At 41.2% G+C, this 144,179-nt stretch overlaps 4 protein-coding genes, 1 non-coding gene and 1 pseudogene across 5 annotated transcripts in view; 2 read left to right on the plus strand and 4 right to left on the minus strand.

Moving 5' to 3' along the window:
• The first annotated feature begins 17,406 nt into the window (after positions 1-17,406).
• On the plus strand, positions 17,407-18,351 carry LOC126029965 (olfactory receptor 2AE1-like). Its single transcript, XM_049788187.1, has one exon. The coding sequence runs from the start codon at positions 17,407-17,409 to the stop codon at positions 18,349-18,351; it is 945 nt and encodes a 314-aa protein (XP_049644144.1).
• A 3,177-nt stretch (positions 18,352-21,528) lies between these two features.
• LOC126030427 (cytochrome P450 3A12-like) lies at positions 21,529-53,071 on the minus strand. The gene is made up of 13 exons (XM_049788644.1): positions 53,001-53,071; positions 49,163-49,256; positions 48,423-48,475; positions 40,345-40,444; positions 37,003-37,116; positions 34,798-34,886; positions 34,208-34,356; positions 33,456-33,583; positions 30,616-30,682; positions 28,739-28,899; positions 28,403-28,629; positions 24,451-24,613; positions 21,529-21,624 (listed from the first exon to the last, which is right to left on the minus strand). Exons 1-13 carry the CDS (start codon positions 53,069-53,071, stop codon positions 21,529-21,531), a joined length of 1,512 nt encoding a protein of 503 aa, XP_049644601.1.
• A 9,446-nt stretch (positions 53,072-62,517) lies between these two features.
• LOC126030485 (cytochrome P450 3A12-like) lies at positions 62,518-76,756 on the minus strand. The gene is made up of 5 exons (XM_049788700.1): positions 76,691-76,756; positions 65,205-65,365; positions 64,883-65,109; positions 64,184-64,346; positions 62,518-62,702 (listed from the first exon to the last, which is right to left on the minus strand). Exons 1-5 carry the CDS (start codon positions 76,731-76,733, stop codon positions 62,628-62,630), a joined length of 669 nt encoding a protein of 222 aa, XP_049644657.1. The 5' UTR covers positions 76,734-76,756; the 3' UTR covers positions 62,518-62,627.
• A 29,272-nt stretch (positions 76,757-106,028) lies between these two features.
• Positions 106,029-107,374, plus strand: LOC126030480 (tubulin beta chain-like; annotated as a pseudogene).
• Positions 107,375-115,787: 8,413 nt separating this feature from the next.
• Positions 115,788-115,894, minus strand: LOC126031600 (U6 spliceosomal RNA). The gene has a single exon (XR_007503433.1). It is a non-coding gene; the product is annotated as a U6 spliceosomal RNA (small nuclear RNA).
• A 28,256-nt stretch (positions 115,895-144,150) lies between these two features.
• Positions 144,151-144,179, minus strand: part of LOC126030463 (olfactory receptor 2AE1-like) — a 1,103-nt gene continuing 1,074 nt past the window's right edge. Inside the window, exon 1 of the mRNA XM_049788679.1 lies at positions 144,151-144,179. This exon is cut by the window's right edge and continues 1,074 nt beyond it. The gene's annotated coding sequence lies outside the window, so the exon portion shown is untranslated.

Below are 144,179 nucleotides of genomic sequence, written 5' to 3' on the forward strand. Positions count from 1 at the left end.
TATTTCTCTAACTAAACTCATCACTCTTTTTGGTGAGCTTCCTGAGGTGAGCTGGAACTTCCAGCTCTTTTCTCTTTTGTGTCTGAAAATTATTATTGCAAGAATGTCTTTCATTTTTCTTAAAACCCATAGATGAGTGAGACCATTCTGCATTTTTCCCTCTCTCTCTGACTTATTTCACTCAGCATAATAGATTCCGTGTACATCCATGTATAGGAAAATTTCATGACTTCATCTCTCCTGACAGCTGCATAATATTCCATTGTGTATATGTACCACAGTTTCTTTAGCCATTCGTTTGTTGAAGGGCATCTTGGTTGTTTCCAGAGTCTTGCTATGGTAAATAGTGCTGCAATGAATATAGGTGTAAGGAAGGGTTTTTTTTGTATTGTATTTTTGTGTTCCTAGGGTATATTCCTAGGAGTGGTATAGCTGGATCGTATGGGAGCTCGATTTCCAGTTTTTGGAGGAATCTCCATATCGCTTTCCATAAAGGTTGAACTAGACGGCATTCCCACCAGCAGTGGATAAGAGTTCCTTTTTCTCCACATCCCCGCCAACACTGTTTATTCTCATTCTTTGTGATGTGTGCCATTCTCTGGGGTGTGAGGTGGTATCTCATTGTTGTTTTGATTTGCATCTCCCTGATGATTAGTGATGTGGAGCATTTTCTCATGTGTCTTTTGGCCATTTGTATTTCTTCTTTGTCAAAGTGTCTGTTCATTTCTTCTCCCCATTTTTTGATGCACAACATTATTCTTAATGGTGAAAAACTCCACAAAATTTAAAACTCCCGTCAAAAAATGAGGAGAGGGGGCCGGAGAGATAGCACAGTGGTAAGGCATTTGCCTTGCATGGAGAAGGATGGTGGTTCAAATCCCAGCATCCCATATGGTCCCCTGAGCCTCTTGGGGGTTGATTTTTGAGTTTGGAGCCAGGAGTAATCCCTGAGCACTGCCAGGTGTGACCCAAAAACTAAAAAAAAAAAAATGAGAAGAGGAGGGGCTGGAGTAGGGGCATAGCAGTAGGACATTTACTTGCACATGGCTGACCCAGGATGGACCAAGGTTTGATACCCGGCATCCCATATGGTCCCCAAGCCAGGAGAGATTTCTAAAAGCATAGCCAGGAGTAACCCCTGAGTGTCACTGGGTGTGGCCCCAAAACAAAAAACAAACAAAACAAACAAAAAATGAGGAGAGGAAATAAACAGATGTTTCTTTAATGAAGACCAATGAAAAAAGAAAAAAATGAAAAAAAATGAAAAGACCAATGGAAAAAAAAAGACCAAATGAAAAAAAGACCATGAAAAAATGATCATCATCACTTATTATTAGAAAAATTCAAATCAAGACAAGAATGAGATTTTTTTTGTTTTTTGTTTTTTGTTTTTGGATCACACCGACAGCGCTCAGGAATTACTCCTGGCTCTATGCTCAGAAATCGCCCCTGGCAGGCACGGGGACCATATCGGATGCTGGGATTTGAACCACTGTCTTTCTGCATGCAAGGCAAACAATTTATCTTCATGCTGTCTCTCCAGCTCCCAAGAATGAGATATCTTAAACAAGTGAGGATGCCATATATCAAAAATACTGGGAACAGAACTGTTGGTGGGGATGTGGTGAAAAAGGAATTCTCATTCATTACTGGTGGGAACGCTGCCTGGTCTACCTCAGTGGATAACAGTATGTGTAAAATAAAAATACATGAGTTGTGATTTCATTCTACACTTCATGTTTCTAACCCTATATGTGAACCAGTCTGATAAAACAGGATAGCAGTGGGGAAAGAATACATCAAGCAGTTAGGATAAGAGTCAGTCTGCTTTTCACTTCATGGTCTTTTCTGCCATCAGCTCTCTCTGCACCAACCAAAAGCCAGAACTACCTTCTTTATTCAAACCAACTCCCAATACCAGGAGAGGGAAGGTTGAGTCAGAAACAAGTTAACTATCCAGTGGGCTTTTACATATCAAAGAAAGAGGTAACTGGGGCCGGGCGGTGGCGCTGGAGGTAAGGTGCCTGCCTTGCCTGCGCTAGCCTAGGACGGACCGCGGTTCGATCCCCCGGCGTCCCATATGGTCCCCCAAGAAGCCAGGAGCAACTTCTGAGCGCATAGCCAGGAGTAACCCCTGAGCGTCACAGGGTGTGGCCCAAAAACAAAAAAAAAACAAAAAACAAAAAACAAAAAACAAAAAAAAAAAAGAAAGAGGTAACTGGGAAAAGGAAGTTGGAGGAACATCTTTGTTTAGGATTTTAGGTTCACCTTACAAGTATGGATCATTCTCAGTAAACTCAAAATTGAGCTGCATATGACCCAGCTGTCCCTGTCCCACTTTTGGGTATCTATTCCCAGGGCAGAAAAACAAAACATAAATCCCTAAGGATGTATACACACCACTATTCATTGTAGCACCCACTATAATAACTAATATTTGAAATCAACCTAGATGTTCAATAATAGACAAGTGGATCATGAAGATGTGGCATATATATAGTGGAATATTACATAGCTGTAAGTAATGATGCAACATGTAATTTGCAGCAACATGGATGGTACTGGAAGATATTATGTTAAGTGAAGTAAGCTAGAAGAGGATAAATATATAATGATATCAGTTATACGTGGTATTTAGAGAAACTGTATGAAGAAATGCAATGGTCTAAATGGAAATGGTTCGAACACCCATGGCCACAGAGTATAGAAAGGAGGAGGAAAGAAACTGAGTGAAGGAGGAGAAACACAGATATGAAAGGATGGGGGCCAGGTGCCAAATGGTTTCAGGTGCATTGATGGTGTTAAAAAAGGATAGAACTAAATATCTAAGCTAAAGTCAACAAAAATGGAATCAAGAGACCCAAATAATCTAAAATTAAAATTAGCCTGTTTACTGGAAGGTTGGGGTGTAAGGGATGTTGGAATATATCTGGGTAACATTGGTGGAGGGGAGGTGGATACTGGTGGTGGGATGTCTGAAACCCAATCATAAAGGACTTTGTAAATCACAATGCTTCCAATAATATTAAAGTTAAAAAGAGAAAAAAATCAAAACTTAAAATGGGCCTGTTATACAGGCATGCAGGGGTGGCAGGGAGTGGTGCTATGGGATGCAATATGGGAATGTTGGTGGAGGGAGGTTGACATTGGTGGTGGGATTGGCCCTGATTCACTGTATGTCTAAAACCCAACAATGAAGGACTTTGTAAATCACAAAGGTTTCAATAAAAAAAATTTAAAGATAAAATAATGAACAAGAACAGAAAGGTATCAGATTCCAAAACCAATATTCAAAAACCTACTGCAATTCTAAACCCAAGAATAAAATCTGAAAGGGAAAGATTAACAAAACAATTCTATTTCCAGTGAAGAGGATTAAACACCTAGAAAAAATTTAATCAAGAAAGTAAAATATGGGGCTAGAGAGAGTACATGTTTGGCATGTGGCAAACCTGGGTTCGATCCTGGCATCCTATATGGTCCCCTGAGTGCCACAAGAAATCATTCTTGAGCACAGGGCCAGGAATAACTCCCAAGCATTGTTAGGTGTGGCCCTAAAGCCAAAACCCAAACCAAACCAAACAAACAAAAGTAAAATATATATGCTTTATAAAGTTAATAGACTATTGAAAGAAACTGAAGAAGGTGAAGAATGAAAGGACATTCTTTCAATTCATATATTCATAGATTAAAAGAATTTATATTGTTAAAATAGCCATTTTTGGGGGCCAGAGGAATAACAGGATTTGCCTTGCTCATGGCCAATCTGGGTTTGATCCCCAGCATCTCATATGGTCTCCCATGCTTACTAGTAGTGCTTTCTGAGCATAGATTCACGAGTAATTACAGAGCATGGCTGATTGTGGCCCCTAAACAAACAAAAACAAATTAAAAATAGCCATTTTTACATAAATCAATAATAATAATCAGTACAATCTCTTTCAAAACATTGATGGCAATTTTACTTGAACAGAACAAACATATAAATATATTTTCTGTTTTTATTTGTTTTTGTGCCACACTGGCAGTGCTCAGGCCTTATACTCCTGGCTCTGCAGTTGAGAACCAGTCCTGGCAGGTTTGGGAACTGGAAGGATTGCTGGGGATTGAACCAGGATGGCTGCATGCAAGGCAAGTGCCCTACTTGCTCTACTCTCTCCAGGTCCCAAACAATACTAGGACTTATTTGAAGACCTAAAAGAACACAAAAGGCCAAAGAACACAAATCTTGAAAAAAGGAAACAAAATTAAGTCTCATGTCCTGAATTCAAACTATTCTAACCACGCCCCCCCATTGTAATCTCAACAACATGGCACTGCAAGAAATCAGACACACAGATGAATGAAAAAGTTCTGAGAGGCCAGAAGTAAATCCATACGCATATGGTGGCTTATGAAGGTGAGCATACACTGGAGAAAGAATGCCATCTTCAAGAAATGCTGCTGGGACAAAGGCACAACTACAACCAAGACATGGGACTCTGATCTTAAACTTCTTGAAGAAGACATCAAGGCCAACAGCCATATAAGAAGACTTGTTAGAGTAGTTTATATTAAAACAGAAAAAATATAGCAGTGTTAATCCTGCTGAAAAGGCCCTGCAGCTTAGGCTCCTGAGCCTGGTTGCAAAGAATGAAACAAGCAAACAAATGAATACACACTATCTAAGCATTAAGTTTCAGTATCCTTTCCAAACCACCAAGCTTTGATATCACTGAGCAGCCAGGAAAGTTCTGGCAGGCTGGATATTTATCCAGTACCACATTGCTCCCCCACAAGATCTGATTTTTGGGGGGGGGGTGGTCACACCCGGCAGCACTCAGGGGTTACTCCTGGCTCCAAGCTCAGAAATCACTCCTGGCGGGCTCGGGGGACCATATGGGATGCCGGGATTCGAACCAATGACCTTCTGCATGCAAGGCAAACTCCTTACCTCCATGCTATCTCTCCAGCCTCAGGGTCTGATATTGTTTAAATTTACAGACATTAACATACAGTAAGAAGACATTAACATACAGACCAGAAGCTGAGAAATTGCACACCACTAATTAGCAGGAACCTTAAGTGTATAGAGTTGTGACAAGTTTCATGCTGTCCTTAGTCTAAAATAACCTAAACACTCTTATGCTATTATGCTTGCCTCTTATTTTTTCAGCCTCTTTATGTTTGTTCTATTTTATTCTTTCCTAGGGGCATTATGGCAAACCTTTGCATTCTACTTTTGTTTGTTTGTTTTGTTTTGGCTTTTGGGTTACACCTGGCGGTGCTCAGGGTTACTTCTGGCTCTGTGCTCAGAAATCGCTTCTGGCAGGCACAGGGGACCATATGTGATGTCGGGATTTGAACCACCATCCATCCTGGATCAGCTGCTTGCAAGGCAAATGCCCTACCGCTGTGCTATTTCTCCTGCTCCCCCCCTTTGCATTCTAATATCTAAATAATCTTACCTAGGATCATTTCCCATCCTGGCAGTGGGGTTTATTAAGGGGATCAATTCTCATACAATATATTGTTTGGGAGGATTCAGAGAAAAGGTAATACTCAGGCTGTGAGAGATTTGTTAACTATGTGATCATTTAAAGAAAAGTCTAGAGGGGGCCGGCGAGGTGGCGCTAGAGATAAGGTGTCTGCCTTGCAAGTGCTAGCCAAGGAAGGACCTCGGTTCGATCCCCCAGCATCCCATATTGTCCCCCCAAGCCAGTGGCAATTTCTGAGTGCTTAGCCAGGAGTAACCCCTGGGCATCAAACGGGTGTGGCCCGAAAAAAAAAAAAAGAAAGAAAAGTCTAGAGATTCCTGAAAATATTAAGAGTAAAAAGAAAGAGAGTCCAGTGGATAAGTCATCTGCCTTGCATGTGGCCAATCTGGGTTCTATCTCAGACACTGCAGAGTGTCCCTAAGACCCCTCTAGACCCCCCTAGGAGTGACCACTGAGAGTAAGCCATGAGTAAGCTCTGAGTATCTTGAGAATGGCTCCAAAAACAAACAGAAAAGTTTAGAAGAAAAATAGTGACTAGTCATTTCAGATGATACACACACATGTTACTTAAGATTCCCAGGATAAAAAATCTAACCAGGGACATTAAAAAATGTTTCTTTCCCTGGATTAATGGACTTTGGAGAAAAAATTCCCAAACTATTCTCCTGGCCACACACCAATAATACCTTAGCCCCCAGTTCCCTGGCAAAAGCTGCAAACAAAGCCTGTTGGGAATGCTGATCTCAGTGCCCAGAGCAAGTCTAATTGGCATCTTGAGGTCTGGTCTCCAACAGGGATTCAGGATGTGTCTCTGGGCTGAAAGCTTTCTGGTCAGATATTCAATGTCCACAATTAGCCATAGTTGCCAGCATAGGTCCTCATGGGTTGGCAGCTGCTTCCTGACTCCCAAGTGATGCTCGTCTCTCCTCTATTGGCTTAGCCAGGCCAAGTCTCTCCTCACTGTAAAAGCTCTGTGGCTCTTGCTAAGGAAACATCCATGGAGTGAGCAAGAAATGTATTCTAAGTCCACCAGTGCTAGAGCCAAATTTTTTTCTCTTAGAGGAGGGCATGGAAAGCTAAGCAGAAACAAGCCTTCTGTAATTCAACATAAGGGAAAACAAGCTTTCTTTTCAGACTTACTCATTAAGCTGTCATCTAGTGTAGCTCTTAGGTAACATTCTTGGATAGTCTCAATGCCCAAGCCCTCAATTGCTCTGTTGGGATGGAGAGCATATGCAGATAAACATTCATGGATGCACTCGCATGAACTTAAGCTTTAATTAATGGAGGGTAAAGAGGCTTAGTTAATTCATTTTTGCTTGCTGGGTGCTTGCAGGGAGGTCAAAATTGAAGTCCAGATTGCGGAAACAACACCATGGGGGTGTTCCTGGTGTGCTTTGGTCACATGAAAATTAGTGCAAACAAGGGCTGTGCGGACATTGTCCCCTTATGACTGCTCCTCAGTAATTTCTGGGTCTAGATAAGGAAGTCAGCGGAGCTCTCTCAGAAAATGTTTCCTTGCATAATCAATAGCCAATATGTGAGAGTCCTAGAGGACCTGTCTTCCTTCCTGTTTCACTTCTCTACTTGTTTTGCTCACAAGGTGAAATCAACTACTTACCAGGTAAGTGAAGGTTAGGGAGTGAGTTTTCCAGGCAGCATTTTTGGGGAACCCATTCTATACATAGACACCGTCAGTTTCTTTTTTTCCTTTTGTTTTGTTTTTAGGCCACACCCACTGGTGCTCAGAGCTTAATCTGGTGTAATCTGGCTTAATTTCTGCTCTTAGAAATCACTCCTGGCAGGCTCTGGGCCCCATAGGGGATGTTGGGGATCGAATCCAGGTCAGTCAAGTGCAAGGCAAACACCCTACCCACTGTGCTATCACTCTGGCTCCCTGTCAGTTTGAACCATGTCTGTCCTGGATCTGCTACATGCAAGATAAACGACTTACTGTTGTGCTATCTCCCTGGCCCCTCAGTTTATTTTCTTAACCTTTAAGATAGAACGTTGTTTGGTTCAGTAGTGACATTTTCTGAGACATCAAAGAAACAAGTTATTTGAGGATCCCAGATAAGAATGTGAAAATATTTAAAAGAGTTACTTAAAAGAGAAAAAGAGACATAAAAGTGAAGATGGGAAAATCTTTGCTCTGGAGATTTCCTGAGAAGATGGAGACAGATGAAGAGAAGTGGGGAAGTAACATGTATTTTTATTTTTTACATTAAATTAGAGTGATGGGGTGAACATTAGTTCTTACTTATTCAGAAACAGAGTTTGAGAGCCAAAAGGATGAAATGTAGTAAATGTTTCTTACTGGCCGCATTGTACTTTAAAAATGCAATCACTGGGGCCAGAGAGATAGCATGGAAGTAGGGCATTTGTCTTGCATGCAGAAGGACAGTGGTTTGAATCCCGGCATCCCCATATGGTCCCCCGAGCCTGCCAGGAATGATTCCTAAGTGTAGTGCCAGGAGTAACCCCTGAGCGCTACCGGATGTGACCCCCCCCCAAAAAAAAGTAATCACTGTGATTTATTTGTTTTAAAATGGATGTATTTTTTAAAAAATGGATGTATTTAAGTTGGCATGTTTGAGATCTCAGAAGATATTTATGAGGCAAAAAGAAAAATGAGTAGCATATATACATACTATTATACCTTTACTCTTACTTTTTGGGGGGCCATATCCAGTGATGCTCAGGGGTTACTCCTGGCTTTGCGCTCAGAATTGCTCCTGGCTTGGGGGATCATATGGGACTCTGGGGGATTGAATTGCTGTCCATCCTAGGCTAGCATGGGCAAGGCAGACAGTTTACTGCTTGTGTCACCGCTCTGGCCCTATACTTTACATTTTGAGGTAGACTTTATACAAAGTAGTTCTCATTCTGATCAATATTCATGTGTAAATTGGAATAATGACCATTGGAAGATTTTCCTAGCTAAGTCTTTTAACCTTGGCTTTAGTAGTATGATTTATATTTGAAGACTAATTTCTACCCAGTATTTATATCTCTTGTTTTCAGATACATAAGTGAATGTATACCTTGCTATGGTTCTATGTGGTGCCCACACACACCTCTTTGACAACATTTAATCAACTAATAAAGACAGAATCAAGCTCTCTTTCCAACTAGGATGATAGAATAATCTTATATATAAAACTGTGAATGTGAATATTTTCCCAATAAGGGAATCTAAAACACAATAATTTACAATAATCCCTAGGATCTAAAATCTGTTTCTTTCTTTGGTTGAAATTTATTCTGCCAATGTCTTTTGTAATGTGTTAAATTCTCAATATGAGATTGGCTTTAAATAAGAGAATTATGTTAAAAAAACATGGTTAAGGGGGACACATCAAACTATTTGGCATAGCTATACTTTAATTATTATCCAAAGAAATAAATGTTCCAAATGCCCCAATATTTCCAAAGTCAACTATTACATTTTCATTTCTGCTGATCAGGTATTATTGGTTGGTATTATTTCATGACCCATTTTATAAAATAATTTTTATTGTGATCAAAGTGAATTACAAGTCTTTCATAGTAATACTTAAGGTACATAGTGACAATAAATTAGGGCCTTTCCCACCACCAGTGTTGTCCTCCCTCCACCCCGTTCCTAGCATGCATCCCATACCTCCTGCTTTGCCCCAGTTTTTTATTTCCACTCAATGTTCATATGACTGGTTGCTCCTGGTACTATCCGCTTTGCCCCATGAACTGCTAATGTAATAGATTTCCTTTGTGTATAGCTTGTTGGAGATTGGGTATCGATTCTGGTGTCATTGACTTTGAGTTTGGTGCTTAAGTCTGATCATTTTTTATTTCCACTCAATGTTCATATGATTAGTTTCTTCTGGTACCATCCATTCCCCCCCCCCAAATTAGGAGGGAAAAATGATGATTCAAGTTATGTTGGAAAAAGGAAAGAAAAAACTTGGGAGGAGTCCATTTAGAGCTATAAATATCAATTTAAAAGAAGAAAGCAGAAAAAGAAAAAACAAAAACAAAAAATAAAGAAAAACAAGCAATGACAAAAAACACAACAGCAGCAACAAAAACCCATCATCAAAACAACAACTACAAAAAAAAAACAACAACTACAAGAAAGAAAAAAAGAAAAAAGAGGAAAAAAAGAAAAAAAAGAAGGGCAAGACTTTTATTTATGTATTTATTTATGTATTTATTTATTTATTTATTTGTATAGGCATAATACATATTGGGGAAGTTAGAAAAAGAATCCCCTTGGCATAAAACATACAGAGTTTCTCTACCCTTGAAGGATACTGTCATGGGAGCAAGTACAGGCTCCATACATGCTCATTATAGAACCTCAAGGTCTCTTTATGGTGTCAGGAAACTTTCTGCTCAGTGTGGATGACAAAATCAGTCCCCTGTAGTTAGAGATTTTGGTATTTCAACAGATCCTAGGACAAAGTCTAGGACAGAGTCTTTCATTATGGTTCTAGAAGATCTGTTCTGTCACATTTGTTGTAATCAGTCTTCTGTAATTAGTGATCTTGGTTTTTGCACAGATCCTAGGTTGAAGACTAGGATAGAGCCTTTCCTTATGGCTCCAGAAGTTCTGGTCAGTCATGGTTGTCAAAGTTAGATCTCTGGTATTAGAGATCTTGGTTTTTGTACAAATCCTAGACTGAAGCCTAGGCTAGGATCTTTCTTTTTAGTCCCAGGAAAAGTTCTGTGCAGTCATGGTTGTCGAAATCTGTCTTCTATAAATAGTGATCTTGTTTTTTTCATAGATCAAAGGACAGCATGTCTTCTGATTTCATCTTACCATTAGGTGATAAGATGGGGCAACCTGCTCTTGGATCAAGTTTTCACTGTTTCCTCATTGTCAGGTTGTTGTCTCAACCTGTCTCAAATTGGTGCCACAGCGGTATTAGGGATTCCTCAAGGGGAGTGTGGTTCCTGATACTGTTGCAGGGGGCTGTGCTGGATCTTTGTTTGGGATCTGTGATCGGGGTTGGACAGTTGCTGTCTGATCATATGGAGTCAGGTCCTCATGATATATATTCAGGGAGGGAGGTGCCCCTGTATTATAAAATATATGGGTTTTTTTTTTTTTTTGGCCACACTCAGTGATGCTCAGGGGTTGGGGAACCATATGGGATGCTGGGGGATTGAACCGCAGTCCATCTTAGGCTAGCGTGGGCAAGGCAGATGCCTTACTTCTTGCACCACCACTCCGGCCCCTTAAAATGTATAGGTTCTTTTTTTTTTTGTGGTTTTTGGGTCACATCCGGCAGTGCTCAGGGGTTACTCCTGGCTCCATGCTCAGAAATTGCTCCTGGCAGGCACGGGGGACCATATAGGACGCCGGGATTCAAACAGATGACCTTCTGCATGAAAGGCAAATGCCTTACCTCCATGCTATCTCTCTGGCCCCAAAATGTATAGGTTCTTATCCTTAGTAGATAAAAGTTTGTTTCTATACATAAGATTTCCTCTTTTTTTTTTTTGGTATGCCTATGCAAAAGGAAAGAGTGCCATATTATATTGTTGGTACATTTTTGGGTAAGAATGACAGGCTATATAGTCTCTGTGCCATGTTTTTGACCTGAGCTTTTCTCCCAAGCAGGACTTTTTCTTTTAGAATTTTATACCAAGCGGAACCAAAACAAGTGAAATTAACAAAAATGAAAATAAATTAATAATTAAAAAGGATGGAGGAGACTATATATACCTTTGAAAATAAACACACTAAGACTATTAAGGTATTAAACATATAAGGAAAATATAGATATCCCTATTAAGTCTTTTGAGATATTCTTGTGTGTGTGTGAGATCCAGGGCACATTTTCATCCCACACCATAGTCTTGTTGAGTTTGAGAAGTGGTTTGCAGCAGTAAGGGATCAGGTAGTGTCCTTGGACTGGGGGTCTTTCTGGAGCTGAATCCAATAGCATGCAACAGTCTACATTTGGGGGGGTGAGAAGAAGGGCCATATAAAATGAGTCAGCAGGAGTAGTGTTTGCAGCTTCTTGCTGGGGCATGAGATTTGGGACTGAGAGGGTGTCTTTTTTTTTTTTTTTTTTTCTTTGGTTTTTGGGCCACACCTGGCGGTGCTCAGGAGTTACTCCTGGCTGTCTGCTCAGAATTAACTCCTGGCAGGCACCGGGGACCATATGGGACACCAGGATTCGAACCAACCACCTTTGGTCCTGGATTGGCTGCTTGCAAGGCAAACGCCACTGTGCTATCTCTCCGGAGAGGGTGTCTTTTTGATTTGGGAGCTAGGTGGTTGCTTATTGGGGCAGGAGGTCAGACTTGGTACCTACTGAGTTAAGAGCTGAGGGTAAAGAGGGTTAAATAGGGGGCCAGAGCGATAGCACAGGGTGTTTGCATTGCATGCGGCTGATCCAGGATGGACCTAGGTTTGATCCTTGGCGTCCCATATGGTCCCCAAGCCAGAAGTGATTTCTGAGCTCTTAGCCTGGAATAACCCCTGAGCGTCACTGGGTATGGTCCAAAAATAAACAAACAAAAGAGGGTTAAATAGGGAGAGATAACGAGTCAGAATTGAGGGGGATAAGAGGACAGAAAAATTCTGAAGGGGGGGAAGGGGTGATAATATATAAGATGGGCTATATACACTATAGGCATGAATTGCCTATATACAATATATACAATGTAGGTTTGGCAGACAAAAAGGAGTCCATTGTATACAAACTCATACCCACATATAAAAAAGACATTAGGGATCTATTCATAAGTTGTTAGTGGAGGCCTGACCCTTATAGGATGGGTTCATGACCCATTTTTAATTTCCTTTATCCACAGTCACAACTCTTGATCACTTAGTGGCGTGCGTCAAGTCTTTTTTTTTTTTTTTTCTGTCACACTTAGTAGCACTCAGGGGTTCCTCCTGGTTCTGCTCTCAGAAATTCCTCCTGGCAGGCACAGGGGACCATATGGGATACCAGGATCAAACCACCATCAATCCTTGGTTGGCTGTGTGCAAGGCAAACACTCTACGGCTGTGCTATCTCTCCTGCCCCCTGGTCCAAGTCTTTATTCCTGAAGTGTGTGGGCCTTTAACTGCCCTGTGTGGATTGGTTGGTTGTGGTTTTCCTTTGACTTTTGTCCCAGGTCACTGGAATATAGACAATACCCTAGAAAGATGCCAATATTCCTGACATGTTCTTTCTTTCTTTTTTTTTTTTTTTTGGTTTTTGGGCCACACCCTGTGACGCTCAGGGGTTACTCCTGGCTATGTGCTCAGAAGTTGCTCCTGGCTTCTTGGGGGACCATATGGGATGCCAGGGGATCGAACCGAGGTCCGTCCTAGGCTAGCGCAGGCAAGGCAGGCACCTTACCTCCAGCGCCACCGCCCGGCCCCCGACATGTTCTTTCTTAATGTCAACTTAATTTCACCTTGATAGGATCAAACATACCAGTAAGTTACTTCATTGCTTCTTGATTCAGTGAGGTAATCAAAGTGAAAAGGTAAGAATCTTATCTCTCAATATATGGAATGCTGGTTGGTGTAAGAAATTTTTTATTTGAAATTGACATCTCTAAGTCAGCAGACCCTAAAAATATAGGGACAGGAAGCAAATTATTTTTATGTAAATCATAGTGTAAGAGACTATAATAGAAGACTTAATCCCATTTCAACCTCTTTAATGCTATTCTTGTGATTTAGTGATGGGGGGGAGCACCATCAGTTAGATTACGAGAGCATTTATCATAGCCTCAAGAATACTGTTATAAATGCAAGGGTTTGTCAACTAGCTATCTCTAATTAAATCAGAAAAATTAAATTAGAGTAATAAATTAAATTAGAAAAAAATTAATTAAATCTATAATTAAATTAATTTATTTTGAATGGAATGGTCCAAAAGGTTCATAAAATTTTTTTGTTTTGCCATACCCAGCTGTGCCCATAAATTACTCCTGGCAGGCTTGGGGGATCATATAGGATGCCAGGGATTGAACCTGGGTAAGTCACTACACAGTATATGTCCTACTCACTGTGCTATTGCTTCGAGTCCCAGGCCATAAAGTTTTTTTAAAGGCCAATAGAGAATATAATAAGATTAGAGGATTCCAGGATTACAGACTGAAGTCCCACTCTTCCTTCATAAGGAGTAAAAAGAGATATTAATCAGAAGCAGTGATTTGTGAAATATCATTAAATTGAATAAAGCAATTTATTAATAAATTAATCAGGGGCCGGGCGGTGGCGCTAAAGGTAAGGTGCCTGCCTTGCCTGCGCTAACCTTGGACGGACCGCGGTTCGATCCCCCGGTGTCCCATATGGTCCCCCAAGCCAGGAGCAACTTCTGAGCACATAGCCAGGAGTAACCCCTGAGCATTACTGGGTGTGGCCCAAAAACCAAAAAAAAAAAAAAAAAACCAAAAAAAAAAATTAATCATTAATCAATGGCTGACTCTTATGGTATCAAAAGTGTATGCTATCAAAAGTGTCAAATGCATATCCAGAAGAAATGTCTTTCCCACTAAGAGCCAAAAACTGTCTCTTTCATGATAGCAGTGCTCCAAATGTAATCAACATTTCACAAATGAACTGGATAATGCCCGTGGGAATGATGTCATATGGGCGAATCAGTGTTGGTCATGGCAGTTTGGGCTCTCAGCAATGCCAAGTAAGATTGCTTTGATACATGGAAGTTTTTGTTGCTGAGTCTATACCAAACTTCCCTCAGGCTGTCATGGTTATAGTGCTTTGAGCCGATGACAAAGAGAGGCTGAATCATTGACTACAGAGATGATGAAACTGGTTAACTACATCTTATATGAGTCATTTTATGTATGTATTCCAAAAGTGTGGATTTAGTTTTAATATATATGGAAGTTAATACGTCTGTATGCCCCAATGCAATTATATGTATATAGATGTATATATATTACTTGACTTATTGCTGAATTATAAGAAATGTATTGAGGATTAGCAGTTGTGATTCTCTAGTTAATTGAGTTTGACCTTGCTGAATTTATAAACTTGACTTAAAGGGCCGAAGGTGTGGCCTGTGTATGGGTGTCTCAGGTTTCATCCCCTGCAGAACATGATCCTCTGAGCACTGCCAGAGTTAATCTAATGCACCTAGCAATGAGTAGTCCCCCAAACACAGGTCAGTGGTGACATTCAAGATTAAAAAATTAAGAACCCAGAAATATCATAAATTTATGTATCTGAAGTTTGAACTCTTTTGTAAATTATATTTTATTTAAAAATAATATCTTTATGCACCATGATTGCAAACATGTTTGTAGTTGTGTTTCAGTGATATAAAAAAAACACTCCCTTTCACCAGTGCAACCTTTCCATCACCAATGACCCTCATCTCTCTCCCCCCACTCCCTTGTATTTGAGATAGGCATTCTATTTCTCTCACTACCACTGTCATGATAGTTTAAGTGTAGTTATTTCTCTAACTGCACTCACCACCCTTTGTGTTAAGCCAGTCCTTTCAGCCTTCATCTCTTTTGTCTCTGGGCATTATTAAAATACTGTCTTTTCTTTTTTGGGCCACACCCTGGGTTGCTCAGGGGTTACTCCTGGCTCTGTGGTCAGAAATCGCTCCTGACTCGGGGGACCAAATGAGATGCCAGGGATTGAACCCACATTCATCCTGGGTCAGCTGAATGCAAGTGTGCAAGAAAAATACCCTACCATTGTGCTACCACTCTGGCCCCTGCCTTTTATTTTTCTTAAATTCCACAGATGAGTGAGACTATTCTGTGTCTAACTCTCTCCCTCTGACTTATTTCACTTAGTTTCCATGTCTATCTATGTATAGGAAAATTTCATGACTTCATTTTTCCTGATGGCTGCATAGTATTTCACTGTGTATAGGTACCACAGTTTCTTTAGCCACTCATCTGTTGTAGGGTATCTGGGTTGTTTCCAGATTCTAGCTATTGTAAATAACACCACAATTAATATAGACATTCAGAAGACATTTTTATATTGTGTTTTTGTGTTCCTAGGGTATATCCCTTTGGAGCATATGGGAGCCCAATTTCCAGTTTTTGGTTTTTTTTGAGGAATCTCCATATTGTTTTTCATAAAGGCTGGACTAGATGGCATTCCCATCAGCAGTGATTGAGAGTTCCTTTCTCCCCACATCCCTGCAAGTACTGATTGTTCTTTTATTTATTTTTTTTTTTGTGTACCAGTCTCTGTGGCATGAGATGGTATATCATTGTTGTTTTGATTTGCATATCCTTGATTATTAGTGATGTGGAGCATTTTTTTTTTTTTTTTTGGTTTTTGGGTCACACCCGGCAGTGCTCAGGGGTTACTCCTGGCTCTATGCTCAGTAATCGCTCCTGGCAGGCACGGGGAACCATATGGGACGCCGGGATTTGAACCACGGACCTTCTGCATGAAAGGCAAACGCCTTACCTCCATGCTATCTCTCCGGCCCGATGTGGAGCATTTTTAATATGCCTTTGGTCATTTGTATTTCTTCTTTGAGAAAGTGTCAAGTATTTGTTTATTTCTTCTCCTCATTTTTTTGATTAGGTTAGATTTTTTTATTGTTAACTTCTGTCAGTACTTGTATATCTTAAATATTAGCTCCTTACCTGATGGGTAAAGGGTGAATAGTTTCTCATTCAGTAGGTGGCCTTTGTATCCTAGTTATTATTTTTCTTTGAGGCGGAAAGCTTCTCAGTTTAATATAGTCCCATTTGTTTATCTCTGCTCCCACTTCTTTGAACAATGTTGTTTCCTACTTGAAGATGCTTTTAGTCGCAATGTCATAAAGTGTTTTATCTATGTGTTCTTTCATATACCTTATGGTTATGGGTCTGATATCAAGGACTTTAATACTTTTGGATTTAACCTTTGTGCATGATGTTATATGGAAGTTTGAGTTTGCACTTTTTTTTTTTTGCATGTGTTTGATCAGTTGTCTCAACACCACTTGTTGAAAAGGCTTTCCTTGCTCCATTTTGCTTTTCTTGCCCCCTTTATCAAAGATTAATTGATTGTATGTCTGGGGAACATTCTCTGAATACTCAAGTTTATTCCATTGATCTGAGGATCTGTCTTCTTCACTCCAGTACCATGCTGTTTTAATGACTATTGCTTTGAAGTACAATTTAAAATTGGGGAAAGTGATGCCTCTTATATTCTTTTTCCTAAGGGTTTCTATAGCTATTCTTGGGTGTTTATTGTTTCAAATGAATTTCAGGAGTGTTTGATCCATTTATTTGATGTCATGGTATCCTTAGAGGAATTGCTTTCAATCTGTATAATGTTTTGGGGCATATTTCCAATTTAATGATGTTAATATTCCCAATCCATGAATAGGGTATATGTCTCCATTTCCTTATGTCCTCTTTTATTTATTGAAGCAGCGTTTTGAAGTTTTCTTTTTTGTAGGTCCTTCACCTCTTTAGTTAAGTTGACTTCAAGGTATTTGAGTTTCTGTGAATGAGATTACTTTTTTAAAGTCCATTTCTCCTCTGTCATTATTTGTGTATAATAAAGCCCTTGATTTTTGTGTGTTAATTTTGTAGCCTGCCACTTTGCTATATGAATCTATTGTTTGTAAAAGCTCTTTGGTATCCTTGAAGGTTTTCTAAACATAGTAGCATGTCATCTGCAAAGAGAGAGAGCTTGACTTTTTACTTTACTATCTGGATGCCCTTGATATATTATTCTTTCCTATTTGCTTTGGCAAATACTTCCAGTACTATGTTAAATAGGAGTGGTGAGAGAGGGTAGCCTTGTCTTGTGACAGTGAATGCTATTTTAAGACTGCTATTTTAAGAATGCTATTTTAATGACTGTTAAACAAAAACGAAATGGTAGATATATATTTTCAAACATTCTTTCTTAGATCTAAAGGTATCATTGTTAAGTATACTGGATTTCTCACATTCATTTGCTCCCACTTCCTTTTCCCACAGGGAATGAGGAAGGGCCATGAGGCAGAACAATCAGTCTTCCTTTGCTGACTTCATCCTGGAAGGACTCTTTGATGACTCCCTCACTCATGTCTTTCTTTTCTCCTTGACCATGGTGGTCTACGTTTTTGCAGTGAGTGGCAATTCCCTTACCATTCTTCTCATCTTTGCTGACTCCCGGCTCCACACCCCCATGTACTTCCTGCTCAGTCAACTGTCCCTCATGGATCTGATGTACCTTACCACGACCATCCCCAAGATGGCTACCAACTATCTCACAGGCAGGAAGTCCATCTCTTTTGTAGGCTGTGCAATCCAGCACTTCCTCTATTTGTGTGTGGGAAGTGCCGAGTGCATTCTTCTGACTCTCATGTCCTATGACCGTTATGTTGCCATTTGCCATCCACTGCGTTATGCTGTTCTCATGAACAGGAGGGTGGTTCTGATGATGGCCACCATGTCATGGTTGGGAGCATCCACAAACGCTCTTATTCATACCTTGATCTTGATGCACTTTCCTTTCTGTGGGTCTCGCAAAATCCACCATTTCTATTGTGAGTTTCCAGCTGTTGTGAAGTTGGTATGTGGAGACATTACTGTTTATGAAATGACAATTTACATTAGCACCATTCTGCTTCTTCTTATTCCCATTCTCCTGGTCTCTACATCCTATGGTTTCATCCTCCACAGTGTCATTCAGATGCGATCTGCTGGAAGTAAGAGAAATGCCTTTGCCACTTGTAGTTCTCACCTTATGGTGGTTTCTCTTTGGTTTGGTGCCTGTATCTTCTCATATATGAGACCCAGGTCCCAGCGTACTCAACTTCAAGACAAGGTTGGTTCACTGTTCTATAGCATCGTTACTCCCACAATGAATCCTCTGATTTATACTCTTCGGAATAAGGATGTAGCTAAGGCACTGAAGAAAGTGCTGGGGAGGGATGTGATCAGTCTAAGACCATAACTATTGTACTTTTGAGAGCTCGATGAATTGGGACAATTTCATAAATTTTTCTGGACAAATCTCAGATTTCTTGAGTCCAGATCTCTGCAAAAGTGTACAATCTTTTCTCTTCTCAATTTTAAGTATAATAGGTCTTATTGGCATATTTATTTGTTTTATGGGTTCTATCCAGAAATGCCTAGGGGTAACCTGGCTCTGTATTTAGTAATTATGTAAGTTTGTCTGTGCTCATGAGTCTCTATGGATGCTAGGAAATGGAAACCAGGTTGTCTGTTTGGAAGGCAAGCATCCTACCTACTGTACTATCTCTTGAGCCCCAATTGGCTGTGCAATAAAAATTTCCAGTTATGTTTATGAGGTAGCATTGTTTATAACATTTTCCATATTGTTATTTTTAATTGTACTGCATCCCACCACCACCACCATCAGCACCCCAGGGTGTTACTAACCCTCCACTAGTGTCCCAATGTCCTTTCTCTGTCCTCCCCTTTGAAAACCTCAGCTATTCTGTTGACAGTTTATCCAGTTTTGTTTCCATTGGGGATTCTTTATTACTTTGTTATTCCCTTATCATCATAATGTTGGATTTTGCCCAGTTGGGAACTTGGCATCCTCTCTCCTATGTCCTTTCTTCTTTCTTTCTTTCTTTCTTTCTTTCTTTCTTTCTTTCTTTCTTTCTTTCTTTCTTTCTTTCTTTCTTTCTTTCTTTCTTTCTTTCTTTCTTTCTTTCTTTCTTTCTTTCTTTCTTTCTTTCTCTCTTTCTTTCTCTCTTTCTTTCTCTCTTTCTTTTCTCTCTCTCTTTCTTTTCTCTCTCTCTCTTTCTTTCTTTCTTTCTTTCTTTCTTTCTTTCTTTCTTTCTTTCTTTCTTTCTTTCTTTCTTTCTTTCTTTCTTTCTTTCTTTCTTTCTTTCTTTCTTTCTTTCTTTCTTTCTTTCTTTCTTTCTCTCTTTCTTTCTCTCTCTCTTTCTCTCTCTCTTTCTCTCTCTCTTTCTCTCTCTCTTTCTCTCTTTCTTTCTCTCTTTCTCTCGTTCTTTCTTTCTCTCGTTCTTTCTTTCTCTCTCTTTCTTTCTCTCTCTCTTTCTCTCTCTCTCTTTCTCTCTCTCTTTCTTTCTCTCTCTCTCTTTCTTTTCTTTCTTTCTTTCTTTCTTTCTTTCTTTCTTTCTTTCTTTCTTTCTTTCTTTCTTTCTTTCTTTCTTTCTTTCTTTCTTTCTTTCTTTCTTTCTTTCTTTCTTTCTTTCTTTCTTTCTTTCTTTTTTTCTTTCCTTCCTTTCCTTCCTTTCCTTTCTTTCTTTCTTTCTATCAGAGTTATTTTTTTGTGGGGGATGGTCACACTCAGTGGTGCTCAGAGGTTACTGCTACTCTGTGCTCAGAAATTGCGCCTGGCTTGGGGGACCATATGGGATGCCAGGGATCGAACCCACATCTGTCCTGGGTCAGTTGTGTTCAAGGCAAACTCCCTACCACTGTGCTACCACTCTGCCCCCTCCTCTTTCACCCATTTTATGAACATATTTATAACTTTGTTATCTAATTTATATTCTTATCTTTCTTTAAAATAAAATTTTACACACTGAAATTAAATTCTTTTCCACTTGGTTGTCTAATAAATAAATAAAATTTAAGATGTTTTGAACTAAGCTCATTTAAAACATACTTGTCCATTTTTGTGTTTCCTTTTCTAGTAACTGGTATTAAAATCAGATCAGATACTTGATAAAGATACTTGATAATATCAGAAACTTTTTGTTTATATACCATTGGCTTTGATTTCAAAATATGCTTAAATAGAACCATACCCCATCACTTCCACTACCATATCTCTCCTAAATTACACCATTAATCTCTTTTTGGTTTGTTTTGGTTTTGGGGCCACACTTGACTATGCTCACACTTGACAATGTCTCTACACTCAGGAATCACTTTTGGCAGTACTTGGAGGACCATATAGGGTGCTGGGAATTGAACTTAGTTTGGTTACATGCAAAGCAAACACCATTCCTATTGTGCCATCACTCTGGCTACTCTATTTATTTCTTAATGGTATGTATTCCATTTATATTTACCACAGAGTAACTGAAATAATATTTTCTAAACTTTATCACTATATTTATCTACCCAGAACTCTTCAAAGCATCCTATATCACCTGGGTACAGCATTAAAGGGACAGGAGGGAAACAGATTGGGTGAGTTTAAAAGACAATAGCTGCTAAGAATGGTCCCACAATTGCAGAAAATATAACCCATTTGGATGTCCTGCTGCTCAAAGCCCTTTGCTGTGCCATCTTGCATATCTTATGTCCAATACAGAGTGCTTACCCACTTGTCCTTTTTTTTAATTTTTTTTTTGTTTTTGGGCCACACCCAATGACGCTCAGGGGTTACTTTTGGCTATACGCTCAGAAGTCGCTCCTGGCTTGGGGGACCATATGGGATGCTGGGGGATCGAACCGCGGTCCTTCCAAGGCTAGCGCAGGTAAGGCAGGCACCTTACCTCCAGCGCCACCGCCCGGCCCCCCCACTTGTCCTTTTAAGAGTATATACAAAGAAAAGATTTTTCCCCCTTTCCTGGACATCCTATTTAAGGATCCCATCCCTCATCTTCCCCCTCCTCTCCCTCTCTCCCTCCTTGCTTCCTATTTCTTCCATTCCTTTCCCTTCCATTTCTGCATCTCACACACCATCTATCTATATGTGTATGAGAAAGGGAAGAATCAACAGTGATATATTAAATTCCAATCTTGATGCCAAAGTGATAGTGCAGCAGGTACATTTCTTATCTTAAACATGGAACACCTGAGTTCAATCCCCAGAACTCAAGTATATCGCCCCAAGTCTTATCAGTAGTGATCCCAATACAATGTCAGGAGTAAGCTATGAACATCGCTGGGTGAGGTCCCAAGCAAAAAATATAAAAAATTCCATTTACAACCTTATTCTGGTCTTTTTATACACACACCATAATAACTCTCATGTTATTTAGAGTTGGTTGATAAAACTGTTGAGTCATTTTCATTGACTGACTCCTGTATAGCTAGATAAAACTCTCAACATATAAATGCTAGAAACACATCAAGGACAGTCAGCAAAGTCAACCTTTATCTCTGAGATTTATTCACAAAAGAAATTGATTTCTCTGAAGTTTTGGGATGCAAATTCTTTGAAGAACAAAGTGTAGAATCAGGCTCCACTCAGAAATCCTTCTCGGGGCTCAATCTTTAGAACAATGGGTTTCTCTGGTCGAACCAGAACTTGCGTTTTAACTTTCAGAGGAATCTGCAGTGGTGAAATAAACACAGTAGAACTGATAAAAATAGAACTGATGACATGTTTGCATGCCCAACAGCAAATGCTAAGTAGATGCTAAGTAGAGAATACAAGTGGGAACCAACAATGCTTTCATGGGAAGTATGTATGTATGTATGTATATACATATATACATATATATACACACAAATGTATATGTTTTTGGGTTGTGGGCCACACATGGCAGTGCTCAAGCTTTCTCCTAACTCTTTATTCAGGAATCACTCCAGGTGGGCTTGAGGGAGCGTTTGGGGTGCCAGAAATTGAATCCAGATCAGCCATGAATAAGAACGTGTCCTTCCTACAGTAATATGCCCCTGTCCCCAATGTTTGGGAAAACATTAAAAAGTAATTTTGGCATCATATAATTTTGAAATTTTAGAGAGGGGCACACCTGGTCATACTTAGGGCTTACTTCACCCACAGGATTCACTTCAAGTGACTTGGAGGACTATATGGAATGCTGGAGACTGAATCCAATAGGCTAAAAGGAGTAATACTGAGGATAGAGACAGCAGTAACCTTTGAGCATCACTAAGAGTGCATCCAAAAATTCAGAGATGTTCAAACTTGGCTCAAATTATTTATTAATTTATTATTCTGGGGGGTTATATCCTGTAGTGCCGATTGCTTACTCCTGGTTCAGCTCTCAGGGATTATTCTTGGAAGAATTGGGGATCACTTGAGGTGCTGGGGATCCAGTCTAAGTCAGCTGCGTGCTGACAAGGCAAGTGCCCAACCAATTTACACAAGAATCAATGGGACAGTCAGAACAATAGTTTTGCCTTGCATGTGTCTGACCTAGGTTTGATCCCTGGCAACACATATGATCCCCTGAGACCTAATGTAAAGCCAGAAATAAGCTTTGCAAATGACAGGGAAACCACCCCCTCCCCAAAGCCCCAAAACAATAACAAAAGAATCAATGAAATACATTTTATATTTGTATTGTTGAATTATTTTTATTTTATTTTAGTTTTTTGGATTTTGGGTCACACCCAGTGATGCTCAGGGGTTACTCCTGTCTATGTGCTCAGAAATTGCTCCTGGCCTGGGGGACCATATGGAATGCAGGGGAATTGAACCGCAGTCCTAGTCTAGAGCATGCAAAGCAGATGCCTTACCACTTGCACCACCCCTGTGGCCCCTCTTTTTATTTTTATATAAACATTTTTTTGTTTTGGGGTCACACCTGGCAGTGCTCAGGGGTTCCTCCTGGCTCTATGCTCAGAAATCGCTCCTGGCAGGCTCGGGGGACCATATGGGATGCTGGGATTCGAATCATTGACCTTCTGAATGCAAGGCAAATGCCTTACCTCCATGCTATCTCTCCGGCCCCTATTTTTAATTTTTTATTGTGAACAAAGTGAATTACGAGTCTTTCACAGTAATATTTAAGGTACATAGTGACAATGAATCAGGGGCATTCCCACCACCAATGTTGTCTTCCCTCCACTCCTGTTCCCAGCATGCATCCTATATCTCTCTCCTTTGTTCCCCAGACTGCTAGTGTAACTGTCCCCTCTGTGTATAGCTTGTTGTAGATTGGGTATCGATTCTTTTGTCTTTGACTTTGGGTTTGGTGTTTAAGTCACTCAATGATCATATGACGGTTTGGTCCTGGTACCTACCATCCATTTCCCTCCCCCTTCAATTTATGAGGCAGAACAAGATGATTCAAGTTATGTGGTTCTGTTTGGAAAAAAAAAAGAAAAAAACAAAGAGAAAAAAACAGGGAGGAGTATGTCTAGAGGTTATAAATATCAATTCAAAAGAAGAAAGGGGAAAAAAGAAGAAAAACATAACAGAAAAATAAAACAAAAACACCAGTTGAGTTATTTTTGAATGATGAGATAATCTTATTTTAAACTCAATCTTTAAAAAATTTTTGTTTTAGGGTCATAGTCAGTGGTGCTTGGGATTTGCTTCTGGTTCTGTGTTAATGGATAACTCCAGGCAGGAACTCAGGCAACCACATGGAGTGCTGGGAATTGAGCCCAGGTCTGCTGAGTGCAAGGCAACATCCTACCTGCTGTGAATTCCCCTGCCCTTAAGGCAAGAAATTAAAAATTATTTATACATCTATTTATTTATTTTAGTTATATCCTGCAGTGCTTAGGGCTTACTCATGGTTCAGATCTCAAGGATCATTCTTGGAAGGGTGGGGGACCATGTGAGATGTTGGGGACCCAGTCTAGATCAGCTGCATGCAAGGCAAGTGCCCTACCCAATTTACTATTGCTCTGCCCTCAAAAAATTTTTAAAGCACTCTGAAAATTCAACTTAGATTTTTTTTGTGTGTGTGTGGGGGACATACTTGGCAATGTTCAGGGCTTATTCCAGGCTCTATATTTAGGAATCACACCTGGTGGTGCTCTGGAGGTCAGATTGGATGCTGGGGATCAAATATAGATGGTTGCTTCTGTAAGTTCTATTAGTTCTATTGGGAAAGAACATCGTTCCTAAATCCTAATGTGGTCAAGGTGCTTCAGAGTTGTTCTTCCTTCCAGTAGACAGGAATGAAGGCAAACTTAAACTTAACTCAAGTCCAGGGGACTGTATATAATCATGTGACACTAACTGCACTGAATCCAATGGATCTCTTCAAATTCAGCCTGCCATAACCAAGCACTTTATATCTTCATAGATGTAATAGAGGGCTACAAAGGGATATTTTGCTGGTAGAAAAAGTCAGTGAAGGATGAATAACCACCTGTGTATATACATGAGAGATTACTCAAAAATATCCCCCCCCCACACCAGAACATTGCTAATGCAGAAAGTTAACTATCTGACCTGAGTTTCTTTGCAAGGTTTGAAGGTGAAGTTCTGCAATACTTTGACAAGAGCAAATTTCAAGTTCATGAGCGCAAACCTCATGCCAAGACAGTTTCGGGGACCAATTCCAAAGGGCATGTAGACATAAGGATTGATGCTGCCCTTGTTCTCACTACTGAACCTGGATGCAGACCATGAATGAAAAAAAAAAAAGTTAGTGAAATAGAACAGAACAGAGTTAGAGGTTTTAGGTTCTCACTGAGATTTCTCATCAGTAAGACAAAGGATACTTTTGAGGGCTATTTGCTGAAATATGCCTGAGGCTATTTGACTCTGAGAATGGTGGAACACAGATTTGTGCCAAGACCAATCCTCCATAGGGTTTCTGTTCTTATTGAGGAGAAGAGGTCAATGCTCTTTAAAAGAAAATGTATTGTTGAACACCATAATTATATGCTGGATGGTGACTTTTTCACATACTGAGAGCAAGTAGGAATGACAGGATCCCAGTTGAAGGAACAGTAGATCTCTTTCTCTGTTCAGCTTATGTAGATCATATGCTCATTGAGGACAATGGCAGGAATTATTACTTAACTTGTTGTTTATTTTCTTTGAGGAGCCACACTCCGTGGTACTTAGGGTTACTCCTGGCTCTGTACACAGAAATCTCTCCTGGCAGACTCAAGGGACCATATGTAATGCCAAGATAAAACCCAGGCCAGCCAAGTAGAAGGCAGACACCCTACCCACTGTACTCAGGCCCCTTTTAATTTATTTTTATTTTTAATTAATTGCTTTATTTAAGAACATTGATTACAAATTATTCTTTGCTGGGCTTCAGTCATACAATGTACATCATTCTGAACCCTTCCTGCCACATTTGTCTCCCTTTCCCCTCCCACCCTCTACCCAGCACCCTTTTGTGTCTTTAGGGCATAGAATTTGCTTCTCTCTATTTCTCTTTCTTTTTTTTTGACAGTGTGGTTTTTATTATTGTTAACGGAGGGGTGCCTTGCTTGTCACTTTCTACCCTTTTAGTATAGATTTTTGTCCAGGGTGATTAGTTCTAATAATCATTGTTCTAGTAGACCCTGCTTTGCTTTAACTGCACTCACTGCTCTTTGTGATGAGCTTCACTTGGTCCCCTTAGCTTGTCATTTTTTCTTCCCTTTTTCTGTCCCTCCCCGATTTTTGCTATGTCTCCCAAGAGAAGCTAATATCAGATGACTTACAATGGCAGATAATGCTACTCTAGTATGTTCTGATCATTTGATTCTTTTTCCATCTCTTCAGGGTATTAAGTACTTGAATATTAGATGCCTGTTTGATTATAATTTGCATGTAATATGTAAATTTGTTAAAGGTGATGTTGATTTGGCATTGTGATTCTATATGTAGAGTCATTGTGTTGTGGAATGTTAATAGATTGTAGCCTTAAGGAAATCTGAATATAAGGAAAGGAGTAGAATAACCAATGTGTGTGGATGTTATCTGACATTTGTTGGGGAGGGTAACAGATACAAGAGAAAAAAATATATTATTCTATAAGTCAATATGGAATACGTTTGTATCAGATAGATATAAAATGCATCCAGATCACCAATCTCCAAAATAGACTTTTTGGGGGTTGATGTATCATATCTGGCTGTGTACAGTAAATTCTCCTCTGTCTATGCTCCAGTGATCATAAGAATTATAGGACTTATTCCTGGCTCTGTGATCCAGGGAACACACCTGGAAAGGTTGGGGGATAATAATATGTGATGTTGGGGATCAAAGTCAGGTTGGCTGCTTGCAAGCAAAGCACTTTACTCTTTGTATCTTTCTCCAACACTTTATAAAAGACATTTTTAAAAGAAGAAACAAATTTAGGTATCTAATTGCCTGTCCTGAGACTGACCCAATCAACACATACTCTCTGATGATGGAATGAGTGGAATAAGAAGCCCAATGCATGGTCTTATTTTATGTTTATATTGAAAGGAAAAGGAAGAGCTGAGCTTGGAGCCACCACAGAGGGCCTCTAATCCAGAAAACAGAGGGTTGGTCAAGTATGACATCTTTTTTCAATATGTACTGTCTAAGCCACTGGGAGAGCATTTCTACAAGGTCAAGCAAACAAGATTCTGCCACGAGGAAGATCGTGGTCTAGTGATGGAAAATGTTTAGACACCAAAAAATGCCCTAAATAGGTCACTCAACAATTTTCTCACCAAGAATAACAGTGGAACATCAGGTGGACTAGCTCTTGGAGTCTGGTTTAATTAGAGAACTTCTTTGAGTCCTCTTGAGGAGAGTGAATGCACAGGCAGAGAAATATGAAGAAATGAGACCACACAATGAAAGTATGGGAGAATGAGTGTTCTAAATTTATGTCCAAGTGATTTTTATAAGGGGTAAGTGCTAGTCACAGGTATGTCCAGATTGACAAATAACAGATACTTCTGGTACACAGAAACATTAACAGTTGCCCTGTTAGACATACATAACAATTTAAGTGACTAGGGGGATACATGGCTCTGGTGAAAGGAGCTATATTAAGTATGAGTCCTGAATTAGAAGGGAGAATGCTAATTTTAACATCTCAAAGGCAGATCCTGCCCAGTTAGTTTCAGAAGTAAAGCTTTTTGGGGGTAACAAGGAGCTAAGCTTTCCTGACAGGATTCCTATTTTCCACAGGGAGAACTGGTTTTGTGTAATAGGAGTAGGTGGAAGAGCCAAGCCAAATAAATGCAAATTTTCTACCTAGTAAGGAGTTTCTACAGCTTAGAGCTACATCCTGGCCAAGCCTTTTGATGCAAATAGAACTGACAGAGAGAAGATTGTCTAGGTTTTTGTTTGGTGCTGAAAATTTTCCAGGCAAAGAGAATTTAATTTAATTTAATTTATATTTTGACCTGTGAATATGCACAGCAGAAGGGAGAAATAATTTTAGACCAAATAATATGAAAGAAATATAATGTCAGTACCATAACATGAATCTCAAAAATATCTGTACAGAATTTTACCAACTCTCCAAAATGGGGTGGGGTTTCCACAGCAGGTCTTTTAATGAAAATTCTTTGGGGGTACACAAATAGCCATCTGTGCTAAGAATATGACATTCTGGTCTTGCCTTCTGTCCATCCCCCTTATAGAAATATAGAATTTCTATAAATGATGTAACAGGAAAAGCCATCAAATTCTTGAATTTGAATTGTACCCAGTGTCAAACAGTGGCTCAAAGATCCCAGACAAGCTTAAGAGAGTCTAAGACATATAATGAGTCCCTGATGTACTGTCAAAGAACTAGCCAGTGCTGAGAAATTGAGAAGTAAAGGGATCTGGCTTACTGTTACTCCAGACAGCACCAGGGTGATGCTTAGCACAGTGTGGAGAGGACTCTTCAGATCCCCAAGATCAGTAACTCTACACACAGACAGAAACATTCTCACAAATGGAACTTGGGAATGGAGAGGTTTAACCAATGGTGAAAATGAAAAAGAACAGCACAGAAAGCCTTAAAGGGAGGAGAATCTACATTCTTGATAAATGAGAGTGGTTAAGTCTGGCAGTTTATATAATAACAAATGTGTCTGAGTATGCATATAAATACATGAGCAAGAGTCACAAAGATATTGCTTGCAGTTTCTGTTCATTAAAGTGAGAATTTCAAAAGCACAATACTAGCAATAACATTACACCATTTAAATGGCCATCTCTAAAGGTCTATCTTTGCTTAGAAAATGGTCTTTTAGAACATACAGCATATAGTTAATGAGGTCTGTCTAAGAACAAGAATGTATTGAACATCCTTTATTTTCTAAGCGACTGTATGAAAAATTTGATAGTCAACCTTTGTTGTTTTGGCAAAAGAAATCATGAAAACATATAGAGAATATCAAATGAGTGAGCATTCAAGTGTTTACTGTACTCTGAGGCATAAGGCTATGTGGGTTAGAGCAAAGGGCATGAGGTTGCCAGGATCTACCTTTCAGGATAGAATTCTTCAGGCTCTACCCATAGTTCTGAATCTTTATGAAGAAATAAGATTGGTATAGACACCATTGTGCCTTTGGGAATGATCAACCCATTGATCTCCACATCTTTCTTACAGAGCCTCTGTAGTCTGACAACAGCTGGATATAATCTGAGAGATTCTTTCACGACCATGTCAAGGTATTCCATCTGCATTAGGGTGTCATAGGTGGGTGGTGCCTGGGAAGACAGAAACAGATTAAGCTGATTGGATATTTGGGATTAATTTTCAATTCCATATTAATTCCATCTGTGTAATGCCATTGGAATATTAGACAGCTCCACTCACCTTATTGGGAAATGTTGAATCAATCTCCTGCTGAAGTTTTAGCTGGATATCAGGGTGAGTGGCCAGGGAATGCATAATAAATGAAAGAGAATTGGTAGTGCTATCATAGCCAGCAAGAACAAAGAGAATTGATTGGGCCACAAGCTCCACGTCAGTCATAGCTAAAATGGAAGCAAATATAGACAGAAAACAACACAGCTAAGATGATGAGAATTCCAATGTAATTCTTAGTCAAATTGAGAGGGATTTGACTATCTGATGTCAGTCTTTAAATTTAAAAATGGCAAAAATAGTCTAGAATTGGTCTTCAAGAGATGAATCTCCTTAACTTCTCTGTGGATAGGTAGGCCTAAGGTATATAAAATAACTTTAATGGGTTAAAGAGATACTACATATGGTAAGGCATATACCTTGCACATGCACCATCAAGCTTTGATGCTTGATAACAGATATGGTCTCCTAGGACCTTTTAAGAGTGATTCTTTTTTTTTTTTTTTTTGGTTTTTGGGCCACATCCGGCAGTGCTCAGGGGTTAGTCCTGGCTGTCTGCTCAGAAATAGCTCCTGGCAGGCACGGGGAACCATATGGGACACCGGGATTTGAACCAACCACCTTTGGTCCTGTATCGGCTGTTTGCAAGGCAAATGCCACTGTGCTATCTCTCCGGGCCCTTAAGAGTGATTCTTAACCACAGCCAAATTTGACCCAAACCCCCAAAAAGAAATGACAAAAGGATAAAACTATAAGAATTCTATCATTGTACATCTTATTCAGTTTTATTGTGACCTCAAACTGTACTCAAAACATAAAGCCAATTGAAAAATATGGAAAAATATAACACTATAGTCGATTTAAATGTAAAAAAAATAGCAGATTGAGTCCAATAGCACATCAATGAGAGAATATACCATGACCAAATAGGATTCCTTTCAGGGATGCAAGGATGGTTTAACATAAACAAGTCAGTCAATGTAATATACATATGAATACAAGAAAAAAAATCAAATAGTCATATCAGTAAAGCAGAGAAAGCATTGACAAATTAAGGCACCTATTCATGATAAAAATTCTCAACAAAAATAGAAGTTGAAGACATTTTTCTAAATATGGTCAGAGCTATTTACCACTCACTTTCAGCAAATATTATATTCTTTGTTGTAAAACTGAAAGCCTTCTCTCTATACTTGGGCACAAAACAAGGTTGTCCACTCTCACCACTTCTACTCAACTTAGTATTAGAAGTAGTTGCCATAGTAATTAGGTAAGAAAAAGATATTATGGGCATCTAGATAGAAAAAGAAGTCAAAATCTTCCTTTTTTCAGGTGTAACTATACTATATATTAAAAAAACCAAAAAGGCTCTGGGTAAGAGCCATACTACAGATGCACTGTCATCTTCAACAATTGTTCAGAAAACTGGTTGATCTAATACATTCAAAACAATGAACTCAGATCTTTCTCTAACTCCATGCACAAAAATCAAATCAAAGTGGATTCAACACCTCTATATCATGTCATCAACATGAGAGAAAGCATGTCTGGGTGTGATGAGGTCCTGTTTGCAAATTTCCAGGTTGGGTTCTTATTTACTGTCTCAGGCCTGAGAAATGTCTGTGCAGAATATCTCCCTATAGCATCCCATGATGGTCTAAGATGCTGACAAACTTTGGGCAGGACTTGTTTGTTTCTGCTTCCTGTTTTTCAATCCTGGAACAGAGTTGTGCCTACAAACTGCCAGGAAATCCTTCTGGCTTTTGTTTCTGTGTGAATATGCATCCTTGAATTGGCAGCAATTTTTATCTGCTAGAAAACCTATTTGCAGAACAATATCCACCTTCTCCTCTCCCTGTGCAAGGAATATTAGATTCTGTAGTTACCTTTGTGGGTTTCCACTGTCTTTGAATTCTGGGAGTTGAGCATCAGTTGAAGAAGGTCCACTCGATGCTAAAATCAAAGAAAACACTTAAATAATAGTAAGTCACTTGAAAAGTGAAAAATAAACAGTAATTTAACCTACCTACTAGCAAATGGCTCCTGTAAGTGCAGAAGTTCGACTAATATTTATCATTATCTTTCAACAGAACATTCTCAGCAATAGTTCTAGAAAATGCCAACCAACTCTGAGTGCCCTCTTTGTTTCTCCTTTTTTTCCCTCCTCTGTAATTCTTCCAGTTTCTCCTCCCAGTAGTGCTCAGATTTTCCTTCTACTTCTGCACCCAGGAACCATTTCTGGTGAGATCAGGGGACAATATACCATGCTAAGGATAGAAACTGGATTGACCACATGCTCAGCAAGTACCTCACTGGCTGTACTCTTGCTCAGCTCGTCCATTTGATTCTTTGTTCCTCTCTCTCCTTATTCTAATTTCTCTTGCTTTCTACACAATCCCCTGGCCAAAGAGTTGCCCATTCCCTACCCTGTCATCTCTCCTACTCAGAATGAAGCATGAACTTTCTCCCCTTCATCCCTCTGAGTAGTTCAGCATCAACTTTTGGGGGAACATCTCCATGTTCCATTTCCTCTCAGAATTCTACTTATCCTTGGTGTCATTCATGGGGTGAGCATTCTTCCCTCTTTCTGCAGATGTGCTCCTGTTGACCATGGGCCTTAGGAAGGACAACCTGGGGCCGGGAAGGTGGCGCTAGAGGTAAGGTGTCTGCCTTACAAGCGCTAGCCAAGGAACGGACCTCGGTTCGATCCCCTGGCATCCCATATGGTCCCCCCAAGCCAGGGGCGATTTCTGAGCACATAGCCAGGAGTAACCCCTGAGCGTCAAACGGGTGTGACCCAAAAACCAAAAAAAAAAAAAAAAAAAAAGGAAGGACAATCTGAAGAGTGGACCTATAGCCTCCAGGCCCAGAGAAAACTATCCACACAGAAAGTGAGACTGGATTTACCGAGAATACACTCCCCAGGAAGCATGAACCATCCATGAACTGAGGGGAAAATAAAAGTCTTGTAGGCCAGAGAGGTTGCCCAATGGGCTGAGCACATGCTTTGCATTTAGGAGGCCTGGGAACTATTCCCAGTCACACATATCCTCAGCATCCCCAGGAGCAAAACCCATGAGCTGAACGGAAATAGCCCCTAAACTCTGCTGGCTGTGATCCCATAGAAAAGACTTAGAAGAAAAAAAAAAAGAAAAAGAAAAGACTTAGAAGAAGGAGGAAGAGGAGGAGGTAGAGAAGGAGAGAAAAGAGGAGGAAGGGGAGGAGATGTAGGAGGAGTAAGGGGAGGAGGAGGTAAAGGAGGAGTAAGACAAGAAGAAAGAATAAGAGGAAGAGGAAGAAGAAGAAAACGACTTGAGACACATTTATTTGGTCATCTCATCTAAGTGCTGGAGTAGTTATAATACCAGAAAATTATTATAAGCAGTAATTTTATTTTTGTTTTTTTTTTTTTGGGCCACACCCAGTGATGCTCAAGGGTTACTCCTCGCTGTGTGCTCAGAAATCACTCCTGGCTTGGGGGACCACATGGAATGCCGGTGGATAGAACCAGAGTCCTTCCTAGGTCAGCAGGGCACAAGGCAAATGCCCTACTTCTGTGCCATCACTCTGGCCCCTATAAGCAGTAATTTTTATTATTAACAATTCCATACATAATTACTCATTAGATTTTATTCATTTGATTTGATTTTAAGCACCATGATTTACAATACTGGTTTTACTTACAAAATATTCCAGCAACTAAAACCTCCATCTACTACCCTTACCATAGTCTCAGTGATACCCCAGAACCCGTTCTGCCAAGGCCATGGTAAACTCAGTATTTTTAATTAATTTTATTAAATCACCATGAGATATAAAGTGAAACTTGTTGATGATTAAATATCAGTCATACAGGGCCCAGAGAGATAGCATGAAGGTAAGGTGTTTGCCTTTCATGCAGATCATTGAATGCAGGTCATTGGTTCGAATCCTGGTGTCCCATATGGTCCCCAGTGCCTGCCAGGAGCAATTTCTGAGCTTGGAGCCAGGAGTAACCTCTGAACACTGCCGGGTGTGACCCAAAAACCACACACACACATACACACACACATATCAGTCATACAATGTTCCAACACTTGTCCCTTCACCAGTGTTCATTCCCCACCATCAATTTCCACAATTTTCCTCTCATCCCCACCCCACCCCTAACCTGCCTCTATGGCAGACACATTTCTTCTTTCTTTGTATCTCTGTATATTCCCATTTTTTGTTTTATGCACTGTGGTTTGCAAAACTGTTACTAGGGGTCATTCTGCACATCACTTTAATTCCTTTCAATTTCCAGTTCTTGCCCAGAGTGATTATTCCCAGTTATCATTGCTTTAATGGTTCCTTCTCTGTCCTAACTGCTTACCACCATCATTTCTATTATCTTTGACTATTATTCTCAGGTTACTGATTTTTTATATATACAATAGATGAATGTAAATATTCTATTCTGCCCCTCTATTTCTGACTTATTTTAACTCAGTATAATACTCTCCACATATATTTATTTATAGGTAATACCCATAACTATTGTTAAACGAAAATCATTTCTAACTCAATTTTAATATTCTTCTCCATGTCTCTTCTCTGCTTCCAAATAATAGGACTCACTTAGCCTAAATGCTTCCAGACTCATAAATACTTGTGAACATGACAGAGAAATGCATCAGTCACATTCTCTATTTCAACAACTTGTCAAGAAAGTGAACAGTCTTATGCAACCACTAGCAGACCTTACCTTCTCATTATCTTTGAGACGACTTTCTTTTATCCTTTGAATAAACTTTTTAAAATAACTAGTGACTCTTCTTGGGAACTGAGAGATATTTAATAGTTTGTATACTGGGGTTAGGAATGGGAAGAGTACTATAAAGTAAAGAAAAGAGAAAAAGAAATTGTAATAAAACCACAAAATTTACCAGGATTAAACAATCATGTTCTACCAATCAAATTACCAAAAATAATGTTTAAACAGCAACAAAATAAGTGAAAAGGAGTTCTCAGCCAAGTGGCACTTCCTGTGTATTTGCTGGTATTTACAGGTTAATGGCTGAGCCAAAGCAATCACACAGACATATCACATCATAGTAGTGAGCTCTTTCCATATTGTTGCAGTAAATAAAAACACTGTGTTTTGGCCTATGCAAACAACGGAGATTGACACTGTCAAACCTTTACTATTATTTTTTTAAATATTTATCCTTTAGGAAAAAAAAACAACTTACTGAACTTAAAAACAAATAACTGTAGTAGAATGCCTGTCTCGAATACAGGCAGGGGTTGGGAAGGAAGGAGGGGGGTATTGGGAGGGGGGAATGTTATACTGGTGAAGGGGGTGTTCTGTTTGTGACTGTAACCCAACTATAATCATGTTACTTAAATAAAAAATATATTTAAAAAAACACCGTGTTTTGTATAAAGGCAGGAGTAAACCATGAGCATCAACAGGTGTGGCTCAATCCCCATCCACCAAATCAGTAGTAGACATACTAATGAAGAACAGGAATGGTTGGAAGAAATTAAATTTCAAGAGCTTCTGGGTATTTTCCAACAAGGGATCTTTGGGATTGTTGAGGGAATCCACATGTACTCCAAATGATGTGCTAGCAATCACATCCATGCTGTAGGCTCCAAATATGCTGAGTAGAGACAGAATAAAGGGGAAATTAAAAAACCAAATTAGTACCTCTCCACATCTGAATCCAACACAGGCAGCAAGAATGGTATGTAAATTCACAAGAAAGGGAGGACAGGTGAAGGGTCACTGCTGTCAGAACCAAGTACTAGCTCATTACATTGACTGGAAGTTGCTTATCAGGTGTGTGTGAGGGGCTAGCTGCCCAGCATGGGTCCTGGGAAACCATAGATTCATCCAATCCACTTCTATCAGTCAAGGGTTGGGGACATAGAGTGACCATTAGCAGTGTGCTTTGAATATAGACAACAGGGGGGCAACAAAGTCCCGAGGAGATCAGGACAAAAGGGAGGACACCAGGAGCCCATGTCCAGGCACATTCAATAGGCATTGTGCATCGAGCTCTTTTCCCACAAAGCAGAATTGCAGCCACATTCCTACTTACTCTTTCAAAGTCATGGGTTTGCCCTTATCTACCTCTGTCTTCAGATTCTTCACCAACATATCTCCATATTGGGCAATGATGGGCAACATCTACACAAGATACAGCAGCACCCAAGTTAGAGACATTCAAAGATGGTTCCCTCGACTAGAGTATGAGTTTCACTGTTGTTTCTATCTTACAATGTTTCTTCTGGGACACAAAATTTAGACATCAGATTCAGAACACTATTCCAATAAGGGAACCTTAAAACAAGATCTAATTTTCTGCTCTCCCAAATCACTCTTTTTTTTTGACTCCTTAACTTTGAAGGCATAGTATTTTTATATATTCATGCACATACATATTAGTTTAAGTTGACATCAAAAGTTTAAGAGGTTTTTTTTAAGGGTTAGTCAAAAGGGCACAGTAAAATGGTGTTAGAATGGCAAATATTGTTTGCATAGGCCCACCAAAATATGGGGGTCATAGAAAGGAATAGTCTTGGTCTAAATACAAGGAGACCACTACCCCTGAAGTTTCCTGGCATAAGACCAACTCTAGGCTCCAGGCAAACTAGTTTATTTAATCCAAGTCATTGTCTGTAGTGCCAATACAGTTTTATTTTTCATGTAGTCCTATTGTTGGCATCAGGTTTCTGTATTAAAGATCCTGGAATCTGCACATCCTACATTGAAGTCAGGCTGGTGTGAAGTATCCTCTAGTTTCACCTCACAATTAAGGGGCAATACAGCAAGCCCTGTCCCGTAAGCAGGTCATTGTTCTTGTTAAGTCTTCTCAGTGTTAAGGGAAGTCTCTTTTGAGTAGATCGATGTCAGAGCAGTTGTAGGGTCTTCCCTGGTAGAGGATTGCCTCCAGGTGATGTTATAGACAACCTTGGATGTTTTGTAGATGTCTTCTCTAGATCAGGGGTGAATGGAGAATGCCCATTCTTCTGAGGCCTGTGCCAGGTCTTTATGTCAATGTTCAGGGTGTAAGGTCCCATTGCACTACAAGATTTGTGTGTTCCCATCTCTATTAGATAAGAACTTATTGGTATGTATAGTATTTTCCCATTTTAGTGTGCCTAAGCAAACAAGAAATAATGCCACGTGATGTTATCTGAGTATATGGGGGCATAAGAACACTTCTAACAATACCCATGACTGGGTTCAAACATAAGCATTATACTGAGGGATTCTTTCACACCAAATTCCATATTGAGCTGTTCATAAAGAGAAGATAAAAAAAAAGGAGAGGGGATCGTCACTGTATAAGAAAATATTCAGCAAAAGTTATAGCTGTCAAAGAAAACACCCATAAAATGTTGAAAAGACATATGTGTCATTTTTATGCCTTTGGAATAGTTGGGTGGGTGTTAACTTCAGGGCACCACTTAGGTCTGTGACTTAGGACTCTACAGTACTTAAGTTAGAAAGGGTAAATGAGGAGTAATGATGATAGGGGTTAAGGAAGTTAAAGAGAAAAATGATCTTTTGTAGGGGTGTGCAAGAGGGCAGAGTACAAAATGGATATTCTGTATACATAAAAACATAATTCAATGATAGTGAGTACTATTAATGTGTCGTGTGCGCTCGGGACGCTGGCCCCCCTGCGCGATTTTGAAAATATAAACTGGAAAGAGATTACCAGTGACTGCGTCAAGAAGCTGGGAGGCCAGAAGTTCAGAGCCCCACCCAGACCCTCCCTAAGGAGCTGAATGGATAATGGGGGAAAGCCTAGGGTACCTTCAAGCTCCACCAAGGGGCCCAACTCACTGGCTTGCCCAGGCATGTGGCCTGGGGAAGACCTGGAGATCTGGAGCAAGGCGGCAGAGGGGTGCTGGGGTTGCCCAAGTCCTGCACCCCCCCCCCCCCCCCGGCCTGGTTAAGGAGGCCTTCGGTGTGGCGGAGGCCTTCCGAACCCCATACTGCTAGACTCCCGGCACCCAGGAAGGAGAGAGATTCTTCAAGAAGCTCCCAAATCACTCTTGAATTTCTTTCTTTCTTTCTTTTTTTTGTTTTTGAGGCCACACCCATTTGATGCTCAGGGGTTATTCCTGGCTAAGTGTTCAGAAATTGCCCCTGGCTTGGGGGGACCATATGGGACTCTGGGGGTCAAACCGCGGTCCTTCCTTGGCTAGCGCTTGCAAGGAAGACACCTTACCTCTAGCACCACCTCACTGGCCCCACTCTTGAATTTCTGATGAAAGTTCTCTAATGTTGTTACCTCCTTGAGCTTTCTACTGGAGAAGTTTGGAGATAGCAATGTTCTTAATCTTTTCCACTGCTCATCCTCAGACATAGCAACAGAATCTTTCATAATTCCCATTGGACCAATGTTCTAGAGTAAAAAACACAATATTAATATGGCCTTTCCTCATTTTTTTTTCAGAGAGTTGTTTTCTCTAAGTATTTCTCCCAGCCTCTAACTTTGAGTCTGCTTGTTTTACTATTCAAATGTATTTCTTATTTGAATCCAGCAGAATGTTGGATTTAAATTTTCAATCCATTTGGGACTGTCTCTTAATTGGTGTGTTTAGACCAATGACAGTGAGAGAGACGATTGTTACTGAACTTTGTGCAAAGAATTCTGTCTGAGTTTGGTGTGTGTGTGTGTGTTGTGTGTGTGTGTGTTTGTGTGTGTGTGTATGTGAGTGTGATTCATATGACCTTAAAGTAGTCCCTTTAGTTCTTCTTGTAAAGATTGTTTTGAGTCTATAAAGTTCCTGAGCTATTGTTTATCTGTAAAGCTATGTATAATTCCTTCAAATCTGAGTGAGAGTGGCTGGGTAAAGTTAGTGAGTCATTTGTTTCATTATATCTCATCACTGTCTTTGGATGTGGAGAATTTGTTTGATAGATGTGCTGAAAATCTCAGAGACTCTCCTTTGTTTGAAATTTTCTTCTTTGATATTGCTGCTTTTACAATTTTATCTCTATATAGCATTTTTGGCATTCTGATTAGGATGTATTTTGGAGTATTTTTACTTGTGTCTCTTTTAGCTGGTACTCTTTTGGCCTCCTGGCTCTGGATACATAAACTATTCTACTCTGGGAACATCTCGCAATACATTCTTTGAATGCTGCTTCTTCATCAGAGTTGCCTTCCTATCCCTTTGGGACTTCGATGATTCTTATAATTTTCCTCTTGAAATTAACTCAATTTTTTTGTCAGCTGTTTAAATATTCTGAGTCCCTCTCAATCTTCTGCTTTTGTCTGGAGGGTTTCTATCTCTCAGTTTGGAGCTCCGTGATTTTATCCTCAGTAGCTCTTACTGTAGTTTGAGGCCTTTCTCTATGTTTTTTTTTGTTTGTTTGTTTATTTCACTTACTGCATTTTTTTAGCTCTGCATTTCTGCTCATAGTTTTCTTGTTTATGCTATCATATCCTACTATATTGTCTAGGCTGTCTGTTTCCTAAGCATTGTTTCCTTGAGCTCATAAAATATCCTCGGCATTTCCTCTTTGAAATCTTTTTCAGAGATTTTTTTTTTTTTTTGGTTTTTGGGTCACACCTGGCGGTGCTCAGGGGTTACTCTGGCTGTCTGCTCAGAAATAGCTCCTGGCAGGCACGGGGGACCATGTGGGACACCGGGATTCGAACCAATCACCTTTGGTCCTGGATTGGCTGCTTGCAAGGCAAACACCGCTGTGCTATCTCTCTGGGCCCTTTTAGAGAAATTTTTATGGATGGATATTCCTGGTTGAGTCTTCAAGGCTCCTCCTGTCTTTATTTTTTTTTTTTTTTTTTGGTTTTTGGGCCACACCCGGCGATGCTCAGGGGTTACTCCTGGCTGTCTGCTCAGAAATAGCTCCTGGCAGGCACGGGGGACCATATGGGACACCGGGATTCGAACCAACCACCTTTGGTCCTGGATTGGCTGCTTGCAAGGCAAACGCCGCTGTGCTATCTCTCCGGGCCCGCTCCTCCTGTCTTTATCCATATCCTATGTTGGGGTTCTGTGCTGTTTTTCCATGAGGCCAGTAGTAGGATGATTCTTTCCAAATGCCAGGAAACTTAGTGGGTAGTTTTCCCTTCTTTTCTGCCAAAGATATTCCCCTCCACTTTGATGTTTCTACATAATTGTGTAGTGCCTTTTGCACTGGTCCAAGGAATGCATTCTTTGGCCTAAACTAACTGCAACTATGTGATTAGGGTTCTATTGTTTCTTACTTTTGTGGGTTTTTTCAGTATTGCTGATTAGAGTAAAGGATAATCTATTATTGATTTTGTGTGACTGAGGTAGCCAAATTGCCCTCTTGAAAGATCAGAATACAAGTTTCAGAAATGGTCCTTATGTACAGATGTAGTTTGACCTGTGGGAGGAGCTAAACATCTACTCCTTGAATTTTGGTCCCTCTAAGTCCTGCCACTTCATTCTTGGGGAGCTTGGGGTTCTGCCAGATTCTCTGGGTTGCTTATAGGTATTTGAATTCCACTGGGTCACTTAAGAGATGTAGAGAGTTCTGTGTCCACTCAAGAAATCATAGCGTTTTAGACTTAATGCCAAAGTATTAATTTATACAAGGAAACATAAAAAAAATTGGCTTCATCAAAATTGAAAAAGCTTGCTAAGGACTCCCTTGGGAAAAAAGACAAATGACACAGCATCAGAGCAAAAGAGTATCTAGAGTCTAATGTGTCATTCCTCATACAGAATAGATAGTAGCATCTTTATACAGAAAAAGGAACCACATCATCTTGGTCTGAATTCAGGGTCATGATTATGAAAGGCAAGTGTTCTACCACTTGAGCTATGTCCCTAACACTCAGTTCTTAATCTTGATTTTTAAGTATTGTCACAGAAATTTGTACATATCATACCATTTCCTGGCAATTCACATGCAAGAGTGCATTCATCCAAAGGTATTACAATCTGAGTGAGCTATTTGCAGAACCCCAATGTCAGTATCTTACTTGAATATTAAATTGTAGCTTTGCAGGAGGTAAACAGCATTGGGGCAAACAACACAAACTGTTCATAGTATGAATGAAGGGTACATAGTGTGAAAAATTCTTAGACTTCTTTGAAAACTTTCTGTGAATAGCTAAGTAGAAGCATTTTATATATATATATATATATATATATATATATATATATATATATATATATATATATATATATATTTGGTTTTGTTTTGTTTGGTTTGGTTTTTGGTTTTTAGGCTACACCTGGTGACATTCAGGGGTTACTTCAGGCTCTGGCCTCAGAAATCACTCCTGGCTCAGGGAGCCATGTGGGACATCGGGGGATCGAACTGCAATCTGTCCTGGGTCAGCTGCTTGCAAGGCAAACACCCTACTGCTGTTCCATTGCTCTGGTCCTAGTAGAAGCATTGTTGAATTCATTAATTAAAGTATGATTTTTTTTTTGGTTTTTCGGTCCATACCCGTCAGGGGTTACTCCTGACTAAGCGCTCAGAAATTGCCCCTGGCTTGGGGGGACCATATGGGACGCTGGGGTATCGAACCGTGTCCTTCTTTGGCTAGAGCTTGCAAGGCAGACACCTTACCTCTAGCGCCACCTTGCCAGCCCCTAAAGTATGATTTTTAACATGGAATGCTTACCTTCCGGTTTGTGAAGACAGAATAACATTCTTTCACTAGGACTGTTTTAATCAGGTCTGGATCAGTAATAGCCAACACGGGCTGTGATCCCTCAAAAACCCTGTGGTGGGAAAACAGCTGATTATAGTCAAGAAGCCAGTTTCTGCAGCCTGAGATATGCACAGAAGCCCAACTTCCACTGTGAGTTTATGGAATCTCTATTCTTAGAATTCAGCTACAGAATAACATTGGTGCTTTATCAAGTCAAGAAGATGTGTGCATGTGTGTTCTTGTACCAGTCTCCATAATTTCTCTACACTAAATATTACATTATGAAAGGTGAACTTGGATACATAAATAATAGAAGGTAAGCAGATCATTAAGCAGAAAACAATACAAAGAATAAAACCCACTGATCAGTCATTAGAAATTATAATACTGAAGTCAGATTAAAGATATGAAAGTAGCATATGTCTTAATATCAGAAGATTTTATAGACACATTGCACATAAACATGCATATCATTTATGAAATTAACAAGCAAATATCTATGGTCTTCTTATACAAAAATGATAGAGAAAAAATAGAGCTTAAAATCCCATTCATTAGTCCACAGAAACTCAAGTATCTGGGAGTCAACATAAACAAAGATCTGAATGATCTGTACAAAGAAAATTACAAAACACTGTTTTAAGAATTAAAAGAGGACACAAGGAAATGCAGACATATACCTTGTTAATGGATTGGGCAGATTCACATTAAAATGGCAATAGCTCCCAAAACATTTTACAGATTTAATGCAACCCCTTAAAGAGTATTCATAATATTTTTCAAAGAAGTGGATCAAACACTCCTGAAATTCATTTGGAACAATAAATGTCCACAAATATATCCAAAGAAATACTTAGGAAAAAGTAGATAGAAACAACAATTTCCCCAACTTTAAATTGTACTACAAAGCAATAGACCCTCAGATCAAAGGAGTAGATTTGAGTATCTAGAGCAGGGGTCCTCAAACTTTTTAAACAGGGGACCAGTTCACTGTCCCTCAGACCATTGGAGGGTCTGACTGTAGTAAAAACAAAACTTTTGAACGAATTCTTATGCACACTGCATATATCTTATTTTGCAATGAAGAAACAAAACAGATACAAATACAATATGTGGCCCGTGGGCCATAGTTTGAGGATCACTGATCTAGAGAATGACTCCTAGACATACAATCATTTAATCTTTGATAAAGGGGCAAGAAACACAAAGTAGAGCTAGGAAAGCCTCTTCAACAAGTGGTGTTGCAAAAATGAAAACTCAAACCTCTTTTTAACACCATGCATATAGCTCAAATTAAAAGGGATTAAAACCCCTCCCCCCAGAGACCCCTGAGTGCTGGCTGGGGAGGCGTGAGTGAGTTTCTGTCCTTTTGTTTGGTGTTTGGGCCTGCCACTCCTCCCAGAGACCCCTGAGTGCCGGCTGGGGAGGCGTGAGTGAGTTTCTCTCCTTTTGCTTGGCGTTTGGGCCTGCCACTTCCCTCAGAGACTCCTGAGTGCCGGCTGGGGAGGCGTGAGTGAGTTTCTGACTTTTTGCTCGGCGTTTGGGCCAGCCCCTCCCCCCAGAGACTCCTGAGTGCCGGCTGGGGAGGCGTGAGTGAGTTTCTGTCCTTTTGCTTGGCGTTTGGGCCAGCCCCTCCCCCCAGGGTGGCGCCTAGAAAGACAAGTTGAGCGACCCGAATAGACGAGGAGATAGGGCCAACCATCTAGACTCGCAGGTGACCTAGAACAGTCCACCCCCCTGGACCCTGGAGTGGACCAGGGACTTCCCAAGGGCGTAGACAGAACCTGCAGAGTCGAACTGAGGGAACTCCTTCAAGGGAGGATTGGAGGGGGCGGAGCTCCATTGAATCCCAGAGAAAGGAGGGTGGATTGAGTGCTAGGCTCAACTGCGCCAGTAACCATTGTGGCCAGGAGTGGAATTGCACCGCTGACAGAAATAAGGAGCAGAAAGGGGACAAAACCCACTGCAGGAAGGTTGAACTCTAGGGAGCAAAGGGGAGGAGAAAGGGCTAGGTTCAACAAACTCACCCAACAGGCTCCTCTAGAAAAACCTTCAGGAAGGAGACCAAAGCAGGCCGAAATTAGAAGCCATAGTACTCCAAAACATACCATTAAATACAAAGAATTATGCGTAAATCAAGGAGATCCCTTATAACTGGAGACAACATGACAAGCCCTATCAAGTTTCCAAGTCCACCAAAACGCACAGATCCATGGGAAGAAGACCTAAAAGCGGCCATGAGGAAGGAAATGCAAGAATTACTAAACGGAATGAAAGAAACCCTAGCAACCGAGTATAAGAAATTCATGGACGAACGACTCAGCCAAATTAAAGAAGAAATGTTAAAGAACATGAGAGATTCCATACAAAAAGAAGTGAAGGATTTAAAAGACAAAATAACAAGCCTTACGAGTAGAACCACAGAGTTGGAGAAGCACATCGATGAACTCGAAGGAAAACTGCAATATAAAAATGATCAAGAAACCAACAAAGAAATAAAAGGCAAAGCACTGGAAGGAAAAATCCAATATCTAATGAACAAGGACAAAAGAAACAATCTAAGAATTGTGGGTATACCAGAAGGGGAAGAAATAGGGAAGGGGGAAGAACAAGTAGTCAGGGAGATAATAACAGAGAACTTTCCCACCCTCTGGAAAGACAATTTAGGACAAATCCAAGAAGTCAAGAGAGTCCCTAATAAAATAGACCCTAATAAACCCACACCAAGACACATAATAATCCAAATGGCGAAAAACAAAGAGAAAGAGGAACTCCTGAAAGCAATAAGGGAGAAAAAAAACCTCAAGTACAAAGGAAAGGACATAAGAATCAAACCAGATCTCCCATTTGAAATAATTCAAGCAAGAAGACAGTGGAATGACGTATTTAAATGACTGAGTGAAAGAAATTTCCAACCCAGGGTCCAATACCCAGCAAAACTATCATTCATATGGGAGGGTAGACTAAAAACATTCACAAATATGAACAAACTTGAACTATTTGTGCAAACTAAGCCGATCCTAAGCGACTTACTCAGAGACGAATTACACAATCCAAACCCCCGATTGTAACAACAACCATGCCACACAATACAACTGCACAACAGTCCTCTTTATCAATAATTTCCCTAAATGTTAATGGACTAAACTCTCCAATTAAAAGACACATAGTAGAGAACTGGGTTAGGAAAAATAAACCGGACTTCTGCTGTCTGCAAGAAGCACACCTACAGTTACAGGATAAGCACAGGCTTAGAATTAAAGGATGGAAAGTAATTATTCAGGCCAATGGAAAACAAAAAAGAGCAGGGACAGCCATTCTTATATCAGACCAAATTGTATTCAACCTCAAGAAAGTGATCAGAGACAAAGAGGGGCACTACTTACTGATCAGGGGAACATTAGATCAAGAAGTGCTAACCCTGGTCAATATCTATGCACCTAATGTAAAGTCACCAAAAAACCCTTGATATCGGACCTGAAACCATAAGTACATAGAAGAACACATAGGTAAAATACTCTATGACATTGTGACTAAAGGAATCTTCAAGGAGGAAGTTCCACTGTCCAAGCAAGTGAAAGCAAAGATAAATGGGACTATAAGATGATACTTGGCTACCAATCCCAATAAAAGATGTTCCCCCAACTTCTTCCTTCCTAAAACATCTTCCTTTGATATGTAAAAGCCCACCTGGATCACTCTGGCCTCCCCCACCCTGGTTTATTTGGCTCTGAATAATATAGAGAAGGAGTTCTGGCTTGGGGCTGAGGCAGAGAGAGCATGAGGCAAAGGCCACAGACTCCATTAATATAATTTTCTGACTGCTTGGTATTATTTCTTTGCTGCTACCCTACGTTTTCAGACTCAGCTGCATGGAGTTTAGAAATACAGTGCCTGGGGTGATTTCACAATTCATGGAATTTTTATTTTACATGGATTACATTAAACTGAAAAGCTTCTGCACTTCAAATAAAACAGTGACTAGGATACAAAGGTCACCTATGGAATGGAAGAAACTATCCATTCACCCAATACCCATCTGATAAGGAGCTAATATTTAAGATATAAAAAGTACTGACAGAGCTCAACAAGAAAAAAATAAATCTAATTTCATCAAAAATGGGGAGAAGAAGTGAACAAAATTTCCTCAAGGAAGAAATACAGATGGCCAAAAAGCACATGAAATAAAATGCTTCACATCACTAGTCATCAGGGAGAGGAAAATCAAAGATGAGGTATCATCTTAAAGCACAGAGACTGGCACACATTATAAAGAACAAGAAGAACCAGAGCTGGTATGGATGTGGGGAGAAAGGAACTCTCATTCACTGCTGGTGGGAATGCTATCTGGAAAACAATATAGATAGTTCTCAAAAAACTGGAAATTGAACTCCCATATTATTCGACATTGTCCACTCCTAGGAATATACCCCAATAATAAAAAACCACAATACAGAAATACCATCTGCACTCCTATATCCATTGCAGCACTATTTATGATAGCCAGAATCTGGAAGCAGCCCAGGCACCCAACAACAGATGAGTGGCCAAAAAAAAACACAAAAAACTGTGGTATATCTACACAATGAAGTAGTCATGGAAAAATGAAGTCATTAAATTTGCCTATTCATGAAAGGACATGGAGATTAATATACAGAGTAAAATGAGTCAGAGGGAGAGGGATAGACATAGAATAATCTCACTCATCTGTGGGATATAAAAACATAAAAAACTGTTAAATAATAACATCCAGAGACAATAGAGATGAGGGCCAGGATCACTACCCCATGACCCCATGATATAAAGCTTGCCTCAAAGAGTGATTACTATACTGACAACTGTTACTATATTTTTAAGAGGTATAACCTATAAAACGCCCCTCTCATAACTGTCAATGAACTGGGGTACATAAAAATAAAGTCTGATGGTTGGCATGAAGGGGGCCCAGAAGGAGAGCCAACTGGTCGAGTGGGGCCCTGGGGCTCACAGCCTAGTACCTAACAGCCAGTTGCTGTGGATGCAGTCTGCTTTGAAAACTTAAGTGTAGAACAAATCTGCTTTGCTATTTTCTGAATGAACCATACTTCCTTGAACTGATAGATTAGCTGTTCCTAGCTAGATAACTTTGTGTCTTTGAACTACCCGCTCTCTCCTCTCGCTCATTAAATATGATAAAGGTAGCAGTTTGGCCCCACTCTCTCTAGCTTTCCTCCCCTGCAAAATTAAAGAATACTTTTTTTGTTATTACAGACAACTAATATGACAATGATAGTTGAAATTGATTACTCTGGACAAGAACTTGGTACTGAAAGGGGATAAAGTGATATGTATGGCACCTCCCATTGATAATAGTGCAAACCACAATGTCAGAAATGAAAGAGAGAGTGAGAATGGGAGAGAAAAGCAGAATGCCTGCCCCAGAGCCAGGCAGGGGGTAAAGGGTGGGAGAAAAATGGAGAATATTGGTGGTGTGAAATTTGCACTGGTGCCTGTGTACATTTGCCAGTGTGCATTCTATTTCTGAAACCCAACTATGAACATATTTGAAACCAAGGTACTTAAATAAACAAAACATTGTTTAAAAACACTTGAAGGAGTTGCATTGTATATACTAAAATGACATAAAATATATATGCAATTACAAGGGTTGGTGAAAATGTGAAGAAATTGATATTTGGGAATGTAAAAATGGAATATCAGGCCTGAAAGATAGTACAGTGGGTAGAGCATTTGCCTTGAATGCAGTTGACCTGTGTTTGATCCTTAATATCCCCATGTGGTCCCCAAACCACTACCAGGAGTAATTCCTGAGCACTGCCAGATGTGGCCCCAAACCAAACAAACGAAGAAGCAAAAACGAAACACTCATTTGGAAAAAGCTGTCTGTGTTAAAAAGTTAAACATGGGGCTGGAGAGATAGCATGGAGGTAAGGCGTTTACCTTGCATGCAGAAGGACGGTGGTTTGAATCCCGGCATCCCATATGGTCCCCTGAGCCTACCAGGAGCGATTTCTGAGCATAGAGCCAGGAGTAATCCCTGAGCGCTGCCAGGTGTGGACCCCCCCCCAAAAAAAAAGTTAAATATATGTTTTCCATATTAGCATTTCCACACCAAGATCTCTCATAAAAACAAAGTATCTGTTCTTATATATTTGCACGTGTTCATAGCAGTGTTTTTCACTGTTGCCAAAAGTTCATTTAATTGTGAGCCTATAAATCAGACATTAACAATGGATAAATTTTACAATTTATGCTAAACGAAAGAAGCCAAATCAAATGGTCAAAGATAATATGCTTCCAACTACATGAAATGTTTAGAAAAGACAGTTCTCTGGCATAGATTACAGTTGAGTGGAGCTGCAGGCAGGTATAGGGAATAATTGCAAATGGCTCGAGATTTTTTTTTTACAAGGAAGAATAATACAAATATTCCAGAACTAGATAAGCGGTAATAGCTGCAGAATATAAATTATTAAAAAAAATAGTCTGTATGCTTAAAATTAGTAAGGTTTTTTTTTTTTTATTTGTTTTTTTGGGTAACACCCGGCAGCGCTCAGGGGTTCCTCCTGGCTCTACACTCAGAAATTGCTCCTGGCAGGCTCAGGGGACCATATGGGATGTCAGGATTCGAATCACCATCCTTCTGCGTCTAAGGCAAACACCTTACCGCTGTGCTATCTCTCCGGCCCCTAAAATTAGTAAGTTTTATAGTATATAAATAATACTTGAGTGAAGTATTTTTTATTAAAAATAAAATGTAGAACATTATAAAAAGAATTTAATCTACCAATCAGCATTCTAGATTATAATACTGAAGACAGATCAAATATATGAAAGGACCATATGCATTAATATTAGAAGAAATGTATAGACACATTGCACATATACATATATGAAAGGAACATATGCATGAATATTAGAAGGAACTTATAGATACATTGCACATATACATATATATCCTGTCTGAAATGCATGGATTTCTATTACTCAAGAAATGACAGTAGGACTGGAGTGCTACTCCAATGGGTAAGTGTTAGCCTCGCATGTTGCTGACCTGTGTTTGATCCTTGGCACCACTCATGATCCCCCCCCACAACCCTACCAGAAGTGATCTTGAGCACAGAGTAAAAAGTAAATCCTGAGCACAAAGACAGAAGTAATCCCTGTAGAACACCATATTTGGGTCAACCCCCCCCCAAATAATAGCAGGATTATGAATGACATCTGTGCCTTGTTTTCTCAAGTTTACTGAGGAAAATTGGTTTTAACTGTTAAAAAGAGATTGTTGATTGCATCAGCTTTGGATAAACATGATTCAAGGGTCCAGAGAAATAGTTCAGGAATTTACCTAGGACAGGACTAACTAGATAGTTCAATCTCTGGCAAGTCCCCAGAACCCTTCCAGGAGTTATTCCTTAGCTTAGAGCCAGGAGTGAATCCTGACCACCTTTGAGAATGGTCCAAAAGCAAACAAAATCAACCCCTCAATATAGTCTCCTAAAATAATAAAGAAATAAAGTAATAAAGAAAATAATCAGAGCAAAATGTTTTCTTGTCTGTTTATATGTCAACCTAAGCCTTTTTTCCCAAGACATGGTGATTTTAAACAATAAGTAGAGAATTTGAGGTTTCATTTGTTGTGGAGAAAGGGTGTTGAAATAGTTCTGATTGCATGTTCGGTGGATGTAAAATCAGAGATACTGATGTGTTTAAAGGGTAATGATGAAAATTAAAACAGAGAGTTGAGGGACTGGAGCAATAGCAGAGCAGGTAGGGTGTAGTCCTTGCATGCAATCAATCAGTTTGAACTGACTGCACCATATGGTTCCACAAACATATGGGAAATCTTAGGGCAATAACAATTCCTTAATGCAGATCTTGAATTAATCCTTGAGCACTGTTGAGATGGTAATCCCCACAAAACAAAACAAATGAACAAAGAAACCAACAATAGGAATGAGAGAGAGATGAGCTGAATAGCTGACAAAAGTGACTCTAGGATTTCAGGCACCCCATATCTAAAGCCCAGACGTTTCTAGAGTACTCACCCCCAAATTCTTCCATACTTTTTGTAACAATACACGTCAAAATTCCACATCCCCTGCGATGAGAAACAAACTTATATGAGTCCTCTAAAAAGTCTTGAACCAACCTTGCAGGAAATGGGGGTGGTCAAAGGCACCGGAAGCAAATTCTAGTTGTCTCTGTGGCATAGTGCAAAGGTCTGTTCTCTCCGGTGCTTCCCCCTCTGTCTTCCTGCATTTGTGCTCTTACATATGACAAGAATAATCATTCCAAGATGAGGGAAAGAGAGAGAACAGAGAGGAGAGAGAGGGACAGTGAATGTGAGAGCAGTGGGCTTGCAGGGGTAAGATCTGCTCCCTCCTAGGAGGGAGCACAACTTTAAGATCCTGGAGAACTATTGGAGTGAATGACTCAAGGACTAACACTAGTTGGTAAAATTAATCTCCCTCTCAGCTCAATGTGAGAGATGGACATGGAATCAGTTCCTCTCAACAAGACAGAGCAATGCCAACTTCTCATGTCCTTATTTCACTTATATTCTCTTGTGTCTCTGTTTCAGCTGGATATTGAAAACCTATACAATGTAGAGGCAGGAGCCTGAATGTTTGGGAAGAAGACCTTGGTTGATGAGTGAGTAGCCTTCTTGGAAAGTGCTTAATGGTCCTGCAGGTCAGTTTAGCTGATGGAGGGAGCAATGTTGTCATGGAATTAAGCCAGGTCAACAACTCAAATGAACCATAAAGGGAGCTCAAAGCACACTTACAGGCCAGCAGGGCAGCAATGTTCCAAAGAAGGGTAGTGGTTTTGGTCCCGGAACCCCCAGCTTCTTGAACCATCCATGTGTGCGGGTCCCATATCTAGAAGATAATGAAAAAGGATGTCACAGAAATTGTATATTTGGGTTGGTCAGCTAACTGGAATAATTAGAGAGGGCGGATGAAGGAGGTAATAAATGTATGATAAAGAACAACAATATATTATAGGAAAGTGTCAGGCTAAAACATCAATACACAAAAATTCAGGGCTTTCTTTACAAATAATGAAACAGAAGGAAGTGATATTAAAAAATTCCATTCACAATTGTGCTTCAGAAAATCAAGTACCTCAGAATCAAACTTACCCAAAGAAGTGAAAGACATACAAAGAAACCACATGTGAGAAAAAGAAAGATTTTTTTTTTTTTGGTTTTTGGGTCACACCCGGCGGTGCTCAGGGTTTACTCCTGGCTGTCTGCTCAGAAATAGCTCCTGGCAGGCACGGGGGACCATATGGGACACCGGGATTCGAACCAACCACCTTTGGTCCTGGATCAGCTGCTTGCAAGGCAAACACCTCTGTGCTATCTCTCCGGGCTCGATTTTTTTTTTTAATGTGAGTATGGAAGATGAGTTGTCATTATTTGATTTGGGGAAGCTGATAGAAGCAATGGGAATGCTGACAAGAGTATGAGTCACTTGTAGGATCAGTTTTAGACAATAAAAACTTAAAAATTTCAATAAAACAGTCAAGTATCTATTACAGAAAAATAACTTGTGTGTGAGTTTGAGAATAAAATGCTTCACAAAAAAAGTAAACTACAAAACACTACTTTATAAAATAAAAGGGGACATTAAGGCTGGAGAGATAGCATGGAGGTAAGGCATTTGCCTTTCATGCAGAAGTTCATTGGTTCAAATCCCGGCATCTTGTATGGTTCCCTGTGCCTGCCAGGAGCGATTTCTGATCATGGAGCCAGAAATAACCCCTGAGCACTGCCGGGTGTGACTCAAAATCCAAAAACCAAATAAATAAAAAAATAAAAAATAAATAAAAGGGGACACAGTAGAAGATATATATTCCTTGCTCATGGTTTGGGAAAATTAACATAAAAATGGCAATATCCCCCATATCTGAAACCCAGAATTTCCATTGGCTTTGTACAGATTAAATTCAGTCCTATAAGGATATTCATGACATTTTTACAAAGAAATAGATCTAACACTTCTGAAATTAATATGGAACATTAACTCCCTCCTCTAACTAGCTAAAGCAATCTTTGAGAAAAAAGAAAATGGGAGGTATCACTTTCTCTAACTTGAAATGGTACTATCGATTAATTTTAATTAAAACAGCATGGTATTGGAATAAAGACAAAGTGTTAGATCAATGGAAGTGATGTGAGTATCCTGAGAAACATGAATAAACATTGGGCATGTGAACAGTTAATCTTTGATAAAGGAGCAAGAAATACAAGTAGAGTAAGGAAAGCATCTTCAACAAGTGGTGATGGGAAAACTGGTCAGCTACATGCAAGAAAATGAACTCAGATCTCTTTTTAATGCCATGGACAAAAGCCTTATACAAATGGATCAAAGACCATCCCATATGGTCCCCTGAGCCTGCCAGGAGCAAGTTCTGAGCATAGAGCCAGGAGTAACCCCTGAGCACTGCCGGATGTGACCCAAAAACAAAACAAAACAAAACAAACAAAGACCGACCAGAAATGGATCAAAGATATTTTATGTCAGAGCTAAAACCATAAAGTACATAGAGGAAAAAGTATGCAAAACTCTTTAAGGATGAAACGCCATGACCAATCAAGTAGAAGCAAAGATAATTGGACTACAAATTGGACTACATTAGCTAAGGCCCTCTGCACCTCAGAGGAAACAAAGGATACAAAGACTGCCCAGAGAATGGGAGAAACTTTTTTCCCAGCACTCATCTAAAAAGAGTTATCAAAGATATATAAGATACCAGTAGAATTGGCATCTAAGAAAAGAGCATCCAACCTCGTCAAAATATGGGGAATAGGGGGCCGGAGAGATAGCATAGAGGTAGCGCATTTGCCTTGCATGCAGAAGGACGGTGGTTCGAATACCGGCATCCCATATGGTCCCCCCGTGCCTGCCAGGGGCAATTTCTGAGCATAGAGTCAGGAGTAACCCCTGAGAGCTGCGAGGTGTGAAAATTAAAATTATTAAAAACATATGGGGAATAGAGATGAACATAAACTTCCTCAAAGACCTGGCAGCCATAACCATGCTCACAAACACAGTCATCCTGTCTGAATCTGGCCAGCTCCATAGACTCACTTTGTTCTCGAAAGAGATATAAACCAAGCTGTGAAAAATCATGGGTACATCCTCCATGCTGCTGAAAGCAGAAGAGGGTGGCAAACCCCTGCCCTGCCAAAGCCACACCTGTCACAGCCATCATCTATAATTGTTCCTATGCCTAAAGCCCTGCTTCACCACTTCTCTATGACTCTCTGCAGAGACACCAATCTGACTACACTCCAGGTATGCTGTTATTTGGGCTGACATCACCTAAATTTTTTTTTTAAAGTGACTGTGTGTACACTTCCCACTACCCCTACCCACCATCTTGTATTTCTGGGAGACCTGATAGCCAAAAACACATTCTAAAAAGCCATAGTATCAACAAGAGTACTTTGAATTCCTGGACCACAAAACTTCAGTTTTGATTAATCTGTCACCCCCAGAGGAACACACCAATTTATATGCTTTTGTCTGAAGTAGCTGAAGTCACTTAAGGTTCAGGAACAAACGAAACAACAGAATGGTCAGCTAAGAGCTTACTGAACTTTCTGACAATGACTTATGACCTCATTAGAGGTACATGGTATCCCTCCAAGTACCATTGAATGGAGATCAAAGGTGGTATGTGAAACCTTCTGCAGCCAAAGATCAGAAATCATTCCCCTCCCCACCTCCTTTCTGATGCCAGGACCAACATCTTGGTCATTCTCATGCTTATGACACCAAAGGGAGAAGGATTCATACTCCCATTTGGTTTCTAGGGTCTGTGGCTTTGCAGCCTGCAGAGATTCAATATAGGGGAAATCAGTCTCTGTGCTGATGCTGTTCTATATTATATATATTCGATGTTTCTCTATATATATTCTAAAGACTGTGAGGAACATGGAAAGAAAAGGAGGAACTGGGGGAAAAAAAGAAGGAACCAGGAAAGAAACAAATTTCAACACTACTGTCATGTTTCCTTAACTGTAGAGCTCCCATTCATGGTGGAGGGTGCATCTTTGAAAGGTCTTCCCAGAAGCAGCACAGCAGAGAAGGCTGAGTGAAGTTAAAGGGAAGGGGACTAACTATTCCATGCCCTCTCCATAATTTGGGTGCAGCCATTGTCCTGAATGGGATGGAGCTGGGAGTTAGCAGAGAGAGCAAGAGCAGCTTCAGCTTCCAGCCTGTTTGAATAAATACAACATTGAAAAGTCAGAGAAAACCAGAGGGTGGAAAAGAAAATCCAAGGCCCTTCTCCCTTGAATTCTCTCCTTCTTGACGTGAGTTGTGGACCCTCCAGTCCAAAGCTTCATTTTTTTTTTAATCTTCTCCTGCTGAGTACAGCTTCAGTCATCTGGTCTACACTGGTTGTCCATTAAATTGATCATCAGAGCAAAGAATAATGCTATGAGTCATAGAGACAGGATTTGGAGACTATAGAGGTGTTTCTCAATCCTAACATCTACTTAAGCATCTTGCCTTCTAGGAACCCCTTTGGTCTTCCCATTAGAGCAGGGAAAGACCACCTGATTGGCAGCCCAAGTCAAAGGTGACAGAACATCCAGGACAGACACTCACAGATAGAGAAGCACAAGGGTGGCAGCCAGGAGGAGCCCAGATTCTATGGAAAAGCTGGAGCTCAGGTCCATGGTGACTCCTGATCACTCTGCCCTTTAGCTTTCCTGCCCATTCATCTGCCAGTGGGTTTTATTTTGGAAAAGAGGTGGGACCAGACCAGTCATTTCCTCTGAGTGTCTCAATTTGGGATTATTTGGTTGCTTGAAAGCCTATAAGGCTTTCAATGACACTGTAAGTGTCATTTGATGAAAATGAAATCGGAAGCCAAGCCAATATATTCCTTCAAGTGCACCTTATACTAAGAAAGAAACCACAGATTAGGCTGCATAAATGAGTTACTCAGGCCATGGAACAATTGCCCCTTGATCACAGTTTATGTGATATTCCGAAAACAGTATCACTTAACAAAACAGAGTTGAGAACACAGGGCCAGATCCTTTTTGTAGAAACATTCTATTTTTCTTTTTGGATTTGGGGCCAGGGCTGGCAGTGCATAGAGCTGCTCTGTTAAATATCTAGAGGCTTTTTATATTAATATTGTTATTTAAACACCTTGATTACAAATATGATTGTAGTTGGGTTTCAGTCATGTAAAGAACACCCCTCCTTCACCGGTGCAGTATTCCCACCACCAATTTAGAGGCTTTTATAATATTTCTCTTTGGTTTATGTTTCTCTGCCTGCTTTGCCACCTACGACCTTTCAGGTAGGGGGCGCTATTTAGATCTGAATAAATAGTTAAGCTGGGAGTTCTTCTGCAGCTGTCCTGATTGGACAGGGGAATGGGAATTGCCTTTCCTTCCTGGGTGGGAATCAAACCTCAAACAATCCCCCTAGAAAACGCGACCTTATACTGCTTTTAGCTCTGTGTTTAGGTTTGGGGTCACTCCCAGCACTGCTCAGAGGTCATGCTACGCCTGAGTTAAACCCAAATCGCCCTCATGCATCACATCCCATTGAGCTATTTCTCAGACTAGGTGATGTGAATGAGAAAATTAATGCTGGGCATGACTCCTTAATTCTCAGTTCTCTGAATTGGCTTCAAGATGTTTGACTTCCCCTCTGTGGTGGGTTCCTAAAATGTTCATCTGTGAGTTTCTTGCCTCTTCTGTCAGCCCTTCTTATTTCTGATTCTTACTTCTAATGAATAAGATACCCAATGGCAGGAATACCACCTCCATAAAATATAAAATGACCTGGGTTCTAGCCTGAGTGTCTTCTCAGGGAAGCCAGGTGTCATGTTGTTAGTTGTCCCTTAAGAAGCCTGATAACAACAACAACAACAACAACACAACAACAAAAAACCCCCAAGGCTTAAGGTATATGATCAGCAATGAATTGAATCCTGCCAATGCCCTCTTGTGGGACTTGAGAAATTACTCCCAGTGCAGACTTGTTTTACAGCATTACTATAGCTTTATTGTATATTTTGAGGTTGGTCGCCTTATCTACCTTATTCCCAGGATTGATTGACTATTCAGGAAATTTGATTCTAACATATAAATTTCAAAAACATTTGATCAGTGTCTTTAAAAAGTGTTATAGGTATTTATATAGCGACTGCATTGAATCTGTCTAATACTTTGTGCAAAAATGTCATTTTCACAATACACTTTTTCCAGTCCTGAACTGGGGATGTATTTCCATTTCTTCTCATTCTTTTCTTCTATTTATCTTAGTGATGATTTGTGATTTTCTTTGTACAATACACACAGTTAATCATGAAAAAGTATAAAGTTAAGCAAAGAAACCCTCTTTGATAATGGTGTTGGAAAAGTTAAGTCACATGCAAAAAAATGAACTCACACCCCTTTCTTTTTTGTGTAATACCAATTCTTTTATTCCAGAAACACACAAATCTTATATTCCTTACATTTTGTGTAGAAAAACAGATACAAACTATTTCATTAAAAAATTAAACCCACCAATCTCATTAAAAATTATAAGGGCCAGAATGATAGCAAAGGTGGTAAGGTACTTTCCTTGCATGTAGCCGACCCTGGTTTAATCCTGGCATCACAGATGGATCCCTCAAACACCACCAGGAGTAATTCTTTTTTTTGGGGGGGGTTTGGGTCACACCCAGCGGTGCTCAGGGGTTACTCCTGGCTCTAGGCTCAGAAACTGCTCCTGGCAGGCTCAGGGGATCATATGGGATGCCAGGATTCAAACCACCGTCCTTCTGCATGCACTACCTTCATGCTATCTCTCCGGCCCCACCAGGAGTAATTCTTGAGTGTAGACCCAAGAGTATTTTTAGCCTTGAGCATCACCAGGTGTGGTCCAAAAACTAAAATGAAATAAAAACTTTATAAATAAGCTTTTTACTTTATAAATAAGATTTTAAAGAACTTCAAGAATTGATGTCTGAATTAAAAGATTCTATCACATGTATCAGGAAACATACAGATAGACATTTGGAAATAAAGCTCTCTTAAGTCGATGTAGTTTAGGCAACAAAGAAATGGATAAAGAGCTTGTGGTCTATATACACTAGCAGCATATAGAAAAGATAAAATCTGCTGCAGTCTATGTGCAACTGAAGAGCAAGCACTAGGTTAAGTACATAAAACAGAGGAAGAACAACAAGAGATTATCTTGAATCTCATGGGCTGTCTGTTTCATACTCTAGGAACCCAAAAACACCGTGTAGAAAATCAATGTGTTCCTATGCTCATCACAGCACTATTTACAATGGTCAGAATATTGAAATAACCCAAATGCCTGAAAACAGAGGAGTGACTAAATAAACTGGTATATTTAATCAAGGTCTTTAATCATTTTCCATTTTGATTTGACTTTTGTGCACTTCAACAACAATATTGCAAACTACAGTGTCTGAAAAGAAATAAGGACAGGAGTGAGAGATGGAGAGATAGAAAGAGAAGAAAATGATTGACAATGAGGCAGGCAGGAGAGTGTAAAAGGGAGGTCAGAAGAGAAACTGGTAGTGGGAAATACACACTGATGAAGGGATTGTATGGCTGGTTGGACATTGTGTGATTTAAACTCAATCATGAACAACTTTGCAACTGTATATCTTATAGTGATTCAATTAAAATTATTTAAAAAAAAAGAAACTGGTATTTACAAGCTTCTGCATTGCAAAATGAGCTCTACAGGCTAAATGAGATTGCCAGTGGTTTCTGGCCCTCACACTGCTCGTGGGCTGTTTCTGAGGGAGAGCAGCTTCTGGTACCAAGATGGCAAATTAAATGATGGCCAAGTCACAGTCTTGGCAGTGACATATTTCACTTTCAGCTTCCCTGAAGTTCCTAACCTACATTTTCAAAGTATTTAGGATTTCAAACCCTTAACAGGTCAGATTTCCCATTTCAAAACTGCATTTAACATATGATGGTGATTTCCACTCCCAATTTTCACTTACTCTGAGGAGTGAAACATTTGACTCTGCTCAGTTTCAGCGACAGTGATGCAGGCCATGAAAGAATTGATAAAAAGCAGTATTGGTGACTGCTGAGGTGACAGTGTCGGTGAGCAAAGCACAAAGGCCTATGCCTTATTTTTCAGAATTTTAATATTCAGATTTTGATCCTGTTGATATGAGTAATGCCTTTTCCATTTTGTTGACAAACTGAAGTCCCTTTGCTAGGAGTTCAGGATAGTGTTGGGCAATAGCCTGAAACCGTGGCATAAGGTCTCTCATCCCAGCAGATGTTCTTGGGTCACATGGAAGGGTTATCAGGGATTTGATATATGTAGAGCCTCAGTGAACTCTGTCACAAGGGAGGGGAATCAAATTATTCATTATCACAGACATTCATCCAATCAGCCAGAATGAAAAACATACCTGATTTAAAATTTCTAAATTAGTGCAAATCAGCATTTTGACTAAGGGGTTGTAGGGTTCTGATTCCTTCCTTAAATGTCCTTTAAGCATTGTACTTATCCCTTTTCAAAACATAATACTTATCCTTTTTCAAATTGTGGTCTCCAAGATGCCCTTGTCTGGGAACCAAAGATTAACTTCGTAGACAATTTGAAGACAGGACTGGAATGGTCCTGGAAAAAATTATGTGAAGTTCTGCATAAAAATGGTTAATACACATACTAGAAAGTATTTATCATCACTTATTATTAGGAAACTTTAATCAAAAGAAGATATGAATCCACATTAATAAAAATGGCATATATTTTATGACTCAAACTCAGTTGTTAACAGCTCTGTTACTGTAAAAAAAACTATATTGTAAATTATACTATGAACAACCTTGGACCGTGGTATATATAAATTATATACATAGCAATTTGGACAGAAAAAATAGTGCTATATTTTTAAAATAATAGCAACAAACAGATTTGGCAGGAAAGTATAATAAAGGAAAGGAACTCTCACTTTGGTGACTGTCTGGGTTAGCGCCTATGGAAAATTGCATAAAAACTTCTGAAAAAGTTATGAATAGAATTTTCATGCAATAAGTGATTCCACTTTTTGGCATCTAGCCCCAGAATACAAAACCAGTGATTGAAAAAGATATATTCACACTATGTTTACTATCACATTAAATACAACAGCCAGGACATGAAATCAATGTGAATGAACAACAACAGAGAAATTGTTGTCTATATACACTAGTAGTATATAGAAAAGATGAAATCTTCATTATGCTCCTGTCTAAGAGAAAGCAACAGGTTAAGTAAAGTAAGACAGAGATAGCAGAACCAATAAGAGATTATTTTGAGTCTCATGGACAGTCCATTTCATACCCTGAAAACCCAAAAACACCATGTAAAAAGCATTTTATGTTCCTAAATTTATCATGGTACTATTTACAATGCCAGAATAACCCAAGTGCCTGAGAATAGATGAGTGGCTAAAGAAACAGTGGTATATATACACAATGAAATTCTATGCAACTGTTAGGATAAATGAAGTGATGAAATTTGCTTCTACATGGATGGATATGGAGAATATTATGCTGAATGAAATGAGTCAGAGTGATATGGATAGACATAGAATAATTTCACTCAATTGTGGGATATAAAAAGATAAGAGAATATGGAATAAATATCAAGAGAAGTAGAGATGAGGGCCAGGAGGACCAGTCCATGGTAGGAAGTTTGCCACAATATGTGATGAATGCAGTTATGGCAGAGAAAGGGTCACTATGTGCAAATCACAGTGTCAAAATGAAAAAAAAAAAAAGACAAATAAAATACCTACCCCAGAGGCAGTGGCGGGCAGGAAAACTAGGGGCATTAGTAACAGGAAAAGTCAGCCCACTGGTGAAAAATGGTGTATATTCTGTGACTGAAAATCAATCACGAGCAATTTTGTATCCATGGTGATTCAATAAAGTAATTATAAAAATAAAAAAGAGATGATCTTACTCATTTGTGCTATAGAGAGAAACCAAATCAGAGAATGAAGCTATTGAATGATGGTTATGAGCACACAACCAGAATTATAAAGCAGAGGGGAATGCATGGAAGAAAGAGGCAGAGAAGAGACATAAGGTCCTAGAAGGAGGGTCCTGGTACTTTGGTGGTGGTTGAGGGGTGGTAGGTAACCCTGTACAACAAAACCTCAACAATGATCACTACTGTAACTGGATTAGACATGTACACCCCAAAATGCCATGACAAAACTTTTTCATATATTTTACCTGTATTTATCAGCTATCTGGCAATAGGGGAAGTTGTGAGGGGTCACTTAAGTACATTGGATGATGTTCTTAACCTTTAGATACAACAATAATAAGATATCAGTGCACGAACCTTCCAATAAAAAGATAAACAAGACAGTTTAAATCTGTCTTAATTATGAGATTCTTTCCACACTAAATACAGACTGTGTCATACACATCCCTTCATTGAAGGAACAGCTTGCAGGTTCTTTCATATCTTCTATCAATGCCTCTGTGAGAGTTTGAAAGGTTTACTGCATGTGTTACACAACTGCACTCCTTTCACTGAAATACCATGCATTGTGGCTTGCAGTCAACTCTGTTAAAAAATAATTTATTTCTATAAATACCAAGAGTTTGCAAGTGTTTTACCTCCAAAATTGGTTCAAGAGGTGAATAATCCAGGAATCACTACCCAGACAAAAGTCAAGAATCAGGACCATCTTCTCATATGCATAATGATAGCGAGCTATAAGATGAGAAACCATAAGTGAAGGGTATCTGATGCCCCGTGTGTGGGACTCTGTGCTGAAAACCCCATTTCAAGAAGCCCAGGGTTAGTCCTGAGCACTGCATAGATACCCAAAATCACCAGGAGTACCTAGAACACAAAATTATGGGGCGGAAAGAAGTCTCCAAAAGGGAAAAAAAAACCACACAAATCTCAAATTGAATATAGACATTTGTTCTAGAACATGAAAACACCATGTGAAGGGGTATTTGCACCCTTAAATTTATGCCAGCACTATTCACAACAGCTGAAATGTGGCATCAATGTAAGTGTCCATCTGAAGAGTACTGGATAAAGGAGCTGTGACAGAGAAACTCAGTGGGGGCATTGGGGTCCCAGATGAATGGTGGATTTGTGCCATGTGGAATACAGTTTAGGAAGTTCTGGTGATTATGTAAACACATAATCCAGGAAATGTAATCCTGGAACATTTTGCTCATATCTAGAAAATAAATAACTCATGCAGACACACTGACAGAAGAAAATAAACCCACCAAAAACAAACCAAAAATTGTGTATGGGAGCCTGAGAGAGAGTATAGCAAGGGAAAGGTGCTTAACTTCTGCTTGGCCAACCTTGGTTTGACCTCTAGAAGCTCATATGATACCCTGACCACAAATCCAGGGTTAAATCCAGAAGATATGGGGCCCCAAACCAGTCCCAAACATTAATGGCAAGATTCAGTGACAAGAATGGTGGCTGGGCATATTGGAGGGACATCGAGGGATGTGAGCATTGAGTCTTTTAGACATATAGAGGTGTGAAGCTATAATTTTGTAACTCGCTGATGTTATGTGTAAATTGCAAAACAATTAAGAAAGAAATAATTAATTAAAATTTTAATTTGTTTGCTACAGTGAGAGTACAGAAAGTAGGACCCTCTCTTGCACAGTGCTGACCAGGGTTGGATCCCCAACACCCATTATGGCTGCACCCCGCCCCTCACCCCCACCGTGATACCTGGGCTCATAGCCAGAAGTAAGTCCTGAGCACCGCCAGGTATGCTCCAGAAACAAGACACAAATGAAAAACAGATCTGAGCCCAAAGAAATAGGTCAGTGGGCTAACACATACTTAGAACGCTGGAGACCTTCAGTCATTCCCTGGTATCTAACAGTCCCCTAAACACCGACAAGACAACAGATAAAAAGTTGTTAAAAATTAATTCTTTTCTTTCGTAATTGATTTGCAATTTACATACATCAATGAGTTACAGGATTACAGTTTCACAACTCTATATGTCTAGAGGACTCACTGCTCACACCCCTTTATAGGTCCCTCTGATGTCCCTCCCATATGCCCTGTTTCCCTTCAGCCACCATTCTTGTCACTGAATCTAGACATTAATGTTTGGGGCTGGTTTGGAACCTTATCTTCTGAATTTAACCCTGGATTTGTGGTCAAGGGATCATATGAGCTTCTAGAGGTCAAACCAAGGTTGGCCATGAGGAAGTTAAGCACCTAAACCCTCGGTACTCTCTCTCTCAGTCACACACACACACACACACACACACACACACACACAATTTTTGGTTTGTTTTGGTGGTTTTATTTTCTTCTGTCAATGTGGCTGTGTGATTTATTCACTTTCCAGATATGAGCAAAATGTCCCAGGATTACATTTCCTGGATTATGCTATTTACACAATCACCAGAATTTCCTAAACTGTATTTCACATAGCACAATCCCACGAGAATACATGAACTGAAGCAAGACCAAAACAATAGCCAGTCTCTGGGAACGACCTTGCTGGAGGAGCAAGGAGGCTGGGGGCTCTGCCCTGGATTGGTAAAGATGAACATGCAGCTTGTCTTGGACATTTTGTTTAGGTCCAGTGAGAGAATTAAAGGCTATATCTGCAATTGTGATGCCTTGCCAAGAAATTTTATAGAAGAGACAAGATAAAACTTCACTTCTGAGTGTTCGAATCAGTCCCACTTCACCAACTTCAACTAGTCCTCCTGGTCCAATGTGGGTTTGACCCACATTTTTTTTTTTATAAAAAATGTTTTTAATAAAAAAACAAAAAAGTTCTGAGGTCAAACCCACATTCCATAAAAGCAAACATTTTAGTGTCAAGTTTGTGGCATTTTGTGATCCTTGTCTGGCTGCAGACATTTATTTCTTTATGGATTTACCTATTCAAGAGGCTTCCCTGAAACAGAATCATGTCATCTGTGGCTCCAGAATTACTTTATTAAGGGTAATATGTGAGGCTCTCGTACTGTGGTGTGAGTCTCTCCTGATGTTTGTGACAGTCTCTTGTGGTTGGATAGACACTCTGCTCTGTTCTATAGCTGTTGGGCTGTCCCTTTTAGATGTCAGGGTGTCTGTTGCCAACAGCAGGAAGGGTCTTTGTCTAAGATCCTATTTGCTCTGAGTTTATCTCAGAGTGAGTGTAAGATCAAGTGACCTCTGTGTCAAATGCTAGATGAATTACATAGGGGTTTTAATTTTTTTTTGCATTCTTGCCATTATTCCTTATATGCCTCCCATCCCCTTTTCATAACAGCTATCCTGGTGGTTGAGAAGTATTCAAGACTTGGGACTTTAGGTAACCACAGGAGTGGGTGTGGGAAGGAATCTAGAGACATGAATGATGGGAGCATACACTGGTGATGGGCATTATATGATTGAAACTCAAAGATGAACAACTTTGTTAACAATTCTATATCTGATATCTTATTAACAACTCTATATCTGTTGGTGATTCCATTTAAAAAAGGTTCTCAAAAGGCAATAAAATAAAATAAAATTTGGGAGTTGTGGACAGAGTATAAAGAGGTAAAAGAAATTGTTTCTTGACTTTTAGAAACATCAATGGAAATGCAACAAAAACATCAAATTAAAATTTAAAAATGAGTGGGGTGAAGAAAAAAATAAAAAAATTTAAAAATAAGTGTATTTGTTAATTTTATAAAATATGTAGGGTTATACTATGAATATATTTTATAAGTGATTAAGAAAATTCTAAAGGAATTAATTTCTTTGAATATACCAAGTTTGATTTAAAAAGGGTCCACCCAAGCTCCAGATGGCTAGTTAGAACCATAAGTTCATGGACATCCACTGATTTAGTCTGTAGCTTCTCTCTAACTACATAGAGACACAAGAGAGCTTTAGTAAAGAGATGTTTACTGTTGTGCTCAGTGTGGTACTTAATATTCAAAATAAAACAGGGTTTTTATTCTGCAGTCACCACAATAACTTTTGTGTGTTTTTAAATGTGCTTTTTAAAATCAACTATTGAGACATTTTTACTGAGTTCCCCCCTTTAGATCACTCAACACAGTCAATTCCAGTGGAAAGAAATGAATGAGCAAAAGAAGTAGAACCCTATCAGGGACAGTTGGCTAAGTCAGGCTTTATTTTTGGGATTTATTCATAAGGAAAATTGGACTCTCTAGAGTTCTGAGATGCAGATTCCTTGAAGAATGAAGTACAAAGTCAGGATCCACTCCTGATGCCTCATCTGGGCTCAGCCTTTAGAACGATGGGTTTCTCAGGTTGAAGAACTGCTTGATTTGATAACTTCATAGGAATCTACAAGAGGAAAGTAATTTCAATTGAACTAGTGAAGGAAGCAAGGCCATCAACAAAAGCCAAACAGAGAAATCATGTGGAGGTAGATTATGTTTCAGAAATTTTGAAAATTATATTCAACATTGTTGACAATTAACTGTATATTTTAGAACATATGTCAAGGTAGGAGGAAAAAGCATGAACCTATTTATCATTCAAACAAATATCTATTCTGCATCCATTTTGTTAGTCTGCAGGGAAAAGCTCATATGTAATGTTTTTTTGTTTTTTGTTTTTTGTTTTTTTTTTTGAAGAGGATTACACCTACCATGCTCAGAAATCACTCCTGACAGTTCTCTGGATCAACTCCAGGTTGGCAGTGTGCAAGGAAAATGCTGTGTTATTACTTTGGCCCCTCTAGTGTTATTTTTTAAATGGAATTTCAAAGAAAAAGTAGTTAAACTTTAAGCCAGAATTCAAGGAAATGTGGCAGTTTTGGGTTTTTGGGGTTTTAGGTATTTGGGGTTCTAGACATCTAACCTAGACCCTGGTGATATCTAACATGCTCTCTGCAATGACTCTTAATCTGGGACTACAATGGCAAAGCACTGAGAAAGGTCAAGTAGTCTGGGGGGAATGTTAATCTAGAAGGTCATGGTTTAGTCAAATGATGGAAAATGCTCCTTGAAATAAGTCTGTTCTTGTGCCCTACCACTTCCTGAGGTGCAGATGAAGTTACATATTGAACTCCAAAGTTCTTGATGCTACTCATATCCCTTTCATGCTTGCCACTTCTTTAGTCTATTGGGAGAGTGAATGACTGTCACCATTTAATCTCAGTTGCCAGAAGAGAAGAAAATTAGACCAGAGGGTGAGAAGCACCAGTTTATGGTTAGTTGGGAACTTACCAAGCTATTATTAGATAGGCTAGAGAGAAGTTTTCTCTCAGGCCCAAAATCCCTGTTTCTACTTAGCTGCAGGACTTCCCCAAGGCTGCCTTTGGGGAGGATGAAGAGCCCACCTCTGCTATCCTCTGAAAAAACCAGAAATTCTATTTAAGAGGGAGAGGGGCCAAAGCGGTGGCACAAGCGGTAGCCTAGGACGGTCGGTGGTTCGATTCCCCAGCGTCCCATATGGTTCCCCAAGCCAGGAGTGATTTATGAGCGCATATCCAAGAGTAACCCCTGAGCGTCACCGGGTGTGACCCAAATTCCCCTCCCCCCCCAAAAGGGAGAGATGCTTGATTCAAGGTTAAAGGACTGTGGGTAGCCAAGTATCCACTAAATAACCAGAATTCAAAGGATCTCTTCAAGTTGAGTTTTTATAAAATCATATTTGAGCATTACAAATGGCCTAAAAGGTCCTGAATTCTCAACTGGCTACAAAGGGGATTCTAGTTGATAGAAGAAGTTATTAAAGGATGAATGATAATATGTACATATACATATACAAAAAACACCTTTCAATACAACACCACTGAGGCAGAAAATTGACTGACTGACCTGGGTTTCTTCACAAGGTTTGAAGGTAAAATTCTGCAATATTTTGACGAGAGCAAGTTTCAAGTTCATGAGAGCAAACCTCATGCCAATGCAGTTTCGGGGACCAGCTCCAAAGGGCATGTAGACATAAGGATTTATGCTGTTCTTGTTTGCACCACTGAACCTTGATGCAAAACACAATAAAAATGTTAGATAAATATATTAAACCACATAGTGAGATTCTTACTGAAATTCTCTAATCAGTCGGACCCAGGATACTTTTGAGGGTTAGTCACTAAAATTAATAGTAAATGTGTGTGACTGTATGTAGAAATACATAATAAAAAAGACACATTAGCACTAAATGGTTTATATATTTCTGTTCAGGAAATGAAAAGTTTAGTACATATTCTTTATGATAACATTCCACCATGTAAATTTTCATCTAAAAAACTGAAATCCATATGCACAGAAAACTGTTCATTAGGACATACAGCACATATTTAAAAGCTCTGTCTTGGAATAGGATAATCAATCATCATGTCTTTCTTTGTTCTAGTCTAAGGTTGGCAGTAATTCATTAAAAATTATGAAAAAGCATAGACAGGAGCAAATTTTGAGCAGATATATGTTGGGGGTTACACTCTGAGACAAATGTCAATGTGCAGATTGAATTTGAACAAAGTGATTGCCCTGGTTAAATGGGAACACTAATTTTACCTTTCAGGACAGAAATCTTCAGGTTTTGTCCACAGTTCTGGGTCTTTATGAAGAACAAGGATGGGAATAACGACTACTGTGCCTTTGGGGATAAGCAATCCATTGATCTCTACATCTTTTTTACAGACCCTGTCAAGTCTGCCAGTAGCTGGATATAATCTAAGAGATTCAGTCACCACCATGTCAAGGTATTCCATTTGCATCAGGGCATCATAGGTGGGCTGTGCCTGGAAGAAAGAAGCAGATTTAGAGAATAAAAATTTGGGATTAATTTTTAACTCCATTTGTGTAATATTGTGAAATTTTAGATGGTTCCACTCACCTCATTAGGGAAAGTGGAATCAATCTCCTGCTGCAGTTTTAGCTGGACATTTGGGTGAGTGGCCAATAAATATATAGTGAATGAAAGAGAATTTGTAGTGGTCTCATAACCAGCTAAACCAAAGTTTACCATTTGGGCCACAACCTCCTGGTCAGTCAGTGCTAAAATGAAAGGGAGTGAATGTGAAATTCAGTTGACTAGTAGAAGGCATTCCAGCTATGATGCTATTTCCAAATGCAGCTCAGAGTCGAACTAGGAGGAATTTGCCTTTCTGGTGTCAGCCTTCAAATCAGAAAAGGGCAAAAATGGCCTGGATCCAATTTTCCAATGGTCAATCCTGTTCTCATCTCTGAGGACAGGTTGTGCTAGAATGCATCTAATAATTATATGGGTATGAGGGATAGGACAACAGGATAGAATAGGACAACCATAATGCACTGGCCTTGCACAAATCCAACCAGAGTTTAAGCTCTGATAGCCAAGATGTTTTCTCCATCATTGCCAGGAGTGATCCTTGAGGACTGCCACTCATGAACAAGAACCAAAAAGAATACAATCTATTTTTATTGTTAAATTATCTTTATTTAAATATCATGAATAGAAATATGATTGTAGTTGTTTGATTACAGTGCAAGATTCCCACCACTAATTTCCCAGATCTATCTCCTCCCCACCCCACCCACACCTGTACTCAAGAGAGGCTTTCTACTTCCCTCATTCATTCACATTGTTATAATAGTTCTCAGTGTAGTTATTTCTATAACTGCTCTCATCACTCTTTGTGGTGAGCTTTATGAAGTGAGCTGGAAGTTCCAGACCTCCTCTCATTATCTCTGAGGATTGTTGCAAAAATGACTTAAAATCCATAGATGAGTGAGACTATTCTGCGTCTCTCTCTCCCTCTTACTTATTTTATTCAGCATAATAGATTCCATGTACATCCATGTATAGAAAAATTTCATGACTTCATCTCTCCTGATGGCTGCATAGTATTCCATTGTGTATATGTACCACAGATTCTTTAGCCACTCATCTGTTGAAGGGCATTTTGATAGAATACAATCTATTTTTGTACTTCCCATTTAATTTTACTGTGAGTCTAAAACTGCTCTAAAAACCTAAAGCCTCTTTAAACACACACACCAAAAATAAAGATGATATTGGAACCTTCCTAAAAGTAATGTGGAGTATAAAAAATAGCCCTGCTCTGCCACTAAGTTCCAGAGACAACAATGGCTACTGATTCCTGGGTAGTCAAGTCCAGGCTGATCCCTCTGTGGCACTCTCAGAAGGGTAGGAAGAAGATTCCACATTTCTGCATAAACTACAGCAATTCAGCACTACCCCCAACCTCAGCCAAAATAAATGGTCCAGTTGATGTCTAAATCTTATCAAACTGCCAACCTGCCTAATTTGCTTTAGATTTATGTATCTTGGACCACAAGGCTGCTTGCAGCCATGACACCTCAGTATCTTCATGATACTGAGAAATTTCATGATAACCTAGTATCAGCCCAGGAATATTACAAGAAATTTGAAATTATATAATAATCTACCCACCTTAGTATGCCTAATCAGTAACACAGAAGAATCAACTAGCACCAAACCACAGCCCAGTAAATCCTTAGATACTAATGTAATAACACCATGGAGAGATAAAACAATCATTTCAAATTGACCTATTTGGTCTACGATTTAATCATTCCAGTGTCTTTGTGTTGAAACAGCCATACAAAGTAAATTTGTCTGTGCTTGCATGGAGAAAGGCTATGGTGGTGGGTGACTAGAACAATGATAAAGGAATGGTCGCATAGGTGAATTGACTGGTGTTTGAACATTTAATACCTAAAATGACTAATATGAACAACTTGATTAATCCTGATGTTATAATAAAACTGTGGAGAAAAGAACAATAAACCACTGGCATAACTTAGAAAAAACAATAACCTTATTTAACCAAGTGAAAAATGAAAGTGTGTATGTCACAATAAATCTCACAGATACTCAAAGATCTTCAGAAATTACATTGAAATTTTTCCTACAAATTGAAAGAACCCTGAAGAAGAAAAAAAAAAGGACCACAGAGCCACTATATATCTGATCATTTCTGGGTGTGACTAAAATTTAACTAATTAATTAATTAAAGAAAGAAAGAAAAATCCCAAAGAGTCTACCATAAAACCATCTAGGAAATATAGACTTATATAGTAAAGTGTCAAGAGTGTAATATCCCACAGAAAAGTACATTGTCACACCATTGATAGGAATTTCTATATTTCTAAAAGGAGGATGGACAGAAGGTCCACTAAAACACCATATTCTTAGTGCAGATTGCTGTTTCAAATACTCCCAAGAAATATTTTACCAGAAGGCCAACTGGAAAACCTCTGCCCCCTGTATGAATAAATTCCTTAGAAATATTTTTGAAATTCGTGTTATTGTACTGACATTATGCTTCCTTCGCTACTAACATCTAATTGGCCATTTCCCTTCTCTGTGTGTATTACAGGCAAATACAGCCTTGATGAAATTTCACTTTACCAGAAAAATTTCAACAGCAAATTAGACACTTAGAAACAGTTTGATAGGTTACTTGGGTCTAGAGCAATTGTACAGAAAGTAGGGCATTGCTTCTTCTTCTTCTTCTTCTTCTTCTTCTTCTTCTTCTTCTTCTTCTTCTTCTTCTTCTTCTTCTTCTTCTTTTTTTTTTTTTTGGTTTTTGGTTTTTGGTTTTTGGGTCACACCCACTCAAGGGTTACTCCTGGCTCTATGCTCAGAAATCGCAGAAATCACCCCTGGCAGGCACAGAGGACCATATGGGATGCCAGGATTTGAACCACCTTCTGCATGGAAGGCAAACCTTTTTTTACCTAGCCTTACCTCCATGCTATCTCTTTGGCCCCTCCTTGCATGCTTCTGACCCTGATTCAAACTCTGGCATCTCATTTGGTTTACTGAGCACTTCCAGGAGTAATTCCTGAGAGTAGAGTCAGGAGTAAATCCTGAGCACCATGGGATGTGGTCCCAAAGCAAAATGAAAAGAAATAAACCAACTATGAGGTACCATCTCGTGCCACAGAGATTGGCACACATCACAAATAATGAGAACAAGCAGTACTGGCGGAAATGTGGAGAGAAAGGAACTCTTATTTACTGCTGGTGGGAATGCCGTCCAGTACAATCTTTAGGAAAGCGATATGGAGATTCCTCCAAAACCTGGAAATTGAGCTCCCATACGATCCAGTTATACCACTTCTAGGGATATACCCTAGGAACACAAAAATACATTACAAAAATTCCTTCCTCACACCTATATTCATTGCAGCACTATTTACAATAGCCAGATTATGGAAACTACCAAGATGCCCTGCAACAAATGAATGGTAAAGAAACGATGGTACATATACACAATAGAATATTATGCAGCCTCCAGGAGAGATGAAGTCATGAAATTTTCCTATACATGGATTTACACGGAATCTATTATGCTGAATAAATTAAGTCAGAGGGAGAGAGATAGATGCAGAATAGTCTCACTTATCTATGGGTTTTAAGAAAAGTAAAGTACATTTTTGCAAGAATTTTCAGAGACAAAGAGAGGAGGAGTGAGAAACTGTAAGTGTTGCCTGTGCATGTTTTTCCACTGTCCTATCTCCTGAACCTCTTGAGAGTGGGCCGAAAAGGGCCTAGAAAAATAGCTCTCCCAGAGGCTCATCTAAGGGTCGGGATGCCAAGGAACTGTGTCCGACCATGAAAACTGGCTATCTGCAGTATTCTGCAGAAAGGCAAGTCCCCTGTTTGTGATGTCAGGTTGGGAATATCTATGCCCACCCAGTGGTTCCCAACTGTGAGAAACCGTAAGTGTTGCCTGTGCGTGTTTTTCCACTTCCTGTCTCCTGAACCTCTTGGGAGTGGGCCAAAAAGGGCCTAGAAAAATAGCTCTCTGAGGCTTATCCAAGGGCCGAATGCCAAGGAACTGTGTCCGACCATGAAAACTGGCTATCTGCAGTATGCAGAAACCGTAAGTGAGAAACCGTAAGTGTTGCCTGTGCGTGCTTTTCTACTGTCCTGTCTCCTGAAATTCTTGGGAGTAGGCCAAAAAGGGTCCAGAAAAATAGCTCTCCCAGAGGCTCCAGAAGAGCATGGCCACTCCGCTTTGCTTCGCAGCTGCACACTCTTTCTAACCAATGAATCCCACCACAATACGCAGAAAAAAATCACACTAGAAGCATAACAATGGGGAAACCTCGCAGGCAAACACCATGCACAGAGAATGAAGACGATAGTGTGGATGACCTAAAAAATTACAACCATCTGATTAACCTCTCAGATAAAGAGTTTAGAATAGAAATATGGAAGATGTTTGTAGAACTCAAAGAAAGCATAGATCAATCTGAACAGAACACAAAGACAGAAATCAGAAAACTCCAAACTGAAGTAACAGATCTGAAAAACATGGTAGCTCAACTGAAAACCTTCGTGAATGGCATTGCCAGCAGGGTAACAGCAGCTGAGGACAGAATCGGCGTGCTGAAAGATGAGATGCAGAAAAACTCAACACAGCAGAAGAAATTGGAAAAGAACCTTAAGACAAATGATCAGGCAATGGAAAAAGCACTCAAGGAATGTGAACAGATGAAAATAGAAGTCTTTGATAAACTCAACAGAAACAACATAAGAATCATTGGAGTCCCAGAGGCCCAGGTAGGACATCTCCAGGAAGAATCAACTGTCAAAGGCATCATCAAAGAGATACTCCCAGAGTTAAAGACTACATGCAATCAAATCCTGCATGCCCAAAGAGTACCAGCTAAAAGAGACCCAAAGAAAAACACCCCAAGACACATCCTCGTTACGATGACAAATCCCACAGATAGAGATAAAATACTGAAAGCAGCAAGATCAAAATAGGAAATTACATTCAAAGGAACATCCCTAAGACTTACAGCAGACAATCAGAAGAAACTCTCAAGGCCAGAAGACAGTGGTGGGATATTGTGACAAGACTGAATTAAATGGGTGCTTCACCAAGAATACTGCACCCAGCCCGACTCACATTCAAGTTTGAAGGAAAGATACATAGTTTCATGGATAAACAATAGCTCAGAAAATTCACAGTTGAAAAAGCAGCCTTAAAGGAAAAACTGAAAAGTCTACTTTAAGACAAGAGAGACCAACAAACACAGCAAACTTATCTACAAAGGTAACATTAAATCCTATGACAATCATCTCTCTCAATGTCAATAGACAAAATTCACCAACTAAAAGACACAGGGTGGCAAAATGGGTCAAAAAGATGAATCCAACCTTCTGCTGCCTACAAGAAACACACCTGTATAGTCAGAACAAAGATAGACTCAATATCAAAGGCTGGAGGAAAATCATCCAATCAAACAACACCCTTAAAAAGCTGGGGTGGCCATATTAATATCTGATGACACCAACTTTATACTCAGAAAAGTTGTAAGGGACAAAGATGGACACTATGTACTAATCAAGGGATATGTACAACAAGAAGACTATTAAACATAAATGCACTCAATGAGAGACCAGCCAACGAGAGACCAGCAAATTGTCTAAAACAATTACTGACAAATCTGAAAGAAGACATCAATAATAATACAATAATTGTGGGAGACCTCAACACTTGACAGGTCAACCAGACTGAAACCCAACAAAAACATATTAGTCCTGAAAAGAGTAATGGGAGAAAGAGGACTAGTATATATATATATATATATATATATATATATATATATATATATATATATATATATATATATATATATATATATACTATACACTCCATCCCAAAAAACCTGGATACACATTCTTCTCCAATGCACATGGGTCATTCTCCAGGATAGACTACATGCTGACACATAAAACATACTTTCATAAAATCAAGAGGATAGAAATCTTGCAGGCTACCTTCGCTGACCACAAGGCTCTGAAATTAGATGTGAACTACAAAGGCACACAGAAGAAAAACTTAAACAATTGGAAATTAAACTGCCTGCTACTGAACAACCAGTGGGTCTGAGATAAAATCAAAGAGTAAATCAAAACTTTCCTGGAAACAAATGTTAATGAAGACACAAACTGCCAGAATCTATGGGACCAACAAAAGTGGTCCTGAGAGGAAAATTTACAGCTTTGCAAGCACATATCAGGAAGGAAGAAGGGGCCTACCTGAATAGCTTAATGACACAGCTCATAGAATTAGAAAATGCTCAATAAAAGGAACCAAAAATAGGGAGACAGAAGGAAATAACAAAGCTGAAAGTAGAAATAAATGAAATAGAAACCCAAAAAACAATCTGAAAGATCAATGAAAGCAGAAGTTGGTTCTTTGAAAAAAATAAACAAGATTGATAGACCATTGGCAAAATTCACAAAGAAAGAGAGAGAGAAACCTGATAATCCGTATTAGAAATGAAAAGGGGGAGATCACGACAGATATTGCAGAGATCCAAAGGGTAATCAGAGACTACTTTGAGAAACTTTATGCTACTAAACATGAGAACTTAGAAGAAATGGATAAATTCTTGGACACATAACCTTCCACAGTTAAGTAGAGAGGATGTAGTATATCTAAACACCCCCATCACTATTGAGGAAATTGAAACTGTAATCAAACATCTGCCCAAAAAGAAAAACCCAGGCCCAGATGGATTTACTAATGAATTCTTTCAAACCTTTCAAGAGGAGCTACTACCAATCCTAGCCAGGTTCTCCCATGAAATTGAAAAAACGGGAATACTCCCAAACAGCTTTTATGAAGCCAACATTACCTTGTTACCAAAACCAGACAGATATGCTGCCAAAAAAGAAAATTACAGACCAATATCCCTGAGGAATGCAGATGCAAAGATTTTCAACTGAATCCTGGCAAATAGGATCCAATGCATCAAGAAGATCATACAATATGACCAAGTAGGTTTCATCCCAGGATGCAAGGATGGTTTAACATCCATAAATCTATCAACGTCATACACAACATCAACAACAAGAAAAATAAAAAATCACATGATCATATCAATAGACAAAGAGAAAGCATTTGATTAGGTCCAATACCCATTCTTGATAAAAACTCTCAGTAAGATGGGAATGAAAGGAACCTTTCTCAATCTAGTTAAAGCCATCTACTACAAGTCAATGGCAAATATTATCCTCAATGGAGAAAAACTAAAAGCCTTTTCTCTAAATTCTGGTACAAGACAAGACTGTCCGCTCTCACCACTTCTCTTCAAAATAGTACTGGAAGTGCTTGCTATAGCGATCAGGCAAGAAAAAGATATCAAGGAATCCAAATAGGAAAGAAAGAAATCAAGCTCTCACTGTTTGCAGATGACATGATACTCTACTTAGAAAACCCTAAAGATTCTACCAAAAAGCTTCTAGAAACAATAGACTCATATAGCAAGGTGGCAGGCTACAAAATTAACACACAGAAATGAATGGCCTTTTTATACACCGAAAATGATAGGGAAGAGATGGACGTCAAGAAGGCAACACCAATCACATTAGTGCCACACAAGGTCAAATATCTTGGAGTTAACTTGACCGAAGACGTGAAGGACCTATACAAAGAAAACTATAAAGCCCTACTCCAAGAAATAAGAGAGGACACACGGAAATGGAAACACTTACCCTGCTCATGGTTTGGCAGGATTAACATAATTAAAATGGCAATACTCCCCAAAGCATTGTACAGATTTAATGCAATCCCTCTAAAGATACTCATGACATTCTTCAAAGAAGTGGATCAAATACTTATGAAGTTCATCTGAAACAATAAACACCCTCGAATAGCTAAAGCACTCCTAAGAAAAAGGAAAATGGGAAGCATTACTTTCCACAACTTTAAACTGTACTACAAAACAATAGTTATCAAAACAGCATGGTATTGGAATAAAGACAAACCCTCAGATCAGTGGAATAGGCTTGAGTTCTCAGACAATGTTCCCCAGACATACAACCACCTAATCTTTGACAAAGGAGCAAGAAATCCTAAGTGGAGCAGGGAAAACCTCTTCAACAAGTGATGTTGGCAGAACTGGTTAGCCACTTGCAAAAAAGCGAACATAGACCCCCAGTTAACATCATGTACGAAGGTAAAATCCAAATGGGTTAAAGACCTTGATATCAGACCTGATACCATAAGGTATATAGAACAACACATAGGTAAAACACTCCATAACATTGAGACTAAAGGCATCTTCAAGGAGGAAACTGCACTTTCCAAACAAGTGGAAGCAGAGATAAACAGATGGGAATGCATTAAGCTGAGAAGCTTCTTCACCTCAAAAGAAATAGTGCCCAGGATACAAGAGTGACCCACCATGTGGGAGAAACTATTCACCCAACACCCATCAGATAAGGGGCTAATATCCAAAATATACAGGGCACTGACAGAACTTTACAAGAAAAAAAATCTAATCCCATCAAAAAATGGGGAGAAGAAATGAACACTTTGATAAAAAAGAAATACAAATGGCCAAAAGGCACATGAAAAATGCTCATCACTCATCAGGGAGATGCAAATCAAAACAATGGTCAGATACTATCTCACACCACAGAGATTGGCACACATCACAAAGAAGGAGAACAATCAGTGCTGGTGGGGATGTGGAAAGAAAGGAACTCTTATCCACTGCTGGTGGAATGCTGTCTAGTCCAACCTCTATGGAAAGCAATATGGAGATTCCTTCAAAAACTGAAAATTGAGCTCCCACTTGACCCAGCTATTCCACTCCTAGGGATATACCCTAGGAACACAAGAATACAATTCAAAAATTCCTTCCTCACACCTATATTTATTGCAGCACTATTCACAATCGCCAGACTCTGGACACAACCAAGATGCTCTTCAACGGACGAATGGCTAAAGTGGTACATATACACAATGAAATATTACGTAGCTGTCAGGAGAGATGAAGTCATCAAATTTTCCTATACATGGATGTACATGGAGTGTATCATGCTGAGTGAAATAAGTCAGAGGGAGATAGATAGATGCAGAATAGTCTCACTCATCTATGTGTTTTAAGAAAAATAAAACTCATTTTTCAACAATCCTTAGAGACAATAAGAGGAGGGACGGAACTTCCAGCTTACTTTATGAAGCTCACCACAAAGAGTGGTGAGTGCAGTTATAGAAATAACTACACTGAGAACTACCATAATCATGTAAATGGAAAGCCTGTCTAGAGTACAGGTGGGGGTGGGGTGGGATGGAGGGAGATTTGGGACAATGGTGGTGGGAATGTTGCACTGGTGAAGGGGGTTGTTCTTTACATGACTGAAACCTAATCACAATCATATTTGTAATCAAGATGTTTAAATAAAGAAAAAAATTAAAATAGTAAATAAAAAAAAAAAAGAAGAGGGCTGGAAGGTCCAGCTCATGATGAGTGCAGTTAGAGAAATAACTACATTGAGAACCATCATAACAATGTGAATGAATGAGGGAAGTAGAAAGCCTGTCTAGAATACAGGCAGTTGGGATGAGTAGGAGGGAGATTTGGGATATTGGTAATGGGAATGTTTCACTGGTGACGGGGGGTGTTCTTTACATGACTAAAATCCAACTATAATCATATTTGTAATCAAGGTGTTTAAATAAAGATAAATAAAAAAAGAAAAGAAAGTAACCAAAAGGCTCTATGAAACATTATAGAATAGAATATGATTTGCCCATAAAAAAGATAAAGTTACACAATGTTCTCTGATGTACATGTGTGGGGAGAAAGCTGGGAAATAAGGGGATTTCTGCAAGATAGCCTTGAATATAAAAGAGTCTGTTCAGAGACTTCTGTTTGCTGTTGTTATGAGTGCAGGATGTGCTAAGGAGGAAGTCATCCAGGTCAAACAACTTGTCGTTACAAACAACCTATAGTGCCATAAGCATTGCAACTGCTTACACACTTTCTGATTTAGTGACATCATGAGCATTGTAACCACTATCTTTGCATATCATCTGAATCAATGATACCATGTACCTTGTGAGTGCTCTCTTCACATACCATCTTGTTGCTGTAATGACTAAGCTGTATTACCCACATTCTGTTTTCCACCTAAAGTTTGCCTTATCCATACCTTTAATAAACAAAATCTATTGCTCTGACAATGCTTCCCTGCAAGTGGTCTGTGGCTCGCAGCCTTCCTTCCTTTTCCCGGGTCTGGCCTCAAAGGTTACTAGCTGGAAGAGACCTTTACCCATCCTTGCATTGGCCTCATTGGGCACCCCCCGCCAAAGCCGACATACATGCAACTGGAGAGTATGAAGCTAAATGAAGTTAATCAGAGGAAGAGGGACAGACACATAAGGATCTCTCACATAGAGGATTAAAGAACCATAGAGGGGACTATTAAGTGCCCAAAGGAAACGAAAACAAAGAACAGGAAACTGGCTTCCAGTGGGAGGCCTGTCACTCGAGGCTTGGTAAATATGGCATTGGTGGAGGGAAGTGGTCACTCTGGAGGAGAAAGGAAATCTGGAAAGGAATAAAAAGCCTGCCACAGGGGTTGCTGGTAGGGGGACAGGAAGGAAACCATATATTGACGGGGCAAAGCAGATATTGGTGAGTGAACTGAAATTTGGACATTGCACATCTTAAACTCAAACATGAGTCACACTCACTAGAAAATTCAAACTGGGTTCAGTGAAAATCGAGGTAATTTTGGTTTCCTTGGACTATTAAAAGAAGAATAAAGTCAGGGAGTTAATGAGTGACCAAGTCAATGATTTGGACATGAAGGAGTGAACAATGGGAAAGAAATCAAATCCTTACAATGAAACATCAGTTCACAGAGGTCAATCAAACAAGGGTACTATCAGGGCATAATTTTGCAGTCATCATGCATGGAGAGTTTCCCAAAAGTGAGAAAAGAGGCTGGAGCGAAAGTGTAGTGATAGGGCATTTGCCTTGCCTGGGACAGACCTGGGTTTGATCCCCAGCACCCCATATGGTCCCCCTAGACTTCCAGGAATGATTTCTCAGTGCTGAGCCCGGAGTAACCCTTGAGTATCACCTGCTGTGGACCAAAAACCAAACCAAATCTAACTAAACCAATATCAAAAAACAAACAAAAAGAAAATTTGAGAGAAAAAAATCTAAAGAGGACTGGAATATGTATAAAGATAGCCTCCAAGACTTCCCTTCACAGTTACCTATAAAATTATAAACGAAAAAACAATACAAGATGCAGCTGGAGAGCAAAAATTCTGATTCACTGGCTCAGGGAACACAAGTGCACACAAGTTCTCCAGAACAGCCCATGATGCTAAACAGGTGCTGCCTAACTTCAGGTAAGACTTGTTTGCTTCTGGCTCCTGCCCTTCAAGTTCACAGTAGAGTTGTGCCTGCCAGTTGCCAGGAAATCCCGAGTTTGTTTCTTTGAATGGGCAGCAATTCTCATTTGCATGAACCACACCTACCTCCTGCCTCCCTGTGGAGGGCCCTGGGCACATTTCTGATTACCTTTGTGAGCAGTGACTTTCTTGGAATTCTGGGAGTTGATCATCAGATGTTCAAGAAGATTCACATGGTGCTAGAAGCAAAAGGGATTTTTTTTCCTTTATTCTTCTTCTTTTTTAAAATTTAGTTGAGATTGTTCATAATGCACCCTCCCCAGATAAAGTTGTTCATAATTGAGTTACATTCATACAATGTATAACAACCTTTACCTTGAACATTTCCTGCCACCAATGTCCCCAGTTTCCTTCTCACCCTCCCTCATGCTCTCTTCCCTCCCATCTACCCTCCACTCCCTGCCTGGGAGATAGTTTATTCTGGTATTTATTCTGGGATAGGGATTTCTCTCTCTCTCTCTCTCTCTCTCTCTCTCTCTCTCTCTCTCTCTCTCTCTCTCTCTCTCTCTGTCTCTCTCTCTCTGTCTCTCTCTCTCTCTCTTCTTTTTGACACTGTGGTTTGTACAATTGTTAATGACTATGTGCCATGCATGTCATTTTATCCCCTTTCAGCACTCAGTTATTGTCCTGAGTGATCAACTATCATTTTTATAGTAGACCAGAAGGGAAAAAAATTGCTATAAGGTCACTTGCAAAGTTTAAACTAAGCAGAGAGAGCAAAATTTAATCTCTTCCCTAAAATATGGTCCCTTCAAATGCAGATGTTTGGCCTGTGATGAGTGAAAAAGAATTCTCAGCAAGAGTTCCAGGAAAATCCAATCATCACTGCATGTTCAGCTCTTCTTTGTGTTTTTATTTTTCCATTTTGGGCCACACTCTGGAGTGCTCAGTGCTTACTCTTGGTTCTGTTATCAGGAATCAATCAGGGCAGGTTCAGAGGCCTGTACATGGTACCAGGAATCAAACCTGCTTTGGTCTCTCCATCAGCTTCTAGGTCATTACTTGGCTGGGATTCATACAAAGTCTTTTGGCCTAAGAGTTTCCTGCTCCCTTTCCTGTCACCTCTGCCTGCTCAGAATGAAGCCTGGATTTCCTCCCCTTCCTTCCTCTGAGCAGTTCACCATCAGCTTTAGGGGATCATCTCCATGTACCCTTTCCTCTGAGAATTTCACCCATCCTTGGTACCATCAATGGGGTGGACAGTCATCCCACCCTCTGCAGATATGCTCATGCTGCATTTGGTCCTCCGGAAGGCCAACAAGGGGAATGGATCTGCAGCCTCCAGAGCCAGAGAAAACTGCCCATAGCAGAGGGTGATTGTCTGAAATGAATCTAGAAACTCTTCCCAGGCAGGCCTGAGACTTCCATGGACAGTGGAGAAAATTAGAGTCTTTGTCACATAGATTGCTCAATGGGCTGAGCACTGCATTATGTTCAGGCCTGGGATCTATCTCCAGCAACACATCCTCTCAGCATCCCCAGAAGCTGATTCCCAAGAACCTATTTAAAATAGCCTCTGAGCATGTCTTGGTGGGAAATCAAAGAGGGAAAGAGATAGATGGATAAAATTGAAACAGACTTTTATTGCCCATCTAACATTTGGAGTAATTATAATACTCAGAAAGTTATTGTAAACAGTTAATTTACCCTTAACCACTTTATTTCCAAGGAAAAGTGTTAGGTTTTTGAATTAATAATATTTATGAAGTGACATACAAATTGTCATGACTAATATTACATTTTCATATAGTCTCTAACACCTAATCTACTCCCTGTTTCTTTTCTTCATTATACCCAAATGATAGGACTCCCCTACTCTGAATACTCACAGTCTCTACCTACCTGTGAACATGCAGAGAACTGAACCTATCACAGGTACTCAGATTATGGAGAGAGTAAAGAGCCTCATGCACCCACCAGCAGGTCTTACCTTCCCACGATCTTTGAGATGATAGTCTTTTAGCCTTTGAACGAAGTTTTTGAAAAATGCAGTGACACTTCTTGAAAAGATAGAGATACTCAATAGTTCGTATAGTGGTATTAGGAATGGGAAGAGTGCTGTAGATAAAAGTATAAGGATATGGTAAGTACAATGAAAACAAAGTTTACCAGAAACAACAATCACGTTCTCTACAAATAAGATGAACAAAGTTGCTTAGACTACAAAAACAAATAAACAACAACAAAAACCTGAAAATGAGTTCTCAACCAAGAGAAAGTCCCTGGAATCCTTATCATCACTTGCAAGTCAGTGTCTGAGCCAGGTATCTTTCCATATCTTTGCAGTAACTTAAGAAACAGAATAGAAGTCTTGTATGTCTGAGTTTTTGTCTATTGGCTGTCTAGTTTACAGTTGACCACAGTCTGTTCCTTTCATGAGCCATCAAGACAGAATCAAGACACAATTGTGTGTATCTGTGTGTGTCCTCCAAATGCAATGTTATAAAATCAGTAATCAATAACATAAAATTTCATGATACTCACAAATCATGCAAAGTTAATAATACTCTCACCAAAAAAGGAAACAAAAAAAGAGGATAATGAGGAATGATTTGGGGCTAAATAAAAAGAAGACAGATCATACAAAAAAAGTGGAAAAATGTAGTAAAAGCTGTGCTTACAGAGAATTTTATTATGTTTTATGATGTTCACTGTCAAATCAGTAACCTTGTTTTATACTTTAGTTCTATAAAATATAGGAGAAAATGATGACGAACAAGCCAAGGAAGAAAATGAGAAAGGTGGAGCCAGAAGAAATATATGAACAGAAGCTGACAAAATTGAAAGAAAGAGAGGGGCAGAGAGAGAACAATGAAATAGATTTAAAAATGTGGAGAGAAATATCAATGGTACATGAACAATTAATCTTTGACAAAGAAGAAAGATATGAAGTGGAACAAGGATAGGACCTTCAAAGAGTCATTTGGGAAAAACTGTTCAGCCATGTGCAAAATATGAACTTAAACTTATTTCAACTTATACACAAAAAGATGGATTTAAAACTCAATATCACCTGATCTATTAGGAAAACAAGCAGAACTCTCAATGACATTGAAACTAGAGGCATCTTTAACTACTCAACATCATTGGACAGACACAAAGAACAGGGAGGGCATTTGCCTTGCATTAGGCCAACCCATATTTTCCCTTTGCAACCCATATGGTTCCCAGAGCTTGTCTGGAGTTAGTTCTAAGTGTAGAGTAGAAGTAAAACCTGAGCACTGCTGGGGGTGGCCCCAAATCCAAAACAAACAAACAAATAAAAAGCAACTAACACACAGAAAACCAAATAAGGCTACATTAAATTTAAAGGCTTCTGCATTTCAAAGGTGGTCAGAATAGTAGTCCAACCCCTCGCCCACTAAAATAATACTGGACATACTTATGAGAAACAGGAATGGATCAAGCAAATCAAATTTCAAGATATTCTGAGTATTTTTCACAAAAGGATCATTGGGGTTGTTGAAGGAATCCACATTTATTCCAAATGAGGTGCTAGCAATCACATCTATGCTGTAGGCTCCAAATATTCTACATAGAGAAAGAAAAATGGAGAAGTTGGAAAATTAATTAAATGAGCACCTCTGCACTTCTGAATCCAACACAGGCAGCAAGAAGTGTATGTAAATGCACATGTCCAGGTAGGATAGGTGAAGGGTCACAGCCGGAATCACATGCAGGATCATCACACAGACTCAGGAGGTGCTCATCAGGTGAGAATGAAGGGCTTGGCTGCTCTACTAGGGATTAAAGGACCCAAGGACAAGTCCAACCAGCCTCTATCAGTCAAAAGATGGAGACCCTCAATCAGTGAACTTCAGCAGTGTGTTTTGAGTGTAGCCAACAAGGGGTAGGCAGCAAAGCCCTGAATTGGAGATCAGGGCATCAGGAATCATTCAATTAGAAGTCCATCCCAAGGAAGTCACTAGGCAGTGTGCACCTGCTCTCCTCCCACAGTTGAGGGTCAGAGCAGGCTCCCTCAGCACATCACCAAGCAGCTTTAAGTCCCTTGAAGCCAGACTCCTACTTACTCTTTCAAGGTCACCATCATGCCCTTATCTGACTCTTTCTTTCAGATTCTTCACCAAAACATCTCATAGTGGGCAATGATGGGGAACATCTACACACAGACACAGTAGCAGCCGAATTAGAGCTAGAGACTCAACCATTGTTCCCACAACTCAAGCATGGCTTTCACTGTACTTTCTGTCTTAGAATGTTTCTTCTGGGATACAAAGATTAATGAATATCAGAGTTAGGAAACTACACTTGTGAAAGGAGTCTTATTAAAGAAGATCCAATTTTCTGGCCCCCAAGCTGGATCAAAAAAAATTTTTTTTAAACCATTGTAAATTACAAGTACTTCATAGTTGTATTTCAGGCATATAGTGATGGTGAATTAGAGTCATTCCCACCACCAGTGTTGACCTCTCTCTACACCCTACCCTTTCTCCCCTGGTCTATTAGTGTAATAGGTCCAATTTTTGTATAGCTTGTTATAGTTTGGATCTCTTAATTCTATTGTCATTGACTTTGGCTTGAATATTTAGTGCTGACTATTTTTTCACTCAATGCATCTGAGACCATTTGTCCCAGAGCCCCACCTACTTTTTTTCTTCTCTCAATTTGTAGAAAGATGTAGAAATATGAGTTAAAACAAAGTGATTCATGTTCCAAGGCTCTATAAAAAAAGCAAAGGCCCTATCTTGAAGATATAAATAAAATTTATTTTATTTATATGTGGTGTGGCAGTTTTTTGTTTTGTATAGGCATAGTAAACACTGGGAAATTAGAAAGGATATACTCTTAACCTAAAAACAAAACCCGAATAGGGTGTCCTTACTCATGAATCATACTGTCATAAGACTGACTACAGGCTCCAGGAATACTAATTGTCAAACCCCAAGGTCTTTCTTAGTGGTTCCAGGAAAAGTTCTACTCAGCCATGGTTGTAATCAGTCTTCTGCAATTAGAGATCTTGGTTTTTGCATAGATCCTAAGTCAAGGCCGAGGTGTCATGGAGCATCTTCTGATTTCATTTCAGTGTTTGGTGGTGAAGCAGGAAAACCTGTCCTGAGAGCAAGTTGTTGCTGTTTCCTCATAGTCAGGGTGTCATATGAACTTACCCTGGAGCAAGTTGGCATTAGCGGAGTGGCATTAGGGGACTCCCGTAGGGGGATTTTGATTCCTTGGTTCAGAAAACTGTGCTGGTTCCAAGGATGAGATCTGAGGTTCAAGGTTGGGTGGTTGGTGTCTGATCAATTGAGGCCTAAATCAAGTCCCCATGACAAATGTTCAGGGTTAAAGGCATCCCTGCACTATAAAATTGATGGGTTCTTATCCCTATGAGATAAGAACTTCTTTTCCATATGTAAGATTTCTCATTTTAGTGTGCCTATGCAAAAAGGAATAATGCCATATAATGCTATTGTGTGCATTTGGGCTAAAAATAAAAAGATAACCATTCTCTCGTAACCTGGATCTATCCTGACCTCAGATCCCAAGCAATAACCTTTCTACTAGGATTTCCTACTAATCAGTTCCAAAAAAAAATGATGGGGAAGATACCTCTAAATATGGAAATAAAACACTAATAATTATAATTATTAAGGAAATGATGATCCTGGAATTTCTAATGGAAACTAATTGTAGGTGCTTACCTCCTTGAGCTTTCCACTAGTGAAGGTCGGGGACAGTAAGGATCGAAACTCTCTTCCAGTGCTCATCACCTCAGACAGAGAGACAGCGTCTTTCATAAATCCTATTGGACCTTGGGGCTAGAGTCCAAAGAAAGATCATTTTCCTCTTTTTAATTGTTGAGGGTCTCAATGGGTGTAAAACATTTGTCAAGTGATCATCATAAATCAATGAATGTTTAATGAGTGTATTTAGTATCAGACCCTATACTTGAAGATAACCAAATATTGGTTCCAATTGCCCAGCTTCTCATGATTGAAGTGTAGACCTCATAGCTGATGTGGTTTCCAATCTCCTTCAGATTAGAGGCTCTTGATTAAGGAATGTGTACCCCAATGGAACAGACAGGAGAGAGATAGGATATACTTCAGGGCAGTGTAAAGAGTGGCTCAGAGATACTCAGATACCTTGGCAAATGGGCACCTTAGACTAGTTTTTAGGTTCTTATATATACATATACATATATATGACCAGACACTGAAAAAGAAATATCTTGGAATGGTAAATTTTCTAAAGTATAGAACCAAATAGTATAGTGGGTAGCATAGTAGAGTAACTATTATAGCCACTTGTCTTACATATTATTATTATTATTGTTTTTTTTTTGTTTTTTTTTTTTGTTTTTGGGCCACACCCATTTGACGCTCAGGGGTTACTCCTGGCTATGTGCTCAGAAATTGCTCCTAGCTTGGGGGGGACCATATGGGACGCTGGGGGATCGAACCGCAGTCCATCCTATGCTAGTGCTTGCAAGGCGGAAAGCTTACCTCTAGTGCCACCTTCCTGGCCCTGCCTTACATTTTTTTTTTTTTTTTTTTTTGTGGTTTTTGGGTCACACCCGGCAGTGCTCAGGGGTTATTCCTGGCACGGGGGACCATATGGGGCACCGGGATTCGAACCGAGATATTATTGACCCAGATTCAATCCCCAGCATTCCATATGATCCCACAAGTCCTACAGGAGTAATATTTGAGTGTAGATCAAGGAATAACTCTGAGCATCAACAAGGGTAGCCTGAAAACCAAAACCTAAAAATATTTTAAATAACTTGATATTCAAAGAATGATAAATTTATTTCCTATCTGATGAAGTGATATACTACTATGCAGAAATACTTTACCTCCAACTTTCCACTCAGAAATAGAAGGAAAAAGAAACACTGTTCCTTCTCAGTTTGGATTAGGACTAATAAATCCACCAAACTAATGATTTATTCAATTTCCTAAAATATATTTGTTTCCAAATGTAAACCTTGATTACCCATGAGAAAAAAAGTATCAGGAAGGGAAGAGAACCTCCTTATGGTAATGTCTCCCCATGATTCCCCAGCCAGAAAGGAAAGCCTTTTGATGTCTCCATGATGGCAGGAAAAGAGTGATCAACCTCAGAACCCACAAATGACACACATTCATTTGTGGGTTCTGAGGTTGATCACTCTTTTCCTGCCATCATTCACATTCATTAGTCATAGATGGAAACCAGTCTGGGAGAGCTCAGGAATTCAGTGAAGTGCTTCTACAGAAGCAAAAATGCATCAAAAGGGGAAGAAAAACAGCATCTTGGTGATCTCACTTATTTCCCACCATTGATTTGTAGGTTTGATTCATTGTGTTCCCAGCTTCAGTGCATTAGTGCAAGCTCAGGTAAATGGATGCATATGGGCATGGACTAAGATCAGACTAAGAGAAGGGCCTAGAACAATTTTACTGAGTGTGCATGTGCATATGCGTGTGTGTGTGTGTGTGTATGAGAGAGAGAGAGAGTGAAAGAGAGAGAGAGAGAAGAAGAAGAAGAGAACAAATGGATGACTGCTAACCATCTGCTCACAGCGACCTTGAGATGGACCTGACAGCCTGCCAAGGCCACAATGGCAACATTATATTTCTGATACTTCTGAAAAGATTTCAAAATTACTTTGCTTAGAAACTCAGAATAAGTTCATTGGATGGATTTGTGCTTTTCTAGTTTGCCTTAAGTATAATTCCTGGGACAGTGCTAAGGGTTAACATGAATGTATACCTTGGTATGTGCTCAATACCAAGAGGTAGCTCAGGACTTCAGATCTGGGATAATCTGTAGTCCTTTGCTTTTCCAGGATAATCTCAAGATAATGTTGCTTGAGTACCAAGGTATAACAACAGGGGGAAAGTGGAGGAATGACCCTCCAAATGAAAAATAATGTAGAACAAGAGGAATCCAGTTTATATGGTTTTAAAGTGGCTCAGATCAATAGGTTAGAAAAACAGAACACAGCAAGAGAAAGACCCAGACATATATGCCCAGCTGAGCTTTAATACAAGTGCAAAAGCAACTCAATGCAGGAAGGAGGAACTTTCTGGCATGGTACCAGAGCAGTTAATATAGACACCCCTCCCCCAAATGAACCTGACATAAAACTAAACACAAACCACTCAAATAAACACAAAATGTTCTTAGAACCAAGGAAAACACAAACCATGCCAACTTTAGAACTTGGCTCCTTGATGAAAAACGTTCCTGCATGCATGGGGTGAGATCTGAGTGAGTTTTATGTAGAGCCCGAATACCAGTATCCTGCAAGGGTGTTGGGAGCTATGCAGGAGATTCACAGCATTGGGGAAGCAGATTGAGCAGAAGAAATAGTTCAGAGCATGGATGTAGGGCACGTGACATGAAAAATCTTTGACTTTTCTGGTAACTTCCTGTAAATAACTAACTATAAGCATTGGGTGCATTAATCAAATTCCAATAAAAAGCAGTGTGCCTACCCGCCGGTTTGTGAAGACGGAATAACACTCTTTCACGAGCACTGTCTTGATTATGTCTTTGTCAGTAATAGCCAGCATAGGCTGTGGTCCATCAAAAAACCTGTGGTGAGAAAATAGCAAATTTTCTGCAAGAAGCCAGTGTCTGCACATGACTCATGCAGATCCCAAGGATTCAGCTGTGAAAGAACATTACAGTTTATTAAAGTCTAAGAAATGTGCCCATGATGTCCCGGGACAATTCTCCATAATTTTTGTGCATTCAAGAATTATATATCAAGAGGGTATTTGGATTAATAAATAATAGAAAGCAAACAAATCAAACACAAAACAATATAAAAACAAACCAGTCATTTAACTAATTATATTGAAGGCAGTTATAAAACATGAAAAGAGTATATATGCCTTAATATAAGGAAAGTATAAACTGTTTGCTCACAAACATATAAAAATGTCTGCATAGGCATAATTTTCAATTACTCAAGAAACATAGCAGGGTTTGAGGGATATTTCAATGGGTAAGGTGCTTGCTTTGCATGCAGCCAACCTGGATTAAATCCTTAGCACCACTTATGATCCCATAAACTCCCACCAGGTCTGGTGTTCCCTGAGCACAGAGTCAGAAGTAAGCCTTGAATGCAGAGATAGGAGTAATCTCTAAGCATTCCAAAGTGTGGTTCAATAAACAAACCAACAAAAATGGTAATAGGGATGGAAATAACTGATGTGCCCTGTTTGTAAGGTTTCCTAAGAAAAGTTGACATTACTATTAAAGAGAGGTGTTTAGGGACCAGAGCAATACTACAGCAGGGAAGGCGTTTGCCTTCCACATGCTATGTGGCATCATATGGCTCCCTAGAGACCCACCAGAGTAATTACTGAGGGCAGAGCCTGGAATAAACCCAAAACACCACTGGGTATGGCAAAGAGAGAGAGAGAGACAGAGAGACAGAGAGAGAGACAGAGAGAGACAGAGAGAGAGAGAGAGACAGAGAGACAGAGAGAGAGACAGAGAGAGCAGGAAAGAGGGAAAGAGAGGTATGAAGAGAGGGAGAGTGAGGGAGAGAGAGATTCTTTGGTGGCATCTGTTACCCTCTCCCAACTTCATGTTTATCCCACCTGAATGATCAAACCGCCCACACGTGAGATGGGTAGGGGGTATCTTGAAGAAAGAAAAATAGGGCTGGCTGGGGGAAAGGAGAGAGTCAGATGTACGAGGGATCATGGAGGGCGGCTAAAAAAGGCTGCATGAAAATCGTAGCTTAGAAGCCATGTGGAGAAATCCACATGGTGGTTAGAACCTTGAAATAAAGCTAAATATCTCCTGAAACCTTCAACTGACTGTTTGTGATCTCCACTGTTATCCTGCACCTTTAGACCAGTAGGCTGAAGAGGCTACAAATGCCGGGCCAAGCCGAGAAAGGCCTCACCTTCCACTATAGAACTTTAGCTTTAAGCAACAACATCAAGTTCAGATTTACAAGAAACGAGATCCAGATAAATAAAACATGTCCAGAAACTCTCTCTCATCTCTCTCTCTCTCTCTCTCTCTCTCATCTCATCTCTCTCTCTCTCTCTCTCTCTCTCTCTCATCTCTCTCCTCTCTCTCTCTCTCTCTATCTCTCTCTCTCTCTCTCTCTCTCTCTCTCTCTCCTCTCACACACACCACACACACACCCGGCAATGCTCTGGGGTTTACTCCTGGTTCTACACTCAGAAATTACTCCTGGCAGGCTCGTAGTCCATATGGGATGATGAGATTCGAACTTATATAATAAGATTTTTACTCCGGCCCTTCTTTTTTGTTTTTTATTTGGGCCACACCCAATGAAAACCAGGGATTACTTCCTGGCTTTGAGCTCAGAAATCGCTCCTGGCTTGGGGGACCATATGGGACTCCGGACCGGGGGGATCGAACTGCGGTCCATCCTAGGCTAGCGCAGGCAAGGCAGACACCTTACCTACTCAGAGCCACTGCTCCTGTCCCCTCTTTCTGTTCTTATTAATCCTAATGCTTTCCACAAGGACATGGTAAATCCATTTTTGTTTTTGTTTTTTGTTTTTGGGCTACAACCCAGTGACAACTCAGGGGTTACTCCTGGCTATGCGCTCAGAAATCGCCTCGGCTTGGGGCCATATGGGATGTCGGGGGATCTAACCGCGTAGTCCATCCTAAGCTAGCACGGGCAAGGCAGACGCCTTACCACTTACAACACCACTTCGGCCCCAGATAAATTTGTCATTTTAATTTGGTTGTGAAGAAGGAATATTGACAGGTTTCTGATTACATGGTAGAAGGACGTGAATTAGAGATACATGTACATTTAAAGGGAACCAAGGAAGAATAGAGAGAATAGAGGAACAGTAGGTGCCCACAAAAAGTGATGCTATGGTCTAAGGCCATGAATATCTGGAGCCCTGTGACAGGAGGGAGGCTTGGTCTTTGGGGACACCAGCAGGATGGATGAACCTGAGCTCAATCCAATTGGCTCTATCCCAGAGACTCTGGGCAGAGAACATCCTAACTTGGGTATAGGGGTCTTAATCCCAGAGACTTTACAGAGTACTTACCCCCATATTTTCCCATACTTATTAAACACAGTTTATATCAAAAGTCCCAAAATCCCTGCAATGAGAAATAAAATTATATTAGTCACCTAAAAGTCTTGAACTGAGATATTTGAAGAGGAAGCAAAAACAAAACAAAAAAGTCAGTGTGCAATGTCCCCACTTTCAGTAGGAACAAAGGCAGTGTCCAAGAATGAATAGTCATAGATTGTAACTAGGTGCTAGGCTCACACACTAGGATGGGAATCACCCCCTAGGGCCTGACAGAGATGAGCAGTAGTGGGTAAATGATATGGGACTTGCACCCTCAAATGGCCCAGCTCATCGCCATATATATCCATGGAAGGGAAAGTCTCTAGTGGCTTCCTTATTAGTATGGTAAAGTAAAGTAAACTCAGCCTTCTGAAGGAGATGGAAGTGGGTCCTCTAACTACCAAGGACAGAGCAATGTGCAAGTGTAGGGCCCTAAATCTCTTCCTGCTGGCTGGCTGAGGCAATACGAAGAGGAAACCATAGTTGCTGGGTGGCAGCTCTCCCAGGAGGTTCTCAATCATCCTCTAGGGGTAACTAAGCTGGACCAACAGCCCAAATGAACCACACGGGGAGCTCAAAGCACACTCACATGTCTATAGGACAGCAATGTTCCAAAGAAGGGCAGTGGTTTTGGTCCAGGAACTCCCAGCTTCTTGAACCAGCCATGTTTCTGGGTTCCATATCTATGAGAAAAAGAGAAAGGAAGTAACAAATCGTGCAATTCGGTAGCTCAGCATCTAAGAGCAATTAGAGAGGATAAGGAGATGATAAATAGACAAGAAAGAAACAACACCCCATTACCCCTCCAGGATAAAACCTAGCAGCTGATTCATTCTCCTGCAATAGTCTCAGCAATAAAAATACTCATGACTGAAACCCAACTACAATCATATTTGTAATCAAGGTGTTTAAATAAAGCTAATAAAAAAGATTCAGCTAAATAATTAAGATCCCAAACAAAAATGATAGTCACGACTCTTCCCAGGTGTATGGGAGGACAACTCAGGGGTTTCTCAGAGCGGGGACATATCCTTTTATAGCCCACAGTAACGCCTGATAACTTTAGAGAGATATGTCCCAGTTTTAGAATATAATCTTATCAACTACCAAGCCACTAAATTTGTTCCATGCTGCTGCTTACCATCACTCAAAATTTCATAATAGTGTCTTCTCAGTGGAATCAATGCAAATATGATGAAAAAGTTGCATGTAGGGCCACCAAGTTCAGTGTGCCTCAACAGTAACACAGAAAGCTCAACTAGCCCAGTGAATCCTTAGATAATGTCTTTGGTAATAACATGAGAGACAGAGCAATTACTACAACTTGATCCTTATTAATTTAAATTTTGATGAATTCATCTGCCTTTCGGTTGTAGAAAACAATATGAGATAAATTTGTTTGGGCCTGCAAGAGGGCAGGTGAGGTGGTGAGTGGGAACTGGGGACACTGGTGCAGGAAAAGTCACACTGTTGGTGAGATCAGCAATAGAACATTTAGACACATCTACATTGTGAACAACTTTGTAAATCCCTAGAATAACTTTTTGAAAATAGTGTATTGGGGTGAGAAAATGCTAGAAAGAGGAGAAAGGCAAGCATCTGACAGGGACTCCATCCCCAGTACCATGCATGTTTCCCAGAACACCATAAACACTGATCCCTGAGCAGAGAGCCAGAGTCAAAGGGAACATAGCTATATGTTTCCCCAAAATATGATAATGACAATATAAAAATAATATAACCAAAACATGTAGGCAGTAGCTGAAATGCTGCACTGAGATGTGCCTCTCAGCCCCAGAATGAGACCTTGAGAAGCATGGAGGTGGCACTTGGCTAGTTCCTAGCTTGACAGGAAACACAGAGCTATTTCTTTTCCTCTCATATCTCACTGACATCCTAACTCTAGTCATATATCCATACAATCAATGCACAGAGAACACCTCTAGACTGAAACAATAGAATCTTAGCACACTTAATGAACAGTGATTATAGTCCAACAATAATGAAGACCCAGCCACTATTAACCAGCTATATGGCCTCTCTGATAAGGACTTGTATAAGATGTTTAAATGTGGAGAAATATTTCAGATGTTTCAGGAGCTCAAAGAAACAATGGAACAGTCAGTAAAATACAAGAGAATATGAGAGCAGAAATGAGGAAACTACAAGCAGAAATGACAGAGCAGAAAACCTTGGTAGGCCAAATGAAAAACTCATTGGAAGGCCTCACCTACATGGTAACAGTGGTTGAGGACAGAATCTTGAGCTCCAAGATGAGTTACTGAAAGCCTTCAAAAAGCAATACAAAACAGAAAAAGGTCTCAAATGAATGAAGACCTGAAAAGAAGACTGTGGGGAAAATGCAAAGAAATTCAAACATAAGAATTATCAGAGTGCAAGAGGTTGAAGAAGTCCTGAGAAAAAAGCCACAGTCAAAAATCTCATTGTTGAGAAGTCCCCAGAGCTGAAGTGCATGTATTTTTAGATCTTGGAGGCCCAAAGGGTACCAGCTAAAAGAGACCCAAAGTTAAAACACTTCAAGACAATCTAATAAGAATAATGTTAATCATGAGATAAAATAGTGAAATCAGCAAGACCAGGGAAGCAAATTGCATATGAAGGAGTGTACTTAAGGTTGACAGCAGGTCTTTCAAATGAGACCTTCTGGGCCAAAACTCAAAGGGAGAATAGAATTTTAAAAAAAAAAATCTCATGAATAAAAAAGTGAAAGCCAATCTGTGAGGTCTAAAGCCAATCTGTGAGGTTTAAAATTTTGAAGACACAAGAATATCTCATCCAGACACTGGATGTAGAGGGGCATGTTACTCACTGATCAAAAGTGGCATGGCTATGGATCTAAATCCGGCTTTTTTCTGTAGTGGCAACCAACAGTTCACTGATACTAATCATCAAGGTCAAGACTAAGCACTTTGATTGTGTTTCCTAAACTCTCAAGAGAAACACAATCATATAGCAGATTGTCCCCATGAAGAAATCTAGTTCTGGTGACTCTTCATGAAGGTAGAGGGATACTTTGAAATCTGTTCAGTCCCAGAGGGAGATTAAGGCTGCTTTGGGTGCAGCTGGAGGACTCCCACCTCTAACAGGGTTGGCCTATATTATGGGCCCTGTTTATGCCAACTACTGATCTCTGAACTTCAGGCACTTACTGTGGTAATGACCACTCTAAAAGTCCACTGCTTCCTATATACACACCAGATTCTCTGTGCCAGGCATCAAGGACTAGAACCCCAGCACAGTGCTGTATAGGGATCTGCCAGGGAAACCTATACATTCAGTGATTCTTGGAGCCACTATCCAGAATGCCCCTTCATGTTCATGGCTTCCATTCTCACTCAGTCAATGGCCCCCAGGAAGCTTAATATCTTGCAGGCAGGTACAGGTCAATCTGCCAACTACATCTAAAAACAGAAAGTGATACTAGACACCTGTCCCAATCAAATTCTAGAGATTCTATTACTCACACCAATGTGCTCACAGATACTGATCACAGTCCTCTTCATCCTCCAGTTAAAAGTCTGTGTTGTGTCAATTGGAAAAATGGCACTAATATGCAATGAAAGTAAGCTACCTCGACCATTTTGAAGCATCATCACTGAAAAAATGCATGCTAAACTTTGCAGAAAGATGGGAAACAAAAGAACTAAGGCCCGTCTCCTTAGAAACTTCCATTTTAATGTGAGTTGGGAACTCTTGTTAAAGGCCAGGTGTGACTATAACCAGCCCCTTACTGGATCCATAATTATCCTTCTGGGTTTGCACTGGTTGTCAATTCAATTAACCCCAGGAGGAAAGAATGACAGTATGAGCCTCATAGGCAGAGTCTGAGGTGTTTCCCACCCCACCCCCAAACATATCGAATTAAGCATCATCCCCCCAGAACCCCTTTGATCTTTCCACTGGAGAAGGGAAAAACTTGGCAGCCCAAGTTCAAGGTGACACAGTAGGCAGGACGACACTCACAGATAAACAGCAAGGTTGCTGCCAGAAGGATCCCGGATTCTACAGAAAAACTGGGACTCAAGTCCATGGTGACTCCTGAACACTCTGCCCTTCAGTCTTCCTGTCCTGGATGACCTGTTCTTAGCTAGCTTCTGGGTGCTGAAATCCCTCCAGTTTTCAGGGATTCACTTGCCAGAGGATTTAATATGCTGGGAAAGGGAGGGGCTGGGGCTGGCCACTCTCTTGCTCTGAGTGTCTTATCTTCTGCTGATTTGTTCATTGTAAGCCCTTTAGCTTTCTCTGATACAAACAAAGTTGGTAGCCAACTAAAGCATCACTCACAAAGGCAACTGATACTAAGCAAGTGCCAGAATCAGCTGGATAAGTGAGTTATTAAGACACCAAATAAACATTTCCTCTTTTTCTTTCTCAATAACCTGAACTGGAGTTATTCTCCCATTCCAAGATACCCAGGAGAAAAGAATAAACTTCAAACTTCATGTGTCAAAATTCCTTCCCAAGAGTGTGGTTCTGGAACATCTCAGACTAACGGTAGCCCATTCCTGCTAAAGTCCCTTTTGAGGACCTGAGATAGAGTGTCTCATTTCATGCTTTGCTGTATAGCATTAGAACAGCTTAATAATATAGTTTGAACATGCTGGAGAGATAGCATGGAGGTAAGGCATTTGCCTTTCATGCAGGAGGTCATTGGTTTGGAATCCCGGCACCCCCATATGGTCCCCCGTGCCTGCCAGAGCAATTTCTGAGGACTGGAGCCAGGAATAACCCCTGAGCACCTGCCGGGTGTGACCCAAAAACCACACACACACACACACAAATATATATATATATATATATATATATATATATATATATATAGTTTGAACATGTGATTTATATATTTTTAAATATCATTGTTATTTTTAAGAAGGATTCATTTAATCTATATAATATTTCTGAAAAGATTATCCTTTTAGTCTTTTAATCACTATCAATATTAATCTTTAAAATTCATGATCAGGCAATGTATTTCCATTTCCTCATGTACTTTTTATTTCTCACAGTTGAGATACATCATTTCTTTTTTTTTGGGGGGGGCACACCCAGTGGCACTCAGGGGTTACCCTTGCTCTACGCTCAGAAATTGCTCCTGGAAGGCTCAGGGAATCATATGGGATGCTGAGAATTGAACCCAGGTCCTACTGCTGTGCTATTTTTCTGGTCCCACATTATTTTTTTTATGTAATATGGACCATTGTTCTTTGATCAAGTAACTGTATGTGAGAAATAGAGCATGAACCCCTCTTCAACATATATTGGGAAATTGGTCAGTCACAGGTAAAAATAGGAACACAGACTCATTTCTAACACCACACACAAGTCATATCAATATGGATTAAAGACCTCTCTATCAGAACAGAACTATATTGATAAAAGTGTGAATCATGCATCATGACACTGAGTTAGAACTTTCTTCAATAATTCAATGCCACTGACAAAGCAAATAGAAGCAAAGATCAACAAATGATCTTTGCACCATTGGGAAAAATCATTTTGCACTCAGCACATCAAATAAAGTGTTGATATCGAGGATCTACAAAGCACTCAGAAATGTTAGCTCCACAAATTCTAATAAAGTCATAGAAAAAATGGGGAGAAGAAATTAACAGACACTTCTCTGAGGAAGACCAACAGATGACCAATAGACAAATAACAACATGTTCACCATCAATCATCATTAGAGAAATCCAAATCAAGGCAACAATGGGGTACCACCTTACACCAGTGAGAATGGCACACATAAAAAAATAATGGGACCAATCTCTGTTGGCAGGGATGTGGTAAGAAAGGAATGCTCATTCACTGTTGGTAGTAATGCTGCTTGGTCCAACCCCTATGGAAAACAGTTTGGAGTGTGCTCAGTAAACTCAGAATTGAGCTTCCATATGATGCAGCAATCACAGTCCTGGATATCTATCCCCAAGATAGAAAGACATTCATCCAAAAATATGCATGCACACCATTATTAATTGCAGCACTCAGCACAATAGCCAAGATTTGGAATCAACCTGATGTTCAACAACAGATGAGTGGATCATGAAGATGTGTACTTATAATACAATGGAATACTACATAGTAGTAAGAAACGATACAATCATACAATTTGCAGCAACATGGTTGGAACTAGAAAATATTATGTTAAAAGAAGTAAGACAGAAGAAAAATGGTTGCAAGTCAGCCCCTGAAGAGGTTGACTGATGGAGGGATGGAGGATGAGGTCTTTCCCCTCCAGCTTGGAGCACGTGTCTGCCGGAGGTTCTGAGGTGAAACGGCGGGTAAACAGCTCACGGACAGTCAGGCTTGTGGAAATATTAGCTTTATTTGGTGGACAAGACTGAAGTCCAACATCTCAGTATCAGTTCCCAAAGCCTCTCGCCTTCCACGGACCCTTGTTTTTATCCCCCAGAATCAGGTACCACCCAATGGTGGGATCAGATACCATCCAATGGTGGAAGCAGAATCAGGTACCACCTTAGGGTGGGGGCAGAATGCCAGGTCACACCCTAGTGTAGGGCACAATCACCGATCAGGGTAGGGTCAATAACATAATAACCCCATAAAATGTTTACATACACAACAAAAAATAAATAAATACAGAATAATCACACTTATTTGAAGTATTTTTAGAATATATACCATATATACATATAATACTCCACGAAGAAACAGAATGGTCTAAATGGTAGAAACTCTGAACACCATAGGTGTCAGGGTCTAGTGAGAAGAAGTGATCAAATCAAGCAAAAGAGCGGAAACTCAAAGCCTCGACTATCTGCCAAGGGTCTCAAACTCGCAGCCCGTGGGCCACAAACGGCCCTCCGTACAACATTTTGTGGCCTGCCCTAGAGGAATCTTTTTTTTGTTTGTTTGTTTTGTTTTAGTTGTTTGGATCACAGCCCCCAATGTTTAAGGCTTACTACTGACTTTGCACTCAAGGATCACCCCGACTTTGCCTCCTGCGGCCCTCAGGTAAATTGAGTTTGAGACCCCTGTACGAAACCAGCAACAATGGAAACAGCAATTTTGGTTTCAGGTGTTCAATCAATGTCTCACTACAAAGGCTTATAATAATGTTCTAATGTATTTATCCACAGAACCAGGTGGAGAATATGATCGGAAGCTAGAGACTGCCACTGCAGTGATTACTAACAATATGTTTTAATGCCTTAATTTTATTAAATATAAAATAACCCTCAGCTTCTTTGTCCACAATGGTTTGGAAAAATAGGGTGGACACTCTAACTTTGCAAGTTGGTGCTCTATCATACTAGATACCATATACAGTGCTCATTATGAAAATGTCTTGATAAAATACTCCAATTTACTCATTTCCTTTTGATTATGTCTTCTATTAGGACCTAAAGCATATGACCACTGAGACCGCTGAAACAGATATCTGCACAGAGCAGACGTATGCTATAGGTCCCACTCATCTGTTTTGCATACTACTATTATTCCATTTCTTGTTTTTATTTTCTATTTTTTCCTTCTTTCCTTCTCTCCATTCTTCTTCTTTAATTCAACCTATGTTACATAAAGCCCATGCTGTCAGTTTCTTGTTAGGAAACAAACCTTAATGCATAAGACTCGGCAGATGATACTACATAGGGTAGATGCGGGGTCCTGTAAGCCCCCCGGGGGGGCCCGGCCAGCGGGAATCGGCTGGGAGGCTCTCGGACGACCGCACCTTTATTTGGCTGGGTCAGAAGAATAACCACACCTGTAAAAAATCTGAGAGAGGTTAGTTATAATGACCTCAGGCGATATAACCGGTCTAAGGTGGTCTTTATTGGGGTCCAGCATCTCTTATATAGAGGAGGAGAAAGGGGCAGGTAAAAAGACGGTGTCAATCATACATTTTGGCGCGAAAGCCATGAGACAAAGGCAGTAAATCGTCTTCCAGAGGGGAGGGAGAAGGAGTGACAATTTTACAATCATTCCCAAGTCAGCAGCTTTCAAGGGATTGCCCTATGACCCTAAAATAGGGTCTGCAGCTCACTATCCGGAACTTTCAGCAGTTTGTGATGGGGCAAGCTTTGTTGCATAGCCATTAACTCCGGAATGAAGTTAAAGGGAGTAGCCTAAATCTGGGAATGGTATCGGGTTGTTTGCTTTCTCTCCGGGCTTCAAAGAGAATATCCTGCAGCTGCAAATACCTTTCCTGTTAGCTCAAGGGCTCACAGCAAAGACTGCACGTAGGCAGCTTTTAGATGAAAAAAGCTGCATTAAGACAGAAGACAGAAAAATTGATCTCTGATAGGAAATTGTCTCCAACAGGTAGACACCTCTTACAGTCCTCATTACCACATTGTTGATACTCTAGATGTGAAAATTATGCTTATACTAAAATGTTCCAATCACTATTTTACCTTGAAAGATTTATTTAACAAAGTTCACCCTTGTCATTGATGAAGTGCCTAGAAATGGGAAAACCTTCCAACTCGAGGTACAGAACCAATTTTTTTCTTTTCACTTATTTTTTCTTTATTTTCCCCTCTTATCTTTTTTCCTTCCTTTCTATCATAATCTATATTTTAGCTATTTATTTATCTTTTCTTAATTTAGTTATTTCTTAAGCACTCAGACTCATCCTTATGAATATATCTCTAATATCTGTCTATATGCGGGCATGAGTTTGTATATAATGGACTCCTCTTTGTCTACCAAACCTAAATTATAAACAATTTATGCTTACTGTGTATAGAGCCCCTCTTATATATTATCCCTCCTCCCCCTGTTCAGAAATCCTTTTTATCCTCTCATCCCTCAAATCCTGATTTGTTATTCCTCCCTATTAAACCCTCTCGAACTCTCTTGAACTCAGTAGGGACTGAGAATGACTTCCTGCCCAATAAGTCACACCCAGCTCCCAAAGTGAAAGGACAGCCTCTCAGTCCCACATCTTGTGCCCTGGCAAGAAGCTGCAACTACCTGCTGACTCATTTTATGTGGCCCTTCTCACATGCACCCCTAAATGTGGACTGTTAAATGCTACTGGATTCAGATCCAGAATGACCCCCAGCTCAAAGACACTACCTGATCTCTTACTGCTGCAAACCATTTCTCAAACTCAACAAGACCAAGATGTGAGATGAAAATGTGCCCTAGATCTCACTCCCAGAAGAATTTCTCAAAAGACTTAATGAGAATATCTATATTTTCTTTGTATGTTTAATATCTCTATAGGATTACCTCTTAGTAATCCTATACATTTATTTCCAAATGTAAAGACAGCCTCTTCCATCCCTTTGTAAAATTACCTTTAATTAACTTTTAAATTTTATTTTTCTATTATATATATATATAAATATATTTGGGGGGCACACCATTTGACGCTCAGGGGTTACTCCTGTCTATGTGCTCAGAAATCACTCCTGGCTTGGGAGGGCCATATGGGATGCCAGGGGATCAAACTGTGGTCTGTCCTAGGCTAGCACTTGTAAGACAGATGCCTTACCTCTAGTGTCACCACTCTGACTCCTATATATTCATACATATTATATATATATATATATATATTTAACTTCACCTGTTTTGATTCTGCTTGGTACAAAAACCTAAAAGAAAAAGTCTTGCTTTAGATAAAAGCTCAGATCAAAACTAGGGCACAGAGATTTTGTAGCCTGTCATTCTTACCCATAAATGCACCAACAACATAATAAGGCATCATTGCCTTTTGCAAAGGCATACTAAAAAGGGGGAAATTTTATGTATAGAAACAAGCTCTTATCTACTAGGGATAAGAACATCTGTATTTTAAAATACAGGGCAATTTCCACCCTGAACATGTGTCATGAGGACCCAACTTAGACTTCATATTATTGAACAGCGACTGTCCAACCCCAAACCCCAGATCCCAACCCTAGTTTCCTGCAACAGCACCAGGAACCAAACTCCCCTTGGGTAATTCCTAATACTGCTCTGCTAAAAACTTGTGCCAGGTTGATATGACATCTTGACGATGAGGAAAGAGCAACAACTTGATCCAAGAGCAGGTTGCCCTATTTCATCACCTAATGGTACAATGAAATCAGAAGACACACAGTCCTTTGAACTATGAAAAATAAAAGTCACTAATTACAGAAGACTGACTTTGACAACTGTGTATGGGCAGAATTTTTCCTGGGACCAATAAGAAAGACCCTAGCCTAGGCTTCAGCCCTGGATTTTTACAAAAACCAAGATCTCTAATTACAGAAGACTGACTTTGACAACTGCGACTGAGCAGAACTGCTGGAACCATAAGAAAAGACTCTATCCTAGGTTTCGTTCTAGAATGGGTGCAAAAACCAAGATCACCAATTACAGAAGACTGATTACAACAACTGCAACTGAGCAGAGAGCCATAAAGAAAGACTCTATCCTAGACTTTGTCCTATGTCCTGTGCAAATACCAAGATCTCTAGCTACAGAGGACTGATTTTGTCATCCACAACTGAGAAGAATGTTTCTTGGCACCATAAAAAGACTTTGGGGTTCTATAATGAGTGTGTATCTAGCCTGTAGTTGTTCCCATGACAGTATGCTTCAAAGGTGCAGAAACCCTGTATCTTAGGCTAAGGAAATTCCCTTTCTAATTTCCCCAATACTTATTGTATCTATGCAAAAACAAAACAAAAACCAAAAAAAAAAAAAAACAACTAAAACCCACAAAGCCTTGCCATATCAGCCAGCCTTTCATTTATTCTTTTTGCTCTTTTTTGCTTTCTTGTGATTGTTTTGTTGCTGTTTCGTTACTTTTTTGTTGCTGTTGTGTTTTTGTCATTGTTTTTTTGTTTGTTTTTCTTCTTTTTTTATTTTCTTCTTTAAAATGGATATTTATATTTCTAGAAGAACTCCCCCACCTTTTTTTCTTTTCCTTTTCCAACAGAACCACAGAACTTGAATCTCTCTCATAAATTGAGGAAAATAGATGAATGGTACCAGGAGCAAACAGTCACATAAAAAATGATCAGATCTAAATACCAAGCCCAAGGTCAAAGACAACTGAATCGTTACCCAATCTACAGCAAACTATACACAAAGGTGACCTATTACACTAGCAGTCCATGGGGCAAAGCGGGTAGGTATGGAATGCATGCTGGGAACCTTGGTGGAGGGAGGACAACACAGGTGGTAGGAATGGCCCTAATTCATTGTCACTATGTACCTTAAATATTACTGTGAAAGATTTGTAATTCCCTTTGGTTACAATAAAATTATTTAAAAATTTATACTGTAGATACTGTTATTACAATGATTAGTTCTCTCTCATAGTCTTAGTCTATAATTACCATGAGAATGATAATACCCTTTATTGTCAGGCTGCTCTTACCCAACAGCAGGCATACTGTGCCGGGTAGTATCAGTTCCTTTATGCCTGAGTGTAGTTTGTATGGGCATTGTGTCGGAGTTATTTCAGTTGGGCTAGGTATGTCTAGGGCAAAACTTCTATTGCTGCTGGACTGTAGCGAGTTTATGGGCTGTAAGACTGCATAACTTGTTGCCCTAAATTTAGTGAGGCCTGAGGTAGGCCCCCTGCCCATTTTCCCAGAATTTGCAAATTAGAAGGGCAATCTCTTGCCCAGTGATTACCTCCATTGCATAGTGGGCATGATCCTGGCGGCAGTATCCAGAGGGTAGAAGTAGGCAGGGCCTTAAGTGCCCTCTTGTCATGACCAAACTTACCACAATTATAACATCTACCTCAGAATTAGGAGGTCTGAGGCTCTCCTCTGTTTACATATGCAAATAGGCAATCTTTTGCCAAGTGATTGCCTCTACCACAAATAGGGCAAGGTCCAGGTGTTGGCCTTGAATGTTGATTGAATGGAGCTCTAAATTCTCTCCATTGGCATCCTGGTCTACTAGTTTGTTTTTGGACTGAATAACCCTCAAAAGCATTTATCTCATGCCTGGTGGGAAATAGAAACAATGTTCTGGCATGTCTTCTTTCTCCCTTATTAGTCTTAGACTGCACTAACAGTCCTCATTAGCATTTTTTTTTTTTTTTGGTTTTTGGGCCACACTCGGTGATGCTCAGATGTTATTCCTGGCTACGTTGTCAGAAATAGCTCCTGGCTTGGAGGACCATATGGGATGCCAGGAATTGAACGGAGGTTCATCCTGGGTCAGCCATGTGTAAGGCAAGTGCCCTATTGCTGTGCTACAGCTCCGGCCCCCTCATTAGCATTTTTAATTTTTATATAATATCTTTATTTAAACATCTTGATTACAAATATAATTGTGATTAGGTTTCAGTCATGTAAAGAACACTCCTCTTCACCAGTGCAACAGTCCCACCACTAATGTCCCAAATCTTGCTCCATCCCACCCCATCCCCACCTGTACTCTAGACAGGCTTTCCAGTTCCCTCATTCATTCACATGGTTATGGTAGTTCTAAGTATAGTTATTTCTATAACTGCACTCACCACTCTTTGTGGTGAGCCTCATGAAGTGAGCTGGAAGTTCCAGCCCTCCTCTCTTTGTCTCTGAGGATTATTGTAAACATAACTTTTATTTTTCTTAAAACCCATAGATGAGTGAGACTATTCTGTGTCTATCTCTCTCCCTCTGACTTATTTCACTCAGCATGATAGATTACATGTACATCCATGTATAGGAAAATTTCATGACTTCATCTCTCCTGTTGACTGCATAATATTCCGTTGTGTATATGTACCACAGTTTCTTTAGCAATTCATCTGTTGAAGGGCATCTTGGTTGTTTCCAGAGCCTGGCTATTGTGAATAGTGCTGCAATAAATATAGGGTTTTTGTGTTGTATTCTTGTACTCTTAAGGTATATCCCTAGGAGTAGTGTAGTATGTTTTTTTCTTACCGTTGTTCGAAGCATCCATTTGAAAACAAATGTATTTTAGGGAAGTGAAGAAATCATCAGTCTGGCTATTTGCTAGTCCTAATTCAAGCTGAAAACTGAAGGGTCTTTCTCTGATGCTCTATTTCTGGGGGGGGGGGAGTGCGAGAGAAATAATTTCCATGTAGAGGTATCATTTCATCAAATAGAAAACAGTTTTGTTATTCTTTGAGTATCAAATAATTTAATTTTTCTTTTGGTTTTAGGGCTACACATAAAGCACAGTGTTTTCCTTGATCCTCCCTCAGGAATTACTTTTGGCAAAACTTGGTGACCATATGCAATGCTGAGCAGTGAACCCAAGTCTGACCTATGCAAGGCAAAATACTATATACTAGCTACTATACTATATAACCCACTGTACTATTTATTTTGCCCCCATTCTTTAGAAAATTCATAATTTTGAGATATCTTTTTATAAGTTTCTAATAATATATAAATATATATGTGTAAGAACTCAAGAATGTTCTAAAGTGTCCATTTACCAACGTTTCTGAGTATATCTGAAGTATTTTTTTACCTATCCTCTTTACAACGTATGCCTTATCTCTCTCACCTGTCTGTTCATTTAGAGATATGTCCCTTAGTCAGTAACAACTACCTGAAGGAGATTGGAAACCACATCAGCTAATGACGGTCTCCCTATTATCATGAGAAGCTGGCCTTTGGGATCATTATTTGGTGATCCTCAAGTATAGGGCCTGATACTAGGTACACAGTCACTAAACATTAAATGATTGATGACCAGCTGACAAATGTTCTACACCCATTAAGACCATCATAATTTACATAGAGGCAAATGATTTTTTTTTGGTCTCTAGCTCCTAGGTCAAGTAGGATTTATAAAGACAACGCCTTTCTGTCTGAGGAAGAGCACTGGAAAAGATTTTTGATCCTTATTATTACAATATTCACCACTGGAAAGCTCAAGGAGGTAAGACCCTGAGAGTTTTCATTAGAAATTCCACAGTGTCCTGTGGGTCAGAAAATGTGATCATTTTTTAGAAAGGCTTCCTTTACAGGTGTAGTTTTTTTTAATAAATATTTTAAATATAAATTCTTTATTTAAGCACCATGATTACAAACATAATTGTAGTTGGATTTCAGTCATAAACAGAACACCCCCCTTCACCAGTGCAACATTTCCACCACTAATCTCCCCTCCCTCCTTCCCATCCCCTGCCTGAATTTGAGACAGGCATTTTACTAAAGTTATATATACTTTTAAAGTTTAGGAAGCTGTTTTTATTTCTTTCTTTCTTAAAGGATAAGTGTTAAAAATACAGTAGTAATGCTGTGAGAGTGGCAATTGCCGTTGTTTGCATAAGCCCAGCAAAATATGGAGAAAACGGGAAAAAAAAAAAGCCTTGACCTAATTACAAGGAATTCTCACCCCTGAAGTTTTCCGACTTTTGCGCATTGCCTTCATCGAGTCAGGTTGATGTGGAGCATCCTCTGGTTTCACTTCAGCATTAGATGAGGAGACACCTGCCCTGAAAGCAGGTTGTTGCTGTTGATAAGTCGTCTGGGTGTTAAGAAAGCATTCTTTGGAGTAAGCCAATGCCAGAGCAGTGGTAGGGTCTTCCCTGGTAGAGGTTTACTTTCTGGTAATGTTATAGAAAATCGTGTTTGTTTCCATAGATGGTATTCATGGTTCAGTGGTGTATAGGCAATGCTCATTCTTCTGAGGCCCAAGCCAAGCTACTATGCCAATGTTCAGGTGTAGTTTCTTAACTCTAATGTTCTTTGATATTTGTTTCCCAGAAGACACATTGTATGACAGACACTGCACTGAATCTAATACTTGAGTTGTGGGAACCGTGTTGTGTCTCTGTCTCTAATAAGACTTAAGATGTTCTGAACTAAGCTCATTTAAAAACATATTTGTCCACTTTAGTTTTTTCTATTCCAGTAACTGGTACTAAAATCAGATCAGATATTTGGTAAAAAAAAGAAAAAAAAAGTTTTTTTTTTGGGGGGGGGGGGTTGGATCACACCCAGCAGTGCTCAGGGGTTACTCCTGGCTCTATGCTCAGAAAGCACTCCTAGCAGGCTTGGGCGGTCATATGGGATGCTGGGATTTGAACCACCCTCCCTCTGAATGCAAGGCAAATGCTCTACCTCCATGCTATCTCTCCGGCCCCGGTAAAAACTCTTGATAATGAGGCCGGAGTGATGTCACAGTGATAGAGCGTTTGCTTTGCATATGCCAACCCGGGACAAACCCGGGTTCTATCCCCAGCATCCCATATAGTCCCCCGAGCCTGCAAGGAGCAATTTCTGAGAGCAGAGCCAGGAGTTAGCCCTGAGCACCATTGGTTGTGACCCCCAAACAAAAAATTTCTTGATAATATCAAAAACTTATTATTTATACATCATTGGTTTTGCCTTCAAAATATGCTCAAATAAGACCATGCCCCATGACTTCCACTACCATCTCTCACCTAAATGACTCCATTAACCTCTTTTTGATTGCTTTGGTTTTGAGGCCACACTTGATTAAGCTCAGAAGTTATTCTTGGCTCTGTACTCAAAAAACACTTCTGTCAGTACTTGGAGGAACATATAAAGGGCTAGGAATTGAACCTAGATGGGCTATATGAAAGGTAAACACCATCCCTATTGTACTCCCAGTCCAGCCCCTCTATTTACCTCTTAAATAATACATATTTTTGTTCACATACTTCAGAGTAGCTAGAACTATATTTTCTTTTTTGGTTTCTGGGCCACACCTGGTGATGCTCAGGGGTTACCTGTCTATGCACTCAGAAATCACTTCTAGCTTGAGGGACCATATGGGATATCAGGAATCAAACCGCCGTCTGTCCTAAGTCAGCCATGTGCAAGGCAAATGCTGTACCACTGTGCCACCGCTCTGGCCCCTAGAATTATATTTTCTAAACTTTATCCCTATATTTCTCTATTCAGAAAACTTCAAAGCAGCCTATATCACATGAATAAGCAATATAAGGATAGGAGGAAAACAGATTAGGTGAGGTTTAAAGAGATTAACTGTTGAGAATGGACCCTCTTTGTGCAGAAAAGATAACCCATTTAGACATTTTTCTGCACAAAGCCATTTACTGTACCATCTTCTATGTCTTATGTACAATACAGAGTGTTCACCCATCCCTCTCTTTAATGCTATGTAAAAAAGAGAATTTATTTTTACTTTCCTGGACATCCTATTTAAGAAGCCCCCCATTCCTCATCTTTTCTCAACTCCCTCCCCCCTTTACCATACCTTTCCCTCCAATTTTTGTACCTCATATACCATATATCATCTATATGTGTATAAGGAAGGGAGAAAACAATAGTGGTAAATTAAATTCCAATCTTGAGGCCAAAGTGATAGTACATGATGTATGGTTCTTATCTTGAACATAGACCATCTGGACTGAATCCCCAACACTCCAATATGGCACCTCAAGTCCTACCAGAAGCCATGAGTGATTCCAACTGCAATGCCAGGAGTAAGCTATATGAACATCACTGGGTTTGGCCCCAAGACACACACACATATAAAAATGCTTGGGGTCACAGCTGGCAGCACTCAGTAGTTACTTCTGGCTATGTGCTCAGAAATTGCTCCTAGCAAGTTTAATGAAACGTATGGGATGGGATACCAGGTATCAAACCAGAACCTGTCCTGGGTCAGCTGTGTGCAAGGCAAACTTCCTTCAGATTTGCAAGGCAAACTCCCTCATCCAGAAGCAAAAAATATTCTAAAAATTTCATTCAGAGGGAGAAACTATTCACCTAATACTCATCAGATAAGGGGCTAATCTTTAAGATATATAAGGTACTGACAGAACTAAACAAGAAAAATACACCTACTACCATCGAAAAATGGGGAGAAGAAATGAACAGACACTTCCCCAAAGAAGAAACACAAATGGCCAAAAGGCACAGAAAAATGCTCCACATTAGTAATCATCAGGAAGATGCAAATCAGAACAACAATATGGTTCTGTCTCATGCCACAGAGCTGCCACACATCACAAAGAACAAGAACAATCAGCGCTGGCAGGGATGTAGAGAGAAAGGAACTCTCATTCACTGCTGATGGGAATGCCATCTAGTCCAGCCTTTATGGAAAAAATATGGAGATTCCTCAGAAAACTGGAAATTGAGCTCCCATATGATCCAGCTATACTACTTCTAGGGATATATCCTAGGAACATAAAAACACAATACAAAAATGCCTTCTGTACACCTATATTCATTGCAACGTTATTTACAATAGCCAGAATATGGAAACAATCCAGATGCCTGACAACAGATGAGTGGCTAAAGAAACCATGACAAATATGCACAATGGAATATTATGCAGCCATCAGGAAAAATGAAGTCATGTTATTTTCCTATACATGGATGAACATGGAAACTATTATGCTGAGTAAAATAAGTCAGAGGGAGAGAGATAGACACAGAATAGTCTCACATCTTTGGGACTTAAGAAAAACATTGTAGATTAAAAATATAAAATACAAAGACCCACATGTTGTATGAGGCAACCCCAGGTACCATGTTTCTAACCCCTCAGGCTAACATTTCTGATAAAACAGGGTAATGGCAAAGAAATAATTCACAAACAGCCAAAGTTCATCAGAGTTAGTTTGCTTTTATTCCATGGTCTATTTGCCATTTCCTTTTCCTGACATGTGTTTTCTCTGCTAAGCATTTTGCTGCCCCTCTCCTCCTTCTGCTGCTTCTCATTTTGCATTCCACCAGCCAGACATTTTTTATTCTTTATCTAAAGCAGCCCACCTCATACCAGGTGTGGGTGGTTTTGATCATCCAGGTGGGATTAACATCTCAAAAGAAAGTTTAGATAAAATGGCGTTGGGAGAAGGCTTACCTTACAAGACATTATTGTAATAATAACCAGAGACTATAATAATGAGGGCTGGAAGGATGTCTCCGGATATGAAGCTAACAAAGAGTGGTGAGTGCAGTTAGAGAAATAACTACACTAACAACTATCATGACAATGGTAGTGAGTGAGAAAAATATATTGCCTGTCTCAAGGGGTGGGGAGAAGAGAGATGGGGGAGGCATTGGTAGTGGGAAGGTTACACTGGTGATGGGGGGGTCTTCTTTTTTATAACTGAAATCCAACTACAAACATGTTTGTAATCATGGTGCTTAAATAAAAATATTTAAAACAATCCCATTAACAATAACAAAAAATAAAATAAAATAATTTTATTAACAGTTCTGTTACCATATTCAGACCTCACTGCTCCAGCCACAGGGGCTTTTCAGATAAGACTAGCAACAGGAAAAAATTACATAGTTTCTTGCCCATATCCACCTTTAGGTAAGCACATAAAATCTATCCCAACCATGAGGGAAATCACGTAATCCAGGCCAGTCAATGTGGCAACCAGATTGATGCCAAATTCTGGGAAGTGATCAGTGGTGAGCACGGCACCAATCCCACTAGCACCTACCATGGTGACAGCAACCTGCAGCTGGACTGTATCTCCTCATACTACAATGAAGCCACAGGAGGCAGATGACGTTTCTAGTGCAATCTTAGTGAATCTAAAATCTGGGACAATGGACTCTGTTAGCTCAGGTCCTATTGGTCAGATTTTCAGACCATGCAACTTTGTTTTTGTTCAATCTGGGACAGACATCATTTGGACCAAAGCCACATTATGAGGTGGCTGCATTTGTTGACTCAGTGCTAGATGCTTTGCAGGAGGCTGAAAGCTATGACTTTCTGTAGGGCTTCTAGTTTACTCACTGACTGGGTGGAGGCATAGGCTCTGAAATGGGCTCATGAGCAAGATCTGTGAAGAATATCCTGATCAAATCATGAATACCTTCAGTGTGGTGCCCTCACCCAAAGTGTTCAACACAGTAGTCTCGCTGTATAATGCCACTCTCTCTGTTCATCAGTTAGTAGAGAACACAGAACAGACCAACTGCGTTGACAAAAAGGCACTTTGTGACATCTGTTTCTGCACCCTGAAGCTGACAACATTCAAACTCGAGGCCTGTGAGCCATTTGTGGCCCTCTGTACAACATTTTGTGGCCCTGCCCTAGAGAAATCTTGTTTTGTTTTGTTTTAGTTGTTTGGGTCACACACCCCAATGTTCAAGGCTTACTACTGACTTTGCACTCAAGGATCACCCCGACTTTGCCTCCTGCAGCCCCCAGGTAAATTGAGTTTGAGACCCCTGATACAGGAACCTGAACCATCTCGTTTTGGCTATCAGGAGTGGTGCCACTACATGCCTTCTCTTCCCTGGCCATCTTAATGTTGATTTCCCCAAGCTGGCAGTCAACATGGTGCCCTTCCCACTTCTCCACTTCTTTCTTCATGCCTGGCTTTGCCTCTCTAACAAGACATGGTAGCCAGCAGGATCAGGTTCTCACTGTTTTTGAACTCACACAGCAGGTCTTTGATGCCAAGAACATGATGGCTTCCTGGGACCTGTGCCATGGCTGGTACCTCATGGTGGCTGCTGTGTTCCATAGACAATGTACATGAACGAAGTCGTTGAGCAGATGCTGAATGTCCAGAGCAAGAATAAGAGCTATTTCATGGAATTGATTCCTACCAATGTCAAGACTGCTGTCTGTGACATCCCTCCCTGTGACCTCAAGATGGCAGTCACCTTTATTGGCAATAGCACAGCCATCCAGGAGCTAATCTAGTACATCTCAGAGTAGTTCACTGCCATGTTCCACTGGAAGGCATTCCTCCACTGGTACACAGGTGAGGGCATGGATGAGATGGAGTTCACTGAGGCTGAAAGCAACATGAACTACCTCGTCTCTGAGTACCAGAAATCCCTGGTTCCTCCAGGAAGAGGCAGGAGGATTTCAGTGAGGAGGCTGAAGAGGAGGTATAATGGCAGAGCTTTGTCATTCCAGGCCTCTCAGTTCCCTCAGCTGTTTCAACTACTCTGTTCCTGTCACTCACATGTTGCTTCTACTGCTTTCATTCTTTTATTTTTGTTTTTATTTTTTAGCGAAGTTAGAACAGTGCCTGGCACATGATAATGCACTCAATAAATACTTGTTTATGAACGTCTCCTCTCTTTCCACTCTGGTAAGCCTTATGTTCCTCTGGTACACATTCTCAAAGGCAGCCAAAATGAGAAAAGTAACAACTCAAAGCAGATAACAATATCCCTATAATCGTAGGCTGAAGTTATTCTTTCTTATATTCAGAAAGTAGCGTGGTATTTCAAGTTCTTCAAATCCAATCTCATCGTGACAATATTATCTCTATTGTCACTGTCCAAGCTCTCTCCTATTCTATTTCTTCTGCCCATGTCTATCCCACTGTCAGTGGAAAACCCTTTATTAACCTGTGAGCATTGATTGAATTCTTTCCCTGGTTGGTGAGGGAGTCAGGAAGGGGAAACAATTTGACCATTAATTTCTAGTTTCCCATCTCTTCAAGAAACAACCTTGTTTGCTGTATATATGTGGGACAGCATATAATGTCAACTTACTGTTTTTGAGTCACTCCCCAGAAGAGAGAGAGAAGAGAGACTTACCTTTGGCAACATCTGATCTCTTCTATTTCTATCACCTTTTCTCTTGGTTATGTCCTATGTTACATTTTAAATTTCTATTTTGTGTTGAACTTGCCTTTTTTCAGACTAAAAAGATAACTTTGCCCCCACTAGCCAAAATTAAATTGGAATTGAAAAAATTCCATTCAGAACCTTAGGTTTAATTCTAGTCCTTTTATACACACCACAATTGTTCTAATGTTCATTAAAGTTGGTTGATAAAATTGTTGAGACATTTTCATGGACATGACTCCTGTACATCTAGCAACATATAAAACTCTCAGCATACCAATGCTGTAAACACATCAAGGAAAGTCAGTAAATCAAGCTTTATTTCTGAAATTTATTCACAAAACAAATTAAGTTCTCTGAATTTCTGGGACGCAGGTTCTTTGATGAACAACATGTAGAATCAGGCTCCATTCAGAAATCATTCTCGGGGCTCAATCATTAGAACAATGGGTTTCTCTGGTTGAACCAGGAATTTCTTTTGAGGTTTCAGAGGAATCTACAGTGGTGAAATAAGCACAGTAGGAATGATGACAGTAGAACTGATAACATGTTTGCATAGATAACAGCAAATGCTAAATAGAGAATATACATGAGAACCAAAAATGTTTTTTTTTGAAGTATGTATGTATACATACAGATGTATGTATTTTGAGGTTGTGGGCCACACCTGGCAGTGCTTGAGGCTTTGTCTTAGCTCTTTACTCATAAATCACTCCAAGAAGGCTTGAGAGATCATATGAGGTGCCAGGAATCCAACCCAGATCATCCATGGACTAGACCATTGTCTTCCCTGCTGCACTATTGACCCTGTCCCCAATGCTTGGTTAAATATTAAAAAGTAATATTTAATTAAATTATTTAGATTAAATTAAATATTAAAATTTAATTAAATTAACACTTAGTAAAGTTAAATTAATTTAATTTTAAGAGAAAGTGAAACTCAGAATTTATTTTATACAGTTCATTTTTAAATTTTATTTAAACACCTTGATTACAAATATGATTGTAGTTAGGTTTCAGTCATGTAAATTAAATAAATTTTTATTTAAAAGTATGATATACTTTTGATTTTGGGGACCACAATTCTGGCCATGCTCAGAGCTTACTCAACCTTATGATTCACTCCTAGCAACTTGAAGTACTATATGGGATGCTGGGAATGAATTAAAAGGAGTTATACCTGAGTATTGAGCCAGGAATAACCTGTAAATATCACCAAGAATTCCTTCCCCAAAATTCAAACACATTTAGATTTGGCTCAAATTATAAATTTATTTATTTATTTTTGAGTTAATATATTTATTTAAACACCTTGATTACAAATATAACTGTAGCTGGGGTTCAGTCATGTAAAGAACACCCCCTTTCACCAGTGCAACATTTCTATCACCAATGTCCCAAATCTCCCTCCATCTTACCCCATCCCCACCTGTATTCTAGACAGGCTTTCTACTTCCCTCATTTATTCACATTGTTATGATAGTTCTCAATGTAGTTATTTCTATAACTGCACTTATCATACTTTATGGTGAGTTTCATGTCGTGAGCTGGACCTTCCAGCCATCCTCTCTGTCTCTGGGAATTATTGTAAAAATGTCTTTTATCTTTTTTAAAACCCATAGATGAGTGAGACTATTCTGTGTTTATCTCTCTTCCTCTGACTTATTTCACTCAGTGTAATAGATTCCAGGTACATCCACATATAGGAAAATTTTATGACTTCATCTCTCCTGACAGCTGCATAATATTTCATTGTGTACATGTTTACACAGTTTCTTTAGCAGTTAATCTGTTGAAGGGCATCTTGGTTGTTTCTAGAGTTTGGCCATTGTAATTAGATCTGCAATGAATATAGGTGTGAGGAAGGGATTTTTGTATTGTATTTTTGTGTTCCTAGGGTAAATCTCTAGGAGTGGTATAGCTGGATCATATGGGAGCTCAATTTCCAGGTTTTGGAGGAATCTCCATATCGCTTTCCATAGAGGTTGGACTAGATGGCATTCCCTCCAGCAATGAATAAGAGTTCCTTACTCTCCACATCCCTGCCAATACTGTTTGTTTTCATTCTTTGTGATGTGGGCCAATCTCTGTGGTGTAAGATGGTACCTCATAGTTGTTTTGATTTGCATCTCCCTGATGATTAGTGATGTGGAGCATTTTTTCATGTGCCTTTTGGCCATTTGTATTTCTTCTTTGTCAAAGTGTCTAACCATTTCTTCTCCTAATTTTTTGATGGGATTGTGTGTTGACTGTGTTTTGCATTAAGGCAGGAGTAAGCCAGGGGCATCAGCAGGTGGGTCCCAACCCCCACCCACCATATCAGTAGTAGACATACTAATGAAGAACAGGAATAGATCGAAGAAATCAAATTTCAAGAGCTTCTGCGTATTTTCTAACAAGGGATCTTCGGGGTTGTTGAGGGAATCCACATTTACTCCAAATGATGTGCTAGCAATCACATCCATGCTGTAGGCTCCAAATATACTGAGTAGCAACAGAATAAGGGGGGAATTGAAAAAGTCAAATTAGTACCTCTCCATATCTGAATCCAACACATGCAGCAAGGGGCATATAATTCATGAGCCCAGGGAGGACAGGTGAATGGTCACAACTGTCAGAACCAAGTGCTAGCTCATTACATTGATTCAGAAAGTGCTCATTAGTTGGGGATGAGGGGCTGGCTGCTCTGCAGGGGTCATAGGGACTCACAGGTCAGACCAATTTACTTCTATCAATCAAGGGATGAAGATATACAGTGACCATTAGCAGTGTGCTTTGAGTATAGCCATCAGAGGGGCAGCACAGCCCTGAGTTGGAGATCAGAGCAACAGAGAACACTTTGAGCCAATATTCAGGACATCCATTAGGTGGCCTGCACCTGGCTCTCCTCCCACAGTTGAGGGTTAGAGTAGGCTGAAGCTTATTAACAGGAAGTGACACACTTCTACTCACTCTTTCAAGGGCACGGGTTTTCCCTTCTTATCTGCTTCTTTCTTCAGATTCTTCACCAACATATCACCATACTGGGAAATCATGGGGAATATCTACACAACACACAGCAACACCCGAATTGACAGAGACTCAACCATGATTTTCATTAGTACAGTCTGAATTTCACTGTAGTTTCCATCTTACAATATTTCTTATGGGACACAAAGTTTAGACATTAGATTCAGAAAACTATTCCAATAGGGAATATTAAGACAAGACCTAATTTTTGATCCCCAAGTCACTCTTAAATTTCTGATGAAAGTTCCTCTTATGTTTTTACCTCCTTGAGCTTTCCACTAGAGAAGTTTGCAGATAATACTGCTCGTAATCTCTTCCACTGCTCATCCATAGACATAGCAACAGAATTTTTCATAAATCCCATTGGACCAAAGTTCTAAAGTAAAAAAATATATATAAATTTTTATGCTTAAATGATGGAGTCACAATAGTTTTAAAACAAGTTTCCAATAATCACTGATTCTTTGGGGGAGCGGGGTTTGAGTCACACCCGGCACCGCACAGAGCTTACTTCTGGCTCTATGCTCAGAAATCGCTCCTGGCAGGCTCGGGAGACCATCTGGGATGCCGGGATTCAAACCACCATCTTTTTTTTTTTTTATGGTTTTTGGGCCACACCCGGCAGTGCTCAGGGATTACTCCTGGCTGTCTGCTCAGAAATAGCTCCTGGCAGGCATGGGGGACCATATGGGACACCGGGATTCGAACCAACCACCTTTGGTCCTGGATCGGCTGCTTGCAAGGCAAACATCGCTGTACTATCTCTCCGGGCCCCACCACCATCTTTCTTCATGCAAGGCAAACGCCTTGCCTTCATGCTATCTCTCCGGCCCCAATCATCAATTCTTAAACAGACAGTAACTCAGTATCACGCCCTGTGCTTGAGGATGCAAAGTATTGGTTCAAAATACCAACATTCATGATGATAGAGGAGACATTTCTAGCTGATGTGGTTCCTAATTGCTTAAGACAAGTAGCCCTTGTGATTAGAGCAGGAGTGGCGAACAAGGTTCGACACAAAGAGCCAAAATTTTAAACTGTGAGAGTCAGAGAGCCACACCACACAGTGACCTGCCAAAAACAGACAAACACTCACACAAAAGCATATAATTTTAACAATAATCTATTAAACACATATTGCATTTTGCCATTTTGAGTGAGGGTCAAAATCCTGCAGTGATGGTGAGGGTGTGCTGCGTCCTCCACACTAAGAACTAACGGCAAGATGTGACCCAACATGTGACACAGGGGTCCCCCACTCGCTGGCCCGTGCAGTTGTTTCCAAGGGATGGGAGACAGGATGCCGCAGCCTGGGGGTGGGACTACATGCTCGGAGATCTCTCCTCAGAGGTCCCTCCTCAGAAGCAGCAGAACAAAATCCAAACTTGGCAAAGAGCCACAATATACAAAATAATGATAAGAGGCAAAGAGCCGCATTCCTTTTGGCTGGGAGCCGCATGCAGCTTTAGAGCCGCGTGTTTGCCACCCCTGGATTAGAGAATATGTCTGTAAGTGGGACCACAGGATATTAAGGCTCTGTAAATAGTGGTTTAGAAATAGCCAGAGACCTTGGTAACTGAGTGCTTTAGACAAATTCTATGGGTTCTTGCATATATAGTTTTAGCAACTCTATAATTGATATAGCTTGATAAGGTGAATTTTCATAATTTATTTGCTACTCAAAGAACGTTAATTGTCTATTTACTTTATTGATAAAATGATAGCATTACCTTGAAATTTTCTCTTCTAGTTTTTGCCTCAAGAATAGATAGGAAAAGAAAAACAGTTCAATTCTCATCTTGTCATGGAGCTAACAGCTTACTCAAATTGATTAACTTGTGTATACGAAACTATCCTTGCATCTCTGAGATGAATCTCACTTGGTCTTTGTGTATGATCTTTTTGATAAGTTGTTGGATTCTCTCTGCTAGTATTTTGTTCAAGATCTTTGCACGTGTGTTCATTAGGGATATTGGAATGTAATTCTCTTTATAGTGTCTCTGTCTGCTTTTGGTGTCAGGGTCATGTTTGCTTCATAGAAACTGTTGGGAAGTTGGGGTGTGTTTCTATTTCATTGATTTCCTAAAAGAGACTGAGAAAAATTGGCAGTAGATCTTCTGTAAAGGTGCAAAAGAACCCACCTATGTTTTGTTTGGGGTAGACTTCTGATTACCATTTTGCAATCGTTGATTGTTATTGGTCTCTTCAAGTGTTACATATTTTTGATTCGTTTGTAGAAGGTTATAGGATTTTATTAATTCATCCATTTTCAAATAGCTTCTTTTATTTTAAGGCATATAGATTTTCAAAGTAATCTCTAATGGTCCTTTGAATTTCTGTGGTTTTAGTTCTGATATCTCCCCTTTCACTGCTTATTCAATTTATATGGACACTCTCTTTTTCTCTCTCTTGCTAGTGGTTTATCAATTTTGTACATTTTTATAGAACCAGGTTTTGATTTTTATTAATCTTTTAGATTTATTTTGTCTTTTACTTCATTAATTTCTGATATAAAATTTTGGGTCACACTCAGCGGTGCTCAGGGGTTACTCCTGGTTATGTGCTCAGAAATTGCTCCTACCAGGCTTTGTGGGACCATATAGGATGCCGGGGATCAAATCCATGTTCATGCATGCTACCACTTCATCCCCACTGCTCTAAATTTTTATTATTTCCTTCTTCCTACCCGCTTTGGGCTCATATTTTTGGCTGCTTTCCAAATTATTAAGTTGTACATTTAATTTATTCATGTGTGGCCTTGTCTTCAGTCCTTATGAATACTTGAAAAGTTGTAAAAATTTCCTCTAACACTGCTTTTGATGTGTCCCATGAATTTAGACAATTGGTTCTCATTTTCATTTGTTTCCAGAAATCTTTTGATTCCCTCTTTGATTTTCTCAAGGGGGAGATGTTACTCCCTCTTCCCAAAGCAAAATGCTAATCTTTCCTGATGGTCAGACCAGTCCACAGCTGAGAGGGGTCTGGTTGATAATTTGAGGGGTTGCCTGGGAGGGGGGGTAGAAATAGAATCATGGACAGAGCCTCAGCAGGAAGACACAGCATGAAGAGATGAGAGACAAAATAGATGCAGGAGCAGGAAAGAGGCTGCTTAGCTTAGAATCCACACATGGTGTTTAGGGCCTTATAATAAAGCTTTATGTCTCCTAAACTCTGACTGCCATGGATCATTTCTTCATCCTTATCCTGAACCCTCAGACCTGCCAGGCCAAAGAAGCTGCAGGTTCTGGGTAGGCCGAGAAAGGCCCTCCTATCCACTCCATGCACCACCAAGGACTGTATAATAATTAATATTTAATTCTACATATACATATATAAAAATAGAGATGGAAAAAGCTACCTTTACCTTGTGAAATAAACATACTAAAAGGTATAAATGTTGAGGTATTAAACATACAAAGAAATATACATATCCACATTAAGTCTTTTGAGTTATTCTTGGGGGAGGGTGAGATCCAGGGCACAATGTCATCCCACACTGTGATCTTATTGAGCATGTGAATTGGTTTGCAGCAGTAATGGATCAGGTAGTGTCCTTGAGCTGAGGGTCCTTCTGGAGCTGAATCTGGTAGCATGAAACAGTCCTCATTTGGCGTGTGTGTGTGTGTGTGTGTGTGTGTGTGTGTGTGTGTGTGTGTGTGAGAAGAAGGGCCACATAGAATGAATCATTGTGATGGTGGTTGCAGTGTCTTGTCAGGGTTCGAGATGTGGGATTGAGAGGGGGGCTTTTTACTTTGGAAGCTGGGTTGTGGCTTAGTGGGACAGGAGGTCGGTCTCAGTATCTAATGAGTTAAGAACAGAGGGTAAGGAGAGATAAATAAGTGGGAGGGGAATAATGAATCAAGATTGGAGGGTGAGAGAATAGAAGTTCTGAAGGGGGGGATAAGGGATAATATATAAGAGGAGTTATATTCAATATAGGCATGTATTGTATGCAGTATAGCTTGTCCTGCAGAATTCCATAACAGGGTTTGGTCTCTGGCTGTCTGTGACAATATACCATGAATTTTTATGTGTTAATTTTGTAACCTGCCTCTTTAATATACATATCTATTTTTTTCTAGAAGCTTTTTGTGGAGTCTTTAGAATTTTCTAAATATAGTATCATGTCATCTGCAAACAGTGAGTGCTTGATTTCTTCCTTTCCTATCTGGATGCCCTTGATACATTTTTCTTGCCTGATTGCTATGGCAGGTAGTTCTAGTACTATGTTGAATAGAAGTGGCAAGACGGGCAGCCTTGTCTTGTGCCAGATTATATGGAAAAGGCTATTATTATTATTTTTCCTTTGAGTGTATTATTTGCGATGGGCTTGTGGTAAATGGCTTTGCCTATATTGCCCATATTTGCCTATATATATATATATTTCCATCTTGTTAAGAGTCTTTATCATGAATGGGTGTTGGACCCTGTCAAACTCTTCCTCTGCATCTATTGATATGATCATATGATTTTTATTTATGTTATTAGTTGTTCATATGATGCATTATAGTTATTGACTTGCATGATATACAATCCTTGAATCTCTGTAATGAATCTTACTTGGTCATGTATATGACCTTCTTGATGAGCCATTAAATCATATTTGCTGAGATTTTGTTGAGTATCATTGCATCTGTGTTCACCAAGGATATTGGCATGTAGTTTTCTTTTTTGTGGCATCTGTCCATTTTTGGTATCGAGGTAATGTTAACTTTTTTTTTTAAATATGGAACGCTTCACGAATTTGCATGACATCCTTGCGCAGGGGCCATGCTAATCTTCTCTGTATCGTTCCAATTTTAGTATATGTGCTGCCGAAGCAAGCACGATGTTAACTTTTATAAAAACTATTTTGGAGTGTTTCTGTTTCTTCATTTTCCTAAAAGAACCTGAGAAGGATTGGGAGTAGGTCTCTTGAAAGTTTTAAAAGAATTCGTTAGCTTGTTTTGGGGAAGCCTTGGGATTACTATTTTAAATTCCTTAATTGCGATTGGTCTGTTCAGATATTCCAGATCACTTACTTCAACGTTTGGAGGTTATAGGAGTACAAGAATTGAACCATTTCTTCTTGGGTCTCTTGTTTTGTGGCATAAAGTTTATCAAAGTAATCTTTGATTACACTTTGAATTTCTTCAGTATTTGTAGTAATCTCCCCTTTTCATTTGTTTTTTTTTTTTAAGTTTTTCTTTCTTTATAAGTCTTGCTAGTGGTTGATTGGTCTTGTTTATTTTTTCAAAGAGCCAACTTTTGCTTTCATTGATGTTTTGAATTGTTTTGGGGGTTTGAAGTTCATTCTTTTCTTCTCTGAGTTTTATTATTTTCTTTATCTGCCTATTTATGTTTAATTTTGTTGGTAGTTTTCCATTTTTTAAGTTGTGCTGTAGAAAAACAGATTAATTATGGAGTGTTGAATGGAGATGGATTATGGTGAAATGGATGAAGAGAGGCCTTTCTCCTCCTGCCCAAATCATGCTCCTCCAACTCCCTTTAGCTGGCGGGTCTGAGGGTTCAGGGTGGCTGCAAGAAAAAGACTCACAGGCAGTCAGGTTTTAGGAGACACCAGCTTTATTCCAGGCCCTAGCCAACAGGTATGATTTCTATATAACCTTTTATGCTGGATTCATAATCAGCCCTGCATTCAACATTTTACTTCTCCCTCCATCCTGCCAGCTCTCTCTCCTCCTGCTGCTTCTTCTTCCATCCCTCTTCCTCAATCTCCCTCAATCAATCCTCCAAATCCTCTTCCTGCCCCTGAAGTAATCCTCTTGACACCTCCCAAAGACCCCTCCCAGAAATGGAGGGGTAAGGTTACTATCAGGTAAGGTTACATAGCAAGATGGGGATGGGGTGGCATCTCCCCCTCTCTGAATATTAATGAAGGGTAATATAAGATTTTGTATTCCTGGCTTCCACCAGTCAAAGGTGGGACCTTAATATTCCCATAGCAACAAAGTTTAAAGTGTAAAATTAACATATCAGCTTTTTTCATAAATATAATTTTTCTGCAAAATATACCGGTAACTTAAATTTTCTTTTTTTTTTCTTTTTCTTTCTTTTTTTTTTTTTTTTGGTGGTTTTTGGGTCACACCTGGCAATGCTCAGGGGTTATTCCTGGCTCCAGGCTCAGAAATTGCTCCTGGCAGGCACGGGGGACCATAAGGTACTCCGGGATTCGAACCGATGACCTCTTACAGGAAAGGCAAATGCCTTTCCTCCATGCTATCTCTCTGGCCCCAACTTAAATTTGCTTTTTTTTTTTCTTTTTCTTTCTTTTTTTTTTTGGTGGTTTTTGGGTCACACCTGGCAATGCTCAGGGGTTATTCCTGGCTCCAGGCTCAGAAATTGCTCCTGGCAGGCACGGGGGACCATAAGGGACGCCGGGATTCGAACTGATGACCTCTTACAGGAAAGGCAAATGCCTTTTCTCCATGCTATCTCTCTGGCCCCAACTTAAATTTTCTTTTTTTTTTTTTTTGCACCCGCATCTCCCTTCTTGAGATGTATACTTCTATAATTTAATGCAGGGTCTCTTCGCCTACAAGAGAAATACACATTCTTTTTTTTTTAAACACCTGATTACATACATGATTGTGCTTGGGTTTCAGTCATGTAAAGAACACCATCCATCACCACTGCAACATTCCCATCACCAATGTCCCAAGTCTCCCTCCTCCCCGCCCGACCCCCGCCTGTACTCTAAACAGGCTCTCCATTTCCCTCATACATTCTCATTATTAGGAAAGTTCAAAATGTAGTTATTTCTCTAACTAAACTCATCACTCTTTGTGGTGAGCTTCCTGTGGTGAGCTGAAACTTCAAGCTCTTTTCTCTTTTGTGTCTGAAAATTATTATTGCAAGAATGTCTTTTATTTTTCGTAAAACCCATAGATGAGTGAGACCATTCTGCGTTTTTCTCTCTCTTTCTGACTTATTTCACTCAGCATAATAGATTCCGTGTACATCCATGTATAGGAAAATTTCATGACGTCATCTCTCCTGACAGCTGCATAATATTCCATTGTGTATATGTACCACAGTTTCTTTAGCCATTCGTCTGTTGAAGGGCATCTTGGTTGTTTCCAGAGTCTTCCTATGGTAAATAGTGCTGCAATGAATATAGGTGTAAGGAATGGGTTTTTGTATTGTATTTTTGTGTTCCTAGGGTATATTCCTAGGAGTGGTATAGCTAGATCGTATGGGAGCTCGATTTCCAGTTTGTGGAGGAATCTCCATATCGCTTTCCATAAAGGTTGAACTAGGTGGCATTCCCACCAGCAGTGGATAAGAGTTCCTTTCTCTCCACATCCCCACCAATACTGTTTATTCTCATTCTTTGTGATGTGTGCCATTCTCTGTGGTGTGAGGTGGTATCTCATCATTGTTTTGATTTGCATCTCCCTGATGATTAGTGATGTGGAGCATTTTTTTATGTGTCCTTTGGCCATTTGTATTTCTTCTTTGTCAAAGTGTCTGTTCATTTCTTCTCCCCATTTTTTGATGGGATTAGATTTTTTTTCTTGTAAAGTTCTGTCAGTGCCTTGTATATTTTGGAGATTAGCCACTTATCTGATGGATATTGGGTGAATAGTTTCTCCTACTCAGTGGGTGGCTCTTGTATCCTGGGCACTATTTCCTTTGAGGTGCAGAAGCTTCTCAGCTTAATATATTCCCATCTGTTAATCTCTGCTTTCACTTGCTTAGAGAGTGCAGTTTCCTCCTTGAAGATGCCTGTAGTCTCAATGTCCTGGAGTGTTTTGCCTATGTGCTTTTCTATATATCTTATGGTTTTGGGGCTGATATCGAGGTCTTTAATGCATTTGGATTTTACCTTTGTACATGATGTTAGCTGGGGGTCTAAGTTCAATATTTTGCAGGTGGCTAGCCAGTTGTGCCAACACCACTTGTTGAAGAGGCTTTCTTTGCTCCATTTAGGATTTCTTGCTCCTTTATCAAACATTAGGTGATTGTATGTCTGGGGAACATTTTCTGAGTATTCAAGCCTATTCCACTGATCTGAGGGCCTGTCCGTTTTCCAATACCATGCTGTTTTGATAACTATTGCTTTGTAGTAAAGTTTAAAGTTGGGGAAAGTAATTCCTCCCATATTCTTTTTCCCAATGATTGCTTTAGCTATTCGAGGGTGTTTATTGTTCCAAATGAATTTCAAAAGTGCCTGATCCACTTCTTTGAAGAATGTCATGGGTATCTTTAGAGGGATAGCATTAAATCTGTATAATGCCCTGGGGAGTATTGCCATTTTTTTTAATGCATAATTTTTTTTTATTTAAACACCTTGATTACATACATGATTGTGTTTGGGTTTCAGTCATAAAAGGAACACCACCCATCACCAGTGCAACATTCCCATCACCCAAGTCCCAAATCTCCCTCCTCCCCACCCAACCCCCGCCTGTACCCTAAACAGGCTCTACATTTCCCTCATACATTCTCATTATTAGGACAGTTCACAATGTAGTTATTTCTCTAACTAAACTCATCACTCTTTGTGGTGAGCTTCCTGAGGTGAGCTGGAACTTCCAGCTCTTTTCTCTTTTGTGTCTGAAAATTATTATTACAAGGGTGTCTTTCATTTTTCTTAAAACCCATAGATGAGTGAGACCATTCTGCGTTTTTCTCTCTCTCTCTCTGACTTATTTCACTCAGCATAATAGATTCCATGTACATCCATGTATAGGAAAATTTCATGACTTCATCTCTCCTGACAGCTGCATAATATTCCATTGTGTATATGTACCACAGTTTCTTTAGCCATTCGTCTGTTGAAGGGCATCTTGGTTGTTTCCAGAGTCTTGCTATGGTAAATAGAGCTGCAATGAATATAGGTGTAAGGAAGGGGTTTTTGTATTGTATTTTTGTGTTCCTAGGGTATATTCCTAGGAGTGGTATAGCTGGATCGTATGGGAGCTCGATTTCCAGTTTTTGGAGGAATCTCCATATCGCTTTCCATAAAGGTTGAACTAGACAGCATTCCCACCAGCAGTGGATAAGAGTTCCTTTCTCTCCACATCCCCGCCAACACTGTTTATTCTCATTCTTTGTGATGTGTGCCATTCTCTGGGGTGTGAGGTGGTATCTCATCGTTGTTTTGATTTGCATCTCCCTGATGATTAGTGATGTGGAACATTTTTTCATGTGTCTTTTGGCCATGCGTATTTCTTCTTTGTCAAAGTGTCTGTTCATTTCTTCTCCCCATTTTTTGATGGGGTTAGATGTTTTTTTCTTGTAAAGTTCTGTCAGTGCCTTGTATATTTTGGAGATTAGCCCCTTATCTGATGGGTATTGGGTGAATAGTTTCTCCCACTCAGTCGGTGGCTCTTGTATCCTGGGCACTATTTCCTTTGAGGTGCAGAAGCTTCTCAGCTTAATATATTCCCATCTGTTAATCTCTGTTTTCACTTGCTTGGAGAGTGCAGTTTCCTCCTTGAAGATGCCTGTAATGTCCTGTAGTGTTTTGCCTATGTGCTGTTCTATATATCTTATGGTTTTGGGGCTGATATCGAGGTCTTTAATCCATTTGGATTTTACCTTTGTACATGATGTTAGCTGGGGGTCTAAGTTTAATTTTTTGCAAGTGGCTATCCAATTGTGCCAACACCACTTGTTGAAGAGGCTTTCCCTGCTCCATTTAGGATTTCCTGCTCCTTTATCAAAAATTAGATGGTTGTATCTCTGGGGAACATTTTCTGAGTATTCAAGCCTATTCCACTGATCTGAGGACCTATCCTTATTCCAATACCATGCTGTTTTGATAACTGTTGCTTTGTAGTACAGTTTAAAGTTGGGAAAAGTAATTCCTCCCATATTCTTTTCCCCAATGATTGCTTTAGCTATTCGAGGGTGTTTATTGTTCCAAATGAATTTCAAAAGTGTCTGATCCACTTCTTTGAAGAATGTCATGGGTATCTTTAGAGGGATGGCATTAAATCTGTATAATGCCTTGGGGAGTATTGACATTTTGATGATGTTAATCCTGCCAATCCATGAGCAGGGTATGTGTTTCCATTTCCGTGTGTCCTCTCTTATTTCTTGGAGCAGAGTTTTATAGTTTTCTTTGTATAGGTCCTTCACATATTTAGTCAAGTTGATTCCAAGATATTTGAGTTTGTGTGGTACTATTGTGAATGGGGTTGTTTTCTTAATGTCCATTTCATCCTTATTACTATTGGTATATAGAAAGGCCATTGATTTTTGTGTGTTAATTTTGTAGCCTGCCACCTTGCTATATGAGTCTATTGTTTCTAGAAGCTTTTTGATAGAGTCTTTAGGGTTTTCTAAGTAGAGTATCATGTCATCTGCAAACAGTGAGAGCTTGACTTCTTCCTTTCCTATCTGGATTCCCTTGATATCCTTTTCTTGCCTAATCGCTATAGCAAGTACTTCCAGTGCTATGTTGAATAGGAGTGGTGAGAGAGGACAGCCTTGTCTTGTGCCAGAATTTAGAGGGAAGGCTTTCAGTTTTTCTCCATTGAGGATAATATTTGCCACTGGCTTGTGGTAGATGGCCTTCACTATATTGAGAAAGGTTCCCTCCATTCCCATCTTGCTGAGAGTTTTGATCAAGAATGGGTGTTGGACCTTATCAAATGCTTTCTCTGCATCTATTGATATGATCATGTGGTTTTTATTTTTCTTGTTATTGATGTTGTGTATTATGTTGATAGATTTACGGATGTTAAACCAGCCTTGCATTCCTGGGATGAAACCTACTTGATCGTAGTGGATGATCTTCTTAACGAGGCATTGAATCCTATTTGCCAGGATTTTGTTGAGGATCTTTGCATCTGCATTCATCAGTGATATTGGTCTGTAATTTTCTTTTTTGGTAGCGTCTCTGTCTGGTTTAGGTATCAAGGTGATGTTGGCTTCATAAAAGCTATTTGGAAGTGTTTCTGTTTGTTCAATTTCATGAAAGAGTCTTGCCAAGATTGGCAGTAGTTCCTCTTGGAAAGTTTGATAGAATTCATTAGTGAATCCATCTGGACCTGGGCTTTTGTTTTTCGGCAGACATTTGATTACTGTTTTAATTTCATCAATGGTGATGGGGGTGTTTAGATATGCTACATCCTCTTCCTTCAACCGTGGAAGATTATAAGAGTCCAAGAATTTATCCATTTCTTCCAGGTTCTCATTTTTAGTGGCGTAGAGTTTTTCAAAGTAGTTTCTGATTACCCTTTGAATCTCTGTCATATCAGTAGTGATCTCTCCTTTTTCATTCCTGATACGAGTTATCAAGTTTCTCTCTCTCTCTTTCTTTGTTAGGTTTGCCAGTGGTCTATCAATCTTGTTTATTTTTTCAAAGAACCAACTTCTGCTTTCGTTGATCTTTCGGATTGTTTTTTGAGTTTCCACTTCGTTGATTTCTGCTCTCACCTTTGTTATTTCCTTCTGTCTTCCTATTCTTGGGTCCTTTTGTTGAGCATTTTCTAGTTCTATTAGCTGTGTCATTAAGCTACTCAGGTAGGCTCCTTCTTCCTTCCTGATGTGTGCTTGCAAAGCTATAAATTTTCCTCTCAGTACTGCTTTTGCTGTGTCCCATAGGTTCTGAGAGTTTGTGTCTTTATTGTCATTTGTTTCCAGGAACCTTTTTATTTCCTCCTTGATTTCATCTCGGACCCACTGGTTATTGAGCATGAGGCTGTTTAACTTCCAGGTGTTAAAGTGTTTCTTCTGAGTCCCTTTGGAGTTCACAAATAATTTCAGAGCCTTGTGGTCAGCGAAGGTAGTCTGCAAAATTTCTATTCTCTTGATCTTATGGAGGTATGTTTTATGTGCCAGCATGTAGTCTATCCTGGAGAATGTCCCATGTACATTGGAGAAGAATGTGTATCCAGGTTTCTGGGGATGGAGTGTCCTATATATATCCACTAGGCCTCTTTCTTCCATTTCTCTCCTCAGGTCTAGTATATTCTTGTTGGGTTTCAGTCTGGTTGACCTGTCCAGTGTTGACAAGGCCGTGTTAAGGTCCCCCACAATTATTGTGTTGTTGTTGATATTATTTTTCAGATTTGTCAACAGTTGTATTAAATATTTTGCTGGCCCCTCATTCGGTGCATATATGTTTAGGAGAGTGAATTCTTCCTGCTCTACGTACCCCTTGATTAATATAAAATGTCCATCTTTGTCCCTTACAACCTTCCTGAGTATAAAGTTTGCATTATCTGATATTAGTATGGCCACTCCAGCTTTTTTATGGGTGTTGTTTGCTTGGATAACTTTTCTCCAGCCTTTTATTTTGAGTCTATGTTTGTTCTGACTATTCAGGTGCGTTTCTTGTAGGCAGCAGAAGGTTGGATTGAGTTTTTTGATCCATTTAGCCACTCTGTGTCTCTTAACTGGTGCATTTAGTCCATTAACGTTGAGAGAAAGAATTGTCCTGGGATTTAACGCCATCTTTATTTCAAAATTTGGTGTGTCTTTTGGGTAGTCTTGTCTTAGATTAGGTCTTTCAGTTTTTCTCTTAAGACTGGTTTTGTGTCTGTGAAGTTTCTGAGCTGTTTTTTGTCTGTAAAACCATGTATTCTTCCGTCAAACCGGAAAGTGAGTTTTGCTGGGTATAGTATTCTGGGTGAAGCATTCATTTCATTCAGTCTTGTCACAATATCCCACCACTGCTTTCTGGCATTGAGCGTTTCTGGTGACAGGTCTGCTGTAAATCTCAGGGAAGCTTGCTTGAACATGATTTCCCCTTTTGATCTTGCTGTTTTCAGAATTCTGTCTCTATCTGTGGGATTTGTCATTGTGACTAGGATGTGTCTTGGGGTGGTTTTTCTGGGGTCTCTTTTGGTTGGTACTCTTCGGGCATGCAGGATTTGATCACATATATTCTTTAGCTCTGGAAGTTTCTCTTTAATGATGTTCTTGACCATTGATTCTTCCTGGAAATTTTCTTCCTGGGTCTCTGGGACTCCAATGATTCTTAAGTTGTTTCTGTTGATCTTATCATAGACTTCTATTTTCGTCTGTTCCCATTCTTTGACTAATTTTTCCATTGTCTGCTCATTTGCTTTAAGTTTTTTTGTCCAATCTCTCCTGCTGTGTGGAATTGTTATGTATCTCATCTTCCACAGCACCAAGTCTATTCTCAGCTTCTGATACCCTGTCCCAGAGCTTATCCATTTTGTCATTCACTTCTTTACTGACTTTTTCAGTCCTGTTAGTTGACATGTTATTTCAGTTTGGAGTTTTGTCATTTCTGCCTTCATATTTTCTTGGTTCTTATTAGTGTTCTGTTCAACTCGATCCATGGTTTCTTGGAGTCTGTTGAGCACCTTCCATATTGCTATTCTAAAGTCCTTATCTGAGAGGTTGATTAGTTGTTCAGTCATTATCTGGTCCTCAGAATTGTCATCTTCATTCTCTATGTCTGATGCTGGCCTGCGTTGTTTCCCCATTGTCACACTTGTATTGTGGGTTTTTTCTACGTGTTGTGGTGGTATTCATTGTCTATATGATGTAGGCAGCACACTCCTCTGGCTCCTCCCTTTCTGGATGGGCTGACTTGCCTCTAAGGAGGGGAGTCCTCCGTGGATGAAGCCTCACACTGGGTCAAATCTTAGGCCCGAGCATGCAACAGAGAAGACAGTCCAGAGAGAAATGTTTGCTTCTGTGATATAGCGCCGTTCTTAGTATGATTTTTTCCTTCTTGTTGCAATGGAGTTCTTTCCTTAGAAAGAGTGCACGGCCGCGTAGCGAAGCGGAGCGGCCGTGCTCCTCTGAGCCTCTTTTTGCCCCACTCGCAAGAGTTTCACGCAAGAGGACAGTAGACAGACATAGACAGGTCACACTCACAGTCTTTCACAGCTGAGCCCCACTGGGCCGGTGTACTTTCGCGGATTTTCCCCGCCTGGTGTCACACACAGGGAGCCAGCTTTTGCAAAGGTTAGCCGGTTTTTATGCTCTGAAGTCCCTCCCCCTGAAAATGGCGTCTGGGCGAGCGAGGTTTCTGGAGGCTCTTTTTGCCCCACTCGCAAGAGTTTCACGCAAGAGGACAGTAGACAGACATAGACAGGTCACACTCACAGTCTTTCACAGCTGAGCCCCACTGGGCCGGTGTACTTTCGCGGATTTTCCCCGCCTGGTGTCACACACAGGAAGCCAGCTTTTGCAAAGGTTAGCCGGTTTTTATGCTATGAAGTCCCTCCCTGAAAATGGCGTCTGGGCGAGCGAGGTTTATTGAGGCTCTTTTTGCCCCACTCGCAAGAGTTTCACGCAAGAGGACAGTAGACAGACATAGACAGGTCACACTCACAGTCTTTCACAGCTGAGCCCCACTGGGCCGGTGTACTTTCGCGGATTTTCCCCGCCTGGTGTCACACACAGGAAGCCAGCTTTTGCAAAGGTTAGCCGGTTTTTATGCTCTGAAGTCCCTCCTGAAAATGGCGTCTGGGCGAGCGAGGTTTCTGGAGGCTCTTTTTGCCCCACTCGCAAGAGTTTCACGCAAGAGGACAGTAGACAGACATAGACAGGTCACACTCACAGTTTCACAGCTGAGCCCCACTGGGCCGGTGTACTTTCGCGGATTTTTCCCCGCCTGGTGTCACACACAGGAAGCCAGCTTTTGCAAAGGTTAGCCGGTTTTTATGCTCTGAAGTCCCTCCCTGAAAATGGCGTCTGGGCGAGCGAGGTTTCTGGAGGCTCTTTTTGCCCCACTCGCAGAGTTTCACGCAAGAGGACAGTAGACAGACATAGACAGGTCACACTCACAGTCTTTCACAGCTGAGCCCCACTGGGCCGGTGTACTTTCGCGGATTTTCCCGCCTGGTGTCACACACAGGAAGCCAGCTTTTGCAAAGGTTAGCCGGTTTTTATGCTCTGAAGTCCCTCCCTGAAAATGGCGTCTGGGCGAGCGAGGTTTCTGGAGGCTCTTTTTGCCCCACTCGCAAGAGTTTCACGCAAGAGGACAGTAGACAGACATAGACAGGTCACACTCACAGTCTTTCACAGCTGAGCCCCACTGGGCCGGTGTACTTTCGCGGATTTTCCCCGCCTGGTGTCACACACAGGAAGCCAGCTTTTGCAAAGGTTAGCCGGTTTTTATGCTCTGAAGTCCCTCCCTGAAAATGGCGTCTGGGCGAGCGAGGTTTCTGGAGGCTCTTTTTGCCCCACTCGCAAGAGTTTCACGCAAGAGGACAGTAGACAGACATAGACAGGTCACACTCACAGTCTTTCACAGCTGAGCCCCACTGGGCCGGTGTACTTTCGCGGATTTTCCCCGCCTGGTGTCACACACAGGAAGCCAGCTTTTGCAAAGGTTAGCCGGTTTTTATGCTCTGAAGTCCCTCCCTGAAAATGGCGTCTGGGCGAGCGAGGTTTCTGGAGGCTCTTTTTGCCCCACTCGCAAGAGTTTCACGCAAGAGGACAGTAGACAGACATAGACAGGTCACACTCACAGTCTTTCACAGCTGAGCCCCACTGGGCCGGTGTACTTTCGCGGATTTTCCCCGCCTGGTGTCACACACAGGAAGCCAGCTTTTGCAAAGGTTAGCCGGTTTTTATGCTCTGAAGTCCCTCCCTGAAAATGGCGTCTGGGCGAGCGAGGTTTCTGGAGGCTCTTTTTGCCCCACTCGCAAGAGTTTCACGCAAGAGGACAGTAGACAGACATAGACAGGTCACACTCACAGTCTTTCACAGCTGAGCCCCACTGGGCGGTGTACTTTCGCGGATTTTCCCCGCCTGGTGTCACACACAGGAAGCCAGCTTTTGCAAAGGTTTGCCGGTTTTTATGCTCTGAAGTCCCTCCCTGAAAATGGCGTCTGGGCGAGCGAGGTTTCTGGAGGCTCTTTTTGCCCCACTCGCAAGAGTTTCACGCAAGAGGACAGTAGACAGACATAGACAGGTCACACTCACAGTCTTTCACAGCTGAGCCCCACTGGGCCGGTGTACTTTCGCGGATTTTCCCCGCCTGGTGTCACACACAGGAAGCCAGCTTTTGCAAAGGTTAGCCGGTTTTATGCTCTGAAGTCCCTCCCTGAAAATGGCGTCTGGGCGAGCGAGGTTTCTGGAGGCTCTTTTTGCCCCACTCGCAAGAGTTTCACGCAAGAGGACAGTAGACAGACATAGACAGGTCACACTCACAGTCTTTCACAGCTGAGCCCCACTGGGCCGGTGTACTTTCGCGGATTTTCCCCGCCTGGTGTCACACACAGGGAGCCAGCTTTTGCAAAGGTTAGCCGGTTTTTATGCTCTGTAGTCCCTCCCTGAAAATGGCGTCTGGGCGAGCGAGGTTTCTGGAGGCTCTTTTTGCCCCACTCGCAAGAGTTTCACGCAAGAGGACAGTAGACAGACATAGACAGGTCACACTCACAGTCTTTCACAGCTGAGCCCCACTGGGCCGGTGTACTTTCGCGGATTTTCCCCGCCTGGTGTCACACACAGGAAGCCAGCTTTTGCAAAGGTTAGCCGGTTTTTATGCTCTGAAGTCCCTCCCTGAAAATGGCGTCTGGGCGAGCGAGGTTTCTCAGGCTCTTTTTGCCCCACTCGCAAGAGTTTCACGCAAGAGGACAGTAGACAGACATAGACAGGTCACACTCACAGTCTTTCACAGCTGAGCCCCACTGGGCCGGTGTACTTTCGCGGATTTTCCCCGCCTGGTGTCACACACAGGAAGCCAGCTTTTGCAAAGGTTAGCCGGTTTTTTATGCTCTGAAGTCCCTCCCTGAAAATGGCGTCTGGGCGAGCGAGGTTTCTGGAGGCTCTTTTTGCCCCACTCGCAAGAGTTTCACGCAAGAGGACAGTAGACAGACATAGACAGGTCACACTCACAGTCTTTCACAGCTGAGCCCCACTGGGCCGGTGTACTTTCGCGGATTTTCCCCGCCTGGTGTCACACACAGGGAGCCAGCTTTTGCAAAGGTTAGCCGGTTTTTATGCTCTGAAGTCCCTCCCTGAAAATGGCGTCTGGGTGAGCGAGGTTTCTGGAGGCTCTTTTGCCCCACTCGCAAGAGTTTCACGCAAGAGGACAGTAGACAGACATAGACAGGTCACACTCACAGTCTTTCACAGCTGAGCCCCACTGGGCCGGTGTACTTTCGCGGATTTTCCCCGCCTGGTGTCACACACAGGGAGCCAGCTTTTGCAAAGGTTAGCCGGTTTTTATGCTCTGAAGTCCCTCCCTGAAAATGGCGTCTGGGCGAGCGAGGTTTCTGGAGGCTCTTTTTGCCCCACTCGCAAGAGTTTCACGCAAGAGGACAGTAGACAGACATAGACAGGTCACACTCACAGTCTTTCACAGCTGAGCCCCACTGGGCCGGTGTACTTTCGCGGATTTTCCCCGCCTGGTGTCACACACAGGAGCCAGCTTTTGCAAAGGTTAGCCGGTTTTTATGCTCTGAAGTCCCTCCCTGAAAATGGCGTCTGGGCGAGCGAGGTTTCTGGAGGCTCTTTTTGCCCCACTCGCAAGAGTTTCACGCAAGACAGTAGACAGACATAGACAGGTCACACTCACAGTCTTTCACAGCTGAGCCCCACTGGGCCCGGTGTACTTTCGTGGATTTTCCCCGCCTGTGTCACACACAGGGAGCCAGTTTTGCAAAGGTTAGCCGGTTTTTATGCTCTGAAGTCCCTCCCTGAAAATGCGTCTGGCGAGCGAGGTTTCTGGAGGCTCTTTTTGCCCCACTCGCAAGAGTTTCACGCAAGAGGACAGTAGACAGACATAGACAGGTCACACTCACAGTCTTTCACAGCTGAGCCCCACTGGGCCGGTGTACTTTCGCGGATTTTCCCCGCCTGGTGTCACACACAGGAGCCAGCTTTTGCAAAGGTTAGCCGGTTTTTATGCTCTGAAGTCCCTCCCTGAAAATGGCGTCTGGGCGAGCGAGGTTTCTGGAGGCTCTTTTTGCCCCACTCGCAAGAGTTTCACGCAAGAGGACAGTAGACAGACATAGACAGGTCACACTCACAGTCTTTCACAGCTGAGCCCCACTGGGCCGGTGTACTTTCGCGGATTTTCCCCGCCTGGTGTCACACACAGGAAGCCAGCTTTTGCAAAGGTTAGCCGGTTTTTATGCTCTGAAGTCCCTCCCTGAAAATGGCGTCTGGGCGAGCGAGGTTTCTGGAGGCTCTTTTTGCCCCACTCGCAAGAGTTTCACGCAAGAGGACAGTAGACAGACATAGACAGGTCACACTCACAGTCTTTCACAGCTGAGCCCCACTGGCCCGGTGTACTTTCGCGGATTTTCCCCGCCTGGTGTCACACACAGGAAGCCAGCTTTTGCAAAGGTTAGCCGGTTTTTATGCTCTGAAGTCCCTCCCTGAAAATGGCGTCTGGGCGAGCGAGGTTTCTGGAGGCTCTTTTTGCCCCACTCGCAAGAGTTTCACGCAAGAGGACAGTAGACAGACATAGACAGGTCACACTCACAGTCTTTCACAGCTGAGCCCCACTGGGCCGGTGTACTTTCGCGGATTTTCCCGCCTGGTGTCACACACAGGAAGCCAGCTTTTGCAAAGGTTAGCCGGTTTTTATGCTCTGAAGTCCCTCCCTGAAAATGGCGTCTGGGCGAGCGAGGTTTCTGGAGGCTCTTTTTGCCCCACTCGCAAGAGTTTCACGCAAGAGGACAGTAGACAGACATAGACAGGTCACACTCACAGTCTTTCACAGCTGAGCCCCACTGGGCCGGTGTACTTTCGCGGATTTTCCCCGCCTGGTGTCACACACAGGAAGCCAGCTGTTGCAAAGGTTAGCCGGTTTTTATGCTCTGAAGTCCCTCCCTGAAAATGGCGTCTGGGCGAGCGAGGTTTCTGGAGGCTCTTTTTGCCCCACTCGCAAGAGTTTCACGCAAGAGGACAGTAGACAGACATAGACAGGTCACACTCACAGTCTTTCACAGCTGAGCCCCACTGGGCCGGTGTACTTTCGCGGATTTTCCCCGCCTGGTGTCACACACAGGAAGCCAGCTTTTGCAAAGGTTAGCCGGTTTTTATGCTCTGAAGTCCCTCCCTGAAAATGGCGTCTGGGCGAGCGAGGTTTCTGGAGGCTCTTTTTGCCCCACTCGCAAGAGTTTCACGCAAGAGGACAGTAGACAGACATAGACAGGTCACACTCACAGTCTTTCACAGCTGAGCCCCACTGGGCCGGTGTACTTTCGCGGATTTTCCCCGCCTGGTGTCACACACAGGAAGCCAGCTTTTGCAAAGGTTAGCCGGTTTTTATGCTCTGAAGTCCCTCCCTGAAAATGGCGTCTGGGAGCGAGGTTTCTGGAGGCTCTTTTGCCCCACTCGCAAGAGTTTCACGCAAGAGGACAGTAGACAGACATAGACAGGTCACACTCACAGTCTTTCACAGCTGAGCCCCACTGGGCCGGTGTACTTTCGCGGATTTTCCCCGCCTGGTGTCACACACAGGAAGCCAGCTTTTGCAAAGGTTAGCCGGTTTTTATGCTCTGAAGTCCCTCCCTGAAAATGGCGTCTGGCGAGCGAGGTTTCTGGAGGCTCTTTTTGCCCCACTCGCAAGAGTTTCACGCAAGAGGACAGTAGACAGACATAGACAGGTCACACTCACAGTCTTTCACAGCTGAGCCCCACTGGGCCGGTGTACTTTCGCGGATTTTCCCCGCCTGGTGTCACACACAGGAAGCCAGCTTTTGCAAAGGTTAGCCGGTTTTTATGCTCTGAAGTCCTCCCTGAAAATGGCGTCTGGGCGAGCGAGGTTTCTGGAGGCTCTTTTTGCCCCACTCGCAAGAGTTTCACGCAAGAGGACAGTAGACAGACATAGACAGGTCACACTCACAGTCTTTCACAGCTGAGCCCCACTGGGCCGGTGTACTTTCGCGGATTTTTCCCCCCGCCTGGTGTCACACACAGGAAGCCAGCTTTTGCAAAGGTTAGCCGGTTTTTATGCTCTGAAGTCCCTCCCTGAAAATGGCGTCTGGGCGAGCGAGGTTTCTGGAGGCTCTTTTTGCCCCACTCGCAAGAGTTTCACGCAAGAGGACAGTAGACAGACATAGACAGGTCACACTCACAGTCTTTCACAGCTGAGCCCCACGTGGGCCGGTGTACTTTCGCGGATTTTCCCCGCCTGGTGTCACACACAGGAAGCCAGCTTTTGCAAAGGTTAGCCGGTTTTTATGCTCTGAAGTCCCTCCCTGAAAATGGCGTCTGGGCGAGCGAGGTTTCTGGAGGCTCTTTTTGCCCCACTCGCAAGAGTTTCACGCAAGAGGACAGTAGACAGACATAGACAGGTCACACTCACAGTCTTTCACAGCTGAGCCCCACTGGGCCGGTGTACTTTCGCGGATTTTCCCCGCCTGGTGTCACACACAGGAAGCCAGCTTTTGCAAAGGTTAGCCGGTTTTTATGCTCTGAAGTCCCTCCCTGAAAATGGCGTCTGGGCGAGCGAGGTTTCTGGAGGCTCTTTTTGCCCCACTCGCAAGAGTTTCACGCAAGAGGACAGTAGACAGACATAGACAGGTCACACTCACAGTCTTTCACAGCTGAGCCCCACTGGGCCGGTGTACTTTCGCGGATTTTCCCCGCCTGGTGTCACACACAGGAAGCCAGCTTTTGCAAAGGTTAGCCGGTTTTTATGCTCTGAAGTCCCTCCCTGAAAATGGCGTCTGGGCGAGCGAGGTTTCTGGAGGCTCTTTTTGCCCCACTCGCAAGAGTTTCACGCAAGAGGACAGTAGACAGACATAGACAGGTCACACTCACAGTCTTTCACAGCTGAGCCCCACTGGGCCGGTGTACTTTCGCGGATTTTCCCCGCCTGGTGTCACACACAGGAAGCCAGCTTTTGCAAAGGTTAGCCGGTTTTTATGCTCTGAAGTCCCTCCCTGAAAATGGCGTCTGGGCGAGCGAGGTTTCTGGAGGCTCTTTTTGCCCCACTCGCAAGAGTTTCACGCAAGAGGACAGTAGACAGACATAGACAGGTCACACTCACAGTCTTTCACAGCTGAGCCCCACTGGGCCGGTGTACTTTCGCGGATTTTCCCCGCCTGGTGTCACACACAGGAAGCCAGCTTTTGCAAAGGTTAGCCGGTTTTTATGCTCTGAAGTCCCTCCCTGAAAATGGCGTCTGGGCGAGCGAGGTTTCTGGAGGCTCTTTTTGCCCCACTCGCAAGAGTTTCACGCAAGAGGACAGTAGACAGACATAGACAGGTCACACTCACAGTCTTTCACAGCTGAGCCCCACTGGGCCGGTGTACTTTCGCGGATTTTCCCGCCTGGTGTCACACACAGGAAGCCAGCTTTTGCAAAGGTTAGCCGGTTTTTATGCTCTGAAGTCCCTCCCTGAAAATGGCGTCTGGGCGAGCGAGGTTTCTGGAGGCTCTTTTTGCCCCACTCGCAAGAGTTTCACGCAAGAGGACAGTAGACAGACATAGACAGGTCACACTCACAGTCTTTCACAGCTGAGCCCCACTGGGCCGGTGTACTTTCGCGGATTTTCCCCGCCTGGTGTCACACACAGGAAGCCAGCTTTTGCAAAGGTTAGCCGGTTTTTATGCTCTGAAGTCCCTCCCTGAAAATGGCGTCTGGGCGAGCGAGGTTTCTGGAGGCTCTTTTTGCCCCACTCGCAAGAGTTTCACGCAAGAGGACAGTAGACAGACATAGACAGGTCACACTCACAGTCTTTCACAGCTGAGCCCCACTGGGCCGGTGTACTTTCGCGGATTTTCCCCGCCTGGTGTCACACACAGGAAGCCAGCTTTTGCAAAGGTTAGCCGGTTTTTATGCTCTGAAGTCCCTCCCTGAAAATGGCGTCTGGGCGAGCGAGGTTTCTGGAGGCTCTTTTTGCCCCACTCGCAAGAGTTTCACGCAAGAGGACAGTAGACAGACATAGACAGGTCACACTCACAGTCTTTCACAGCTGAGCCCCACTGGGCCGGTGTACTTTCGCGGATTTTCCCCGCCTGGTGTCACACACAGGAAGCCAGCTTTTGCAAAGGTTAGCCGGTTTTTATGCTCTGAAGTCCCTCCCTGAAAATGGCGTCTGGGCGAGCGAGGTTTCTGGAGGCTCTTTTTGCCCCACTCGCAAGAGTTTCACGCAAGAGGACAGTAGACAGACATAGACAGGTCACACTCACAGTCTTTCACAGCTGAGCCCCACTGGGCCGGTGTACTTTCGCGGATTTTCCCCGCCTGGTGTCACACACAGGAAGCCAGCTTTTGCAAAGGTTAGCCGGTTTTTATGCTCTGAAGTCCCTCCCTGAAAATGGCGTCTGGGCGAGCGAGGTTTCTGGAGGCTCTTTTTGCCCCACTCGCAAGAGTTTCACGCAAGAGGACAGTAGACAGACATAGACAGGTCACACTCACAGTCTTTCACAGCTGAGCCCCACTGGGCCGGTGTACTTTCGCGGATTTTCCCCGCCTGGTGTCACACACAGGAAGCCAGCTTTTGCAAAGGTAAGCCGGTTTTTATGCTCTGAAGTCCCTCCCTGAAAATGGCGTCTGGGCGAGCGAGGTTTCTGGAGGCTCTTTTTGCCCCACTCGCAAGAGTTTCACGCAAGAGGACAGTAGACAGACATAGACAGGTCACACTCACAGTCTTTCACAGCTGAGCCCCACTGGGCCGGTGTACTTTCGCGGATTTTCCCCGCCTGGTGTCACACACAGGAAGCCAGCTTTTGCAAAGGTTAGCCGGTTTTTATGCTCTGAAGTCCCTCCCTGAAAATGGCGTCTGGGCGAGCGAGGTTTCTGGAGGCTCTTTTTGCCCCACTCGCAAGAGTTTCACGCAAGAGGACAGTAGACAGACATAGACAGGTCACACTCACAGTCTTTCACAGCTGAGCCCCACTGGGCCGGTGTACTTTCGCGGATTTTCCCCGCCTGGTGTCACACACAGGAAGCCAGCTTTTGCAAAGGTTAGCCGGTTTTTATGCTCTGAAGTCCCTCCCTGAAAATGGCGTCTGGGCGAGCGAGGTTTCTGGAGGCTCTTTTTGCCCCACTCGCAAGAGTTTCACGCAAGAGGACAGTAGACAGACATAGACAGGTCACACTCACAGTCTTTCACAGCTGAGCCCCACTGGGCCGGTGTACTTTCGCGGATTTTCCCCGCCTGGTGTCACACACAGGAAGCCAGCTTTTGCAAAGGTTAGCCGGTTTTTATGCTCTGAAGTCCCTCCCTGAAAATGGCGTCTGGGCGAGCGAGGTTTCTGGAGGCTCTTTTTGCCCCACTCGCAAGAGTTTCACGCAAGAGGACAGTAGACAGACATAGACAGGTCACACTCACAGTCTTTCACAGCTGAGCCCCACTGGGCCGGTGTACTTTCGCGGATTTTCCCCGCCTGGTGTCACACACAGGAAGCCAGCTTTTGCAAAGGTTAGCCGGTTTTTATGCTCTGAAGTCCCTCCCTGAAATGGCGTCTGGGCGAGCGAGGTTTCTGGAGGCTCTTTTGCCCCACTCGCAAGAGTTTCACGCAAGAGGACAGTAGACAGACATAGACAGGTCACACTCACAGTCTTTCACAGCTGAGCCCCACTGGGCCGGTGTACTTTCGCGGATTTTCCCCGCCTGGTGTCACACACAGGAAGCCAGCTTTTGCAAAGGTTAGCCGGTTTTTATGCTCTGAAGTCCCTCCCTGAAAATGGCGTCTGGGCGAGCGAGGTTTCTGGAGGCTCTTTTTGCCCCACTCGCAAGAGTTTCACGCAAGAGGACAGTAGACAGACATAGACAGGTCACACTCACAGTCTTTCACAGCTGAGCCCCACTGGGCCGGTGTACTTTCGCGGATTTTCCCCGCCTGGTGTCACACACAGGAAGCCAGCTTTTGCAAAGGTTAGCCGGTTTTTATGCTCTGAAGTCCCTCCCTGAAAATGGCGTCTGGGCGAGCGAGGTTTCTGGAGGCTCTTTTTGCCCCACTCGCAAGAGTTTCACGCAAGAGGACAGTAGACAGACATAGACAGGTCACACTCACAGTCTTTCACAGCTGAGCCCCACTGGGCCGGTGTACTTTCGCGGATTTTCCCCGCCTGGTGTCACACACAGGAAGCCAGCTTTTGCAAAGGTTAGCCGGTTTTTATGCTCTGAAGTCCCTCCCAGAAAATGGCGTCTGGGCGAGCGAGGTTTCTGGAGGCTCTTTTTGCCCCACTCGCAAGAGTTTCACGCAAGAGGACAGTAGACAGACATAGACAGGTCACACTCACAGTCTTTCACAGCTGAGCCCCACTGGGCCGGTGTACTTTCGCGGATTTTCCCCGCCTGGTGTCACACACAGGAAGCCAGCTTTTGCAAAGGTTAGCCGGTTTTTATGCTCTGAAGTCCCTCCCTGAAAATGGCGTCTGGGCGAGCGAGGTTTCTGGAGGCTCTTTTTGCCCCACTCGCAAGAGTTTCACGCAAGAGGACAGTAGACAGACATAGACAGGTCACACTCACAGTCTTTCACAGCTGAGCCCCACTGGGCCGGTGTACTTTCGCGGATTTTCCCCGCCTGGTGTCACACACAGGAAGCCAGCTTTTGCAAAGGTTAGCGGTTTTTATGCTCTGAAGTCCCTCCCTGAAAATGGCGTCTGGGCGAGCGAGGTTTCTGGAGGCTCTTTTTGCCCCACTCGCAAGAGTTTCACGCAAGAGGACAGTAGACAGACATAGACAGGTCACACTCACAGTCTTTCACAGCTGAGCCCCACTGGGCCGGTGTACTTTCGCGGATTTTCCCCGCCTGGTGTCACACACAGGAAGCCAGCTTTTGCAAAGGTTAGCCGGTTTTTATGCTCTGAAGTCCCTCCCTGAAAATGGCGTCTGGGCGAGCGAGGTTTCTGGAGGCTCTTTTTGCCCCACTCGCAAGAGTTTCACGCAAGAGGACAGTAGACAGACATAGACAGGTCACACTCACAGTCTTTCACAGCTGAGCCCCACTGGGCCGGTGTACTTTCGCGGATTTTCCCCGCCTGGTGTCACACACAGGAAGCCAGCTTTTGCAAAGGTTAGCCGGTTTTTATGCTCTGAAGTCCCTCCCTGAAAATGGCGTCTGGGCGAGCGAGGTTTCTGGAGGCTCTTTTTGCCCCACTCGCAAGAGTTTCACGCAAGAGGACAGTAGACAGACATAGACAGGTCACACTCACAGTCTTTCACAGCTGAGCCCCACTGGGCCGGTGTACTTTCGCGGATTTTCCCCGCCTGGTGTCACACACAGGAAGCCAGCTTTTGCAAAGGTTAGCCGGTTTTTATGCTCTGAAGTCCCTCCCTGAAAATGGCGTCTGGGCGAGCGAGGTTTCTGGAGGCTCTTTTTGCCCCACTCGCAAGAGTTTCACGCAAGAGGACAGTAGACAGACATAGACAGGTCACACTCACAGTCTTTCACAGCTGAGCCCCACTGGGCCGGTGTACTTTCGCGGATTTTCCCCGCCTGGTGTCACACACAGGAAGCCAGCTTTTGCAAAGGTTAGCCGGTTTTTATGCTCTGAAGTCCCTCCCTGAAAATGGCGTCTGGGCGAGCGAGGTTTCTGGAGGCTCTTTTTGCCCCACTCGCAAGAGTTTCACGCAAGAGGACAGTAGACAGACATAGACAGGTCACACTCACAGTCTTTCACAGCTGAGCCCCACTGGGCCGGTGTACTTTTTCGCGGATTTTCCCCGCCTGGTGTCACACACAGGAAGCCAGCTTTTGCAAAGGTTAGCCGGTTTTTATGCTCTGAAGTCCCTCCCTGAAAATGGCGTCTGGGCGAGCGAGGTTTCTGGAGGCTCTTTTTGCCCCACTCGCAAGAGTTTCACGCAAGAGGACAGTAGACAGACATAGACAGGTCACACTCACAGTCTTTCACAGCTGAGCCCCACTGGGCCGGTGTACTTTCGCGGATTTTCCCCGCCTGGTGTCACACACAGGAAGCCAGCTTTTGCAAAGGTTAGCCGGTTTTTATGCTCTGAAGTCCCTCCCTGAAAATGGCGTCTGGGCGAGCGAGGTTTCTGGAGGCTCTTTTTGCCCCACTCGCAAGAGTTTCACGCAAGAGGACAGTAGACAGACATAGACAGGTCACACTCACAGTCTTTCACAGCTGAGCCCCACTGGGCCGGTGTACTTTCGCGGATTTTCCCCGCCTGGTGTCACACACAGGAAGCCAGCTTTTGCAAAGGTTAGCCGGTTTTTATGCTCTGAAGTCCCTCCCTGAAAATGGCGTCTGGGCGAGCGAGGTTTCTGGAGGCTCTTTTTGCCCCACTCGCAAGAGTTTCACGCAAGAGGACAGTAGACAGACATAGACAGGTCACACTCACAGTCTTTCACAGCTGAGCCCCACTGGGCCGGTGTACTTTCGCGGATTTTCCCCGCCTGGTGTCACACACAGGAAGCCAGCTTTTGCAAAGGTTAGCCGGTTTTTATGCTCTGAAGTCCCTCCCTGAAAATGGCGTCTGGGCGAGCGAGGTTTCTGGAGGCTCTTTTTGCCCCACTCGCAAGAGTTTCACGCAAGAGGACAGTAGACAGACATAGACAGGTCACACTCACAGTCTTTCACAGCTGAGCCCCACTGGGCCGGTGTACTTTCGCGGATTTTCCCCGCCTGGTGTCACACACAGGGAGCCAGCTTTTGCAAAGGTTAGCCGGTTTTTATGCTCTGAAGTCCCTCCCTGAAAATGGCGTCTGGGTGAGCGAGGTTTCTGGAGGCTCTTTTTGCCCCACTCGCAAGAGTTTCACGCAAGAGGACAGTAGACAGACATAGACAGGTCACACTCACAGTCTTTCACAGCTGAGCCCCACTGGGCCGGTGTACTTTCGCGGATTTTCCCCGCCTGGTGTCACACACAGGGAGCCAGCTTTTGCAAAGGTTAGCCGGTTTTTATGCTCTGAAGTCCCTCCCTGAAAATGGCGTCTGGGCGAGCGAGGTTTCTGGAGGCTCTTTTTGCCCCACTCGCAAGAGTTTCACGCAAGAGGACAGTAGACAGACATAGATAGGTCACACTCACAGTCTTTCACAGCTGAGCCCCACTGGGCCGGTGTACTTTCGCGGATTTTCCCCGCCTGGTGTCACACACAGGGAGCCAGCTTTTGCAAAGGTTAGCCGGTTTTTATGCTCTGAAGTCCCTCCCTGAAAATGGCGTCTGGGTGAGCGAGGTTTCTGGAGGCTCTTTTTGCCCCACTCGCAAGAGTTTCACGCAAGAGGACAGTAGACAGACATAGACAGGTCACACTCACAGTCTTTCACAGCTGAGCCCCACTGGGCCGGTGTACTTTCGTGGATTTTCCCCGCCTGGTGTCACACACAGGGAGCCAGCTTTTGCAAAGGTTAGCCGGTTTTTATGCTCTGAAGTCCCTCCCTGAAAATAGCGTCTGGGCGAGCGAGGTTTCTGGAGGCTCTTTTTGCCCCACTCGCAAGAGTTTCACGCAAGAGGACAGTAGACAGACATAGACAGGTCACACTCACAGTCTTTCACAGCTGAGCCCCACTGGGCCGGTGTACTTTCGCGGATTTTCCCCGCCTGGTGTCACACACAGGGAGCCAGCTTTTGCAAAGGTTAGCCGGTTTTTATGCTCTGAAGTCCCTCCCTGAAAATGGCGTCTGGGTGAGCGAGGTTTCTGGAGGCTCTTTTTGCCCCACTCGCAAGAGTTTCACGCAAGAGGACAGTAGACAGACATAGACAGGTCACACTCACAGTCTTTCACAGCTGAGCCCCACTGGGCCGGTGTACTTTCGCGGATTTTCCCCGCCTGGTGTCACACACAGGGAGCCAGCTTTTGCAAAGGTTAGCCGGTTTTTATGCTCTGAAGTCCCTCCCTGAAAATGGCGTCTGGGCGAGCGAGGTTTCTGGAGGCTCTTTTTGCCCCACTCGCAAGAGTTTCACGCAAGAGGACAGTAGACAGACATAGACAGGTCACACTCACAGTCTTTCACAGCTGAGCCCCACTGGGCCGGTGTACTTTCGCGGATTTTCCCCGCCTGGTGTCACACACAGGAAGCCAGCTTTTGCAAAGGTTAGCCGGTTTTTATGCTCTGAAGTCCCTCCCTGAAAATGGCGTCTGGGCGAGCGAGGTTTCTGGAGGCTCTTTTTGCCCCACTCGCAAGAGTTTCACGCAAGAGGACAGTAGACAGACATAGACAGGTCACACTCACAGTCTTTCACAGCTGAGCCCCACTGGGCCGGTGTACTTTCGCGGATTTTCCCCGCCTGGTGTCACACACAGGGAGCCAGCTTTTGCAAAGGTTAGCCGGTTTTTATGCTCTGAAGTCCCTCCCTGAAAATGGCGTCTGGGCGAGCGAGGTTTCTGGAGGCTCTTTTTGCCCCACTCGCAAGAGTTTCACGCAAGAGGACAGTAGACAGACATAGACAGGTCACACTCACAGTCTTTCACAGCTGAGCCCCACTGGGCCGGTGTACTTTCGCGGATTTTCCCCGCCCGGTGTCACACACAGGGAGCCAGCTTTTGCAAAGGTTAGCCGGTTTTTTATGCTCTGAAGTCCCTCCCTGAAAATGGCGTCTGGGCGAGCGAGGTTTCTGGAGGCTCTTTTTGCCCCACTCGCAAGAGTTTCACGCAAGAGGACAGTAGACAGACATAAACAGGTCACACTCACAGTCTTTCACAGCTGAGCCCCACTGGGCCGGTGTACTTTCGTGGATTTTCCCCGCCTGGTGTCACACACAGGGAGCCAGCTTTTGCAAAGGTTAGCCGGTTTTTATGCTCTGAAGTCCCTCCCTGAAAATGGCGTCTGGGCGAGCGAGGTTTCTGGAGGCTCTTTTTGCCCCACTCGCAAGAGTTTCACGCAAGAGGACAGTAGACAGACATAGACAGGTCACACTCACAGTCTTTCACAGCTGAGCCCCACTGGGCCGGTGTACTTTCGCGGATTTTCCCCGCCTGGTGTCACACACAGGGAGCCAGCTTTTGCAAAGGTTAGCCGGTTTTTATGCTCTGAAGTCCCTCCCTGAGAGTATTGCCATTTTGATGATGTTAATCCTGCCAATCCATGAGCAGGGTATGTGTTTCCATTTCCGCGTGTCCTCTCTTATTTCTTGGAGAGAGTTTTATAGTTTTCTTTGTATAGGTCCTTCACATATTTAGTCAAGTTGATTCCAAGATATTTGAGTTTGTGTGACACTATTGTGAATGGGGTTGTTTTCTTAATGTCCATTTCATCCTTATTACTATTGGTATATAGAAAGGCCATTGATTTTTGTGTGTTAATTTTGTAGCCTGCCACCTTGCTATATGAGTCTATTGTTTCTAGAAGCTTTTTGGTAGAGTCTTTAGGGTTTTCTAAGTAGAGTATCATGTCATCTGCAAACAGTGAGAGCTTGACTTCTTCCTTTCCTATCTGGATTCCCTTGATACCTTTTTCTTGCCTAATCTCTATAGCAAGTACTTCCAGTGCTATGTTGAATAGGAGTGGTGAGAGAGGACAGCCTTGTCTTGTGCCAGAATTTAGAGGGAAGGCTTTTAGTTTTTCTCCATTGAGGATAATATTTGCCACTGGCTTGTGGTAGATGGCCTTAACTATATTGAGAAAGGTTCCTTCCATTCCCATCTTGCTCAGAGTTTTGATCAAGAATGGTTGTTGGACCTTATCAAATGCTTTCTCTGCATCTATTGATATGATCATGTGGTTTTTATTTTTCTTGTTGTTGATGTTGTGTATTATGTTGATAGATTTATGGATGTTAAACCATCCTTGCATTCCTGGAGTGAAACCTACTTGATCGTAGTGGATGATCTTCTTAACGAGGCATTGAATCCTATTTGCCAGGATTTTGTTGAGGATCTTTGCATCTGCATTCATCAGCGACATTGGTCTGTAATTTTCTTTTTTTGTAGCATCTCTGTATGGTTTAGGTATCAAGGTGATGTTGGCTTCATAAAAGCTATTTGGAAGTGTTTCCATTTGTTCAATTTCATGAAAGAGTCTTGCCAGGATTGGTAGTAGTTCCTCTTGGAAAGTTTGAAAGAAGTCATTAGTGAATCCATCTGGGCCTGGGCTTTTGTTTTGGGGCAGACATTTGATTACCGTTTTAATTTCATCAATGGTGATGGGGGTGTTTAGATATGCTACATCCTCTTCCTTCAACCGTGGAAGATTATAAGAGTCCAAGAATTTATCCATTTCTTCCAGGTTCTCATTTTTAGTGGCGTAGAGTTTTTCAAAGTAGTTTCTGATTACCCTTTGAATCTCTGTCATATCAGTAGTGATCTCTCCTTTTTCATTCCTAATACGAGTTATCAAGTTCCTCTTTCTCTTTCTTTGTTAGGTTTGCCAGTGGTCTATCAATCTTGTTTATTTTTTCAAAGAACCAACTTCTGCTTTCGTTGATCTTTCGGATTCTTTTTTGGGTTTCCACTTCGTTGATTTCTGCTCTCAGCTTTGTTATTTCCTTCTGTCTTCCTATTTTTGGGTCCTTTTGTTGAGCACTTTCTAGATCTGTTAGCTGTGTCATTAAGCTACTCAGGTAAGCTCCATCTTCCTTCCTGATGTGTGCTTGCAAAGCTATAAATTTTCCTCTCAGTACTGCTTTCGTTGTGTCCCATAAATTCTAGTAGTTTGTGTCTTTGTTGTCATTTGTTTCCAGGAACCTTTTTATTTCCTCCTTGATTTCATCTCGGACCCACTGGTTATTGAGTATGAGGCTGTTTAACTTCCAGGTGTTAAAGTGTTTCTTCTGAGTCCCTTTGGAATTCACAAATAATTTCAGAGCCTTGTGGTCAGCGAAGGTAGTCTGCAAAATTTCTATCCTCTTGATCTTATGGAGGTATGTTTTATGTGCCAGCATGTAGTCTATCCTGGAGAATGTCCCATGTACATTGGAGAAGAATGTGTATCCAGGTTTCTGGGGATGGAGTGTCCTATATATATCCACTAGGCCTCTTTCTTCCATTTCTCTCTCTCCTCAGGTCTAGTATATTCTTGTTGGGTTTCAGTCTGGTTGACCTATCCAGTGTTGACAAAGCCGTGTTAAGGTCCCCCACAATTATTGTGTTGTTATTGATATTATTTTTCAGATTTGTCAACAGTTGTATTAAATATTTTGCTGGCCCCTCATTCGGTGCATATATGTTTAGGAGAGTTATTTCTTCCTGCTCTATATACCCCTTGATTAATATAAAATGTCCATCTTTGTCCCTTACAACCTTCCTGAGTATAAAGTTTGCATTATCTGGTATTAGTATGGCCACTCCAGCTTTTTTATGGGTGTTGTTTGCTTGGATAATTTTTCTCCAGCCTTTTATTTTGAGTCTATGTTTGTTCTGACTATTCAGGTGCACTTCTTGTAGGCAGCAAAAGGTTGGATTGAGTTTTTTGATCCATTTAGCCACTCTGTCTCTTGACTGGTGCATTTAGTCCATTGACGTTGAGAGAAAGAATTGTCCAGGGATTTAATGCCATCTTTATATCAAAATTTGGTGTGTCTTTTGGTTAGTCTTGTCTTAAATTAGGTCTTTCAGTTTTTCTCTTAAGACTGGTTTTGTGTCTGTAAAGTTTCTGAGCTGTTTTTTGTCTGTGAAACCATGTATTTGTGGTCATACCCATTTATGTTCATAGGTTACTCCTGGCATTGCAGTCTAGCTCACTTCTGGTAGGACTTGGGGAGCCATATTGGAGTGTCAGGGATTAAATCCAGGTATTACGTGTTCAAGATAAGAACGTATCTACTGCACTATTATTTTGGCTCAAGATTGGAATTTAATATACTACTGTCAATTCCTCCCTTTCTGTATACATATATAGTTGATATATGATGTGTGAGATACAGAAATGCAAGGTAAAGGAATGGAAGAAGGGGTAGCAAAGGGAGGGGAAGAAAGAAGAGGGAGAGAGTATGAAAAATGGGGCCTCCTTAAATAGGATATCTAGGAAAGGGGAAATCTTCTAAAAGAAGGTACAGTAAAAGTCTTTGAGCAGCAGGATGTCTAAATGGGTTATTTTTTCCTACACAATGTGGATCCATGCTCAGCAACTATTCTCTCTTAGCCTCACCTTATATATATTTTTCCTGTCCTATATTGATGTACCCATGTCATATAGGCTGCTTTGAAGGGTTCTGAGTAGAAAAATATAGAGATGGGGCCAGCACGGTGGCGCTAGAGGTAAGGTGTCTGCCTTGCCAGAGCTAGCCTAGGACGAACCATGATTTGATCCCCCGTCGTCCCATATGGTCCCTCAAGCCAGGAGCAAATTCTGAGCACATAGCCAGGAGTAACCCCTGAGCATCACCGGGTGTGGCCCAAAAACAACAACAATATTAGTGAGAATTTTTACTAAATATCTGATTTGATTATAGTGCTAATTACTGGGATAAGAAAAACAAACATGGACAAGTATGTTTTAAATGAACTTAGTTCAGAACACCTTAAATTTTATTTGTTTATTAGACAATAAAGTAGAAAAGAAGAATTGAATTTCAATGAATAAAATTTTATTTTTGAAGAAAGATAAGAATGGAAATATAAATTGGATAACAAAGCCATAAATATGCCCAGAAAGTGGATAAAATAAGAAAGAGGATGCTAAGTTTCCAACTGGGCAAAATTCAACATTATAATGAAAAGGGAATAAGCAAGATAATAGAGAGTCCCCAATGGAGACAAACCTTAATAAATTGTCAACAGAATAGCTGAGGTTTTTAAAGTAGGGGAAGATGACAAAGAAAGGACATCAGGGCACTGGTGGAGGGAATGGTGGTGGTGGGGATACAGTGCAATTAAAAATAACAATATGAAAAATATTATAAACAATGTTACCTCATAAAAATAATTGGAATTTTTGTTTGTTTGTTTGTTTTTGGTTTTTGGGCCACACCCGGCGGTGCTCAGGGGTTATTCCTGGCCGTCTGCTCAGAAATAGCTCCTGGCAGGCACCAGGATTCAAACCAACCACCTTTGGTCCTGGATCGGCTGCTTGCAAGGCAAATGCTGCTGTGCTATCTCTCCAGGCCCATAATTGGAAATTTTAAAGTGCCACCAATTGGGGCTAAAGAGATAGTACAGTAGGTAGGATGCTTGTCTTTCATGTGGACAACCTGGCTCCCATTCACCAGTATCCCATAGAATCTCCTGAGTACAGCCAAACAGTAATATCTGAATACAGAACCAGATAACCCCTGCTGGGAGGATCCAAAAAACAAATATAATATACCAATAAGACCTCTTCTATTAAAAAATGAGAAGAAAGATTATACTTTGTTAGCAAAATTAACAAATGTTTGCTCATGTTTTTTTTGAAAAGTCTAAAAAACTTAGACATCAGG

This window comes from Suncus etruscus, chromosome 15 (genome assembly GCF_024139225.1).
Source record: "Suncus etruscus isolate mSunEtr1 chromosome 15, mSunEtr1.pri.cur, whole genome shotgun sequence".
Taxonomy (NCBI): domain Eukaryota; kingdom Metazoa; phylum Chordata; class Mammalia; order Eulipotyphla; family Soricidae; genus Suncus; species Suncus etruscus.

What these genes read in the sequence shown, in the direction of transcription:
- LOC126030427 (XM_049788644.1), bottom strand. Translation starts at nt 53,071, where the DNA reads ATGGACCTGAGCTCCAGCTTTTCCATAGAATCTGGGCTCCTCCTGGCT. An exon ending in ACCATTCCTGTTCTTCATTA is followed by an intron (nt 33,584 to 34,207) that starts GTATGTCTACTA and finishes TTTACTTTATAG; the next exon opens with TACTCTTCCCATTCCTAACC. An exon ending in GAAGAATTCTATCCTGAAAG is followed by an intron (nt 24,614 to 28,402) that starts GTAGATCCTGGC and finishes GTCTGCATCCAG; the next exon opens with GTTCAGTAGTGAGAACAAGG.
- LOC126030485 (XM_049788700.1), bottom strand. Translation starts at nt 76,733, where the DNA reads ATGATCAACTCCCAGAATTCCAAGAAAGTCACTGCTCACAAAG. An exon ending in GAAGATTTCTGTCCTGAAAG is followed by an intron (nt 64,347 to 64,882) that starts GTAAAATTAGTG and finishes TTTTGCATCAAG; the next exon opens with GTTCAGTGGTGCAAACAAGA. An exon ending in AACCTTGTGAAGAAACCCAG is followed by an intron (nt 62,703 to 64,183) that starts GTCAGTCAGTCA and finishes TTCCTCTTGTAG; the next exon opens with ATTCCTATGAAGTTATCAAA.
- LOC126029965 (XM_049788187.1), top strand. Translation starts at nt 17,407, where the DNA reads ATGAGGCAGAACAATCAGTCTTCCTTTGCTGACTTCATCCTGGAAGGA.